At 64.0% G+C, this 131,616-nt stretch overlaps 10 protein-coding genes and 1 long non-coding RNA gene across 23 annotated transcripts; 5 read left to right on the forward strand and 6 right to left on the reverse strand.

Annotated features, from left to right (window-relative positions):
* Positions 1 to 1,831: 1,831 nt before the first annotated feature.
* Positions 1,832 to 3,619, forward strand: RPS15 (ribosomal protein S15). The gene is made up of 4 exons (XM_042927841.1): positions 1,832 to 2,190; positions 2,552 to 2,637; positions 3,146 to 3,380; positions 3,471 to 3,619. Exons 1-4 carry the CDS (start codon positions 2,188 to 2,190, stop codon positions 3,582 to 3,584), a joined length of 438 nt encoding a protein of 145 aa, XP_042783775.1. The 5' UTR covers positions 1,832 to 2,187; the 3' UTR covers positions 3,585 to 3,619.
* Positions 3,620 to 13,558: 9,939 nt separating this feature from the next.
* Positions 13,559 to 31,563, forward strand: APC2 (APC regulator of WNT signaling pathway 2). 2 transcript variants are annotated; one of them, XM_042927765.1, is made up of 14 exons: positions 13,559 to 13,717; positions 13,854 to 13,944; positions 14,049 to 14,229; positions 15,201 to 15,309; positions 15,390 to 15,506; positions 16,039 to 16,116; positions 16,316 to 16,414; positions 16,950 to 17,337; positions 17,785 to 17,880; positions 20,569 to 20,708; positions 21,055 to 21,132; positions 21,378 to 21,494; positions 21,825 to 22,039; positions 24,234 to 31,563. In XM_042927765.1, the coding sequence occupies exons 1-14, from the start codon at positions 13,577 to 13,579 to the stop codon at positions 29,179 to 29,181; spliced, it is 6,798 nt and encodes a 2,265-aa protein (XP_042783699.1). In that variant the 5' UTR covers positions 13,559 to 13,576; the 3' UTR covers positions 29,182 to 31,563. The 2 variants fall into 2 exon arrangements, with proteins under 2 accessions (XP_042783699.1, XP_042783700.1); XM_042927766.1 differs by having other exon boundaries at positions 13,577 to 13,717; positions 15,393 to 15,506.
* Positions 31,564 to 32,486: 923 nt separating this feature from the next.
* CA2H19orf25 (chromosome A2 C19orf25 homolog) lies at positions 32,487 to 36,991 on the reverse strand. 7 transcript variants are annotated; one of them, XM_042927835.1, is made up of 4 exons: positions 35,869 to 36,991; positions 35,108 to 35,296; positions 34,679 to 34,810; positions 32,487 to 33,121 (listed from the first exon to the last, which is right to left on the reverse strand). In XM_042927835.1, exons 3-4 carry the CDS (start codon positions 34,806 to 34,808, stop codon positions 32,895 to 32,897), a joined length of 357 nt encoding a protein of 118 aa, XP_042783769.1. In that variant the 5' UTR covers positions 34,809 to 34,810; positions 35,108 to 35,296; positions 35,869 to 36,991; the 3' UTR covers positions 32,487 to 32,894. The 7 variants fall into 7 exon arrangements, with proteins under 7 accessions (XP_042783769.1, XP_042783768.1, XP_042783770.1 ...); XM_042927834.1 differs by having other exon boundaries at positions 35,066 to 35,296; XM_042927836.1 differs by lacking the exon at positions 35,108 to 35,296.
* Positions 36,992 to 37,095: 104 nt separating this feature from the next.
* PCSK4 (proprotein convertase subtilisin/kexin type 4) lies at positions 37,096 to 43,610 on the reverse strand. The gene is given in 17 exon segments (XM_042927770.1): positions 37,096 to 37,739; positions 37,741 to 37,825; positions 37,827 to 37,926; positions 38,064 to 38,186; positions 38,466 to 38,590; positions 38,814 to 38,993; positions 39,229 to 39,346; positions 39,417 to 39,520; positions 39,612 to 39,712; positions 40,199 to 40,411; positions 40,497 to 40,669; positions 40,891 to 40,979; positions 41,077 to 41,153; positions 41,236 to 41,364; positions 41,439 to 41,531; positions 42,999 to 43,103; positions 43,351 to 43,610. Coding segments are annotated over 17 exon segments (2,277 nt in total). The 5' UTR covers positions 43,546 to 43,610; the 3' UTR covers positions 37,096 to 37,472.
* An 837-nt stretch (positions 43,611 to 44,447) lies between these two features.
* REEP6 (receptor accessory protein 6) lies at positions 44,448 to 48,931 on the forward strand. Of its 3 annotated transcripts, none has more exons than XM_042927826.1 (6): positions 44,448 to 44,652; positions 45,381 to 45,419; positions 47,685 to 47,778; positions 47,865 to 48,003; positions 48,215 to 48,383; positions 48,803 to 48,931. In XM_042927826.1, the coding sequence occupies exons 1-6, from the start codon at positions 44,538 to 44,540 to the stop codon at positions 48,838 to 48,840; spliced, it is 594 nt and encodes a 197-aa protein (XP_042783760.1). In that variant the 5' UTR covers positions 44,448 to 44,537; the 3' UTR covers positions 48,841 to 48,931. The 3 variants fall into 3 exon arrangements, with proteins under 3 accessions (XP_042783760.1, XP_042783762.1, XP_042783761.1); XM_042927828.1 differs by lacking the exon at positions 45,381 to 45,419 and adding an exon at positions 48,559 to 48,621; XM_042927827.1 differs by lacking the exon at positions 45,381 to 45,419.
* A 5,989-nt stretch (positions 48,932 to 54,920) lies between these two features.
* ADAMTSL5 (ADAMTS like 5) lies at positions 54,921 to 61,733 on the reverse strand. Its single transcript, XM_042927845.1, has 13 exons — positions 61,655 to 61,733; positions 60,487 to 60,806; positions 60,017 to 60,212; positions 59,816 to 59,907; positions 59,511 to 59,571; positions 59,250 to 59,358; positions 57,789 to 57,916; positions 57,417 to 57,528; positions 56,980 to 57,066; positions 56,674 to 56,837; positions 56,334 to 56,532; positions 56,189 to 56,260; positions 54,921 to 55,855 (listed from the first exon to the last, which is right to left on the reverse strand). Exons 2-13 carry the CDS (start codon positions 60,540 to 60,542, stop codon positions 55,554 to 55,556), a joined length of 1,578 nt encoding a protein of 525 aa, XP_042783779.1. The 5' UTR covers positions 60,543 to 60,806; positions 61,655 to 61,733; the 3' UTR covers positions 54,921 to 55,553.
* Positions 61,734 to 69,792: 8,059 nt separating this feature from the next.
* Positions 69,793 to 75,979, forward strand: PLK5 (polo like kinase 5 (inactive)). Its single transcript, XM_042927799.1, is given in 15 exon segments — positions 69,793 to 69,909; positions 70,531 to 70,644; positions 70,758 to 70,874; positions 71,570 to 71,699; positions 71,823 to 71,910; positions 71,996 to 72,091; positions 72,581 to 72,779; positions 72,864 to 72,990; positions 73,174 to 73,250; positions 73,403 to 73,487; positions 73,767 to 73,844; positions 74,539 to 74,695; positions 75,423 to 75,552; positions 75,631 to 75,789; positions 75,791 to 75,979. Coding segments are annotated over 15 exon segments (1,863 nt in total).
* A 4,932-nt stretch (positions 75,980 to 80,911) lies between these two features.
* On the forward strand, positions 80,912 to 81,981 carry LOC122213705. Its single transcript, XR_006199616.1, has 3 exons — positions 80,912 to 81,309; positions 81,478 to 81,744; positions 81,846 to 81,981. It is a non-coding gene; the product is annotated as an uncharacterized LOC122213705 (long non-coding RNA).
* An 8,989-nt stretch (positions 81,982 to 90,970) lies between these two features.
* On the reverse strand, positions 90,971 to 100,715 carry MEX3D (mex-3 RNA binding family member D). Its single transcript, XM_042927687.1, has 5 exons — positions 100,658 to 100,715; positions 99,293 to 99,468; positions 98,678 to 99,149; positions 91,159 to 92,535; positions 90,971 to 91,060 (listed from the first exon to the last, which is right to left on the reverse strand). Exons 1-5 carry the CDS (start codon positions 100,713 to 100,715, stop codon positions 91,023 to 91,025), a joined length of 2,121 nt encoding a protein of 706 aa, XP_042783621.1. The 3' UTR covers positions 90,971 to 91,022.
* Positions 100,716 to 108,719: 8,004 nt separating this feature from the next.
* MBD3 (methyl-CpG binding domain protein 3) lies at positions 108,720 to 119,252 on the reverse strand. Of its 3 annotated transcripts, none has more exons than XM_042927817.1 (6): positions 119,166 to 119,252; positions 113,992 to 114,151; positions 113,168 to 113,305; positions 112,272 to 112,362; positions 111,782 to 111,959; positions 108,720 to 110,207 (listed from the first exon to the last, which is right to left on the reverse strand). In XM_042927817.1, exons 1-6 carry the CDS (start codon positions 119,177 to 119,179, stop codon positions 110,009 to 110,011), a joined length of 780 nt encoding a protein of 259 aa, XP_042783751.1. In that variant the 5' UTR covers positions 119,180 to 119,252; the 3' UTR covers positions 108,720 to 110,008. The 3 variants fall into 3 exon arrangements, with proteins under 3 accessions (XP_042783751.1, XP_042783750.1, XP_042783752.1); XM_042927816.1 differs by having other exon boundaries at positions 119,070 to 119,179; XM_042927818.1 differs by lacking the exon at positions 119,166 to 119,252 and adding an exon at positions 114,266 to 114,668.
* A 4,557-nt stretch (positions 119,253 to 123,809) lies between these two features.
* LOC122213703 (cytochrome b-c1 complex subunit 10) lies at positions 123,810 to 126,339 on the reverse strand. 2 transcript variants are annotated; one of them, XM_042927843.1, is made up of 3 exons: positions 126,222 to 126,339; positions 124,670 to 124,818; positions 123,810 to 124,070 (listed from the first exon to the last, which is right to left on the reverse strand). In XM_042927843.1, the coding sequence occupies exons 1-2, from the start codon at positions 126,269 to 126,271 to the stop codon at positions 124,698 to 124,700; spliced, it is 171 nt and encodes a 56-aa protein (XP_042783777.1). In that variant the 5' UTR covers positions 126,272 to 126,339; the 3' UTR covers positions 123,810 to 124,070; positions 124,670 to 124,697. The 2 variants fall into 2 exon arrangements, with proteins under 2 accessions (XP_042783777.1, XP_042783778.1); XM_042927844.1 differs by having other exon boundaries at positions 123,810 to 124,215.
* Between the last annotated feature and the right edge of the window lie 5,277 nt (positions 126,340 to 131,616).

A 131,616-nucleotide genomic window follows, 5' to 3' on the forward strand; every position in this document is an offset into this window, starting at 1 on the left:
CGACGTTACACATGAGCTCCTTTCACTTGTGAAATTCTCTGTAAAATTAGGGTTCCCTGGTGAGAGGCCGTCATGCAAACGACGCACGGATTTCCAGCTGGCCAGGAGCTCCTGGGACCCCCGCCTTGCTCTGCTGGGCACAGGCGAGCCCCCTTCACACCCTGAAGGACACACCCCGTAGCCCTCAAACACTGTGCTTGTGCTGCGTCGCAGACAGGGAGGGACATCCCCTTCTTTGGGAGGGTTTAATTGGCTCTACCCACAGGATTGTAGAAATGGTTGAGGAGGCCCAGCTTCTTTCCAGACTTCCTGTTCCCCCAGGCCAGCCCCAGCTCCCCACAAAGCCACTGGTCTAAGCCAGACCCCACCCAGCCATCCAGCTTGAGGCCAGGAAGGGGCTGAAGCCTCAGTCGCGGCCGTGGGCACGGTAGAGTCAGCTGGGTCGTGGGGCCGTGGTGGCAGCACCCACCTCCTTCCTACCGCAGGGTCTTTGCACGCTGGCTCCCTCTTCCCGGAACTCACCCTCCAGCCAGTGGTCTCTCCCATCCCCTGGTGTTCAGTGTGGTCTCGGTTTACCCCTGCCATTTCGCTTTTTCTCTGTGCTGTGTGCCTTGTTTTGTTCTTATGCTTCTCTGTTCATGCTTTTGCGTTAAGTGAGTATTTCCTAAGGTAGCGTTTTAGTTCTTTTAATGATTTTTTTTGTCATATTTTTTGAGTTGTTTTCTTTGAGGCTGTTCTAGAGCTTACCATATGTTGTTTTTTTTTTTTCTTTTTGAAAAAACTTTTTTACGTTTATTCATTTTTGAAAGATAGAGACAGAGCACAAGCAGGGGAGGGGCGGAGAGAAAGGGGGCACAGAATCCAAAGCAGGCTCCAGAGCTGTCAGCACCAGAGCCCGAAGGCGGGGCTTGAACTCACGAACCGTGAGATCATGACCTGAGCCGAAGCAGATGCTCAACCGACTGACCCCCCAGGCGCCGCGTTTTTTTTTTTTTTTTTAATGTTTATTTTGAGACAGAGTGAGAGCTCATGAGTGGGGGAGCTGCAGAGAGAGGGAGAGACAGAATCCCAAGCAGGCTTTGCGCTGTCAGCACAGAGCCCGGCACAGGGCTGCAACTCCGGAATCAGGAGATCATGACCTGAGCCGAAATCAGGAGTCGGACGCTTAACCTACTGAGCCACCCAGGCGCCGGGTTGTTTCCTCATTGTGGCAAAGTGCGCATTAAGACTTGCCATTGTAACCATCTCTTAAGTGCACAGCTCAGTGACATCAAGCACACTCAACAGTGTCCTGCACCCGCCCCCACCACCCGTCTCCAGGACTTTCCATCTCCCCAGACTGAGACTCTGTCCCCATGAAACACTGACTCCCCGCCCCCTGCCCCACCCCTGGCTCCCACCGTCTACTCTCTGTCTCTGTGGACGGGACTCCTCTAGGGACCCCCTGTGAGTGGGGTCACGCAGGACGTGTCCTTCTGTGTCTGGCTTCTCTCGCTGCACACGGTGTCCTGCGGGTCCGTACACGCGGTGGCGGGTGGCAGACGTCCTTCCTTCCTAAGGCTGGATCATAGTCCGGCGTGTGGATGGACCACATCGTGTTTATCCTTCGTCCGCGGATGCATACTTGGGCTGTAGTGAATCATGCTGCTGTGGACATGTAAATCTCCCTGCTTTCAGTTATTGGGGTGTATACCCAGAAGTGGGACAGTACTATATAGCTCTAATTCCTTGTCCCTCTTTCTCTGTCATCGTTATACCCGTCACGTGCACAGACGTTACAGAAACCTAGTAGTGCATCGCTACGGTTGCTACTGTACCTGAGGCCCTCCGTTAAAGGCGGCAGGTCCCCATCAGGGCCGCCTTCTCGGGGCACCTGTGCGGAGCCAGCGCCCCGCCCCTCCCGGCTGTGCGCCGCCCGCACTAGGACGCCAGCTCCGGCGGAGCGCTGGGCCCGAACCCACGGGGAGCGCGGGGTTCCGAGAGAGGCGGCGAGGTGTCCGAGGCCCCAGCCGCAGCGTCTCCTTAGCGAGCGCCGCCTGCGCTCGGCCCTCCCGCCAGCAGAGGGCGCGCTCATCAGCCGAGAAAGCGGAAGCGCGTCCGAGCTGTCGGGCGCGGGGCGGGGCTCAGGGCGATCTCGTGATAATCGCGCAGGCGCGGAGGGGCGGTCCTTTCCGAAGAGCTGACAAGATGGTGAGTGCCGCGGGTTGGCGCGGCTCTTCCCGACTCATCCGGCGCCATCCGCGGTCTGGCCGCGCCGTGAAGGCCGGAGGCAGGCCGCCCGGCTGCGGCAGCCATCTCTTGAGCCTCCGGGGCCGCCGCCTATCGGGGGGCGGGGCGGGCCGGGCTGGTGTCGGGATGACGCGGGGCGGGGAAGGCCCGCGCAGGCCGACGTGTCCTGGCCGAGCCCCAGCGACCCGGGGCCGCCCGCGCTCCCCGGGGACGGGCCGGAGGCCGTGTGTCCCCGCGGGCCCCCGTGGGCGCCCGAGGGCGGCCGCGGGGGTGGGAGGCGAGTCTGCGGCCGCCCTCTGACCCGCGCCCCGGGCCCGCGCAGGCGGAAGTGGAACAGAAGAAGAAGCGTACTTTCCGCAAGTTCACCTACCGCGGCGTGGACCTGGACCAGCTGCTGGACATGTCCTAGTAAGGGGGCCGGGCGGGGCCGGGGCGCTGTTTGGGCGCAGCGACGTTTGGGTCGAACCTAATTACCGGGTGTCCCCTCGTGACACTGTTTACACCCGCCGAAAACGCGGGAAGCTAGAACGGGCTGGGGTTTGGCGCGTGGCCGGAAGCTCCTAGGCAGGGTGGCGGAGGTCTGGCTGGGGTGCGGGGACACGGGCTTCTCGGATTCCCCGCAGCCTTCCTGAGCGTGAGCTTGGGTCAGCGGGGCCGTGAGGGGCCGCCCCCCCCCCCCCTTTCCGGGAACACAGGTCGGCAGAGGCCTGGTTGGCTGGAGGTGCAGCACTTTGCCCAAGAGGTGCCGGCCACGTATCCGCCTGCCTCAGTTTCCCCATCTGCAGCTCGCAGCTCTTGACCTTGAAGGCTTCTCCCCAGATTTGGGGCGGTGCAGGGCAGCAGCGACGTTCGCGGCTGGACCCTGGGGACTGTCGCGGCCCAGCCGCTCATGCCATCGCGCCCTGCCCCCCCCCAGCGAGCAGCTGATGCAGCTGTACAGCGCCCGGCAGCGGCGGCGGCTGAACCGGGGTCTGCGCCGGAAGCAGCACTCGCTGCTGAAGCGCCTGCGTAAGGCCAAGAAGGAGGCCCCCCCGATGGAGAAGCCCGAGGTGGTGAAGACGCACCTCCGGGACATGATCATCCTGCCCGAGATGGTGGGCAGCATGGTGGGCGTCTACAACGGCAAGACCTTCAACCAGGTGGAGATCAAGGTACCCGTGGGGCGCGGAGGGGCGGGGCGGGCAGCGGGGGCGTGTCCGCTCACGGTCGCCTGACTGCTTGCCCTGCTCCTCCCCCTGCAGCCTGAGATGATTGGCCACTACCTGGGCGAGTTCTCCATCACCTACAAGCCGGTGAAGCACGGCAGGCCCGGCATAGGGGCCACCCACTCGTCCCGCTTCATCCCCCTCAAGTAGCCCGTTCGCCCAATAAAGACGCAGCCTGTTCTGGTCGCGGGTCTGACTGTTCCTTCCCTTCCGTGGGGCTGGGCCTGCTCACCGGTCGGAGGCTCAGGCGGTGCGTGATTTGGGCCAGTGCTGGGCAGCAGGTGGCCCTGGTTTCCTGCTGTGGACACAGGGATGGCCCCGCTTAACAGCGGGGCCCAGCGCTGTGTGGGTAGGGGCTCCGCATGAATGGCCTCGGCCCCGTGACCAGTGCAGGTTGTGTGCGGTCCTGTCTGTGCCCCCTGCCTCTGGATCCTTCAACCGAAATCCCACAGGTGCAGCCACAGGCCTCCCCTGGAGCCACCGTGCCCTTCGGGGCTCCTCCTCCCTCGTCCGGTCCTGGGGGTGTGCGTGCCCACAGGTGAATTCCACGACCAGCAGGAGGCTTTGCGCAGCCTGAGCGCTCCCTTCCTGCGTCTGCACACGCCGGTCCGGCGACCCTCACGTGCTGTCCGGGTCTGGGTCTCGTGTGGTTTCCAGGGGCAGGGTCACACCAGCCCCTAGGGTCTGATGAAGGGTCCCAGCCCTGCTCCCCCAAGTGTTTCTGTCGAGATTTGTTCCATGATGAGGAAGCCCTACAGACCAGGGTGGACTGCTCCTCGGTAGGCACTGGCCAGGCAGTGGTCCCTTTGGCTCGCTGATGGACAGCGTGGGGGGGGGGGGATGGTCGAGGTGGGAACCCTGGTCAGCAGGAGAGTGTCAGGCTGGCTGCCTGCTGCATGTGTGACAGTGGTCACAGTGTCTGCGCCTCTGTTGGGGCGGTGAGGGCCGGCCAGGAGGGGAAGGGAGGGAGACCGCGGAATGGAAAGGCGCTCCTGCCTCCCTGCCCTCCCCCTAGCGGCCACTGCCACCACCTCCGGGCTTCCTTCCTCTGCATTTTGATTTGCTCGGTGTTCTCTCTTGGGTTGTGGGTGGCTGTGTTTATAATCCACAGCAGAAGGCAGTACGGGGAACGGCCAGACAGCTCGCGTGACCAGATTAAACGGGTTCCCCCAGGTGGGCAGAAGGAACCAGTGTTGGGACCAGATGATCTGGAAGTACGTCTGTGGCCTGTGTGGCACCATCCCTGATAAGGCAGCCCTCTCGCCCGGAAGACGTGGGCCGAGAATCTAAAGTGGTGGGTGTCTGGTGTGGCAGGGAGCAAGGCCACAGGAGGCTGCGTGGGCTGATGCGAGGGGCCTGGAGCTGCCAGTGGGGATGCTGATCGGGGCAAAGATCAGGGACTCGGGGGTCCTTTTGGACAGCCCCCTGAGCCTGGCCGCGCTGCGGAGAAGCCGACTCACCACGTGAAGTTGGAATATGACTGGGGTGCGTGAGATGGGACCTTAACTGAGGTGACTGGGTGCTTTGCAGTTTAAAGGCCGTGGTCAGAGCTGTTGACTGACATCTGGTCAACACTGTCCACACTCCCTTCGTTTGGAACAGCAGAAGCCTCTGTGACCTCCGCCAGCAAACTGCCCACGAGGCCCAGCGAGAAGAGGCAGGGTTCGCTGTGTCACTCCTCAAAGAATAAAACTGTTGGGTGTCTGGGTGGCTCAGTCAATTGACTGTTGATTTCAGCTCAGGTTACGGTCCCAGGGTTGTGGGATCGAGCCCCGTGTCTGGTTCCACACTGAGTGTTTAGCCTCCACTCCTCACACAGGCACATGCTCTCAAAGACAAAACAAAAAAAACCTTAAAATACAAGAAACTTGTTTCATGGAAGATTGGCCTCGGGAGAAGAATGTCCAGGGCGGCTGTGCCCCTTTACTGGAACGTGGGTTGTGACCCTGAGCTTGGAAAGCCATAAAGATGGGCAGAGCATGCTTGGGTGGCTCAGTCGGTTGAGCATCGGACTCTTGATCTCAGGGTTGTGAGTTCGGGTCTTGCACTGGGCATGAAGTCTACTTAAAGAACAGAGCTTTTAAGGCACTAGGCCTCCCTGTGGGAGCAAAGTGCACATGCAGACCGTTGTTTGAGGACGGGAGAATCCCTCGTGCAGGTGGTGGTGGGTGCCAACCAGGGGTCAGGCTCATGCACCCAATGATGGGCAGACTTCAGGCCAAAAGGCTTGCCATCTGTTCTCGTAGGTAAACCTTTGTTGGCGTTCACTCCACTGGCCCGTGCAGCCAAAGTAGGGCCTTTATAACAGATTTTGTTCTACAAAAACCAGCAGGACCCTCCCCGACAGCAATACTGCCGTCACCCCCCTGTAGGGCTTTGGAACCCTCACTGGAAGCTTCCAGCTCTGCCACCATGGGCCTGGGTGGGCTCAGGGAGGGAAGGATCAGCGATTACTGTTTTCCTTAATTGCAGTTTGAATTTCTATCAACCACTTACGTGTAATTGGGGGGCAATGCATATTAGTGTTACAGGTGAAAGCGATTGTGTCCCACTCAGACCGAAGTGCCCACCCCAGCTGTCAAGTGACACTCCAGGCCAGAATGCACTCTGCAGAGCCCAGGCTGTGGGGTAGGGGCCTTAGTCATCCGGGCTGTCTCACTAACCGGGCCCCTCTAATGGCCCGAGGTTCAGGCTCTGCCTTCAGACCCCCAGTCACATCCCTGCCTTTGTTTCCTTCTGCGTCTGACACTCTGGTCCAGTCCACTGGGTTGCAGCCCACATTCGCACCCACCTGCCGTCCCCAGTACTTCAGTCACACAGGCAGCCCCCACCCTGGTGCTGGGTTCCCCTCTCCCGCCCCCCCCCCCCCCCCCAAGCCCAACTGGGCCAGCTGCCTTCAGAGCCTGTCCCAGATCTGGCCAGGTCACTATTTCTCACCTGTTGGTCAATTTGAAATAAGCAGGTATTCACCCCCTGACTTCCCCAGGCTCCAGAAAGCACCCCGAGTGCTGGCTTGTTCTCACATCCAGCCTTTTCTGCCGGACACCTACCCGCTGATTCATGGCACCTGCTTGCAGAGGCCAAGGCAGCGCCCCCTTTCTCTCGCTGCTTGTCCTTTGCTGTTCCAGGACTTAGCACAGTTCCTAAAAACGGCCCTCCACGACCCCTGCCCCCATCCCTCCCAGACTAACACAGTCCCCTCCTCCCTGGTCTCCCACTGCCACCAAAGGGCGCCGGTGAGCACCGCGTCCGGCGAGTCCCTGCCCTGCCCACCGCCCTCCAAGGCTCGCAGGGGTCGTCACATGTTCCTGGGACCCTGCACAACCCCCCCCCCCCCCCCCCCCGCCCCGCCTCACACACACACACCTCCTCCCTTTGTTACACGTGCCGGGATGCTGTTACTCGGGTCTATTAAGTGTCCTTCCCAGCAGCCTTCCACGCTCCCACCTCCCTGCTGTTTTCACCGCTCACCGCGGGCCAAGTTACCGTCCTCTTGTCGGCGGCCGTTCCCTCTCCTCCCAGTGTGCTAGTTTCCCACGGGCATTCTGTTGCAACGACTGTTTACTGCACAAGGCCCGGCACACAGTAGGTGCTTAACAGAGGCTGCTTGAATGACTCGGACGGATGTCTGTCGACGTGTGGTGTGAGCCAACAAGTCCCATCACTGAGTCCGGCAAACTGGACGCGCACCGCAAATGTTTGCTGAATGACTAATGGATTGAGCGCGCAGCCGGAGCCTGGCTGCTGCCGGCCCACGATCCAGCCCGGCAGCCGATTGCGGCCACAGGGCGGCGCCTCCCTCCATCCTTGCGAGATCGCCATTCTCCTCGGGACCCCTCCCCGCTCTCCCTCGTCCCCCCTCCCCCGTCTGCTCACTCAGGTCCCCCTCCTCACACCGCCCACCCGAGTCCTCAGTCCCACGAGACGCCCTCCCCCCGCTCCTGCGAAGTCCCGCAGACCCGCTCGTCCGCTGCCTCCCGGAGGAGTCCCCGCCCGGCCCCGCGGTGCGAGCCCTCCCCGTAGTCGCTCCGCGCAGGCGCAGGAAGTCTCCGCCGAGCCTCCCCCCTACCCGAGCAGCTGAGGGCGGGGCGCAGGCTGGTCCGGGGCGGCCGCGGCTCCATGGGGCTCTTGGGGCTGCTGAGCCTGCTGCACTCAGCCTTCTTCGGGGACCAGGTAAGGCGTGGGGGGCACTCCGACACGCGCACGGGGCTGGACGGGTCTGGGGTCTAGCGCAGTCGCCGCGGAGACCGTTGCCAGGGCAACCGCTTCAGGCTGTGCTCCGGGGGGGGAGCCCCTCCCCCGCGTCGCAGCGGATCCCCCCCCACCCCGGGTCTGCGCAAGCGCAGCCTCGGAGAAAGACCACCCCCCCCCCCCCGACCCCTCCCCACTGCGCGGACGCAGAGAGCAGCTGGGGCGGTGGGGACTGCGACGGGGGACCGTCTAGCCGAGGCTCCGTCCCGCACTGGCGGGTAGGGGCTGGGCCACACCCTGCACCTCTTCGGGCCTCAGTTTCCCTTTCTGGGCTCCCAGCGCAGGGCCGACTCCGACCTTCACCGACGCTGAGGTTCACAATATGCATCCCACCGGGCCTGAGAGCTTTGCCGGCCTCCGTAATCGTTCTGAACCTCGGGGCTCTCACGTTCCCGATTTAACGGGAAACTGAGACGGGGGGCGCCGCGAGGAGCCCAAGCCTTCGTCTGGGTTGGAGCCTGAGCGCGGGGCGGAGGCGCCAGCAAAGGACCAGGCCCGGTGGCCAAGGGGAGCTGTCCGCGGTGCTGACAGGACTCTCTCTTGCCCTCTCCCTGCCCGGGAAACTGAGGCCCGGAAACCGGGCAGGGGATCCACCCCGGATCCGGTTTCGGGGGCACGGCGCCACCACTCCCTCATCTCCAGTAGTATTCCCTTTTCCATCAGGGCTCTGCTCCGTCACCCAGCCCGCGCCCCATCTCTGTGGTCGCATGACAACCTGGTGCCTCTCTGCTTCCCTCTACCCCCACCCCAGCTCCGAGTTGGGGGCGGGGGGGGGGGGAAGGGACACCCATGGTTCTGCCCCGAGCCCCTAGCACAGTGGATGGTCAGTGGAAGAGCGCGGGCCATCAAGTGGGAAGAGACACTGAGGTCAGGCTCAGAAGACTCAAAGGCCCTCTGAGTGACCCTGTTGTGCTGGGCCAGATGCTGGCATGGGGCTGGGGCGGGGGGGGGGGGGGGGCGGGCAGGGGGAAGGGATGGTCTCAGGGTGAGGATGTGGATAAGCGAGCCCCACGATTCAACTCTCCCCTTGAGAGCCCAGCAGTGGTAGGGAGCACAGAGGATCCCAGGGAGGGCGCCTGGGGAGGACCCCCCCCCCACTAGGCCTGGGTACTGTGCCTTGAGGGGCTCCTCATTCCCCCAAGACTGGGCTTGGAGTCCTGGGGTGCCGTGGGGTTTCCCGAGGCTCTGTGGTTCTCGGATTTCCAGTGATCCCTGAGTCTGACTGTGGCTCAAGAATTTAAAGGCTCAGGGATATTGGGGGATGAGGGGCAGGGTGTCAGAGATGTGGTGCTCCAGAGGCTTGGGGACAAGGGCATCTTGTCTTGTAGTCTCAGTGCCTTGTGCCCTCAGCCTTCTGGTCCCCAGGGAGGGGGAAGCCCAAGGCTGGTGAGGCTCACAAGTGAACTGAAGCAGTGTGCTCCCTGGCTTAAGCCTCAGTGTCCTCATACATACGAGGGCAAGGCTGGCCGTCAGACCACCCTAAGACTGGCTGAGAGGGGTCTGGGGAGCAGCCACACCTGAAACTGGGTGAGGGGATAGGACTTAGTTCTGTGCGGGCAAGGATTCTCCAACCCACCTCCCAGTCAGCAAAACAGGCAACTGAGGCCAAAGAGAGAGACGGCCAAGGTCACAGTGAAGCTGGGCCCTAGGCTCTGTCCTCTCCCTGCCCCCATTCCGGCTCTGGCCAGTCTGCTCTGCTCTCGGTGATCAGCTCGGACTGCCCCTGCTCTAAACCCCTGGTAGTGAGCTGGCGCGGCCCCGCGAGAAGCCCAGGCCCCCTGACAGGGGACTGGCTGCTCAGCTCCAGGGACGGCACATGTCATTCCTTCAGCCCCGGGGAATACCTTTCCCCTCCTTGCTTCCATAGCCAACTCTTACTCATCCAGGAGAGGCCAAGCACTGCTGTCCTTTTGTGCAGCCTTCCCAGCTTCCAGAAAGAGCCCCTCTGCCCCCCACACCCCCTTCCCAGGGCCCACAGGCTGGGGACTGCTGCGTTTGGCTGTGGAGGCTCCAGGACAGCCAGGCCCCCTCTCAGGGACCCCCCCCCCCCCCGCCCCGGCAGTGCTAGCCCAGGGCGGGGCACACGGGACCTCCTGCCACCCAACAGAACACAACGTGGTGTGTGTGCCCTTGGCTGCCTGCCTTGCACCAGCCCTTACAAAGGCTGCACCCCCCACCCCACTTCACCGGGGGCGGGGAGGGGAACAAGGTTCTCGAGGCAAACATTTGCCACGGCCCCCCCTCCCCCAGCCAGGAAAGACAGAGGCAGGCCCCCTAAACCACGTCTCCTGGCCCAGAGCCTCCTTCCTCCTTGGGGCGTGCGTGTGTCGGAGGCAGTAAAGACTGGCCCCAGCCGCAAAGTTCTGGCTCTGTGGACCCATCGAGGACCTGAGACAGCTGGGACCCCAGGCTTCTCCTTGGCCTTACCTTCTGTGAGGGTGAAATAGTGTGATGGGAGACAGAGACACAGAGAGACAGATTGAAAGAGAGCGAGAGACATGGGGTGGATAGGGAGTCGCGGCAGACACCCCTGGAAGAGCTCTGTCAGGCGGGAGACAGAGGCGCCGGGGTCCCCAGTGCCTCTCAGCCTGCCCGCCCATCCCCCACCCCCACCCCTTCATGCTGGCCGTGACCCCGCTGGCAGGGGGTGGGGAGTGCAGTCTGGATCCCGAGCCCTGCCCCGCCCTCACCCGTCCGCACGAGGCTCGGCTGGATCCGTCGGGAGAGGCTGGCCTCCCCCTTGCCCCCCCCCCCCCCCCAATTCTGATGTAACATCCGAGACCGCATGCTTTTTTTTCCTCTCAAATTCTCCGGATCCAGCCGCCGGAGGTTCTTGACCGCTTTACCCCGGAACGGGTGGAGGGCACAGGGTCCTCGTCCTCGGGGCGCCCCCCCCCTCCCCCACCCCCCCCCCCCCCCCCCCCCCGCAAGCCCTGCACACGCAGTCCCCGAACCCGCCCGGAGGCCCGACGTCCGGCTGCCGCCGCTGGTCCCCGCCCCGGGGCCGCCATTGGCTGTTGCCATGGCACCAGTCCGTCTTCCCGCGCCGCAATTGGCCGCCGCGCCCGCATCCCGCATCCCGCATCCTCCCCCGCGCGCGGTGGTCTCGCCCAGCTCCGGGAGCGGCGGCGCCGCCTGGCCAGGCCGGGACCGGGCTTTGTCCGCCCCAGAGCCCTCTGCCCGCGCCGCCGAGACCCCGGAGCCCCCGCCCCGCGGCGCCCCCGCCAGCCCGGCCCAGCCCGAGATACAGTAAGCGCTTCCCCGGGTGGAGGGCAGGGGGCGCGTCCGCCGCCTCAGCCGGGGGCGGGGGGGGGGGGGGGGCGGGGGTGTCTCCATCCCCTTCTCTCTGCTTCACCTGTCAGCACACGCTTCGTTTCTCCAGGGTGGAGCCAGAAAGGGAAACTGAGAACCGGGAAGGTTGGGCCCCTGCGTCGCTGCTGCCGGGCCCACGCACACACCCACCCACGGGGTTCGACACTCGGACCTCCCAGTCTGCAGGCAGGCCTGCTGTGTGCTTGGGGGGTAGTGCTCCTCCTCCTTGGACATCAGGTTCCTTCTCTGTAACGTGGGGTTTGAAGGAAGGGCCCTTTTGGGGCACATCTGCCGTCCTCCCCTGAAATTTGGCCACTCACGGCTCAACCAGGGGAACTGCCAGCTATTGGCGCTTTCCCTTCTGCAATGGAGATCTCTCGGGGAGGCTCCCAGGAGTCCCCTGACGCAGCCTGGGGATGAAGTCCAGGCAGGAGGGCTTCCTGGAGGAAGCTGCACCTTGAAGGGTGGCAGGAGTCAGGAAAGGTGCTCCGGGCAGAAAACTGCACGTGCGGAGGCCTGGGGAAGGACACTGCAGTGTGGCTGCTGGGTGTCAGCGAGGCAGGGTGCATGTGGAGGAACTGGCTCTTATCTTGAGGGCACTGGGGAGCCATGGGCGGTACTGGAGCGAGGGAGGGATGGAATCCAGTCGTGACTTTCAAAGCTTCCTTTTGGCTTTCTGTGAGAGTGGACTGTGGGAGGCCAGCGAGGCTGCCCTGATGGAAAGGGTGTAGGGGGCCTGGGGGAGAGGGGGCCTGGCTGGGCAAAGCTTGAGGGGCTGGTGGGAGTGTGGAGTTGGGGAGGCCAGGCTGGAATGAGGGGAGTCTGGTGGGTGGCCCTGCCGCCAAGCTCAGCGCGATGAGGATACAGCAGTGACCACCAGGCATAGGGGGAGTGAAGGTGTCCCAGGCTTAGCCTGGAACATCCAAGACGGGGGAAACCTGGTGTGTGTGTGTGTGTGTGTGTGTGTGTGTGTGTGTGTGTGTGTGTGTGGTGGGGGGGATGGACAGCCCTGGGTGGGGCTCCAGGAGCCGGCCTGGGTTTAGGGAGTGGGAGGGACACTCAACAGGGTCCTGCACCACCTAGAGCTTCCCTGAGGCTGTGCTGGGCGTGGCAGCCGGGCCCCAGCAGTCTTGCCACAGCCCCTGGCCTGAGTCCCAGCTGGGAGCTCCCCCCCCCCCGCCCCCCAGCCTCGGGCAGGGTCGATATTGGGGTGGGAGGCAAAGGCCCTCGGCCTTCCCTACCTGACACATTTGCTCCCACTTGACTGTCCTGTCTGCCCTCCCACCGACCCGCAGGGCCGAGTTCTTCTCAACCCTCAGATGGGCAAAGCGAGGCCCGCAGAGGCCAGAAAGCACTGCCTGGACTTCTGAGTCCTCCCAGTGTCGGGTCCCGGTCGTGCCTTGCCGGTCACCCGGGCCTGTTTCTTCCTCTGAGCACAGCCCAGTGGCGGTCCCTGAGGCTCGGGACTGTGGCCAGCGAGCCAGATGACGGGTCAGGCATACAGCAGGTCCTCCCAAAGGGTCAGGATGGCCCAAGCCCATCACCCCACGCTTATTCCAGGCCCAGCGAGCCCTTGGTGGTCCCAGGGTGGGTGGGGTGGGGAGGGTTCTGGGGGCCGGAGCAGAGGGCGGACGGTGAGTGACGGGCACGTGAATGAGTGCATGTGGCCAGGCTGGGGGGCGGAGAGCAAGCGCCTCCCTGTGGGCTGGGAGGGCGGGCTGATCTGGGGAGGGGCTCCGGGGAGGAGACCACGGCCTGCCACTGGTGCGCCTCAGACAAAGGCGGAGGGAGGGGGCGCGAGCCGATGGGAAGGGAACAAAGAGGGAAGGGGGGGTGGGGAGGAGGTGGGACAGCTCCGGGGAGGGCCAAGCCCAGAGAGGAGGAGCTGCCAGCCAGCTGGACCGAGGAGGCTGGGCCAGAGTGAGGACAGCCACACACAAAGAAGCGGGTGGCAGCGGGAGAGCCCTGGGGGCTGGCGCAGGGCTGCCGGGAGGGGAGCCGGGCCAGGCAGGTGGCTGCTGGGCTCCAGCTGTTGGTGGAGGGGGTGTGGGGGTGGCGGGGGGTGACCGTGGTGGGCTTGGGTCTGCCGGCCCGGCTGCCCAGCTCCGGGCGCCCCACCATCACCTGGCCCTGGCTCTCTGAGCCGTGTGCTTGGCCTCCACGGCAGTTCTAGCGTCCTGGGCTGGGCCCGCTGGCGGTCTGCCCACCTCACCTCGGGGCAGCTGCGTTGCTGTGGGAGAGGGCCTCGGATGTCCGTGTGTCTGTCTAGCTGCCCGCCTGTGTGTCTGGGAGCCCGGCAGTGAGGGTGGACGTGTACTCGTGTCTGCTGGCCACCTGGGCCTTGGGGCTGCGTGTCTCCACATCCATCCCGGGGCTCTGCCCCTCTGCCTCCCATTGGCCCTGCCCGTGCCTGTCCTCCGGGCCGCCAGAGTTCTGCCTGCAGCGGTCCACACCTGGCGCTCCCGCTGGGATTCATCCCCGAGATCAGATGGGAGAGCTGGGGCTTAGATCAGGGCACCCTCCCTAGACCCCCGGGTGAACCCGCTGACCTGTGGCCCCAGGCGCTGCAGGAGCTGAAGATGACGAGCTCCGTGGCGCCCTACGAGCAGCTGGTGCGGCAGGTGGAGGCCTTGAAGGCCGAGAACAGTCACCTGAGGCAGGAGCTGCGAGACAACTCGAGCCACCTGTCCAAGCTAGAGACGGAGACGTCCGGCATGAAGGTGAGGGTGGGGCTGGGCAGAGGCCTCGGGCTGCCCCGACAGGGACGGACGCCGGGGTGCTGGACCCAGAGACCCACAGGCCAGCCCCGGGCAGCAGGCTCACGCTGCCGGACACCCTCTCCCGCCCCCACCTTAGGAGGTCCTGAAGCACTTACAAGGCAAGCTGGAGCAGGAGGCCGGAGTGCTGGTGTCCTTGGGGCAGACGGAGGTGCTGGAACAGCTGAAAGGTGAGGGGCCCACGGGGGGCAATCCCCGGCTTGCCCCCAGAGGTTGCTGGGAGGAGGGGCGGGAAGGGGCACTGACCCTGCCTCCTCCCTCCGCGCCCATGCAGCCCTGCAGATGGACATCACCAGCCTGTACAACCTCAAGTTCCAGCCCCCCGCCCTAGGTCCTGAGCCCACTGGCCGGACCCCCGAAGGAAGTCCAGTACACGGCTCCGGGCCTTCTAAGGACAGCTTTGGGGAGCTGAGCCGGGCGACCATCCGGCTGCTGGAGGAACTGGACCGGGAGAGGTGAGATGGCAGGTGGCGGGACCTGGCCGCTGGAAGCTGTCACGTAGCTCCGCCCCCAGCCGGCTCCGCCCCAGCACCTCTGCCCGCTGATTGGCCCGCCGGCACGTGTTCCACCCACCTCCTGAGTCGGCCTTGCCCACGCCCACTCCACGTGGCTCCAGGGGACCTCAGCTGGAGCGCGAAGAGGAAGGGGGAGCCCCTGGCACAGGGCAAGGCTCCTGGGAGATGTCCCCACGGGTCCCCAGCATGCAGGCTTCGCGAGGGACAGGGCTGTGTCCATTGCCAGGGTCAGGACTGGAGCCAGAAGGGCTCAAGGCAGCCTTTGTGCAGAGAGGGCTGTGGCCCAAGAAACCCGGGCCGGGGGCCAGCAGAGGAAAGCAGGGTCTGGGCGCCCAGCTCGGCTCGGCTGGGTTGTGTGGGGTCGGATGCGGCAGTGCAACGGCGGCTTGGGGTTGAGGCCGTGCTGTGCTGTAGGACCTCAGGCCAGTCTCCTCACCCCTCCCAGCCCCAGGCTTCCGCTCTGTAGTTCTATGTAACAAAATTATTTAAAGTCAATAAATTTTTATTTGAAGAAAAAAAAAGAAAAAGAAAAACACCCTGAGCCTGAACGTGGGGCTCTGTAAAACGGGAAGGGCAGCATCGCCCCCCACAGGGTTAACAGGGAGCCTGCTGCGCCCGGAGCAGTCCGAGCCTGACTTGGTCTTTGTAGGCTAGAGGGAGATGAGCGAGCGTGGGAGCGGCGTTAGCACAGCCCCCTCAGGGTCTTTCTCTGGGGACCACAACTTATAAAGTTGAATAGATTTTCTGCACCCCACCCCAGTCCCGGGAGCGCCAAGGGCGAGACTTTGCCACGCCGTTCGACTTGGCACACAGCGCCCAACAAGCGATCACACAAATCAAAATAAACAACACACGCAGGACGGCTCCCGCCCTGCGAGCCTGCGCCCACCGACTGCCCGCCCCCTCCCCAGGTGCTTCCTGTTGAACGAGATCGAGAAGGAGGAGAAGGAGAAGCTCTGGTATTACTCACAGCTGCAGGGCCTGTCCAAGCGCCTGGACGAGCTCCCGCACGTGGAGACGGTGAGCGCGCGGGGGACGGCGCGGGGGGAAGGGGCTCGGGCCCGGGCGCCCCCTCACCGCGGCCCGCCCGCCCCTCCCAGCAGTTCTCGATGCAGATGGACCTGATCCGGCAGCAGCTGGAGTTCGAGGCCCAGCACATCCGCTCGCTGATGGAAGAGCGCTTCGGCACCTCGGACGAGATGGTGCAGCGCGCGCAGGTGAGGCGGCGGGCGGGGCGGGGCGCTGGAGCCTCTTCCGGGGAAGAGCGCGTCACTGGGCGGAGCGCAGGGACTGCTGTGGGAGGGGTCTGGACCGGGAGGCGGAGCCAGGGGTAGAGCCCTTTGTGGGTGGGGCCAGAGGGAGCGAAGGGCGGAGCCGGGCCCCGAGGGCAGGGTCCGAGAACTGTGGGGGTTAGGGGACGGCCAGTGGGCGGAACCGAGTATGAGCCAGCCCTGGGCAGCGGTCCGTGGGCCGGACGAGATGAGGGAGTGGGCGGGTCCGGAAGGGTGGGGCGGGGTCAAGCAAGAGAGTGGGTGGAGCCAGCGCCTGGGTGGGGCGGGGTTGTGGGCGGAGTCAGATACCGCAGCCACGGTGTTTACGGTGGGCGGGACCATATAGAGGAATGGGGGTGGGGCCAGGGTGGGGCAGAAGGGGAAGGCTGATGGAGAAGTGGGTGGGGTCATACGGGAGTGGGCGGAGTCAGACCCGGGGGCGGGGTCAGCCCCAGCGCGCATCTTTCCCTTGGCTCAGATCCGCGCTTCTCGCTTGGAGCAAATCGATCAGGAGCTGCTGTCCGCACAGGACCGGGTGCAACAGACAGAGCCCCAGGTACTGGGAGGGGTGGCGCCAGCGTCCCGGGGTGGTGACGGGTCTAGGCAGTGAAGAGACCCCTAGGGCTCTGCCCGGTCCAGGAATGGGCCTGCAGCCCCCACCCACATCGTCACGGGGGTGTGGCCGGCATTAGCAGCCTGGGCGCTTTGTGGGGTGCTCCCCAACAGAGCCCGCAGGTCTGGCGTTCTCCGCACAGGCCCTGCTGGCGGTGAAGTCGGTGCCGGTGGACGAGGATCCAGAGACTGAAGTCCCCACACACCCTGAGGACGGTGTCCCTCAGCCCGGCAACAGCAAGGTGAGGGGGCGTCCCGGTTTGTGGGGGAGGAGGCCGGTGGGTTGAGGCAAGGGGTGCAGATGGCCAGCTGGGTTGAGGTGCATGGTGACCTGGGCCCTGCCTCTCTGTCCGATGTGGGGGGCCTTCCCTCCGCCGTCTCCATAAAGCGGCCCCAGGTGTGGAAGGGCCACCCTGGGGTGGGGTGTGTGCTGAGGCTGGCAGGGCCAGAACGTGGGTGGGGACAGCTGTCCTGTGTGTGGGGACGGCACCCTAGACTTAGACAGGGGGTCACCCACGGGAGTACCCCGTGAGGAGGACAGTCAACTTGGCCCTCCTCAACCGGGGGCGCCCCAGTGCCCTCCCCAGGTGTGTGCCACTGCCCACAGGAAGATGCAGGGTGAGGGTGTCGGGGGTGAGCAAGTGACGGTCCTGGGCTGGGGTCACAAGACGCTCACTGTGTCTGGGCGGCCCACCGGGGGTTCAGGGACTGGCTGGGGCCAGGTGAGCCGGGCGTGGTTCACCGCCCCCCTTGACCCCCGTCCGCCGCCCCTCGTAGGTGGAGGTGGTCTTCTGGCTGCTGTCCATGCTGGCAACGCGTGACCAGGAGGACACGGCGCGCACCCTGCTGGCCATGTCCAGCTCGCCGGAGAGCTGCGTGGCCATGCGCCGCTCGGGGTGCCTGCCGCTGCTGCTGCAGATCCTGCACGGCACCGAGGCCGGCGCTGGGGGTCGCGACGGAAGCCCCGGGGCGACGGGCGCCAAGGACGCACGCATGCGCGCCAACGCGGCGCTGCACAACATCGTCTTCTCGCAACCTGACCAGGGCCTGGCGCGCAAGGAGATGCGCGTCCTGCACGTGCTGGAGCAGATCCGGGCCTATTGTGAGACCTGCTGGGACTGGCTGCAGGCCAGGGACGGCGCCGAGGGAGGCGGCGCCAGCGGCGGTGAGCCAGCGACGGGGGGCTGCCGCCGGGCCCCTTCTCGGTGGCCTGCGCCGGCGAGGCTTGTGGGAACGTTGTCTTGGCGGATGGGCACGGGGGTGGCCCCCGACACCTGATGACACGGGGTGGGTGCTCAGGAAACCGCCGCCGAATGCAGGGATAGGTCGTGGGTCCCCTGAGAACAGAGCGTGAGGTTCCCGGTGTTTGCAGCTGATTGCAGTTACCTTATGACAAAAGCCGCAGGCGTCACCTCCCCTCCCTTGGCCGTCCTGGCTGAGGCGGCACCCCCTGCGTGGGTTGGCGGGAGGCGTGGGAAGGAGCCCCACCGCTCTGCGAGCCCGGCGTGCAGCCCTTTGAAAAGGCCTGGGGTCTCGCAGGGATGCAGAAGGCAGGGCGGGGCGGGCACCCACCGGCAGTGGGAGGGCGCTGACCTGGTCCCCTGGCCCACAGCTCCCGTCCCCATCGAGCCCCAGATCTGCCAGGCCACCTGTGCCGTGATGAAGCTGTCTTTTGACGAGGAATACCGCCGAGCCATGAACGAGCTGGGTGAGTGCCCCCTCGCCTCCCGCAGGAGGGCCCCGGTGCCTGGGTGTTTAGTGGAGGGGCTGGGGACGGGGTGGGGGTGGGGGGCTCGACCTTGTGAAGTTTCAGGTTTGGGGGCGTTACGAGTATCCTCTTTTTCCATATAAAAGTCATCAAAACACGGAAAAAAGAAATAGCAAAGGCCAAACATCACATCCATATGCTGAGTTTGGCTGTAAGGGTTACAAAACACACGGCTTCTCACCCAGCCGGTGGTCAGAGCGCCCCAAGGTTGGGTCAGGTCCCGTGTGGTTTGGCTGCGTGGAGGGGGGGGCTCGCGGCCCTGGTGGGGGGGGGCACGTGGTGAGGGGCTTTGGCACCAGCGGGTTCTTTAGGAGTGTGCACACCTTTGGGGCACCCCTGCGCCCCGTGGCCAGATTTACAAAGCAAGAGACACAGAAATAGGAAGGCAGGCGGGCAGCAAGCAACCCGTGTGACCCCCCGATCCGGAAACGGCCTGTGTCCAACAGTAAGTCCTCGTGTCGTCCGGGGAAAGTGGAGGAGGTGGTAAGGTCTCTTCTCTACACAATGCACATGCACACACATGCCCAGAATGCAGTGTAGACAGAATGGACTGGCCCTGGGCTACACTTCCCCCAGCCGATGCCAGGCAGGAAAAGGATTTCAGTTTTCATTGTCTCCTTCTGACCGTGGACGTTTGTACTATGAACAGGTGGAATTTCATATAAAACCGGTTCTCAGAGTGTGGCCCACAGGGACCCCTGGGGGTTCCCGAGATCCTTCCCAGAGGTCCACAAGGTCGCAATTGTTTTTGCCTTTGCCACCCCCGTTTTTTCTCGTGCGTGCGTGTGTTCGGCGGGGTTTCCAGATGCTCCTACTCTGAGGACCACTGGGCTGTACGTTCTGGGGTTTAAAAGGCTTCTTCTTTTTATTTTTTAATAAAAAAAAACTTTTTAAAGTGTTTATTTTTGAGAGAGAGACGGAGACAGAAACAGAGCGAGACAGAGACAGAGAGTGAGCAGGGGAGGGGCAGAGAGAGGGAGACACGGAATCCGAAGCAGGCCCCAGGCTCTGAGCTGTCAGCACAGAGCCCGACACAGGGCTCAAACCCACGAACCGTGAGATCGTGACCTGAGCCAAAATCAGACCCCTAACCGACTGAGCTCCCCAGGCTCCCCAACGCTTCATTTTAATTTCTAGCATGGAACAGCTCTCACCCACAGGAACAGAATCTCTCTGGGGGTCCTCAGAAAAGTTCAGAGGACGCAGGGGTCCGAGGCCAAAACACTTGCATGCCGCTGTTGTCCGCCGAGGCCCCCTAGCAGGGGGGTCCCCCACTCCCAGCACAAGCACCCCACCCACGGCCGAGTTCGCAGTCCTTTCTCCCTCCTCCTGTTTGCTTCTGTCCTGCGGGTTTCCAGCAGTGGAGAATTCCACGTTATGGAGCATTGAAGGCCTGAGAAGTGTCCCCTGTAATAACTTACAATTACGCATCACAAATTTTTTAGGGGCGTCAGGCCAGCTCCATTGGAAAGGCGCGTGACTCTTCATCTCAGGGTTGTGAGTTCGAGCCCCACATCGGGTGTGGAGCCTACTTAAGAAAGTTAAATTGTGGTAACATACACACAGCCTAAAATTCACCATCGTAACCGTCTCTAAGCGCACAGCTCAGCGGCGTCAGGCACTCACGCTGTCCTGCACCCGCCCCCGCCACCCGTCTCCAGAACTTTCCATCTCCCCGGACCGAGACTCTGTCCCATGAAACACTGAGTCCCCCCCACCCCTGGCTCCCACCGTCTACTCTCTCTGTCTCTGTGGACGGGACTCCTCTGGGGACCCCTGTGCGTGGGGTCACAGGACGTGTCCTCCTGTGTGTGCCTTCTGTCACACAAGTAAACTCGGGCAGAATGTGTGCAAGGTGTGCCCACAAGGTGTGGCGGCAGGTGGCAGGGCTCCTGGTCACGGTTGAGCGCCGCTGCCCGGTGGCGGGACACTGTGGTCTCGGGTTGGTCCCCTGGCGGACACCCGGGTTGTTGTGACCGTGGCGCCGGAGCACGTGGCCTGTTGACGTCGGGGTGTTCAGGTGCACGCGGGCCGCTGACGTCCCCAGAGGGTGCCCGGCCGGCCTGCCCCGGGCCCGGGGATGAGCACGTTGCCTCCCGCACGTTTGCTGCGTGAAGAGGGAGAAGCTTCCTGAGTCTGTGCCGCGACTGCCCCTTCTCTGCCTGCCGCCGTCTCTCCCGGGCCGGTCTTCCCAGGGCCGTCCGCCCGTCCCTAGCTGGGCACGCTGGCCCCCCGCCGGTGGCTCCTGGGCTCGAGCCGTGCAGACCCTGCCCTCAGTGGCTCCTGCTCTAATGGTCCTGAGGGAATTCTCACGTGGGGTGCTGGAGGGCGTCCTTGAGAAGGCGGCTCTGGGACTCCGGCGCTGGGAGTACAGGCAGGAGTCTGGGCAAATAGGGAAGAGCGTTCCGGGCCGAGGGAACTGCTGTGCGAAGGCCCGGTACTGGGGCAGAACCCTCGGAGCCGGCTGCACAGGGAGACCTGCCGAGGGCGGGGGTGGGGCGGGGAGGGGCCGAGGGCGTCCTGGCAGGGGGCGCTCACAGGCCGAGGCGAGGCGGGGCAGAAGGCAGGCGGGCTGTGGTGGGGGGGGGGGGGGGCGGGGCTCACCGTGCCCCTTCCGCACCCCTGCAGGTGGGCTGCAGGCCGTGGCAGAGTTACTGCAAGTTGACTACGAGATGCACAGAATGACCCGGGACCCGCTGAACCTCGCCCTCCGTCGATACGCCGGCATGACCCTCACCAACCTCACCTTTGGAGACGTCGCCAACAAGGTGTCTGGGGCCGGCCGGAGGGCGGGCAGGGTCAGCGCGCTCCAGGCCCGGGCCTGCCTCGACCTCATGCCCGCCTTGAAACGGTCCTGAGGGGGGAGACAGTTGTCCCCGACTTCCAGGCGGAGGCCCAGAAGGCTGGCGTCCGAACGCGGCCAGCGGGGCCGCCACGCTCGGGGCTGGGGGAGGCTGGGTGGCGTCGGCGCCGCCCTGAGCCTCTTTCCTCCTTGGAGCCGCTGGGTGAGGAGGGGCGGGGCTCGGGCCCTTGCACACAGTAGGTCTACCTCTTGCCCCCCCCCCCCCCTTCCCCTGCCCGCTGTGGCGCGACTTTCCTCCGTCCCGTCAACAGGCCGCACTGTGTGCCCGCCGGGGCTGCATGGAGGCCATCGTGGCCCAGCTGGCTTCTGAGAGCGAGGAGCTGCACCAGGTGCGGGGGTGGGGGGCGGCGTGGCGGGGGGAGGGGGGGAGGGGGGGTGGGGGGTGGGGGGAGGCCCACAGGGCGGCTCACCGCCCACCCGAGGCCTTTCTGCCGGCCAAGTCCCTTCCCCTCTGGGTGTGACGGGGCTCCCGTGGTGGGCGCCCCCGCCTGGCGCAGGGGTGAGGATGCGATTGCGGCCGCCCGCCCGGGGAGCCGGGGCCCCAGGTCCACCGCGCCCGCTCCGCCCGCCCCAGGTTGTGTCCAGCATCCTGCGCAACCTGTCCTGGCGGGCCGACATCCACAGCAAGAAGGTGCTGAGGGAGGTGGGCAGCATGACCGCCCTGATGCGGTGCGTCCTTCGAGCCTCCAAGGTGGGCACGGGGGCGGGGCGGGGACGCGTGCGTGGGGTGGAGGCGGGCGCGGGTGGGGGGCGGGGACGCGCACGGGCGTGGGGTGGCCCCGGCCGGACCGAGCGCTGCTGAGCGGGTGGCCCAGCCGTGGGGCCACCGGCCCCGCGTCTCGAGAACCGCGTGACGGTCAACGTGATTGCTTCTCGCTCGCACTCGAAGGCGTGTCTGGGTGCCAGCGTTGGGTCCGCAGCTCGATGGTGGGGGGCGGGGGGGGGGGGGGAGAGGCGGGTGCGCCGGGCTCGCTGGGCCCTCGCCGCTCACCCCCCACCCCCCGCCCCGCTCGGCGCCCAGGAGTCCACCCTGAAGAGCGTGCTCAGCGCCCTGTGGAACCTGTCGGCGCACAGCACGGAGAACAAGGCGGCCATCTGCCAGGTGGACGGCGCCCTGGGCTTCCTGGTGAGGACACTGACCTACAAGTGCCAGAGCAACTCGCTGGCCGTCATCGAGAGTGGCGGCGGCATCCTGCGCAACGTGTCCAGCCTCATCGCCACGCGGGAGGACTACAGGTCGCCCCCCCTCCCCCCGCCGGGGCTCTGGGACGGGGGGGGTGGGGGGGGGTGGGCACTGGGGGAAGCTGGGCCCCAGGCGCAGGCCGGGGTGGGGCTGGCAGATCCCACTCTGCTGGGAACCGAGGACAAGCCCTGATTGTGCTGTGAATGAACGGTCCCGATTTGTCCCTGGAGACTGTTTTTTTTTAACATAAGTATACCCCAAATTTTGTGTGGGGTGTACTCATATAATCAACGTTTACTTAACTTATTAAAATGAAAACATGGGGGCGCCTGGGTGGCTCAGTCATTTAAGCGTCTGACTCTTAATCTGGGCTCAGGTCGTGATCTCACAGTTCGGGAAATCGAGCCCCACATCGGGCTCTGTGCTGAGCACGGCGCCTGCTTGGGGTTCCCCGTCTCTCTCTGCCCCTTCCCTGTGGCACACATACAGGTGCTCTCTCAAAATAAATAAATGTTTCAAAGTAAAATAAAAATAAAATGTATTATTTTTTAGATAATGTTAATAAATACTTGTTCTTTATTAGAATCTTTACTGAGTAATATTAAAACCTCTTTTTAAAATATTTATTAATTTTGCAAGAGAGAGAAAGTGCAAGCAGGGGAGAGGCAGAGAGGGAGAGAGACAGAATTCCAAGCAAGCTCCGCACCGACAGGGCAGAGCCCAGTGTGGGACCCAAACCCACGAACATGAGACCATGACCCAAGCTGAGAGCAAGAGTCGGACGCTTAACTGACTGAATGCTTGTTCTTTACGAAAATAAAGTATTGTTTAGGGGCGCCCGGGGGGCTCAGTCGGTTGAGCGTCCGACTTCGGCTCAGGTCATGATCTCGCGGCCCGTGGGTTCGAGCCCCACATCGGGCTCTGTGCGGACAGCTCGGAGCCTGGAGCCTGCTTCGCATTCTGTGTCTCCCTCTCTCTCTCTCTGCCCCTCCTCCACTCTCACTCTGTCTCTCTGTTTCTCAAAAGAGAATAAATGTTAAAAAAAAAAAAATTAAAAAAAATATTGTTTATTGGATGATAATCAGTAATGCTTTTAATGTAAGAAAACACAAAACATTTATTAATATAAGTATATCCCAAATATTGCATGGGCTCTACTTGTGCTGAAGATTCTATTTATTAAATCAATAAAACACTTATTTACTAAGTAATACTAATAATTAACAATGCTTAGGGGTTTTTTTCTTAAAAGATTTTATTTTTAAGTAGTCTCTACACCCAGTATGAGGCTCAAACTCACCACGCTGAGCCAGCCAGACACTCTGATATTTTTAAAAACAGATAAAACTTATCTTCAGCATAAGTATGCCCCAAATATCATGAGATGTAGTTGTGCTAAAATGAGGTAAAGTCAAACTGAAGTTCACTTTAAAAAAAGTATTTTTTTAAATGTCTACTTATTTTTTAAATGTTATTTTTTTAATGTTTATTCATTTTTGAAAGACAGAGAGAGAGCACAGGCAGGGGTGGGGCAGAGAGAGAGAGGGAGACACAGAATCCGAAGCAGGCTCCAGGCTCCGAGCCATCAGCCCAGAACCCGACGTGGGGCTCGAACTCACGGACCGCGAGATCGTGACCTGAGCCGAAGTCGGACGTCTAACCGACTGAGCCACCCAGGCGCCCCTAAATGTTATTTTTTTAACGTTTATTCATTTTTGAAAGAGAGAGAGCACAGGCAGGGGTGGGGCAGAGAGAGAGAGGGAGACACAGAATCCGAAGCAGGCCCCCCCAGGCTCCGAGCTGTCAGCACAGAGCCCGATGTGGGGCTCGAACCCACGAACTGTGAGATCGTGACCCGGGCTGAAGTCGGATGCTTAACCGACTGGGCCACCCGGGTGCCCGTCTATTTATTTATTTTGAGGGAGTGCATGTGAGCGGGGAGGGGCAGAGAGAGAGGGAGAGAGAATCCCAAGAAGGCTCCGTGCTACCAGCGCAGAGCCCGACCCTGGGTTCGAACGCATGAAACGTGAGATCGTGACCTGAGCCAAATCAGCAGTCGGACACCTACCTGACCGAGCCCCCCCGCGCCCCTAGAAGAAAGTATTATCATTTCACTATATGATGTCGCACCACGTATTTATTCGGTGTCCTGAAACGCAGAGTCGCCTGGGGAGCCCCGGACTCGTATTTGCGGGGGCGGGGGGGGGGGGGGGTTGGGCGCTGGCCTGACGCCCCCTCGTGCCGCAGGCAGGTGCTGCGGGACCACAACTGTCTGCAGACGCTGCTGCAGCACCTGACGTCCCACAGCCTGACCATCGTGAGCAACGCGTGCGGCACGCTCTGGAACCTGTCGGCCCGCAGCCCGCGCGACCAGGAGCTGCTGTGGGACCTGGGGGCCGTGGGCATGCTGCGCAACCTGGTGCACTCCAAGCACAAGATGATCGCCATGGGCAGCGCCGCGGCCCTGCGCAACCTGCTGGCCCACCGGCCCGCCAAGTACCAGGCGACGGCCACCGCCGTGTCCCCCGGCGCGTGCGCACCCAGTCTGTACGTGAGGAAGCAGCGGGCGCTGGAGGCCGAGCTGGACACGCGGCATCTGGCCCAGGCGCTCGACCACCTGGAGAAGCAGGGCCTGCCCGAGGCCGAGGCCGAGGCCGAGGCCGCCTCCAAGAAGCCGCTGCCGCCCCTGCGGCACCTGGACGGGCTGGCCCGGGACTACGCCTCCGACTCCGGCTGCTTCGATGACGACGAGGCGCCCTCCCTGGCTGCCGCCGCCTCGACCGCCGAGCCCGCCAGCCCCGCCGTGCTGTCCCTCTTCCTGGGCAGCCCCTTCCTGCAGGGACAGGCTCTGGCCCGCGCCCCGCCCGCCCGCCGCAGCGGCCCGGAGGCGGAGAAGGAGGCCGGCGGGGAGGCGGCCGTGGCGGCCAGGGCCAAGGCCAAGCTGGCGCTGGCGGTGGCGCGGATCGACCGGCTGGTGGAGGACATCTCAGCCCTGCACACCTCGTCCGACGACAGCTTCAGCCTCAGCTCCGGGGACCCCGGGCAGGAGGCCCCGCGGGAGGGCCGCGCCCAGTCCTGCTCCCCTTGCCGGCGGCCGGAGGGCAGGCGGCAGGAGGCTGGCGGCCGGGCCCACCCGCTGCTGCGGCTCCAGGCCGCCCACGCCAGCCTGTCCAACGACAGTCTCAACAGCGGCAGCAGCGCCGGTGACGGGCGCTGTCCCCGCGAGCACACGAGGCCCTGCCCGCTGGCCGTGCTGGCCGAGCACCACGAGGGGGCCCCGTGCAGCCAGGCGCGGCCCAGCCGGCTGGACCTCAGCCTGCCGGGCGGCCGGGAGCCGGCCGGGAGGGACGGCCCTGCGGCCGACGCCTGCGTGCGCACCATCAAGCTGTCGCCCACCTACCAGCACGTGCCGCTCTTCGAGGGCCACCCCAGGGCGGGGGCGGGGGCGGGCGCGGGGCCCCTGGCCGCCGGAGCCCGGAAGCAGGCCTGGCTGCCCACGGAGGGCCTGAGCCAGCTGCCCGAGAAGCCGGCGGCAGAGACGGCGCCCCTCCGCCTGTCCCGCTGCAGCTCTCTGTCCTCGCTGTCCTCGGCCGGCCGCCCGGGCCCCAGTGAGGCCGGGGACCTGGACAGCGACTCGTCCCTGGAGGCACTGGAGGAGGCGGGACCCGGCAAGGCGGACCTGGACGGAGCCTGGCTCGGGCCTGGGGCCGCCTCCCTGCCCGTGGCCATCCCGGCGCCGCACCGGGGCCGCGGCCTGGGGGCGGAGGACACCACGCCGTCCAGCTCCTCGGAGAACTGCGTGCAGGAGACGCCGCTGGTGCTGAGCCGCTGCAGCTCCGTGAGCTCCTTGAGCAGTTTCGAGAGCCCGTCCATCGCCAGCTCCGTCCCCAGCGACCCGTGCAGCGGGCTGGGCAGCGGCACGGTCAGCCCCAGCGAGCTGCCCGACAGCCCCGGGCAGACCATGCCGCCCAGCCGCAGCAAGACGCCCCCGCTGGCCCCTGCGCCCCCCGGCGAGCGCGAGAGCACCCAGTTCAGCTTGCAGTGGGAGAGCTACGTGAAGCGGTTCCTGGACGTCGCCGACCGCCGGGAGCGCTGCCGGCTGCCGTCGGAGCTCGACGCCGGCAGCGTCCGCTTCACGGTGGAGAAGCCGGACGAGAACTTCTCGTGCGCCTCGAGCCTCAGCGCGCTGGCCCTGCACGAGCACTACGTGCAGAAGGATGTGGAGCTGCGGCTGCTGCCGCCCGCCCGCCCGGATCGCGGCGGCCCCGGCCCGCACCTCGCGGGGCACCGCCGGCGGGACGAGGCCGCTGGGTGCCTGGAGGGGCCGGCAGCCGCCGACCAGGAGCTGCAGCTGCTGCGCGAGTGCCTGGGGGCAGCCGTGCCCGCCCGGCTCCGCAAGGTGGCCTCGGCCCTGGCGCCCGGCCGCCGCGCGCTGCCCGTGCCTGTGTACATGCTGGTGCCCGCCCCCGCCCGGGGGGACGACTCATGCACCGACTCAGCCGAGGGCACGCCGGTCACCTTCTCCAGTGCCACCTCGCTCAGCGACGAGACGCTGCAGGGGCCTCCCAGGGACCCACCCGCCGGGCAGGCAGCCGGCCGGAAGACCGCAGGTCGGGAGGCCGCCGCCAGGCAGGCCACCGGGCACCGCCACGGGGCGTGGGGCGGGGGCCGGAGCGCAGAGCAGGCCCGGGGGGCGGGCACGAGCCGGGAGGGGCTGGAGCTGCCCCTCCGCCAGCCCTCGAGCGCCTGCGCGGACAGGGACGGCCCCCGCCCGGGCCAGGCACGTGGGGACGGGGCACCGCAGTCGCTGTGCCTCACGACGCCCACCGAGGAGGCCGTGTACTGCTTCTACGACAATGACTCCGATGAAGAACCGTCCGAGGCGGTGGCGGTGGCGCCCCCGCGGCGGGCGTCCGCCATCCCCCGTGCCGTGAAGAGAGAGCACCCGGCCGGCAGGAAGGACGCACAGGCCACACCCAAGGCCGCGGCCAAGGCCCCGCCCGCTGCCCGCGCCCAGCCCAGCCTCATCGCCGACGAGACCCCGCCATGCTATTCCCTGAGCTCCTCCGCCAGCTCGCTCAGCGAGCCTGAGCAGCCGGCCAGCCGGCCCCGTGCTCCCGAGCCGGCCGTCGCCAAAGTCGTGGGCCCGGGGGGCAGATGCAGCGGCGCCCCCAGCCCGCGGGCGGGGACGGGGACGGGGCCGGGGCCGGGGCCGCTCCGGCGCTGTGTCGGGTCAGCCGTGCCCGGGCGCCGGCTCCAGGCGTCAGGCCCGCGGCGCCGCAAGCCCCAGGCTGCCCGGCCAGACAAGCGGCCAGCGGAGCGGCCCCAGGAGCGCGGTGACGAGGCGGCGGGCTCAGACCAGGCCTCCGACCTGGACAGCGTCGAGTGGCGCGCCATCCAAGAGGGCGCCAACTCCATCGTCACGTGGCTGCACCAGGCGGCGGCCGCGGCCACCCACGAGGCCTCATCTGGCTCTGACTCCATCCTGTCGGAGTCCGGGCTGTCAGGCTCCACCCTGCAGCCGCCGGTGCACAGGAAGGGACAGCGGCTGCAGGCGGGCGGTGCCGCGAGGCCGAGGCTGGAGAAGCGGGACTCAACCCAGGCCCGGCACGGCCCCAGTGGCCCCGAGAAGCTGCGCGGTGCTCAGAAGACGGCGTGCAGGGTGCCGGCCGTGCTCCGGGGACGGACCGTGATCTATGTGCCCAGCCCGGCCCCCCGGGCACAGCCCAGAGGCCACCCCGGCACCCGGGTGGCACCGAGGAAGGTGGGAGCCCCTGCGCAGCCCGCAGCCCCGGCCAAAGCCCCCAGCCCCGGGCAGCAGCAGCAGCAGCAGCAGCAGCAGCAGCAGCGGTCTCGAAGCCTACACCGGCCGGGCAAGATCTCGGAGCTGGCGGCACTGAGCCCCCCGCAGCGGAGCGCCACGCCGCCCGCCCGCCTGGCCAAGGCCCCCTCGTCCGGCTCCTCCCCGGCCTCCCCGGCCTCCCAGCCCCCGCCCAGGAGGCCGCCCTCGGGCCCCCAGGCTGCGGGGCCCCTACCTGGGCCCGGGGCGTCTCTGGCGCCCCAGACGCCCGCGCGGGCCCTACTGTCCAAGCAGCACAAGACGCAGAAGTCACCCGTGCGGATCCCCTTCATGCAGAGGCCCGCCAGGCGGGGGCCGCCAGCCCTGGCCCGGGCAGCCCCGGAGCCGGGCCCCAGGGGCCGGGCAGGAGCCGAGGGAAGCCCGGGCGCCCGAGGGGGCCGCCTGGGCCTGGTGCGCGTGGCCTCCGCCCGCTCCAGTGGCAGCGAGTCCTCCGACCGCTCGGGTTTCCGGCGGCAGCTGACCTTCGTCAAGGAGTCCGCGGGCCTGCCGCGCCGCCGCCGCTCAGAGGTGGCCGCGCCCGAGGCCGCGCCCTCCGCCTCCCAGGGCGGCTCCCCCCGGCGCGGTCGGCCCGCCCTGCCCGCGGTCTTCCTGTGCTCCTCGCGCTGCGACGAGCTGCGGGCGGCCCCCCGACGACCCCCCGCAGCCAGGCCCAGCCCCGGCGAGCGGCCGCCGCGGCGCCCCAGCTCCGAAAGCCCGTCCCGCCTGCCCGTCCGCACGCCGGCCGCCCGGCCCGAGGCCGTCAAGCGCTACGCCTCCCTGCCGCACATCAGCGCGCTGCCGGGGCCCGCGGCCGACGCCGCCCGCCGCAGCAGCGACGGGGAGGCCCGGCCGCTCCCGAGGGTGGCGGCCCCGGGCACCACGTGGCGTCGCATCCGGGACGAGGACGTTCCGCACATCCTTCGGAGCACGCTGCCCGCCACCGCCCTGCCCCTGGTGGGCGCCTCCCCCGAGGAGGGCCCCGGCGGGCCCCCGCAGCGCAAGACCAGCGACGCCGTGGTCCAGACCGAGGACTTCGTTGCCGCCAAGACCAACTCCAGCACGTCTCCAAGCCTGGAGAGCAGGGGGCCCCCCCAGGCCCTGGGCGGCGGCCCCACATCCTTCCCTGGCAGCGATGTGGATGGGCCCTGCCCCCCCAAGGCGCCCACCTCTGCCCCCTTCGTCCATGAGGGCCTGGGGGTGGCCGTGGGAGGCTTTCCCACCAGCCGGCACGGCTCCCCCAGCCGCGCGGCCCGCGTGCCCCCCTTCAACTACGTGCCCAGCCCCATGGTGGCAGCCACCGCCGACTTGGCCGCAGAGAAAGCCCCCACCGCTGCCCCCGCCAGCCTTCTGGAATAGTGGCCGGGGCTGGCCTTCTAGAACATCCTCTCCCGGTCGAGGGCTGGCCTGGCTGCCCAGGGGGTGGTCCCACGGTCCATCTACCCTCCAGAGCCCCTGCCCTTGGAGCCCCCCTGCAGCCTGAATCGGCCTCACATCTCACGCACAGATGCTTGCTCCGCGCCGCGGGGGCTCTGGAAGGAGGTGGGGCGGAGGGCCGGAACCGCGGTCCCAACCTGGCCCCCACGCAGAGACCACCCTCCCAGCTCGGGCTGCCCTGCGCAGTGTGCTCCTGGCCCCGAGCTTCAGCAAGACCCTCCCGTTCCGGGAGGTGCAGGGAAGTGGCAACGCGCCCGGGGTGGGGGACGGAGCGGGGAGGGTGGCCCCCTCGAGCGGGCACCCGCCCGCCTGCGCCGGGATGAAGCCTGTAACGTTGGAGGCCCCGTAATTGGTTAATGATGGCTTTGCCGGTTCGCTTGCCGCCTCAGCCCCAGCTGGGGGTGTGGGGGCGGGCGCGGCTGAGCCCCAGACAGCGCCGTCTAGCGAGCCGGGAGCGCCCCGCCGCCGCGCGGCCCGGAACTGCAGGGAGAGACTGGTGCCCGGACGATGGGGACGGTCAACGGTGTGGTCGGACAGCCCGGCTGGGGCGGGGGCGCGCGACCGCCACGGGCGGGAGGAAGCGTGTGGAGGGACGCCCCCGAAGGCCACCGCCGCCGCGCTGCTCTATTCCATTCTCCTTCGCCACGCACGAAGCGCTGGGCCCCACGGGCCTCGCGCCAGGGGCGGCACAGCTGCGGGAGCTGCCGGCCCCGGGTCGGGGGCGGGGGGGACGGATGGGAGACGGCGAGCCCCGAGGCCTCACTTCTCCCCTCTCACGTGCAGCTCAGGGCCCCCGGGTGCGCGCGAGTTCAGCCTCAACCCTGAGAACGCCTCCTCGCAGGGAGAGCCGGCGACCTCTTTCCTGCGGCGCGGGGGCCCCGGGGAGAAGCTGATCCTGGCGAGCGGATCTGCTGAGACAGCCGCCCCGCCGGAGCGCCACCCCCGCCGGGGCAGATGCCGTCAGGGGAGACAGCCTGGCTGCCGCAAGTCCCTCCTCTGAAGAGCAGCGGAGAGCCCCCGCCCGCGGGCACCGCTGACCCTCCCCGTCACCCAGAAGGGGTTCCAGTGGCCGCCACCCTCGGCTCGGGGAGCCCCTGGGAGCCATGCTGACCCCGATGCCACACGCACCCCGCTGCATCGCACCCCAGATGCCCCATCCCGTGGGACGCGAGCCGGGCCCAACCTGAGCGTCCGGCAGGCAGGAATGGCGTGAGCCCGCGTAAGGCCTCGGCCGCCCCTCGGGCCACACAGGCGTGTGTCAGAGACCCGCAGGGCCCGGACTGGGGGTCGCCCGGCTCCTTTGTGGATTTGGGGACTGCCAAATACTGTCTGTGCTTCCAGTCCCCGCGGGCCAGGCTTCCCCGAAGTGGCCTGGCGGGAGGGGAGAGGCGGCAGCAGGCCCGCCAGCGGCTCGTCCAGCCACAGGGCCCGGGGCTTCGAGCACCCACGCACTGTGAGACCCTGGGCACTGCTTTCGCCGCTCTGTGCCTCAGTCTCCCCACGTGGGCCGTGGGGAGAACTCCCAGAGCTACCTCTTGGGCGAGTGGAGAGACCACCAAGACTGGGGGAGAGACCTCGCTGCCGCCCCCCCTGCCTGCCTCTCCACGGGCGGGGCCGGAAGGCAGCCCCACGCGGGCCAGCACACAGGCGCTCCCTCCCCATCCGTGCCCGGCAGCCACTTTTGCCTTTTCCAACCCCCTGCACTGGGGGCACAGCCACACCTCATCGTCCAGCCTGGGCGGGCCGCAGGGGCCCTGGCGGCACAGATTTCTGGAGGCGGCGGTCGGCGGTCAGCGGACAATCAACCTGAGTCGGGGGCTGAAGACCTGAGGTCTCAGGACCCAAAGGACCAACCCGGCCACCCGCCAAGGGGACACGCCAAGGACCCATCCGCCTCTGGGGCACTCCTGGGGTGAGCCCGAGGGGGACGACTGTGACCCCAGGCCTGGGACTTCGGGCCCAGGGCCGGCCGGACGCACCCGCTGGCGCAGCATTACCTCACCCCTGCCGCCCCCGCCGGCCTCCCGGTTGGCGGCCACGGCACCCCACAGCCCGAGCGTGGTTGTCCCGGCTCATCCCTTCGTGTCTCCGTCCCGGGTCTCTGCAGCACCACAGGCCACGTGTAAATACAGCCCATCCACCCCCACTGACCACGCAGCCGGCGTCTGGCGGGAGGAAGCCACGGAACCAGGCGTCTCACATGCACCTTTAATAAACAGCTGTTGAATCGCGCTCTGCTGCTTGTGGCTGCGTTTCCAAGTGGGTGAGGAAGGGGTCGGGGGCCAGGAGGGGACTCCGGGGCCTTCTGTCCTGCCCACCCCTTCTGGGGTCCGGGTGATGGCCCAGCCTGGCTTCTGCCGGGAGCAAGCAGATGCCCCTTTGGGCAGGTCCCTGGACGCAGAGCCTGAGTGTGGGCCCGGGGTCCCAGGTCGACAGCACCGGGAGGCCAGCGGGTGTGCCCCTGCCTGACCCCAGGGGACTCCGAGCGGACGGCACCCCGGAGTCAGGAAGCGCTGGAGACCAGGGCCAGGCAGGGAAAGCGGAAGAACTTCTCACCAAGGGCGTGCCGTGAGCAGCGGGGCGGGCGTGCGATGGTCAAGCGTCCCCAAGGCCCCCTTTTCTGGGTCTTGGTTTTGGGGCCTCTCAGGCTTAAGCAGGCTCCCCTTCTTCAGGGGAAGAGAAACACCTCCGGGGATGCTCGGGGTCCCCCGTGTCAGGGTCCTGCTGTGGCATTCGGAGCTCCCACGGAGCCCCGGACAGGGGCAGCCACGAGCAGCCTGGCTTCTGGGACGCCTCTTGCAGCCAGCCACCTCTGCTCCAGTTCTCTGAAAGTTGCTCTTTTGGAGCGAAAAGCCCTTTTCAAGATCCGCTCCTGTTCCATACACCTGCCCATAGACGAAGCCTTCCAGGATGAAGGCAGCCAGCGAGGGCTCGGGTGGGAGACTGGCCAGCTTGTCCCCTCCCGGGAGCCCAGGCCAGGCACCCCCGTGATGGGGTGGGTCCCAGGTGGGTCCCGCACCCCGACGGGTAACCCGCCCGGCCGGAGCGCCCAGGCCTCGGATCGGGGCGCTCAGTAGGGGCACCACCAGAGGCCCCGTCTCCGGTCCGGGCCCTGCTGGGCAAGTGCTCTTCCAGCAGCCGGCCACTGTCTGGAGGGAACGGGGGGGGCTCTGCCGGAATCCTGCCCCCCCCCCGCCCCCCCCCCTCCCCCGCAGTTCACACGGAGATGGGCGGAGACAGAAAGCAGCCGCAGCCGGGGTTCCACCATCTCCCTTGCGATGACGCGGGGAAGCAGGGTCGCCAGAGGCAAGGAGAGGTTGGACGGACCGGCCCTCGGGTGCTGGGGACCCCGCACGAAGTCCGGTCTGGGCTCCACGGCCGGGGCGAGCGGCACCCACACCGCCCCAGACCCGCCCCTCGAAAGGGGCCCGCGCCCGGCGAGGCAGCTGTGTCTGTCACCCCCCACGCAGGCTGTGGGCCCCGGGGTCTCCGGGCCCCGGGGCGAGCCCAGGCCATGCGACCCAGGGGCCCGCGTCTGAGGTGTGCCGGGTCAGGTGTCTCGGGGGGGACCAAAGGTGCCGGGGAGCCGCGGGGCGCCCTGCCGGGGTGCGCGCTAAGGCGAGCTGGCGGGCCAGTCAGCCCAAGGAGGCGGCCACGGCCCCTGGGGGCGCCCCCTGCTTCAGCAGCCGGACTTCCCGCTCCAGCCCCTCGCCAGCCCGCCACAGGTCCTCACGCTTCTGCTTCAGCCCATCGCCCGCCTGCTGCAGACGCTGATTCATGGCTACGTAGGCGCGGCTCTGCTGGTAAAGCTGCTGCCGCTGGGCCTCCGCGTCCTCCGCCCTCCCGGAGAGGCCTGGGGAGTCTGGGGACAGCACACAGCACCCCGGTCAGGGAGCGACAGGGAAAGGATCCGGCTGGGGGCACGGATCACAGAAGGGGCGGGACAGCCCTGTCCTGAGGCCCTGCCCGGGGATCGGCCTCCATGTCCACCCGCAGAGGGGGGGCGGGGCACAACGGAGCCACAGAGCAGGCTGGCTCCCGCCCCACTCTCGTCCTGCAACCTTTTCCCTGTTCTCAAGACCTCGGGGTTGGGAGGAGGATTGGGACACGCGTTTCCCAGCGGCCCCGCTTCCTAAAACAGCCCACGCCCGGCCACAGCAGAGACTCCACAGGGCTCAGGTCCCCTAGAGACATGTCAGATGCTCCCCACGTGCCTCAGACAGGAGCCCCGCCAGCAGGGGGAGCCCCTCTCCCTTCAGTGAGCCCAAACGCAGCCCGTGCCTCAGTCTCCCCACTGTCAGGATGCTGGGGGCCCTGGGCTCAAGCAGCCTTCCAAGAAGCAGCTGCAGGACGGGGATAAACACCAGCTGTGCCCCACCTGCCAGAACATTCTGGATGGTGGAAAGCCCTGCAGGTGAGCTGTCCAATACAGAGCCAGCCGCCAGCCAGGAGTGGTTCTCGAGCACGTGAAGCATATGGCCACACGGAGCAAAGAACCCAACTGTTACTACTTCCTAATTTTTTTTTTTTAATTCCCAAAGCAGGGGCGGGTGGACGACTCTGTTGGTCAAGCGTCCAACTCTTGATTTCAGCTCAGGTCATGATCTCACAGTTCCAGAGTTCCAGCCCCGCGTCAGGCTCCGCGCTGAGCACGGCACCTGCTTAAGACCCTCTCTCTTCCTCCCTTCCTCTCTCAAAATAAATAAATAAACTTAAAAAAAAAAAAAATCCCAAAACGTTTCTCACCATCTATGGCTTCACAAGACTTAACGGTGAATTCTCTCCCCACTAGACCAGCCCGAGGGCGGGCACTGGCCTCGACTTTGCTCACCTCCTGACCCAGTGCCCAGAGCAGCACCTGGCACGAGGCCGGCACCTTCTTCGGGAAGGTTGAACGAGTGAGCAAACGAACCTCATCAGGGCCGCAGCTAAGCGAGCGGGCTCTGTGCCAGGACGACGACACCGCCACTGAAATCCCAACTTCAAGCCATTCCCCTTCTCACCGAGTATTCTCCCCCACCGCCACTGAAAAACCCGTTTGTTCGTGTTTTTAATTTTAGGATTTTACTTTTAAATAATCCCCACACCGGGCGTGGGGCAGGAACCCACAACCCTGAGGTCCAGGGTCCGCGCGCTCCGCGGGCTGAGCCAAAAATCCATTTCTAGCTCCCTGGCTTTTTACCAGAACAGGCGACAACCGGGATGTGCCGGCGGACCCGACTGCGGACCCCCGTTCCAGACGCCCCTCTGCAGCTGCGCCCCACTTTACAGACGTGCGGCGGAAGCTCAGAAAGGGTAAGGACCGCGCTGAAAGCGAAGCTCCTAACTCCTCGGCTGCACAGCGCTTCGCCCCGCCCCTTGCCGCTGGGGTCTCAGGGTCGACCCCCTCCCCCTCCGCTCGTGCCCGGGCTCCCCCTACCTTCCAGGGCCAGGGCGGTGAAAACGGGGTCCTCGGAGGGCGCACCCCGCACGTCCTCCAGGATCTGCTCCACCGTGGGGGGCGCTGGGCGAGTGGGCAGTACCACCCGCTTCTTGGCCTTGGAACCCATCCCTGGAGGCGAGAGAAAAGGCAGTTGACGGGGGCGTCTACCTCTCGGCGTTTCCCTGGGCCCTTCCTCCGTCCAGTGAACTCCTACACACCCACCGGAGCCCCGTGCCCGGGGAGGCCCACCCTGCCCCGCCCCGCTGGGCTCGCTTCGCCCCTGGCCCTCCCAACGACCGACAACTTGGGGCCAGGGGTTTCCGCATCCGACTCCATCCCCGCCTCAGTTTCCCCGTGAATGCCCCGAAAGCACTACCGCCTGACCCAGGCGCGCGCACTGAGCCAACAGCACCGCCGACAACCCACTTCCGCTTCCGGTCGCAGCACGGTCCCGCCCAGCAGGCACGTGACGCGTCCTTCGAGCCTCCTCCGGCACCTGCCCGCCGCTCGTCAGGAGGCCACACCCCCTCTTAAAGGCGCCGCGCCTCTAAAGGTCCTCAATGGTTTGACTGGACCTGGGAAGTACGTGACCTCAACCTCCCCGGCGCGCCAGGCCTGGAAGAGCATGGGGTGGGCAGGGGGTCCTGTCCCGGCTCCCCTCGCTGCGTAACAAAGCACCCAAGTTCCGGTTTTCTGCCCAAAGTGGGCAGGGCGCCCAACCCACGTGGCTGTCGTGGGAACAAAGTTAACTGCCCTCTCGAGGGGGCTGGCCTGGCCGCGCCAATTCCCCGGGAGGTGGCCAGAGACGCCGGACGGAGCTCAGCCTGCTAGATTCCATCACAGTTGCCCCTCTGGTCCCTAGCACCTCCCACCTCTGCCCTGCCTGGTTCCTCCCCCGACAGCTAGGGCGGGAAGACAGGCTCAGAGACCAGGGCTGGTTTTGTGCCTTTTAACAGCTTTACTGGATGTTATCTACACACTACACAGTCCACCTGTTTAAAGTGTGCAATCCAATGGTTTTGAGAGAGATGTACAACCACCACCATAGTCTAATTCCAGAACATTCCATCACCCAAAAGGCATCCCCATTAGTTATCACCTCCCCTCCCCCAGCCCCCACGAGCCCCCCCCCCCCCACCGTGTCCGTGGATGAGCCTGTTCTGGACGTTTCACACACTCAGACTCACACCCCGTGTGGCCTCTCGTGTCTGGTTCCCTCCCTCAGCGTCGTGTGTTCAGGGTCCTTCTGCGCGGGGCGGCGGGCGTGGGCGCCTCGCTCCTGTTGCCGGCCGTGGGACGTGCGCGTGCACGGCGGACACGTTTATCTGTGGACGAGCGCGTGCGTGGACACACCTGAGTGACGTGCGCGATGGGCACAATGACCGTCCGTCCCTTGATGGGCATCTCGGTTGTTTCCATCTTTGGTTGTCGTGATTCCTCCTGCTGAGAATATCCCTGTAACGGTTTTGTGCAGATATATGTCGTTTCTCTTGGGGACATGCCTAGAAGCGGAACTGCTGGGTCATACGGTAACTCTGATGAATGGTTTACAGAACTGGTTTCCCGAAGTGTCTGCCCCCGGCGGGCACATTTTGGGTGCTTGCTGTGTGCCAGTGGGAAGACGACCTCTCTCGATCTTACGTTGGGTGAAGCAAGTGCCAGGCTTGGTGCTGTTGCACAGATGAGGCCACCAAAACCGCAAGAAGGAGGCCAAGCACCCCTGGACGCACGGCCCGGCCCTGGCAGGTGCTCAGAGCCGCACACGTGCTCACAGCAGCAGGATTCACAATTCACGGGATGTAGAAACAGCCCGACTGTGCATGGATGGATGAACGGATCGACACACTGTCCGCCCACTCGGCCGCGAGCAGGAGCGAGGACACCCGCCGTCTGCAGGGCCGAACACACAAAACTCAGGGAGGGAACCAGACACGAGAGGCCACACCGGGTGTGAGTCCACGTGTGTGAAACGTCCAGAACGGGAAAATCCAGCTTGGGGGCCAGTGAAAGCAACATGCCTCCAGCCCATAATTCCCTCGGCCTCCTCACGACTCTCGGGGAGGAGAGAAGCAGCACGATTGTCATAACTTCATAGACCTACCTGCGGGGCGGGGAACAGCCGCACGCATGCTCATTTGGGACTCATGCTTCTCTTCATTATCAGCGTCAAAGAGAAACACCCCAACAGGACGAGGGAAACTTAGGAGGAGTTAGGAATGCAGCGTGCCGCCCTGGGAACCCCCCACTTCACTCCTGCCCCCACCAGACTGGGGGCCCCGGGCCCCAGCTGCCCCTTTTCCCTTGTGGGCCACAAGGTCCTCCAGGAGAAGACCGTTTCCAAGCGGGGTGCGGGGGAACCCCCAACCATGCCATGGGGACGGGGGCCTGCCCCTGCCCCAAAGGAGACCACAGACTTGGCACCTCCTCTTCAACCTTTATTTGCAAACTCCGAGGTCTGACATGGTGCCAGAGACTCTGGATGCTGTCATTGGTTCCCCTTGCCCCTCCCCCCCACTTCTGGGGCTGGGAAGGGACGGCTGTCACAGCCCAGCCTCTGCCCCATCCCACCCTGCCCCCACCCCAAACCGTGTAGCTAGCCTTCTCTCTCTCTCTCTCTCTTTCACCCGGACTTGCCAATTTCGGGTTCGGGATTCCAGCAGGCCGCCCCTGGCCTGAGGGCCTCAGTGATTAGCCAGAGCCTCCAGGGGCGGGTCCCTGCACCCCCCGCCCAGGTTCCAGTCTGGAGCAAAGGAGCAGGATGGCAGTGCCTGCACAGACACACGTCTGCCCCCTACTCAGGTGTCTCTAGGTCCCGGCCAGCAGCTGGACCTGGGGTGGTGGCGGGGGGGGGGCCCGCGCACAGCGGTGGGCAGCCTACAGCGAGGACGCTGCGGAGTGAGGGGCTCCCGAAGGCCACGGCCAGCGGGGCCAGTACCACGGCCCAAGCTCGGCCACGGTGGCGGCCCGGGTGGGCGACTGCGGCGGGCTGGGGGAGGCCGCTGGGAGGGATGGGTCCTGAGCAGGAGATGCGACGCTCGTCCAGCGTGGAGGCCGGGGGGGCAGGCAGTGCAGTTGAGCGGGGAGCGACCGAGGCAGGTGTAGCAGGAGGCGCGGCAGCTCGAGCAGACGCACAGGGCGGGAGCGGCCGGGCCCAGCGGTCACTGCCTGCCGGGTGTGGCCGAAGTACCTGGGTGGGCGGTAGGAGAGGCGGAGGTGGCCCAGGACGTGGGCGGGGCCGTGGCGTTCTGCGCGGGGCACACGTACGTTGGGGCGTGAGGCCAGGGCCCGCCGCCCCGTATGCCCTCCCGCCCCGGGCGCACACGCACACTGCCCGCTGCTGCCGCCCCCCCAGCGAGCAGGCCGTGCCGCGCCAGGCACTCACCCCGGCACGGCCCCTCTGTGTCCCGCCGCACACACGCGCTGCTGGTCACCTGGGGGCCCCGGGGCCGCGCCGTCATGTCCTCGGCCGTCCCGTACAGCAGCAGCGCGTAGCGGTACAGCGTCCCTGGGCGGGGGTCGCGGGCGGCACGGGGAAAAGGCGGAGAGGTTGTCGGCACCTGGTCCGCCCTCCTGGCTCCTCTCCCCGGCCGCCCCGTCCCGCCCCGCCCCGGAGTCCCAGACGCTGATGGCCCCGAGGCCGGACGCCCACCGGGCGCCGGTAACTGGCATCTACTATTCTCCGAAGATACCCGCTCAGTGTCCCAGGGAGACCCCGGACCCCTCTGCAGCGGGGGATCCCAGGCCGGTCCAGGGCCCGAGGCCCCAGCCTGGGTGTCGCTCTCACCCGTGTTGAAGTAGTAGCCTTTGTTTTCCAGGCCCAGCGTCCACGGGCCCCGCGGGTCCTCGTCCCAGAAGTGGGTGGACATAAAGATCCAGTTGTTGTAGCCTTGGCCGCTGACGTCCAAGGGTCTGGGGCAGGAGGCAGGGTGGGCGGGGGTGGAGGGGGGGCTTCACAGCCCCGAGGACAGTGGGGTCTGCAGGGCCGAGCACGGCTGCTGGCAGGGCTCCCGAGGGGGGAGCGCGCCGGGTGTCCGGCCTGAGCAGACCCCCCCCCCCCGACCCCACAGCGCACTGCCCGCACCCGGGGAAGGACAGAGCGGCTGCCACGGGGCCAGGTACCCCACCCCTGCACCTGATGGCCACGAGCGTGGAGCGGGTGCCCATGGGGCTCGTGAGCGAGATCTCCAGGTCCCCGCGGCGACTGTAGGACAGCGAGAGCTGCACCTGCACGTGCTCCAGTGAGCGGATGTGGTTGGCTCGGCCGGCGCAGGCCGACACGTTCCTCCTCACTTGCGTCAGCGGCAGGATGGGGCTGGGGGCGGCACGGGCTGTGAGCGCCCCTTCTGCGGGCCTGCTGGGGGGGGGGTGGGCACCGGGGTCTGGGCTCACGTCGTGGAGCCCACCCTGTCTCTCGTCTCATAGATGGGGAAAGTGAGGCAACGGGTGCTGGGCCCCACGCGTCTGTCACCCCCTCCCCCGCGGCGATGACGGGTGCGGGGAGAGGACAGGCGGGCACGGCGGAGGGGCGGCGGCGGAGGGCTGCTCACGTGGGGGTGTGTACGATCTGAATGACGCACTTCTGCTGGCGCTGTGTGGGCAGCCACGTTCGAGCCATGTCCACCAGCAGCCTGGCATCCAGCAGCCCATAGCCATAGTGGTGGCTCACTGCGTGGACGGGCGGCGGTCACTCGCCCTGGGGGCGTGGCGTCCCCCCCTCCGCCCGGCCCCGCCTCACCTTGGCGCCCCACGCCGTTGGTCCTCCAGTCCTCAGCCTGGAGCTGCGCGGGTCTGGACGCACGGACCACCAGGTGCTGCATATCCCTCCATGTCAAGAACGGGCTGGGGGCAGGCGAGGGTAGGTGAGCTGGGGCCATGCCGGGCCGGGCGGGGTGGGGCGAGCGCAGTAAGCGGGGTCCCCTCCAGCACCTACTTGGCCTCCAGAGCCAGGGCGATCATGCCCGCGGCCAGCGGGGCCGACGCCGAGGTGCCCGTGTGTTTGTCCGTGCACCGGTGGTGCAGATCCGTGGTGACCTGGGGGCAGAGACGGGGGCTTGGGGGGGACCGGTGCACAGGGAGACCCTGCCTTTGTGCAAAATGCATCAAGGATTCAAGAAGGTGCCGCAGAGGCACCTCCGGGAACGGGGCCCCGGGCGCCACCCAGGTCACACAGCTGGGGAGCCTGCCCCGCCAGAGAGACAGGAGGGTAGACGAAGGGGTGAGGACGCTGGGGCCTGGTCTTGGGACCCCTCTGTGTTCCAGGTGCCACAGGGCAGCCCCGGGAGGGGGGAAAGTGGGGGACGGGACGGAAGGTGGGGGGAGGGGACGGGCAGGACGGGGTGGAGGAGGGGAGGCGCCAAGGGGGAAGACAACAGGGTCGTGGGGGGAAGGTGGGACCAGGACAGAGGGGAAGGGAAAGGAGACAGGGGGAGGGGAGGGAGGGGAGGAGGGGAGGCGGAGGCGGGCGCGGAGGGGTGGGCCTCCCCCTGCCCCCGGGGCCCCCCCCTCCCCGACACTCACGATCTGCGGGTCGGTGGCCACGCCGCTGCTGTAGGTGGTGGTGAGCGTGGAGGCACAGGCCTCGCTGTACCAGGGCACGCGGCCCTCGCGGGTGGTGCTGCCCACGGAGAGCGTGTACACGCTGTTGGTGTACCCGTCGCAGTTGCAGTTGTCGTAGTGCAGGCCGCCGTTGCCCGACGCCCAGATGAAGAGGGTGCCCAGCCCACCGCGGCCCTGCACGCAGGCACGAGGGAGCGGATGGGCGCGCCGGCCTCCAGGGCCGGCCCAGGCCCCCCGAGGGCCCCCGGGGTGGGCTCACCTTGGTCACGCCGCGCCTGAAGGCCTCGCGGGTGAGGACGCCCGGGCCGTCCACCGTGCGGCCGTCGTCCTCGGGGCCCCAGCTGGCACTGTAGATGTGGATGTGCTGCGGCTGCAGGCTCAGCGACTGGGCCTCGATGACGTCCGTGATGGTGCCGTCCAGCATGCGCACGCCTGCAGGGGTGGGCGTCCGGCCTCCGCGGTCAGCCCCGCCGCCCCCCCCCCCCCAGGCCCCCTCTGGCGCGGGGGGCGTCTGCGCGGGGCTCAGCTCTCCCCCTACCTGAGCTCGGGCCCTGCATCCCCCAGAGCCGCCTGACTCTGCCCGCAATCCCCGGGCGCCCCGTGCCGTCCGGGCCGCCCTCCGTCCCCGGGGTGCGGGAGCCGGGCCCCGATACCTCCGATCCGGGCATTGTAGGCGACGCCCGCTCCACAGAACCCGTTGTCGGCGATTGCGGCCACTTCCCCGGCACAGCGGGTCCCGTGCCTGGCGCCAAGGCAGAGAGGGGGGCCAGTCCCAGCCCCCCCGGCTCCCCACAAGGCACTGGCGCCGCCCGCACACACCCCGCAGGACGCCGGCTCACCGGTTCTCGTCGCCGGGCGTGTATCGCGGCTGGGGGTCCGGGTCGTAGTCGTTGAAGTCGTAGCTGGCCAGGGGGTCCTGGGGGCCGAGCGGGGGCGTGAGGGACGGGGGCAGGCCGCGGGACCTGGCGCAGCCCCCACCCCAGTCCCCACGGTCTCACGTAGTTGGCCCAGAGGTCCGGGTGGTCCTTCTCGATGCCATCGTCCAGGACAGAGATCACAATGCCCCGGCCCGACAGCCCCTGGCTCCAGACCTGCAGGACGTTCAGGTCCGGCCGCACCTTGTTGTTCTGGGCACGGCAGGGGCGGGGGTCAGCGGGGCTCCGGCCCCGCCCGGCCCCACCGCCCGGCCCGGCCCGCTCACCATGTACCACTGCTTGGAGAACCAGGGGTCCGTGGGCACCACCACCGAGCGCTTCACACGCCGCCGCAGCGTCTGCTGCTCGAACCACTGCACCTGCAGACAGACGCGCAGTGCAGGAGGGCGCCGGGCCCCCAGAGCCAGCCCGCCCTCCACCCCTCCACCCCTCCACCCGCCGGTGCGGCTCTCACACCCGCGCACCTGCCAGGGCCCTGACCGGCTCCACCAAGACTTTCCCACCAATTCCGGGCCGCGGGGCCCGAGTCTGCCTCCAGGGTCTGCGTAGGTCTCCTCCCCAGGCCCACCAGGGGACGACTCTGTGTGGGCCGCGGCTGGAGCGGGGTTGTGTCTGGGTCGCCCGCTGCTTGTCCCGGGTCCGTCATGGTGTGGGACGGGGCCCGGGACCTCGTGCTTGCCGAGGCTGCTCTTTGGGGTCCCCGTGTGCCTGGGGCTCTGCCTTCAGAGGGGACCAAGGCCCTAGCACCAGTCCCCAGGGCCCACTGCTCTTGAGGCCCAGCCCTATCCCTTCCCCAGTCCCTGTTCTAGATCCTTCTGCCCAAGATCTGCCCATCTTCCTCCTGTAGCGGCCACTCCTCGTAAGACATCCCTGGATGGCCATACCTGCCTCCGCCCTGGTTCCCCACCTGCCCCCCTGCCTCTCTACGACACAGTAACATCACTCTCTGCAGAGCCCCTCCCATGCTGCCCCCCTCTCCAGGGCCCACAAAGCCCTGCCTATCTGGCCCCCACCAGCCTCCCTCTGCTGCAGTCACAGTGGCTGCCTCACCCCAGGGCCTTTGCACACAGCCATTCTGCCTGCCCCAGGTTGGTCTTCCTCAGACCTTTTTGCCCTTCTTTCTTCCTTGTTGATCTCCCCCCCCCGCCCCCTCCCCCACCCTGCCCCGCCCTGAACCAGCTCTTGTGCCCTCACCCTCATCCCAGTGATGGTGCAATTGTCTCCCCATGTGCCCAGCTCCAGACTCGGGAGCTGGCCCCAATTTCTCTCTGTCCCACACGTCTAATCCATTGGCAAGCCCTGGCCTCTCTCGTGCAAACCACACCTTGAACTGGCAGCTTCTCCCCGTTCCCAGTGCTCCCAGTGGGTTTCAAGTTATCAAGCCTCTTGCCTCCATGCTGATCAGCCCCCCAGCCCAAACCCCATCTTGGCTCCTGAGGGTTTCCAAACTCAGCCTCAAGTCCCCAGCTTGGCCTCTAAAGCCTTTTCCCAATCTGGCACCTCTCTGAGCATCTCACAGCCTCACCGGCTGACTTCAGGCAGGATTCCTACTCCCGGTCACAAAAAGGACCAATTCCCTTCTCTCCGTCCCGTGAACTAGAATGTTATCTGCCGAACCCTGACCTTTAGGGTGAGAGAGAAGATGGGGGTGGGGGGGCCAAAAAGAAATGCTGACAGTGTGCCAAGGCCCCGAGGTGAGCTCAGCACGCACACGTGCCCTGTTGCTGTCCACGGATGGTCCCCATCGTACAGACTGGGGGACCAAGTGGAAACCGAGACTCAGAGAGGGCAGGTGGCTTGGATAACAAGTGGCTGAGCAGGCTCACCTTGGGGTCTTTTTTCAGGCGCAGGCGATGGCCCCAGTGTGGGCTCAGGGACTGCTGGACCACGCCCCGGTGCCGCAGGTGGAAGTACTGCCCGTCAGGAAAGATCTGGGAACGTGAGGGGGCATCCGCAACGATGGCACCTGCCTCCGAGACGGAGTCCCCAGGACAGTGGCCAACATCCTCCCCCAACCAGGTGCGCCGCTGGGGGCTTCAGGTGCCCTCTGGGGGTCCCAGAGTCTGAAGCTGGTCGAGGCCTGGGTGAGCTGGGGGTCCTCGATATCTTGGGTACCCCTCCCGTCTGCCGGAGGGGTGTCCGGCCCCTGACTCTCCTGTCCCTTCGGGTGCCACCCACCTGCCCCAGGTAGACGAAGCCGAATTTGCGCGCCAGGCGCTCGGCCTCCCGGTAACCCTGGGACACCCGCACGGCCCAGCTGCTGACATAGATGGGAACCCGGGCCGAGGACCACCCCACAGGCAGGGGGCCAACGAGGGCCAGGCCCAGAGCCAAGGCAAGGCGCAGCCAGAGCGCAGTCCAGGCGGGCCGCATGGCGGCGGGGGGCGGGGCCGGGGCGGGGCCTCCGAAAACCCCTCCCCCCCGGCCAAACCGCCGAGTAGGCCCAAGCGCCCGCCCCGCCCCCGGGGCCATAGCAACCCCTGAAAGGCGTCAACTCCCAGGGGGCCTTGCGGCTGTCTCCCCCACCCCCCCTCCCCCACCTACCTCAAGGAGCGCGAAGATCCGGCCGAAGACGGGGCGGGGAGGGCGGGGAACACCCCCGCCCTGGTCTTCCACAGATCCAAACCCTCTGGAGCCTCAGTCTCCCTCATTTGTACAGTGACCAAAACTTCCGACCGACCTAGAAGAGAGTGTGCAAGGCTGCTACCCCTGGCCCGCCCCTTTATCCCCGCCCCCTTGCCTGCCCACCCCTCCCTCTAGAATTAGTCCTGCCTCCTACCCGGCCCAACCGGAATTGTTCTTCTGAGTAAGTCCCGCCTCCCCAGCTTAGCTCCGTCCCATCCCCCCCCTCCTCCGAGAGTCTGTCCCCCGCTCCTTTATGGTCAACCCCGCCCCTCCTCTGTTCTCGCCAATCAGCTCTGGTCTTTCTCCAGTTCCTCCCGTCAGCTCCGCCCCTCGGCATCCTTCTCTCCTCCTCCCCCAGCTCCACCCCCGCAAAGGCTCAGCCAATAATCCCCGGCCATGACCCCACCCCTCCAATCAGCTACGTCCCGCTTCCGCTCCGCCAATCGGCACCCTCGGCCTCCGCGCCCCGCCCTCTGCCCCCGGCGTCGCAGCTGGGGCGGCCGCGGCCCGCCAGAGGGCAATGCGGCGGGGGAGAAGGGGCAGGCCCCACCTCCTTTGTCCGCCCTGCCCTCCCATTGGCCGGAGTGGGGGACAGGGGGCGGAGACCAGCGCAGGGGCGGAGACCAGCTCGGGGGCGGAGTGGGGCTTCTCGCACCTGGGTAAAGCGGCACGCGCGCTGCGGGGCAGGTGTGCGGGGCCGCGGTCGAGCTCGGGCTGCCAGGCCCCGGCTCGCCGGTGTCATGGACGGCCTGCGCCAGCGCTTCGAGCACTTTCTGGAACAAAGGAACTTGGCCACCGAAGCGCTAAGGGCGCTCGAAGCCAAGACAGGTGTCGACAAGCGGTACTTAGCCACGGGTGAGCAGTCCGGGGCGCTCTGGGCTCCTGTCCCATTTCGCCGATGGGCACACTGAGGCCCTGGGGCAACGGGGTCCCGGGCCTGGCCCCTTCCGGCCGGCGTCTTCTGCAGGGTCCGGGCTCGGACGGTGGGGAGCACCCCCCTGGTGAGACAGATCCTGAGGGGTCGTGGACCAGGACTTTGCGTCTGCCCGCAGCCCCTCCTCTGCCCCCGCCCTGCGACCTCTGGCTAGTGTCACTCCCTCTCTCAGGCCCGGTAGTACCTCCACTCCAGTCCTCAGGTCTGGAGACCGTTCGCTGCCCCCTCCGTCGTGGCCCTGGGTGAATTCCAGGCCGAAGTCCGGTTCTTCCAGTTGTTCTGTCCACCCTGGGGGAGGAGAGAGCGGCGGGGAGACAGCCAGTGCCCTGGGAGTCTTGCCACACCCCCGTCCCACAGGAACATCAGCCTGGAAGCAAGTGTAGAGATTTTTCCCTCCCCCATGCTCCTCGCCAGGAGGAGAAGGGTCACTCCCATTCCCTCCCCCCATTGTTTTCCTACCAGTCACCTCCCCTGGGCGTGCCCTGTCCCTCTCCCACCCTGTGCTTTGGCCCACTGTGCCCAACTAGTCGAGCTGGGTTGTTTGACCCTGTGGTGGGGTTGGGCAAATATTGGCTGGGGGGCCACAGAGCGGGGAGCCAGCCCTTCTGACTGCTACCCCTCCAGTCCCCCTCCTCTTCCTCTTCCTCAGTGGCCTTGGATGCCCCCTGCCACTCTCCCAAACCGTCTAGTAAGTACTCCTTAAACGCTCCCTCCCCTCTTTTTCCATGTCCCAGGCCCCATGCCACCTCTTCCAGGAAGCCCCCTGGAGCGAATTCCAGGAACACTTTGTCCAGAAGTGGGGGGAGGGGATTGGGTGAGGACAGGGACGTATGTACTGAGCACCTTCTGTGTGCAGATCCCAGCAGTCCACTTTCCTCCCATTTTCCGCCAGCTGGGGAGTCCGTGCCAGGCAGGGAAGGTCCACAGTTTACTCCCCCAGGCCTTCAGTGCCCAGGCCATGTCAGCCTAGCCAGGAACCTGTCCCTGGGAGCAGGCCCTGACTTCTCTGCTGACTTTCCACATCCCTGATACCCGTGGGCAGGGCTTTAGTCATAGAGCACTGGGGAGGGGCCTATCGGGGAAGCTGGGAGGCACGGGGGGGGGGGGGGGGGGAAACTGAGGCCCAGAGAGTCAGGGGCTTTGTGGAAGGCTGCCTCTGCCCCCCCCCTCCGTCTGGAGCATTCATCCCTCCCTACCCACCCCCCTCCCTGAGCCCTGTCTGTTGCTGATCTCTGGGATGGTGCCCCCCCTCAAATGTCCAAGGTCATCCTCCCGTTGCTGAGGCTGCAGGAATAGGGATTGAGGGAGAGGTGCCCTGGGAAACCTGCTCCCCCCAACTAGCAATTGGGGGTGACATCCTCCTTGGGCCCCACCTGCCCCAGATGGTCAAATCCCCAGCCCAGGTAACAAAGGAAACCCAGATGAGGCAGTGACCAGACCTCCTGGGGCCAACTGGGGAGACCCCCTTCCCTGTCCTGACCCCAGACCCTAGGGATAAAGACTAACCCAGGTGGAGGGAAGGGAGGGGGTGCCCTTTGGTACGCAAGTGACCTCTGTCTCTACAGATAACCGCCTGGGGAGGAGGCCGGAGGCTGTAAAATGCTCCCAGGAGCCCAGAGGCTCTCTGAGTGACCTTGGTCCCCCCTCCTCCCAGCTGCCCTGTTGTTCCGGCCAGTGAGCGAGACACAGCAGGGAAGCACAGAGACCTGCGCACTTAATGAAGGCAGTGTTTACCAGGACTGTTTGCAAAGCAGCTAACACTCCTGGCTCCCCACCTCCCCCAGCAGTGTGTGCTCCGGGCCGTCACTGGGAATGTGTTTGTACCCCCAGAAGGTGCTCAGCAAACCTGTAGAAAAGAGGAGCTCTCTCTGTTGAGTGGTATTAGCTATCCCCAAGGCCGCCTGAGGAGGCAGGGTCATTACCACCCCATTGACAGATGGGGAAACTGAGGCTCCAAGCAGAGAGAAAGACTTGCTCGGTGTCACGCAGTGAGTGGAAAAGCAGAGGGGTCTCCTGGGTCTGGGGGACGCTACCACGTTCAGCTGTCTCCCACTAAGACAACAGCCCCCACTTGAGGCTATGCTGTCCCCCTCGGGGTACTGAACAATGTCTGGGGACATCTGTGGTTGTCGCGGCTGGGGGCGCTCCTGGCACGGATGAGTGGGGGCCAGGGATGCTGTTCAGCCCCCGCAGTTCCCGGGGCGCCCCCACGAAAGATGTTCTGGCCCGGATTGTCTGCGGTGGCCAGGATGAAAAACCGTATTGAGATAAAGATTACCAATGTTGCCTTTCTCTGCTCACTGGGAATCAAGTCGTCTTTTTTTAATGTTCATTTATTTTTGAGAGGGAGAGAGACAGAGCTTGAGCGGGGGAGGAGTCGAGAAAGACAGACACACAGAATCCGAAGCAGGCTCCAGGCTCCGAGCTGTCAGCACAGAGCCCGATGCGGGGCTCGAACTCACGAGCTGTGAGATCTTGACCTGAGCCGCCCAGGCGCCTCCAGGAATCACATCTTAATGAAGGAATGAACAGCCTTACTTCTAGGTTTTTCTCCCATTGTTTGCATTCAAATGCTGGGCGTTTGTGCCCGGCCCTCCCCTCGGGACCCAGAGTAAGGCAGTTATGATTGGAGACGGTCACTTACTCATTCGACACGTGTTTATTGGGCAACTACTCTACCCATCAGGGCCAAGGTCCCCACCTGCCCTTGGGGAGTTCACCGTTCGGGGGTGGGGGGGACCGACTGATAACTGGTTGCACACACGAGGAGACACGGGGCTCAGGGCCATAGTAGGCGTCACCAGGGCGCTGCGGGGGCAGCAGGCCTATCCCGGAGGGGTCTCTCGTAGGGGCAGCGACTGTGGCAGACTGGGTCTGCCAGGCCAGGAGGAGGCCTCCGGTGCCGGGGTCGGCTCGGAGCGCGCCGCCCTGCCCACACCCTCTCCTCCCGCAGGAGCCGCCACTCTGCTAAGCCTGTATCTTCTGTTCGGCTTCGGGGCGTCTCTACTGTGCAACATAATCGGATTTGTGTACCCAGCATATGCTTCGTGAGTGCCCGCTGGCTGTCCGGGCGCTGGGAGGGGGTGTCAGGGGCTCTGGACAGCCCCTGACTCCGCGCGCCTCCCGCCCCCAGAATCAAAGCAATCGAGAGCCCAAGCAAAGAAGACGACACTGTGTGGCTCACCTACTGGGTGGTGTATGGACTGTTCGGGCTGGCCGAGTTCTTCAGCGATCTACTCCTGTCCTGGTTCCCTTTCTACTACGCGGGCAAGGTGGGTGGCCCCCGGGACGCACGCAGGGCTGGGGGCCCCCGGGAGCAGGCAGGTGCCCGGGAGGCCAGGGGTGTGAGGGGGAGACCCGGCCCCTTCTCTGCGGAGCTAGCCCCCCGCCCCCACCGGGGGGGGGGGTCTGACGGAGGCGGTCCATCTGGTGGGGGAGGCCCGCCCTGCACGGGTCTTGACGACCCCCGCCCCGTGCCCGCAGTGCGCCTTCCTGTTGTTCTGCATGGTTCCCGGGCCCTGGAACGGGGCTCACATGCTGTATCATCGCGCGATACGGCCGCTGTTTCTAAAGCACCACGAGGCCGTGGACAGCGTCGTGAGAGACCTCGGCGGGAGAGCCCTGGACGTGGCAGTGGGAATAACCCGGGACGGTGTGTGCTCACAGGGTGCAGGGGCGTCTGTCTGCCGCAGGCCCTGTCCGTCTGTGCCCCCCACCCGCCTGCCCCTGCCCGCTTTCCCTCCTGCCCCTGCCCGGCCCCTGTCTGGCCTCCGTGTGGCTGCACCCCCTCACTGTCAGCCTCTCTCTCCTACGCTTTCGGGAACCAGTCCTGCAGACCCTGGCCCGCGGCCGGGCTCTCGTCACCCCCGCCGCTGCCCTTGGAGCCGAGCGTACGTACTCCCGGGCCTGGGCGGCAGGGCCTGCGTGTGCGGGCGCTGTCCCCGCGGAGGGTGGGAAGACGGCCCCGGCCCCGGCCCCGGCCCCGGCCGGGGGCGGCCGCCTTGCCCCCGACCGACTCCCTGCGGCCCCGGGGCCGGGCCTGCCTCACCCCCCCACGGCCTCTCTCTGCAGCCCAAGCAAGCGTGACCCAGCCCCAGAAGGACAAGTGAAACCCTCGTCCAGCCGCTACGCAGACCTGCCGCCTGGCGAGCTGGGGGGCACGTCACACCCCAAGCCCTCCACGAACTCCTCGACCGACGCCTCAGGGGAGCCCCCCGCCAGCCCCGCCTCCCCGAGCAAGCCGCTCCCCGGGAGCGCCTCCCAGACCACCTCGGGCCAGTCCCCGCCGGACCCCCCGGCCGGCGGCTCCCGGCTGCCCTCCAAGTCTCAGAACCGGCTTCGGCTCCGGGCACGAGTGAGCCCCTCCGGCCGGCCGCGCCCCCAGTCATCTGTCACCTCCTCGGGCCAACCCCAGCCGGCCCCCCAGCCCGCGGGCCCCAAGCAGCGCACCAGCACCTCCCCCAGCCGGGGCCCCCCCGTGGCGCAGCCCCCCGAGAAGACCTCGGATGGGCCGGGGGAGCCGGCCCCCCAGGCCTCCAAGGGCAGCCCACCGCCCACCAGCAGCACCTCGGCGCCCCGGCTGCCGGCCCCCTGCCTGTGCGCGTCCTCGGCCGAGTACACGTCCGAGTCCACCACGGAGGTCACGTGCAGCTGGCCGCACCTCAGACACGGGCTCCGCTGCCTGCAGCACTGCTGGCGGCTGAAGCATCTGGCCTGCTAGGGGGGCTCAATAAAGCTCATCCGACGACCCGTCTGGCCGTGTCCTCGGGGGTGGGGGAGCCCCTGGCCGGCGTCTCCTGATCCAGAGCCGACGCCGCGTGCCCCGCTTCGCAGACGAGGAGACTGAGGCCCGGAGAGGCGCCCCCGCCTGCCTGAGGTCTTGCCACGGGGCTGAGAAGGATCACAGAGGAGAGCTCGAGAGAGAATTGGCATCTGAGTCCTTTATTTGGGAGGGGGTCCTGGGGAAAGGACGGAAGAGGGCGGGTGTGCGATGGGGGGAGAAAGGAGCCCTGGGGGCCAGTGTCACAGACACGCCTGAGGCTTTCCCTGCCCCCGTCCCACCGGGGGTGGGCGGGGGGCAGTGGTCCTCCCCTCCGGCCCGCTCCCCCTGCCAGCAGCACCTGGCCCGGGACCACAGGGCGCCTCCAGCCAAGGTGGGGGGCAGGAGACTGGGGGAAGACAGGGGGTGTCGCCCGCAGGGCCTCCTACAGCCCGTGGCTCCTCTCCTGTCTCGTTTTGTCTTTAGTTGGTTTCTTTTCTTTTTTTTTTTTAAGTTTACTTCTTCTGAGAGAGAGAATCCCAAGCAGGCTCCCCGCTGCCAGCGCAGAGCCTGACGCGCGGCTTGAACTCACGATCCCTGAAATCATGACCTGAGCTGAAACCGAGAGCTGGACGCTTAACCGACTGAGCCCCCCCAGCGCCCCTAGTCGGTTTCTTTTTTGACACCAACATGACCCTGATCGTAAAACCAGGCAGAGACACAAGGAAGGAAGGAAGGTGCCCAGCCCGTTGTGTGGATAGAGACGCGAAGAGTCTAAGAAAGGGCAAACTCAATCCCACGGCGTCTTCAAAACAATAGAACACCCCCCATTCGAGGTGGGGTTCCTGGAAGCAGAGCCCGAGTCGGAAGCTGGGTGGGTGGGGGGGCCGCTGAGCAAGGAGCTGGTCTCGGCTGGGAGACCCGACCCTGAGCAGGAAGTGCACCCTGGAGTTCTGGCCCAAGGCAGGCGGGGTGTCACCTGTGTCTCCTCCAGAGTCTCAGCCCCACCCGAGAGGGGGCTGTAAGCTCATGGCTCGTCCCATCCAAAGGCCCCCAGCCAGGCATCTGCAGACACACTAGGAAGGCCCCGGGGCCCCGCAGCGTCCAGCTCGGTCAGCCCCTCACCCAGGACCTGCTTCTCCAAGATCCCAGTTGGTCACAGCCCCGGGGGAAACACGGGGGAGCGTCAGGATGAACGAGGCAGATGCTCACAAGGCTTATACCTCCGTGGTTCGCTGGGGGTGATGATGCTGCCCCAGGGGCATCAGACGATGTGGACACACTTGAGGTGTCTGTGCCGTGTCCCACAATCCCTCTCCCTGCCCCGGCAGTCCCAGCTTGTCCGCGGCTGGTGGTGGCCGCTGGCGAGCGATGGGTCCGATTCATTCGTTTGATCATTCAGCAACTATTGAGCACCCACTGTATGCCAGGCACTGTTCCAACAGTCAAGGGAAGAGTGATGGCCCAGAGAGAGAAAAAAATCTCTGCTCCTGAGGATTTGGGGAGGCGATGATCAGCATGATAAACACGGATGTCAGAGGGAGGTGAATGTTCCGGGGAAACATGCAGTGGGGAGGTGGGGGGTGGCGGCAACGGTATCAGGAACAGTCAGAGAAGGACCTGTCTGCGGGAGTGACATTTGAGTAGAGGCATGAAGGAGATAGGAAAGTCAGGTCAGAGGCACGAGTCTTGCGAAAGCCAGGGCAAAAGTGATCCGGGCAGAGAGAAGAGCACGTACAAAGGTCCTGAGGTAGGACTGTGCCTGGCGGGCTAGAGGAAGAGTGGGGTGGTCAGCGTGGATGAGCTGAATGAGGGGGAGAAGGGAGGGGAGTCTGGGGTGAGCCTGAGCACACGGACGGCATGGTGAGGACTTTGGGTTTTGCTTGGGGACGCAGGCTTCGCTGGGATCGAGGGTAATCATTAAGGAGTCCCCCGCCCTGCTGAGAGGTCCACACGGGTTTTGGGGACAGGGATCTGGGAATCTGCTCTTCACTGGCCCAACTGTCTGAACAACGTGGGGTGGCCGTAGTCCGGGGAAAGGGTGGCGGTACCGGGCTCTCTCTGCACCTGGCGCTGTCCCCCGCCACCCAAGGGGGACAGCACAATGGGCTCTAGAGGTGTCCCTCCAAAGATGGTCCCCGGCCCACCCAGGGTCAGCTCACCACGTGGCAACAATGACATCTAGTCCCTCGGACTTGTTTTGTTTTTCACTTAAACATACGGAAGAGTGTCAGCAGTGACTCGGGGACAACATGGCCCCTCCCAGCCACCTGGCAGTGGCCACGTGCTTCCCTGTCCGGCTCAGGGCCGTGTCCATCAGACGCACCGCGTCGCTGGAGGGGTCGCTCACACGGTAGTGTCTGGGGCTGGTAGACAGGATTCATTTGGCTCGTGCGCACCATCCACCGTCGATGGAGTGGTCTCCAGCTTGTGGTTACCGCGACTCAAGCTGCCAGGAACATCCTAGAACCGGCCTTCGGTGAGCAGAGCTCTGGTTTCCTCGGGGCGCACACCTGTCAGAGAGTGCAGGGCGAGCATTTCTGAGTGTCGTGGGGTGGCTGGAAAGAGCCACGAGCACGCTGGGAGGCTTAAAATCACAGACATTTATTCTCCCACATTCTGGAAGCGGAGGTCAGGGTGTGGCAGGACCGAGCTCCTCCCTCGGCAGGCTCCAGGGCAAGGTCCTGTCCGCCTGTCCCAACTCCTGGAGGCCCCAGGCATCCCTGGGCTCGTGGCCGCGTCCCTCCAGTGCCTGCCTCTGTGGCCATGTGGCTGTCTCCTCTGTCTCCGTCTAACAAAGACACTTGTCCCTGGGTTTAGGGCTCACCTTGGTGATCCAGGATGATCTCGTCTTCAGACTCTTAGTTACGTCTGAAAAGGCCCTTTTGCCAAACAAGGTCCTGGTCACAGGTTCCGGAGACTAGGCTTCAGCCCGCCCAAAGTGGTCCCGCCAGTGCCCCCTGTGACCCGCAGGTAACCCTGTGGGCTGTAGGACGGCCCGGGGCTCTCAGCAGCGGTGGGGGCCCAGGCCCTCCGTGGGTTAACCCTGGCTCAGGGTCAGAGAGAGTAGGCGGGCCCGGGGCAGGCATTAGGGGGGTGCTGGCCGCAGAGACTTAAACATAGTAAGAAAAGCATCAGGACCCCAGAGCCAGCGATGTCGTGGGGAAAACTTCAGGGGGCGAAGGAAACCATCGTGGCCGGAATCGCTATGTTACGGACGGGACGCAAGCTTCGAACTCACATTTGTGTTCTTTACCCTTTAACAAACCCTGTGGGTTCAGAGAAGCCCCAGTGATGACCCACCTGTCGCGGCCAAGGGAGCTCGCTGCAGGGAAGTCTGACCGTCCTCGCTCGTGGTCCCTTCCGGCGACCACATGGGCACTGTGTATCCCCATGGGGACACAGGGACTGCTAAAAACCGAGACCGGGGATTGTGGAGAGGACGACACAGCCCTGGGGTCACCCCGTGTCTGCCATTCTCTGACCACCTGGAGTGCGTGTTCGTGCGCGGGATTTGAACATCTGTACAATCCCAGCGGCGTCTTTTCTCTCTTAAGTGTTCAAGTGTTTGTTTCATTTCATTTTATTTTAATTTTTTAAATGTTTTTGTGTTTTTTTTTTTGAGACAGAGAGAGACAGAGCATGAACACGGGAGGGTCAGAGAGAGGGGGAGACACAGAACCTGAAGCAGGCTCCAGTCCCCGAGCGGTCAGCACAGAGCCCGACGCGGGGCTTGAACTCATGGACGTGAGATCATGAGCTGAGCCGAAGTCGGATGCTCAACCAACTGAGCCCCCCAGGCGCCCCCCCTCGTGTTTCTTTTAAATTTTTTCTATTGTTTTTTATTTATTTTTGAGACAGAGAGAGACAGAGCATGAACGGGGGAGGGGCAGAGAGAGAGGGAGACACAGAATCGGAAGCAGGATCCAGGCTCTGAGCCATCAGCCCAGAGCCCGACGTGGGGCTCGAACTCACGGACGTGAGATCGTGACCCGAGCCGAAGTCGGACGCTCAACCGACTGAGCCCCCCAGGCGCCCCCTCGTGTTTCTTTTAAAGCGAAAGAGCAAATCAGGACATCAAGGGACCGTCCGCGGCGACTGGTATGTGATCGGACCTGGAAACAATGTTGCCTCACGGAGCGGGGTGCCACTCAGGGGTCCTGTCTGCCAGGGCGCATCCCACACCGGTCTCTCCTCCACCGGCTGGGCCAGCCGGTCCAGGAGCTCGGGCAGGGCTGCCCCGTGGACCCCTCCCCCCCCCCCCCCCCAGTCCCCGACATAGCCCACTCAGTGGCAGAGGTGCAGGGACAACCTCGGGCAGCCCTGACGGGCACAGAGGGGCCTTGGGTGTAGGTGCCAGTGTCAGGAAGCCAGAGTGTGGGGAGAGGTGTTGCTGAGGAAGGCTAGCACCCAGGGGAGAGGCAGGGGCCCTCTGGGTGCAGGCATCACCAGGTGCCTGGCTTCCCTTCCTTTCCCGTCCCACCACCAGGGGGCGCCCAGGCCCCACACCACCCTCCAGCGCTGTGCCCCGTTTAACACCTGGCAGAAGGGGGGCCCAGGGGGTCCCCAGCTTCAGTACTTGCCCCGGGGACCGGGACGGGGCCAGGTCTGGGACCCAGAGGCAGGGGAAGGAGTCCGAGGGATGCGGTTCCCACGCTCAGAGCTGCGAGGGGCTGAAAGGATACTCGCAGATGGGGAAACTGAGGCCCAGGGAGGGGCAGGGTCCGGCCACAGGTCACCTGCAAGGTCAGGCACTGAGCCTGAGACCCACAGTTGAGCGTCCTGTGTCCTAAAGGAAAACACAACGACGGACGGTACGGAAGACCAGACTGTCCCATCCAGGGAGAGAAGGTAAAGGGTGGCCCTTCCAGAGTGCCCCGAGAAGGTTTGTTGGGTGACACCCTCCAGGTACCTCTAATTCACACTTGGCCTAGGTCTGCCCTCCTGGCCCCAGAAGACTGATGAGTAGAACATATCCAGGAGGACACAGGAGGACAGGGACCGGGGCCCTGGGTGGCATGAGATGGCAGTGTGGCCCTCAGGGGGCGTGGGGAGGGGGCACTGGACCAGGAGGAGGAGGAGGGCTGGGGTGCACGTGAGAGTGTGTGCACACACCGTGACAGCGTGACCGTGGGTCTGACTCCCAGCACATCCTGGAACTTCTGCAGCCGCGTATGTGTCACTGGGGTGTCCTCGTCGTAAAAGTGCTCGCAAAGATTAAATAGGGAGAAACAGGGATGGAGGGCAGTGTTGTCCGAAAGAAACCCAGCCAGGGGCATCTGGCCAGCTCAGTCGGGGGAGGATGTGATTCTAGGTCTCCGGGTTGTGGGTTCGGGCCCCACATCGGGCGTAGACATTATTTTAAAAATAAAATCGAAAGGAAGGAAGGAAGGAAGGAAGGAAGGAAGGGACAAAGGGATGAAGGGAGGAAGGAGGAGAAAAGGAAAAAAAGGAAAGGAAAGAAAGAAAGACCCAGCCAGACTAGCTGAGGCGCTCAAGATTATCTCCGAAATTCCTGGTGGCCGGGGCAAAAGGGGAAATGGGTACCTTCCAGTACCTGGGTAGGCGTGTCTTCTAGGGAGCATGTCTGTTGGAGACAGTGTCTCTGAACACATGAGGCGTACGTGTGTCAGTGAGAAGAGAGAGCACAGAGTGTCAGGGAGTTAAACAGCAGTGAACGTCCTGGTAACCAGGGCAAGAGGGGAAACTGCTCTATTCCAAGGTCTTGTTGGGCAGCCTTCCTTTGGGCCATGCCCGTTTGTGACAGTGTCTCTACGAAAGAGAGCATGGGGCAAAGCAAATAAAAGCAGACACAAAGTTTCTAAGTATAAATCATCTATGAGCTTCCTGGCAGCCAGAGTGAGAGAGGAAATAAGAGCGTCTCTTCAGTGTGTCCTCCCTCACCAGTGCCTCCTGCTCATGACAGTGGATCTGACTGTGTGCAGGGACAGCTAAGCATGTGGAGTAGGCGGGAAGCCACTGGAAGCCAGGGCAAGACGGGAAATATGCTGAGTTTGAGCCCGGTCAGGCACGCCTCTGTTGCTGTAGGTGGCAGGGGCCCGGTCAGGCGGGGCAGTGTCGGGCAGCCAGGCGCACGCGGCTGTCCTCCGCAGGGCTCCACGCTCGGGCGTAGCCAGCGTGGGGCAGCAGCAGCCGGTCCCGAGTGCCGTCAGGGCTGATGAGGCGCTGGACGGCCAGCAGGTACTCGCGATGGAGGTCCAGCCGCGGGCAGGGGCAGCGACCCAGGGCCCACACGTACTCCAGGGCCCGCAGTGGCGAGCGGTTCTTATAGATGAGCTGCACGCGAACCTCATAGCGCGTCTCCTGGGCCTGTTGGAGGCGGCTCAGCACTCGGGCCCTGAACACTGTGGGCAGGACTTTGCTGAGGCCGACTGGACACTCCACCCTGGGCACCCCCCCTCAGGTGCACCCCGTTGCCAGAGAAAGGAACCGGGGCCAGATGGAGCACTGGGGGTCCCTGGGGACTGTGGAGAGGGGCCTGGGATCAAGGAGGGGTCCAAGTTCAGATGAGGGCAAAGGGTCAGATCAAGGAGTCCCATTAGGGGCAGAAGGAGTCAAGTCGGAGTCAGGTCAAGGAGTCAAGGGTAAGGTCAGATCGCCGTCAGGGGTCAGCACGACAGGGCTGAAGTTCAGGTCAACCAGGAGTCAGGTAACGGTTGGGGTCAGGAGTCTCTCACCGAAGTCGCCGCCGCAATAGTGGAGCAGCCGGTGCGCGCGACCTCGAGTGTCTGGGCACGGGGAGCAGGGGTCTGTGGGGGGCGCACGGTGAGGGGCACGGACCTCAGCTGCCTGCTAGCTCCCACCGGGCCGTCCCCACCTCACCTGGGGCGGGGGGCGGGGTCCTCGGGGAAACGGCCGCTGGGGCCGCGGGGGCTTCAGCGGGCTGTGGTTCCACCTCCCGAGGCTGCGGCTGCCGCAGGGACCAGCCCAGGGCCTGCGCCTGCGCCTGGAAGGGGCCGTAGCGCTCCCGAGGGAGCCAGAACTCGAACTCGATGCCGGGGTTGGGCTCCTGCAGGAGGACCTGGAGGGGTGTCACGCCGAGGGAGCCGCACTCGGACCCGATGGCCCAGCTTCCCCCCTCCGGCCCCCGGCCCCCCGCCCCCATCCAGTAGCCAACCGCCCCCTCCATCTCCCAGCTGCCCCCGCAGAGCCTGGGCCGCACCTGCAGGAGCAGGTCTTGGGAGGTGGGCCCAGCCGCGCGCAGCGTCTCCTCTGGCCCCGCAGCGCGGGTGTAGACCACACGGGTGCCCGCCGCCTCGTAGGTCCCGGGTGGGCTGACCGCCCAGTTCCCGTTGAGCACGTAGCGCCCGTCGACCCCTATCAGCGCTGCAAGGGAAAGGTCAGCCCGGGCTCCGGGAACCGGCCCGTTCCGCCTCCCGCACCCCTTCCCCCCCAGCCGCAGCCGCAGCCTCCCCGGCTGTATCCGAGGCGGCCAGCAAGACGCCTCCCCCTTCGGGCCCTGCGATACCCAGGTGGTTGCGGCTCCGGTGGGCCACGCGGATGTGTCTGGCGCCCTCGGGGATCAAGGTCACGTTCCAGTACCCAGCGAAGGCACCTGGGCGGAAGGAAAGGAGGGCGTTGGGCGCGAGTGGGAGGGTATTTGAGGGATGAGTTGAGGATTAAATGAGATACTGCGGTAAGCAGGTTAGCCAGGGTCCTGGCACCTCCACAACGCTCGGTAAACTTTTGGAGGTAAGATTATTCTCGCTTAAGTGCAGCTGGGAAAGGGTTAAAACCCCATCTGTTCCGGGAAGGGCGGGGCCATCTGACAGTAACCAGTCAGAATGAAGAGAGGGAGGGGGCTGGGCCACGGACTGCCCAATCAGCTCGGGATTTCGCTTCCGGGCCCGAGGCTCGTTAAAGGGCCCGCTCTGGGCAAGCGGGTACGACGGGGAGGGCGGTCACCGGAGTCACGGAACACGCGCTGCACGAAAAGGCACGACTCGTTGGCGCCGCCGCAGCGGCCGCAGTGATCTTCGCGGGCGTCCGAGCCCAGCAAACCGTCACAGCCGGCGCTCTACAGGGGCGGGGAGGACGAGCGCGGCTTCGCGGACAGCCCCTGGCCTGGGACAGCCCTAGGAGGCGGGGCCGGGGGGGGGGGCCTAAGGGGAAAGGGGCGGAGTGGAGCCTAGCATGGGCGGGACCCGGGGCGGGGTGGGTGCGGTGCTGGGGGCGGGGCTTGGAGAAGGGGGCGGGACCCGGGAGAGAAAGGAGTGGGGTCCGTGGCCAGGGCCTGGATGTGAGGTGGACGGGGGGCGGGGCCCGGCGAGGCCTTACGAGGCAGCGGCCGGCCACGCAGAGCCCCTGGGCCCCGGGGCTGCAGGGGGTGCCGTCCAGGACGCGGCCGAAGGTGTGGTAGAAGGCGTGCCCCTCGGCCAGGCAGTGAAGGTCGCACTGGTTGGGCGCTGGGGACAGAAGGAATTGTTGGGCCAGTCCAGGACGTCTGTCGGGGCTTCTGGCCTCCTCCCCCTCAGGCATGTGCGGCCCAGGGACTCAGCCAAAGCCACACTTGGAGGCTTTGGTTAGAGCCAGGATTGGAACTTAGGTGGCGTCTGCCTTCAGCTCCCAGACCCTCCCAGGCAAGTACCCGGGCAAGTACCCGGGGCCGACGCATGCATGCATTCCTGTCAAGCCCTAACATTAGGGAGCCCATTGTTCATACTTTCGTCCTGCAAACGTTCACAGAGCACCTACTACTTTCCCGACACCGACACCGTTCCAGGCTCTGGGGTATGGCAGTGGGCAGAAGTCACTCAGCACATGGGCCCTGCACCCCGCATGTGCCCAATAAAAAGTGCCCAGTGCTGAAGCACCTGGGTGGCTCAGTCAGTTACGTGTCTGACTCCGGCTCAGGTCATGATCTCACAGTTTGCGAGTTCGGGCCCCGCACTGGGCTCTCTGCGGTGGGCACAGTGCTGGCTTTGAATCCTCGGTCCCCCCCTCTCTCTGCCCCTTCCTCTCTCTCTCTCTCAAAAATAAATAAACAGTGGGAGAAAAAGAATTTTAAAAAAGGAGTATTCAGTACTGACTGAATGCAGAGCAGCTGGGTGTGTCACTGGCCCTCCCCCGGACTCAGTTTCCCGGCTGCCTGGCAGTGGGGCACAGTGGACAGTCTGGTCACAGGCTCAAGCTCACAGCCGCAGGGATCCGTGCTCCTCCTGGCTCCCACTTCTCTGAGCCTGGCTGGCAGACCCTGCCTGGCACAGAGCCCAAGCTGGCCTTGGAGGGCCTCTGGGGGGGGGGGGTGGGGATCATGGCAAATTTCCTCTAATTCTTAGGGGGGGGAAAACACACAAAAAACCAAAACACCCACGAGGCTGACCGATGGAATCTTCTCCATTGTCAGCTTTTCTTATCTGTATCTGCTTCCACTATGGTGTCTAAAGCTGTCTGTTTCCCTTAAATGCGGAGGCACACTGCCCCGGGCACGCAGTTACATAACTTGCTATTTTCAGCTAAACGCGGCGACAATTCCTGCCACCGGGATAAGTTTGAGAACTGTTGGCCTCTGGATACGGCTCCACGCAAATCCTCAGGCTGTGTTCAACCCCGTGCAGAACGAACCCTGCCTCCCTGTGCTGCTTCATACCTCACACCTGCTTTCCCCTCCACTTCAACTCCTATGCATCCTTCAAAGCCCCAGTGCTGATGTTCTCTTGCAATCCTCCGGTCGTCTTTCTTTCTCAGCAGCCCCTTCGCCCTGCCTCCTGTGGACCAACAGGAGGCAAGGCTACTCACCACCGTAGAAGGGCACCCACTGGTAAGTCTTCTGGGTGCCTAGGACGGGGTGGCCATTGTAGAGGGCACACTGGAGGTCTCGGAATGGAATGGCCCCTGGGGGACAGTCCTGAGGACAAAGATGGGTAGGTCCGAGGCTGGGAGAGCCCCAGGGGAGCCCAGAGAGCCTGGCAGGGCGGCAGGTGTATTTGGGGGGCACGAGTGGGGAAGCAGGAAGTCTTCAAGGCGCACCCGAGGGCCCCGGAGGTGGACAGAACTTACCGGCAAATGGCAGTGGCGGTACTCATGGGTGTCTCCCCAGCATGTGTCTAACCCGGGAAGCCTACAAGGAACAAGAGGGCCAGAGTGTGGTCGGGACCCCCAGTAACCCTCTTTCCAGAGCTGGCCTGCCCACCCTTGGGCCCGGCCGCCCCCACCCACATTCCAGCCGGATCAGTGGGATTAGAAGGCACAGCATGTGTGGGCAGGCAGAGGGTGCGGCCAGCAGTGGGGCGGGCTGGCGGGAGAGGAGGGGCAGGCACCCCCCTCCCACCCCACCCTGCTAAGCCCCAGCTTTCTGCGCTCACCAGATGCAGCGGCGGCTGCGCACAGAGACACCCCGCCCACAAGAGCTGGAACAGCGACTCCAGGAACCCCAGGGGGTCCACTCACCTGGACCCTACTTGGGGAGAGAGAGGCACCATCGGCCTGGAGACAAGCCAGTGGCCCCCACACCGCCGGCCAGGTCCCCAAGCCCACTGGCTCCCTGGACTCGTGTCCCCCCTTACCTGGGCACTGCCCCCTAAACCACAGTTCAGGAGGGTCCACAGCAGAAGCAGGTTCTGGAGGGGGCGGGGTGTGGGGGAGCAGAGAGGGCGCGGCAGTGGGGGCGCCAGCAGGCCGGGGTCGGAACCCCAGCTCTGTGCCCACTGGCTGTGTGATTTGGGGCAGTCATTTAACCTCTCTGGGCCTCTGTTCTTGTCTCTGAAAAGTGGGGTAATAACAGGGCCCCCGTTACAGGAAAATCTGAGGGGTCCGTCAGACCAGATAAGAAAAGCACGCTGCACAGAGCCTGGTGAGGGGGAGGGAGAGCTCAAAGAATTATCTGCTTTTATTGCTATTGTTTGCCGTCTGATTACATGCACACAGCAAGTGCTTAATCTGTGTCTGATTACGGAAGGAATCATTCCAGGACAGTGCACAGGAATCTCCACTGTCGGGACCCCATCACCACTCTCCCCACCGTCAACGCGTCTACCTTTCTGTGTGGCCAAGGGCCAGCCACTCCACATCCCCAGGCCTCAGTTTCCCCATCTGTACAATGGGGATCAGCTGGTCTCAGTCCAGCGCTGAATGAGGGACTGCGGAGAAGGTGCGGCTGGCGGGGCTGGCTCGGGGGCTGAGTCCCGGGCAGAAGCCCCCTGGCTGCACCTGGGCCTCCAGGGCCACCTCGGCTCCCAGACCTGTGGTGGCAGGGAGCCCCTGGATTGGGGGTCACAAGGCGGGTTGACCTGGCCCCAGTCCAGCCGGTGCCCCGTGACCTCATGTGCAGAGGGTGTGGGCTCCACCAAGGGCAGCCTGCAGAGGAAAAGGAGCCACTGATGAGGGTAGTGCAGGAAAGAGGGAGGCCTCTGGGGGTGAGTGGACTGGAGGGGTAGACTTGTCTCCCAGGGCCTCAGTTTCCCCATCTGTCAGAGAAAGGGTGAAGTCCCTTGCCATCCACACCCTCCTCGTGACCATGGCATTGCCAGAGAAAGGCGGAGGGAAGCGGCCACCCCGTGAGTCCTTTCTCAGGCCAGGGCCAGGGTGCCCAAAGGACTGAAAGAACCAGCTGGAGTTCTTCAGCCCTGAGTTCCAGGGCCCTGGTCCTGTACCAGTGGACTCTGGACCCTCTCCAGCCTCAGTTTCCCTGGTTCTCAGGCGCTGACATTCAGACCTGGGCATCAGGCGCTGGGACGCATGGTGGCCCCGGGTGCTGAGAACCTTGGGGACCACTGGGCAGGGCCCTTCTCTGCCCAGAGCTGTGTAGCCGGCTGTATCTGTGCCCCTCTGAACCCCGAGTCCGGGCTGGCCTTGGAGAGCTGAGATGGGGGGTGGCCTTTCCACACGCAGCCCCCTCCCCCCACACACACTAAGCGCTAGCCCCTGGGGTGGGAGTCCAAACCCGGTGCTAGAAGCGCCATTTTTCTGCTCCCCAGGGAACCCTCCCCGAGGAGCATGACACATCCCGTTTTGGCCGCGCCCCAGCCTGCAGGTGTGATCCCGGAGCAAGCCGCACCTCTAGGCCTCAGTTTCCCCAGGAGGGGGCGGGGATGAGCTCTCTCCCACCCTGGGATCGCTGCCAGGCCAGCCCCTCACCGGCCCGGGCCCGGCGACGGGGAGGAGACGCCGGCCGGGATTGTGGGGGGATAGGAAGAGGGACTTACCGGCTACGGAGAGCCCAGGCGGCACGTCCCGGCTCCCCGGGCGGCCGCAGGACAGGCGGAAGCGGCGGGGCCCGCGGGGAGGGGCGGGGGGAGCCAGGAGCAGCCCCTCCCACCCGGCCTCCCAGGGCGCGCCCAGGCCGGGGTCCGGCGGAGGGGCAGCCCCGTGCGCCCTCGCGCGGCGGTTGCGCGCCTCGGCGCGGATCTACGGCAGGGGACTGTCCCGCGCGGGCGCCAGCGCCTCAGACCACGGCCTGGTGTTCCAGAGTCCGTATCCCGGTGACCTTGGAAAGCCCCGGGGCGGGGGAGACGTGAGGGAACCGACCGCCTCTACCCCCCCCACCCCCACCCACCCCGGGGCTGCTATTCCGGGCGTCGCGCTCAGGGCTCGGGAATGTGCGAGAACCGAGGTGGCCCTGCCGTGGTTCCGGGAGTCCGGGACGCTGTCCCATTTCCACCGACGCCTAGATCGCGTCCCCGCGAGGGTCCCCATTCCCGGTCAGTACCTCCCTCCCCTGGTCCTTCCCCCGAAGCCTCCCTCAACGTTACCCTACTGAGGAACCCGCGCGCCCGGTTGCAATCCTGAGGCTCCCACTCCGGGTCCCGGCCACCCCAGAGCAGGGCCCCAATGCACTGGGAGAAGCTCAGCTCGAGGGGCCGGGCGTGGGGGGCGGAGAGCCCCCTTCCAGCCCCTCCAGGAGCATTCCCGGGCACTGCTGTCACCAGAGGACGTGCCCCACCCTGCCTTCCGCCCTCCCAGGCTGAGCAGCGATTTGGAACCAGACCCTCTCGCGCAGGGGCGTGCCCCCGCCCCATGACTTATTTTCCCATCGGGACAGTGGGGTCCGCAGAGTTCCTCACCGAGACATTTCCAAGTGGACCTCAGCTCTTTCCGGGGACTGGCAAGGACAGGGTCCCCCTAGGGCTCCTCATCACCCCCGCCTTTCCCAGCTTAGCATGGGCACACTGACCCCTCACCCTGCCCACGCAGGGAGGCAGCAGGGGCCCTGGGCTCACCCCTCCCCTGCCTCCTTGCTGTTGCCCATGAGGCTTCCTGACAGGTTCGAGAAGATGGGGCCACCGAGGGGTCGATGAACGGCCTGCCCCCCTGGTTGCTGGGCAAGCCCATGCTCAGCTTGATTGCCCCCCCTCCTGGAAGCCGGCTGTGGGGTGTCCGGCCCTCACCACAGGGCTGGGGGTGCCGGTCCAGCTCTGTCTGCCCACCAGCCTGGAGGGGCTCATGGCAGGGCCGCTCAAGGCCATCTGTTCAGGCAGTGTTTACTGAGCATGTACTATGCGCAGGGGGAGCCGGGAACAGCCCTGCTAACCAGGCAATCCTGCCTCTTGATCAGGACACAGAAAAGTGTCCCAGGCCCCCTGCAGATGGGGTTGGAGGGAGGCCCTCGCCCAAGAGGTGATCACCAGGAGGAGGGGGCAGCCCAGGCAGAGGAAACAGCGCGTGCAGAGCCCCGGAGGCTAGAATGAGAGAAAAAGGGACAGTCAGGAGGGCGGGAGGGGGGTGGGGTGGGGGGAGGTCAGAGAGGGGCCAAGGGGTGGAGGCCAGGGCGGTGGGAGTCCTGCCCTAGTTTGGGAGAAGCCACCCCTGGCTGCTGTGGGGGCAGGAAAGCAGCGAAGAGGCAGCCGCCTCCTGCGGGGACCGGCGTTGTGCGGCCCTGCAGGGTGGAGGTGGGGAGGGGGCGCGCAGCTGTCGGGGAGTGGAGCGTATAGGCTCCCGCAGGAGCCCCGTCGGGAAGAGGTGAGGCGGGAGCTTGGCCGGAGCTGCCTGGAAGGGAGGTGCCCATTTGCTGCGGGAGGGTGGGAGTGGGGAGGGCAGGTCCAGAGGTCACTTCCGGATGGGTGTGGGGGGACACGTCTGGGGGTCAACCAAGAAGAGGCTGGGAGAGCAGGGGCTGTGTCCTGCAGGACGTGTGGGCGTCCTTGGCACGGCGGGATGTCTAGAGTCACGGATGAGGTCACGGGGCGTGAGCGAGGACTGAACGGAGACTGGGGCCTGCGTCCCAGGGGCCCCGGGGTGGGCGGGGTGGGGGGGGGGCGGTGCTAGGGGCCGAGGGACAGGGAGCCTCTGGGCGGAAGGAGGGCGGACCGGTGGATCAGCGCTGCCGGAGGCGCTCAGTGACTCGGTGAGGTGAAGCGTGGTTGGAGGGGGGCTGAGAGAGGACAGCAGGAGTGGGGGTGGGGGGCGCCTACGGCGGGCGTGAGCTGGGGCCCGGGCCCGGCGGGCGTCGGAAGTAAATCGGGTTTGGTCCCGCAGCTCCCCCTAGTGGACAAGCGCCCTGCCTCGGAGGTGCGTCTTCGCTCCGCGGCGCGCACACAGCAGTCCCCGAGGCCCGCAGGGAGGGTACGCAGCAGGTGCTTGGCCCTGCACGGGGGCCTAGCGCCTGGGGAGATGCCGCTCACGGCGCCGGGTGGGGATGGGGTGCAGATACGGTGTCCTGGGCCCGCGCCCCTGCCCCTGCTCCCCCGGGCCCCAGCCTCCCGCCTCCGCGCTCCGGCGGCCGCCCGGCCGGACTCGGCAGATTCCCAGGGAAGGAGGCCAAGAGCTCCGGCGGGAACCTCGCGCAGGTGGAGGGGTGGCCGCGAGGTTCAGCCTCCGGGTGCGGCGGCATCTCGGCCCCTCCCCCGCCCCTCCCGGTGCCCCGGCCTCGACCTCCAATAGGGGGGCAGTCCGTGCGGTCCCTCACCCTGAGCTCTAGCCCGGGCCGTCCCTGAGGCAGAGGGGACACCGGTCCTGCGGATGTGGGTCGGCTGGGCTCTGCTACCTCTGAGGCCTTGTGACCTTGTGGCTTAGGAAGTGCCCAGGAGCGGCCCTCGTGGCCTCCTGGTGCACCCCCCCCCCCCAACTCCCCGTGGCCTCCTGTGATCCCTCGGGCCTGGCCACGTGGTCCCCAGGGCACTTCAGCCTCCTGCGGAGATGGGGTGGGGGGGTTCCTGCCACCCGCGCTCCAGAACTCTGGGTCTCTGGAGCGCCTGAGATGAATCCTCACCCCATTCAATGGGTCGGGACACTGAGGTGTGGAGGGACCGAGCTGCACGCAGCAGGGTCCCCACATCTGAATGGGTGAGGGAGTGGCGGGAGGGGGGCTTGGGGACACTGGAGGCAGGACCTGGAGAGCAAGGGGAGCTGGACAGGAGCGTGAGGGAGAGGGTGTTCCCAGCAAAGGCCAGGTGGCTGGGGGCCCAGGGCGAGGACGCCTGGCGGGGAGGCCTGTGCAGCTGGATGGGGTGGTGGTGGGGGCGGGGGGGGGAGGGAGGTTACTCACACATGGCCTGTCGTCTAAGGTGTTCGCCTCAAATCAAGAAAGTTACGCACGATGTGGTGCCATTTACGGAAGAGAATATCCCTGGCACATAAACTCTGACAGGAAGCGGAAAGGAATAAACCCCGCCTGTCGCCCACGATGATCTCCGGGCAGGGTTACGGGTGACTGCGTTCCTGCTTCTGACTCTGATTTCTTTAAGAGCGTTTTTATTTCAGGGGCGCCCGGGGGGCTCAGTCGGTTGAGCATCCGACTTCGGCTCAGGTCATGATCTCAGGGTTCGTGGGTTCGAGCCCCGCGGTCAGCGCGGAGCCCGCTTCGGACCCTCTGTCCCCCTCTGTCTCTCTGCCCCACCCCCGCTCGTGCCCTCCTCTCTCCAAGATAAATAAAAACATTTAAAAAGGTTTTTTAAAAAGAGAAGTTCTATTTTGGAATAATTTTACATTTATAGAAAGTTGCAAAGATGTGAGAGTTTCTGTCTACTCTTTCTCATCAGTGGTATAATCCACCGCCCCAAGAGGTCCCTGTCCTCGTCCTCAGAACATGCAGACGTGTCCCCTCATGCGGCAGAGGGGACCTTGTCAAGGCCCCTGAGGCGGGAGTGACCCTGGGGGCCCGGGGGACCCGGCGTCGTCACAAGAGGGAGGCAGAGAGCCGGGCGGACCCCGTGCTGCTGGCCTTGAGGATGAGGGGGGGCCGCGGGCCCAGGATGCGGGGCCTCTGGAAGCCGGAAAAGGGGGGAGAGGGGGCTCCCTGGGGCTCCGGGGGGAACCGGCCCTGCCCACGCCCGGGTGTTAGGACTTCTGACTCCACAACATGAGGTTGATAAACGTGTGATTCTTTTTAAAGCCACCAAACGTGTGGTAATTTGTTACAGAAACCCTAGGAGACAAGCACTCTTGTCGCAACTCAGACACCGATATTGGAGTGTTGCAATGACCGATTGATGATATTAGGAATTGCCATGACTACTGACCAAACTCCACCTTTTATTTGGAGTTCTCTATGTGTTGTTGTTGTTGTTTTCTTTTTTGAAACTGATTCCCTTTTTCTGTTCCAGGATCTTGTCCAGGATCCCACATGACAATGAGCTATTTTTCTCGTAATTGGTAAAAAAAAAAAAAAAAAGACCCGGGCAGATAAAATACGGATTACGCCTCTAGAAATCTGGCCGGCTCTGACGCTCAAACAGCACCTCGCTCACAGCCGGAATCAACCGATGTCCCTGAATAGAGGTCGAGGCCGCATCCGGCTGGAGAGAGGACAGCAGGGAAAGTGTCCCCCTGCAGGGACAGCGCCCCCTGAGGACCCTGAGGGCACGCCCGCCGCAGGCAGGGTCGCGGGCAGTCTGGAGAGGGTCTGCGCTTGCGTGGGGCCACCCAGCAGGTCGGCACCCATGGGGCACATGGCAGGGTCAGACACAGACCGGTGTCTTCGTGTGACATGTCCAATCTGGTGGGACGGGAACCAGCAGACCTACAAGGACGTGCATAATTTCAAGTTGTGAAGGACCACAGAGGGAATCACGGGGTGGAGGTGGCCTCCTAGCTGCTAGCAGAGGAGAAGGAGCTGCTGGGAGAAGACTCAGGACTGGGGGGCATCATGACCACAAAGCACGGCGTATGCAAAGGCCCTGAGGTTGGGATGCGCTTGGTATGGGGTCTTGGGCCAACAGGGAGGCCAGGGGTTGATACTCCCTCGTCTTCCTCTCCGGTAGATAGTCCTGAGGAATGTCCTACCCAGTTCCTCAGGGGCCCACAGGGGCCCGCCCTGCGCCATCCTCCCCGGCCCCTCACTCCTGCTCTCCAGACCAACCCGCTGCACCAAACCCTTGCTTCAGGCTCCATGCCAGCGATGCACATGAGGCTGGGAGAGGCAAGGACAAAGTCGGGTCCTGGGGTGGGGGGGCTGAGTCTCGCCTCCCCCACGGTCCGGGCCAGTGCGGCGACAGCGTGCTGCCCAGATCGGGCCGTCCCCGGGGACTGCGGGGGGGGGGGGGGGATGCGTGCTCACAGGACAGGCACGGAGTCTGCGGCCTTTCAAAGGCCGGGAAGGGACCCGAGCCTCAGGCTCCCCCCACCTCGGGCACCTTCCAGAGCTGACTGTGCCACGTTTCACCCCGTGCCCAGTCCCTTGAGCCTCCCTCGGGCGCCTCACCGCTGGGGGCCGTCTCCGCGGCCGCCCCCTCCACCCACCGCAGGTGCCCTGTGCGGTGCTGTCCCTGCACTTCTCCCGGGAAATGTGCTGAGTCCGGGGAGTTATCTCAGGTCAGCGAAGGAACAGACGGGAGGGAAAGCAGGCCTGCGGCCCGGAGCTTGGCGGCTCCTGGGCGGGGGCGGCCAGGCCGGGTGCCCGCCCGTGACCACCTCAGCCTCCGGCGCCTGGGCAGGGGTCGGCGTGGGGGGGGGCAGCCGCCCCTCTGCAATCCGCAGTCCTCTGCCTGGCGAGCTGCCTCGTGCGCTCATCTGTAAAAGCGGGTGTTGGGGAGGCCCTGATGCTGTCCTCGCTCTGTGGGAGCATGGCGGGGGTGGGGGGGGTCGAACGTGGCGTGGCCTTACCGTCTCAACCACCTTCCAGTGACAGTGGCACCGAGCACACTCCACACCATCGTGCAGCCGCCCCCACCATCCGTCTCTAGAACTTTCCATCTCCGCAAACCCAAACCCTGTCCCCACGAAGCACGACTCCCCGCCCCCTGCCATCCACTCTCTGTCTCTGCGGACGGGACTCCTCTAGGGGGTCACGCGGGACGCGTCCTTCTGTGCCCGGCTCCTGTCACTGCGCAGCGTCCTCCGGTCCGTCCACACGGCGGCAGGCGGCAGGACGCCCTCACTTTCCGAGTCTGGACGAGACTCCGGCGTGTGGAAGGACGCGCTGTGTTTATCTGTTCTATGCCAGCGGACGCTCATGTGTGTCCATCTTTTGTCTGCTGTGAATTACGCGGCGTGGACGTTTGTGTGCTTTGTTTTATTGTAATGTCTCTTCATTTCGAAGTGGCGGGGGAGAGGGTCGCTGCTGAGGGGAGGCGGAGCATGGGAGGTTCCCTCCCCGCCGCCCCCCCCCCCCCGGCCCCGTGGTGGACGCTCAGCCAGGAAGACGGGGGTCCGGAGGGCCCAGCCACCTGCCCCCTCAGAGCTCCCACGGCCACCGGGGCAGGAGCGTAGGGGGATGGTGCGGGGTGCGGACAGGGCTCTGGACTCCAGTCATCCTGGCTTGCGTATGCCCTCCTGAGTCTCAGTTTTCTGACCTGTAATATGGGGCTAAGAAGAGCCTGTACCCCAGGATGGGCTTACACACATTTGCCTCTGGAAGCCCCCCTGACCCCCCACCCCCGCCGTGGTGCAGCCTGGGTGATCTCCTGGCGGTCAGTCTAGGAGGACCAGGCGTGTCTGACTTGGGCATTCGGAGCCCAGGGCGGGTTCTGCAGGCTGATAAGTAGGCGCTTAACAAATACCTGAATTAACACCCAGATGGCGGTGTGCTACCGAGACAGAACAGATTTCAGGGTGACAGCGACATGATGGCCCAGGCCCATGGCCCCCCAGCCACCCACCTTCTGTCACGCTACACTTGGCTCCCATCGGCAGGAAACTTAGGCTCCCTGGATGCAGCCACCTGGCCCCCCCGGTGGTGGCCCGAAACCCTTGCCTGGCACGGAGGCCGGTCCCCCCACAAAAGCACCCGAGTCTTGCTCTGTCCTATGCACTGGGGCCCCCCGAGGGTCCCTCGTGCCTTCGTTATCCCCGTTTGACACCCCGGGTGGACATGTGACAACTCAGAAGGTGTATCCTGTCCCTGGCATCGTGACCGGGCCACATTCCGAAATCTGGTCTCTGGAAAATTCCAAGGCCTGATTCCAGCCACAGGGAGCCCTGCTAACCCCTCCCCATTCGTTGTGTTATGTAACACTTGGGGATTAGTACTGTGGCATCCAGAGGCGGCCGCCTGGACTCAAACCCAGGACTGTCCCTTCCTGGCTGTGTAAGCAAAGCAACGACATCCCCAGGCCTCAGTGTGCTCACCTGTAAAATGGGAACAGGGCCGGTTCCCGTGTCCCAGGACTTACGTAAGAGTGACACGAAAGAACACGAGGAAAGAGTCTGAGCTGTGGCTCGGAGATGTCCCCGCCGGTTCCCAGGAGGGTCCCAGACGGCCCACTAGCCCTTTCACCTGTCTCCCCTTGGCCGCCCATGCCGGGAGTCACAAACCCTTGTCTGCTCTTGGGTCCCCAGATTCTGTTCCTCCTCGCTGCCTAGCGCCCTGAATATATGGTACCCCTAACCCCCAGCGGGTCCCCTCCTGGGTCCCTGCCCCAGGCCCCACTCCCTTTCCAACCAGCTCCAGCCCCAGAGATACTGGTTTTCTTTCTCCTCCTCTGAATCCTGCCACGCCTCCCAGTGCCACGAGAGCCCCGTCAAGCCCTCGCTTCCAGTCGCCTCTCCCTGGAAAGGCCTCCGAGAGGAGACGATCTCTCTGACCTCAGTTTCCTGCTCAGGGCAATGGGCACGTTAACACTTCACAGCCTGGCGGGAGGCGCAGGCTTGGAACAGCAGCGAGCCGGCTGATCGCACCGGATTGGCGCAGGGCTGTCGCGCCGGGCGCGAGCTCCTGTCTCATCCCCGAAACTCCCTCCAGCCCGGTGTCCCCGTGCGCCCCCGCCCCCCCCCCCCCACCCCGGCTCACCGCGCACACCTGCCCCCGCCGGCGCCTGGCCACGCCCCGAGGGTCGGGCCACGCCCCCTCCCCGCCCCCTCAGCCAATAAGACGCGCCCCAGCGGCGCGCGGCCCCGGGAGCAGCCGCGCGGTGGTCCCGCTGAGGCTGCGCCAGTGCCCGCGCCGAGCGCCCGCCAGGCTCCCGGCGGGATGGAACCCGGGCCGCGGCGGCGGCGGCGGCGGCACAGTTGCCGCCCGCCGGTCTCCGTCTTCCTGCGCGACCCGAACTCCGGGCGCGTCTACAGGCGCGGAAAGCTGATCGGCAAGGTGCGGCCCCCCCGGCACCACGAGTGCGCGGCGAGGGTCCGGGGCCGCGCGGGGGTCCCGGCGGGGCGGGGAGGGGTGTGCGCGCGCGATCGCGAGCCCCGGCGAGCCCCCGGGTTTTCCTCCTGCGTGTGTCGTGTGTCCGCGCGAGTTTGGGGTCTGGCGTTGGGCTTGCGCGGGTTGCGCGGCCGCGTCTGTGGCGTAGCCCCTGCACCGCGTGCGCTGTGGCGGGAACCGCTCTTTGGCGTCCTGTGCGGTGCCCGTGGGTCGGCCGTCTGTCCGGGGCTGTGGGTGAGCGCTCGAGTGTTACCGGGCTCCGTGCCTCCGCAAGAACTCTGTCGTGTTGTCTCCAGGCGCGCGTCTGAATGTGCTTCCGCGTCTGCGTGTGTCCATATGCTATATTGTGGTCCGCTGGCTGGGTGTTTCCAGATCTGGATACGTCTGGGGACGCGTGCCTGCGCTTTCCTGCATGCTCGGGGGGGTTGCCTGTGCGGGTCTGAGGGTGTGAGCTGTGTGTCCGTGCGTCTCCTGTTGTCTGTGTGTCTGTGCACGTGAGGAGGCCTGGTCACCTGTCCGCACACCTGCGCACACTTGGCGGCTGAGCCGGGCACCTCTCCGCCGCAGGGTGCCTTCAGCCGCTGCTACAAGCTGATGGACATGTCCACCAGTGCGGTGTTTGCCCTCAAGGTGGTGCCTCGCGGTGGGGGCGGGGCCGGGCGGCTCCGCACCCGGGGGAAGGTAGGCCCAGCCCTTCCCTCGCAGGGGGGCGCCAGACAGGTTCCTGCCCTTGGGGGTGAGGGTGTACGCCCCTGGGCCCGAGTACTAGGGGTCAGGTGGGGCCACGCCTGCAGGTGGAACGTGAGATCGCCCTGCACAGCCGCCTGCGACACCGAAACATTGTAGCCTTCCACGGACACTTTGCTGACCGCGACCACGTGTACATGGTGCTGGAGTACTGCAGCCGCCAGGTGCCCCGGGGCGGGTGGAGAGGGAGCCTGCACCGCGCCCCGCCCCCCCCCCATGTTTGTGGTGCTCCCCTCGCCCACCTGTGTGTCTCTGTACTTACCTGTCTCTGCTGTGTCTGCACCAGACGCGTCTGTGCTCGTCCATTATGCACCGGTGCCCACCTGGGCTCGGGTGACTCACTTCTGCACACCAGGACTCACTTGTGTCCACTTGTGCCCGTTTATTCATCTGGCCCATCTCTTCATCTGTGGCCATGTAGGACCACCTTAACTCGATCCAGCCCCCCTGAGCACAGCTGTGCCCGCCTGTGTCTATCCTGTTCCCACCTGTGTTCACCTGTGCCCACCTGTGCCCCCCTGTGCTCACCTGTGCCTACCTGTGCACACCTTTGCTCACCTGTGCTCTCCTGTGCTCACCTGTGCCCTCCTGTGCTCACCTGTGCCCACCCGTGCCCTCCTGTGCTCACCTGTGAGTACCTGTGTCCTCCTGTGCTCACCTGTGCCTACCTGTGCCCACCTGTGCCCACCTATGCCCTCCTGTGTCCTCCTGTGCTCACCTGTGCCTACCTGTGCCCACCTGTGCTCACCTTTGCTCACCTGTGCCCTCCTGTGCTCACCCGTGCCTACCTGTGCCCACCTGTGCCCTCCTGTGCCACCTGTGCATCCTCCATGCCACTGCTGCCTGCGGTCACCTGCAGTCACTGGCCCACGTTCTGGAGGCGCGGCAGACCCTGACGGAGCCCGAGGTGCGCTACTACCTGCGGGGCCTGGTCAGCGGCCTGTGCTACCTGCACCAGCGGCGCATTGTGCACCGCGACCTGAAGCCCAGTGAGTGGGGGGAGGGGCGCGGGGGGGAGGGGCGCGGGGGGGAGTGGCTTCCGCCCTCATAGCCCTCATACCCCGTTGCCCCCACCCCCCCCACCCCCCACCCTCCCCCACCACCCCCGGCAGGTAACTTCTTCCTGAACAAGAACATGGTGCTAAAGATTGGAGACCTGGGGCTGGCTGCCAGGGTGGGGCCGGGGGGCCGCTGCCACAGGTACACGGAGGGCTCGAGGGCGCGGGCGGGGCCGGCCTGGCACGCGGGCCCCAGCGTTCCCGAGCCCGCCGTCATCCCCTCCCAGAGTGCTCTGCGGGACCCCAAACTTCCTGGCCCCGGAGGTCATCTCCAGGAGTGGACACTCCTGCCAGTCAGACATCTGGGCTCTCGGCTGCATCATGTGAGTGGGTCCCGGGGAGCCCCGGGCCTGGGGAAGAGGGCAGGGGCAGGCGAGGACAGGTGTGAGTATGTAGGGGGGAGGGTGAATGGGGACAGGCAGGCGTGAGCGTGCCTGGGACACGTGTGGACAGGCGTGGGCGGGCGCGGGGCCGGTGGGAGCCGTGCGGGTGTGCATAGGGCACATGGGAGGAAACACGGGTTCGAGCCGGCACAGAGGTGTGGACGGGCGTGTGCCGGTGCACACGGGCAGATGCGGGTAGGTCCGCGGTCGTGAGGTACCGGGAGTGGAACCCGCGCAGGCAGGCGTGCAGACAGACGTTGGCGTCAGCCGAGTGGACGGGACCGGCCAGGTGGGAGCGGGTGTGGGGCAGGTGCGGGAAAGCGGACGCGAAGCCTGTCCGGAGCAGGGGGGTGTGGGTAGGGGCACGCCACGCCTGGGCACCCAGGCCCCTGCCCCACCCTCCACCCCTACCCCCCGCCCCCGGGGCAGGTACACGGCGCTGACCGGGGCCCCTCCCTTCACGGCGGCTCCCCTGTCGGAGATGTACCAGAACATCAGAGCCGGCCGCTACCCCGAGCCTGCCCATGTGTCCCCCAACGCGCGCCGCCTCATCGCCCGCCTGCTGGCGCCCGACCCCGCGGAGCGGCCCAGCCTGGACCTCCTGTTGCGGGATGACTTCTTCACACAGGTGCGTGGGGTCCAGCGGGGTGGCGAGGCCCCGGGGGGCCGGGCAGCCCGCGCCCGGTGCTCACCCCGGTGCCCGCCTCCAAAGGGCTTCACCCCGGACCGGCTGCCGGCCCGCTCCTGCCACAGCCCACCCATCTTTACCATGCCCCAGCCTCTGCGCAGGCTCGTCCGGAAGGTGGGCCAGCTGCTGCTGGCCCAGTGCCGGCCCCCCTGTGAGTACCGCACCCGCCCCCCTCCCCTGCTCCCGGCCGCCTGCACCCGCCCCCGCCTGGCCGTGGGTCCTTTCCACTCCTCTGCACCTTCCCATCTGTGGCAGAGGCGGATGTGGGTGGCAGATACCCCCCTGCTGCCCGGGGGCCGGGCTGTGCCCCCCCAAACTCCTTGCGCTCCCCCAGGCCCCTGCACTCCTAACGAGGCCTCGGATTCAGGAGGAGGTGGTTCAGATCGTGACTCCACGGAGTGGGGCGGTGAGGTGAGGGCTCGGGGCAGCGCAGACGTGGAGGCGCGTGGGGCACAGTCTTAGAGGGGGAGGGGCTTCAGAGCCACGAGGCTGGAGCCCTCCCCCACCTCAGGGCCCTCCTGGGGGCCCAGGGCCTCCCCTCACCCCTGCTGCTTCCTCCCCAGGCCTCCCTGTTGGACAGAGAGGCTCCCCGCTCTGCAGTCCCCGTCTACCTGCTCACCCACGGGACCCTCCGGAGTGACCCAGCCGGTGAGCAGACACTCCATCCTAGGCGGGGGCTGCTGGTGGGGAGTGAGGGTAGAGAGGTGGGGGGAGGTGACTGGGCCTTGCCAGGGTCACGGCCCCTCTCTTGGCCTCACCTTTCCCACCAGTAAAATGGGAACGATGTTCAGAATCATTCTGAACATTCTGAAAATAAGATTTATCCAGATTTGAGAGTTGGGGGCGGGGCTGGTGGGAGGGGCCCTCGTGGTGGGGGGCCAGGCCTGTCCTCCCTCCACGCTGCCCCACATAGATCTGTCTCCCCAGGACCCAAGGGGAGCCAGAGGCAGGAGGTAGAGGCGGCCATCAGGAGTTTGCTGCTCTGCCTGGATCCCAGCCTCCCAGGTAGGAGCCCAGCGGACTCACCGGGCCACCTGCCTCTTCACATCCAAAGACAAGCGCCTTGTTCTGTCCAGGGTCCTGCCGGTATTTCTGGGGCTCTGCTGCGGGGACCGAGCTGAGAGAGGCTTCAGAGCACAGTGATGCCCACCCCGTGCACTCCCCACCTCGACCCCCACCAGCACCCACCGCGTCCTGCCCCTCCTTGGTCACTGTCCTCGGAGCTTTTTCTTTCCCGTAGGGTTCTGCTTAGTCTTCGGTCTCACGCCCTCTTCCTCGCCCTCCTCCTCGCGGCTGTAGCACAGAAGGACCCTAGACTTTAAGGCTCTTCCATCGGTGGAGCCAACTCGTGTTCAAATGTCTTCAGTAAACAGTGGAAGATGATTTGAGATTTTCAGCGAAGGCAGCCCGGAGAGCGCCCAGTGCGGCTCAGCCGGCTTCCCGGGGCCGCTGGATTTCCCGTGTTCTCACTAATGCCTTTTTTCTCCTAGGATCCCATCCAGGATTCCATAAGCCACTGAGCAGTTTGTGTTTAACACAATTTTTTTTTTTAATGAAATAAAGGAAAGCCTGTAGTGTCCGTGTGCCCCAGCCCCGTCCTCCCCCGCCCTGCACTTTCCTCTACGTGTCCCGCGCCTCCCCCGCTCCCCCACCAGGCTCTGCTGAGACCCCCTTGCTCAGCTCCCTTCTTTGCGCCCAGCCCCACAGGACCCCCCGGGGTGGCAGCAGCCGGTCCTCTGGGCCCCCACGTGGGTGGATTATTCCAGCAAGTATGGCTTCGGCTATCAGCTGTCGGATGGGGGCAGCGGTGTCCTGCTTCGGGACGGCACGCACATGGCCCTGCACCCCCCGGGGGAGTAAGTTTTGGGGCTCCTGTGGCCCCCCCCACCTTTCCTTAATCATTCTGCAAGTATTTATTAAAATAGGGCCTGCTCTGCGCATCTGTAAGCCCTTCCTGCCTGACCACTTTGCAGGGGGTGGGGGTGGAGGTGACCCTCTACAACCTGGTTGTGGAGGGGCTTTCTGAAGAAGTGACATTCAGGCGAGACCTGAAAGATGGGAAGGAGCCTGTCAGGAACAGCATTGAGGCACAGGGAACAGCATGTGCAAAGCTCCTGACATGGGTCCCCCGCAGTGGGTTTGAGGAAAAGTGAGATGGGGGGACAGGGAGGCTGTGAAGTCAGTGACCTTCAAGCCGTGGTTGGAACAGGTCACGTTTGACATGACCTTCATGGCAGGAGTGACATAGACTCAGCAGGGAGACAGTTGGACTGGTCAGGTAGGGACAGGCCGTGGCGGGGTGAGGGGTGGGAGGGGAGGGCAGGAAGGTGGGAGCAGCCCTGAGGCAGGATGGGAAGATGGCAGAGGGGTGGGTTTGGGGGCGGGTCAGGATCTCAGTGGGGACGTGCTGGGTCCACGGCTCCGGCGAGCGGCCAGGGCTGCAGGTGTGGCTAGAGGGGCCGTGAGGAGCTGGTCTCCAGATCCCCATCCCAGGGGGTGTGGCTGGTGGGAAAGTGTCCTCGGGCGTCGGGTGCCCAGGATCGAGGCTGTGGCAGCCAGCACCGCCCTGTACCCCCTCTCCAGCCGGGTCTGCTACGCGTCCGCGCGGGGGAAGCTGGACATGTTTGCCCCAAGGGACGCGCCCAGCCCGCTGGGGGCCAAGCTGGCCGTCCTCCGGCTCTTGGCCCGACACATGCAGCAGCGGCGGCGGGAGGTAAGGGCCGGACGGGGCGGGGCCGGGCCGCTGGGGACACGGCCAGCCCGAGGCCCGCAAGGCTGGGTCTGTCCGCAGGAGGAGGGCCGGCCCGCGCCCACCCCCCCGGCGGCCCCCGGCCACTGCCTGCTGCGCTTCCTCATGTCGGACCGGGCTTTGCTGCTGCTTTTCAGCGACGGGACACTGCAGGTGAGTGTGCAGGGTGGCCCTCGTCCTCGGTGGCCTCCGCGGGGCAGCCCCGGGGCCCCTGGGCCGTCAGGCACTGTTGGGGGCGCGGCCGGGGGCAGCGGGGCACGTTGACCTCTACAAACACCGCGAAACCGAACACGTGTGTCCGTGCCGGGGCAGCGTGATTCGGGGTCATCTCCACGGGTGACGTTCGCAGCTGCCAGAACGTCATCTCCCCGGAAAGTCATTTCTAGACTGAGGCTTTCCCGAGCGGTCACAGTGACGTCAGTCTGACACATCCTAGCCAGCCCCCAGTCCGACGGCCCGGGCAGTGCTTTCGTTGTTATTATTTTTTTAATTTTTTAAGGTTTTATTATATTTTTGACGGACAGAACATGAGCAGGGGAGGGGCAGAGAGAGAGAGGGAGACACAGACTCTGAAGCAGCTCCAGGTTCCGAGCTGTCCGCACAGAGCCCGACGCGGGGCTCGAACCCGCGAACCGCGGGATCGTGACCTGAGCCGAAGTCGGACGCTCAACCGACTGAGCCCCCCATGCACCCCTGCTTTCCTTGTTATTTGTAAAAATTATGATTTTATTTTCCAGGAATCCCTCCCTGCCTGTTCAGACTAGAGGGGCTAGCACGCTCGCACTGACCCAGGCAGGGCCGCAGCTGGGGAGGCCAGTTCACCCCGGTCACGGGCTTAAGAGCGGGAGTCTCACTGGGTGGCCGTGGGAAGGGGAGTCCCCGTCTGAGTCTTGTCCCGTCGGTGCAGCAGGGCCCCCGGGCTTGCTCCCTGAGCTCCTGGAGGGGGGTGGGGGGCGGCCGCTGAGACCCAGGCAGGAGGCTCTCAGCCTCCTTCCACCTGCCCTGTTCATGCCAGGGCAGGGGGTAGGCCCGGGGGGCCCTCTCTCCTGACCTCGCTCCTCTCCCCTTGGCAGGTGAGCTGCCTCGGAGACCAGGCTCACCTGGTCCTGAGCGGCCAGGGCCGGGAGCTGCGGCTCACGGTCCGGGAACGCGGCCAGCGAAGCACCACGCACCCCCTGGGCGCCCTGCGGAGCCCCAGCTGCGCCCCGGCCACCCGGCAGCGCCTTCTCTACGCTCTTCACATGCTGCAGAGCGTCTAGTGCCGGGGCCCCGGCTCCGTTCAGGCTCTGGTTCCCCAGAGGGGTGTCCCTGGGGACAGCATGGCGGTGGGGGGGGCTCGGGAGGCTCGCTTTGTGTCATGACTGTTCAACCCAGACTTTTGTGCGGCTTTGTCCTTTTTTTCATTAAAGAAAACTTGACTCCCTAGCCTGCCGTCCGCCTCTCTGGTGGCGTTAGACGCCTCGTGGCCTGTAAGCGGAGGGGACATTTAGATCAGCCTGCCCTGAGCTCACTCCTCTTCCTGGCACAGATCTCCGCCAACACAGAAACTCACACCAGAGCGGCTGTGCCGTGACCCCAGAGCTGAAGCGTGTGACCTTTGCTCAGTGGCTGGGCAGGGAAGTCGGTGGCCTGTGCTCTGCAGGGAAGGCGTCTTGTGACAGCCAGGGGACATGTGCTCCCAGGGCTGACCGACGACTGGGAGCTACACGCAGCCTATTCTCACAGAGACACGAATTCCGGAAAGGACCGGCCGGCCAGCAAACAGCCCAGGGACAGCTGAGATTTTGAGACTGGAGGCTTGGGGAGGCCGGCTGCTCCCTGATGCCGACTGCTGGGAGACTTTTCTTGTTTTTTTTTAAACTTTGTATTTATTTTTGAGAGAGTGCGAGCAGGGCAGGGGCAGAGAGAGAGGGGGACACAAAATCCAAAGCAGGCTCCAGGCTCCGAGCTGTCAGCACGGAGCCCCACATGGGGCTCGAACCCACAAACCGTGAGGTCATGACCTGAGCCGAAGTCATACACTTAACCCACTGAGCCACCCAGGCGCCCCATATCGTTTTTTAAAATGCCCTCAGCCTTTAGAGAGTCCTTGGTGGGGGCGGTCCTGCCCCCAGGGGGTGTGGGGTCGGCAGCTGTCACGTGGGAGGGGGATGGGTGGGGGCGGTCCTACATCAAGGGGGTGGGGCCAGGGTGCGGCTCCGTCCCCAGGGTACCCGGATGCCCCTAAGTCCCCAGTGCCGGGGAGAGACCCTGCTTTAGAGAAACTGAAGTATTCACAGGCCTGATGCTTAATTTTATTGGAGTCAGGGAAGCAAACAGTGAAGATGAAAAGCAACATTGTGGGGGAGGGGTGGCTTCCGGTGCCCATGCAGCACCCCGCCCACCGCCATCGCTCATTGTCCCTCGGCTGGCGCCCGCGTCATGTCATACCCGTCAGGAGAGAGGATAGGGGGTTGGGGGGTGCCTCCCAGGCAGATCGCAGCCCCGCTCAGGACCCCCTGCGCTGCGGGCGCCCTTGGGACCAGAGCGGCCCCCGGGCACCCTGCAAGCTGTCCCTGCTGAGCCACTTACTGTCGATTCCAAAAGTGTAACGTGGATGCCATCTACTTGTGACAAGTTGCAAACTGGCAGAGCGGCCGCCTTCCTGGGGAGGTCGCGGGGGCACCGGCACTCAGGTTTCCCCAGCGAAGAAGGAAACCATCAATGCGCCCTTGCCTTTTCCCTCAACCATGTGCCTGGATGCATTTCTGCGCCTGCGTGTGAAGGCCCGCCTCCCGCCCGCTGCCAGTGCAAGGGAGGGAGGAGGGAAAGCTGGCTCTTCGGGCTGAGGGAGGTCGGGAGGCTGCATGCCTTGGTGTGGCCTGACGTGGGAGGAGAAACTCTTGTGCACAAGAGGGGCGGGAGCTGAAGAGCCCTGGGAGAACCTGGGAGGAAGGGGCTGTGGGTGGGAGAGGAACTGGCAGAAGGGAGACAGAAAACCCTGGATATATACATCCTGCTGTTTTTGCCCTATTAGTAGTAGTATGGACATGAAATTTACATAACATGCAATTAACCATTTAAAAATTTTTTTTCATGTTTATTTTTGAGACAGAGTGTGTGTGTGAGCAGGGGAGGGGCTGAGAGAGAGGGAGACACAGAATCGGAAGCAGGCTCCAGGCTCGGAGCCGTCAGCACAGAGTCCGACGCGGGGCTCGAACCCTCACACCGTGAGATCATGGCCTGAGCTGAAGTCGGGCGCTCAACCGACTGACCCACCCATTAACCATTTTATTTATTTTATTTTATTTTTTGTATTTTTTCCCCAGCCCGTTAACCATTTTAAAGTGCATAACTCAGGGCCACCCGCGTGGCTCAATCGGCTGTCTGACTCTAGACTTCAGCTCAGGTCGTGATCTCGTGGTTCTTGAGATCAAGCCCCATGTGGCCGGGCTTTGTGCTGACAGTGGGGAGCCTGCTTGGGATTCTCTCTGTTTCTCTCTCTTAAAATAAAATAAATAATAAACTTAAAGTGTAGAACTCAGTGGCGTTGATGCATTCATAATGTTATGCAACCACCACTTCCATCTAGTTCCAGAACATTCCATGAGCACAAGAGGAAACTCCACCCCCATTAGCAGCCACCTCCCCCAGCCCCCGGCCCCCACGAGCCCCTCTTCCCGTCCGTGCGTGAGCCTGTTCTGGACGTTTCACACACGTGGACTCACACCCCGTGTGGCCTCTCGTGTCGGGTTCCCTCCCTGAGCGTCGTGCTCGGGGTCCGTCCGGGGGGCGGCGGGGGTGGGCGCCTCGCTCCTGCTCGCGGCCGAGGGACGCGCCGTGCGTGGTGGGCACATTGTGATTGTGCCATTCACCTGTGGGTGGCATCGTGTTACACATGACAGAAACCCCTCCTCACGCAAAGGACCGGCTTCCAGTGCCGAAATGGTCGGGAGTCGGACACAGGCCAAGGACTCCTTCTGCCTCTCGCTCCCTTCCTCCGTCTCTTGTGCTACCAACTTCTGTTTTGACTTCGCTCGTTAGCAGGCTCTGAGGCCAAGTGGGGGAAATGTGTCAGCCAGACTCTCCCATCAATGCAGGCAGAAGTCCCAGGTTGAAGCCTACTGGCCAGGCCTGGGCTACGTGGCTGCCCCGCCCCCAGCCAGATCACCTGGAAGGAGCGAGAGGGGTCCGCGAGGAGGGGAGGGGATGCCGACCTTCCCTGGTCATGTTGCTTCGCCTTGGTGTGTTTCCGGTCAACAGACGGTCTTCTGGGGGTGACCCCTCGTCTGGGGGTGACACTCAGCAGCCCCAGTGTCTTGCTATCCACACCCTTGGGTCACAAAAGATGCAGATGTCTGCCTGGCGCTCTCTGGGGTCGCTGGCTCCGCGCCCTCACCCCTGTGACCTGATGGTGCTCAGACAGCGCCGTGCAGAGGCCCGAGCCTCCCGCCAGCAGCCCCGGCCGGCCGCCTGGGAGCGGGTCCTCGGGCCCCAGCTGAGCCCCTCGGACCGGGCAGCCCCAGCCCGCCTGTGACCAGAACCTCGTGAGAGACCCCGAGCCAGAACCACGCATCTGGACCTCTTCCCACTTCCCGAACTCCAGAAATGATGAAGGAAAAAGACAAGTGTATTTTGCTGCTTCAGGTCACTCGGCTTTGTGCTGACTTGGTACCACTCAGCGGTAGCGAAACACGCATTGGACCCAGCCCGGGACCCAGCACCCTCAGCATGTAGCTGCCCGTCTTGCACAGTGCCCTGCCCTCAGTGCCTGCCTGCGCCCGTCTGCGGCCCCACAGCGGCGCCGGCTCAGTGAGCAGCCGGCCCACACGACACAGTATCTGGGTGACCTCCCAGACCAGCTCTCAGCCGGAGGGTGCGAACTGCAGGAGGGGCAGGGAGCCCCCCCCCCCCCCCCCCCCGCCTCCCCGGGCTCCCACGCTGCGAGTTTCTGGAGTCTTCTTCAGACAGGGTAACAGGGCACCTCAAGAAATAAAATCATTAGCCTCCCTTTGGTGGGCGCTTGCAAGGGTCGGAGCTTCAAGAAGAGGCAGCGAATGCGTGCCAGGCCGGGCCTTCCTTTCTTTCTTTTTCATTTTGTTAAGAGGAAGCCACCGAGAGAATGGATGCTCCGAAGGATGCAGGGAACTTGGCTTCCCCCGCGCCCTGCCTCTGGACCACGTTCCCATTGGTCTGTGGGAGCGCGCGATGCGACGCCTCCTCCAATCAGCAGCAGGCGGGGCGGGGCCGGGCCCTGCGCAGCCGGGCAGATGTGATTGGCTGCTGCTGTGGCAACCGCGTGTGACGTCATAAAGCTTCGCAGGGGCCAGGTCCCGGACGCCGGCCTCGCGTGCCCCGCCTGCTCTAATCCACGTAACTCGGCTTGGGGTCGGGGGTTCTCTCCCCCACTTACCAGACGAGGAAACTGAGGCACGCGGGTGACCTCGATATGTAACTGCTGGGAGAAAAGTGTGGCTGGAGGCATGTCCACCTGCCCCCCTGCCAAACGGGGTAGTTTTAAAATCCTGGTGACTCCCGAGAGCCTGCGAGTGAGAACATACCATCGCAGACTGGTCACGGAGAACAAGAGCCTCCTGATACAACGTTTATGAAGCGACAACATCTTAGGAATGGGGGACAGATGAGTGGTTGCCAGGGCTACGGGTGGGAGGGGGGCACTTGCGGGGTGGACGCACGGATTTCCCCAGCTGGTGAACTTGTGGGCGATGCCATAGCACACAGGTGAGTGCGAGTAAAATGAAAACAAGTGAATTGAAATAAGGGAGGTGATTGTATCAACGACAATATCCGGGTGGAGATACTGACTATCGATTTGTAAAAATGTACCATCGGGGAGCACCGGGCCAAGTGCACAAGGGAGTTTCTCAGCGGCATTTCTCACAACCGCAGGCAAATCTGCAGTGGCCTCAGTAAAGGCTTCAATCACAAAAAGCCCGCTGCTGGTTCCTCCGTAAGTTAAACACAGGATTACCGTATGGCCCAGGAAGCCCACCCCTGGGTGTATCCCCAAGACGATTTCCAACACGTGTTCGGAACCAAAACTGTGTTCGAGGTTCCATGCTGTCGGTAGGATTGATTAGGATTGACATCGGCCGTCATCTCCTGCCCGAGGTGGTTGAAAATGGTTTTCAGCTCCCAATTAATACATGTAAATAGGTGAGATTTTCTCCACCGGCAAATCTCAACCTCTCTCTGCAGATGGGAGAGTAATCAGATGTATTTTTACAGTCAGACGACATTTGTTGCTTGGCTTTCAGAACTTGTCCTGGGACCCGGCCCCTGTGTCCTTCACCATGGGACCTCGTTCTGCCTCCTCGTCTCGTGGGGCGCCTGCGCGGCTCAGTCGTTTAAACATCTGACTTCGGCTCAGGTCATGATCTCACAGTTTGTGGGTTCGGGCCCCGCGTCGGGCTCTGTGCTGACAGCTTGGAGCTCCGAGCCTGGAGCCTGCTTGGGATTCTGTGTCTCCCTCTGTCTGCCCCTCTCCGCGCGCTCGCTCTCTCTCAAAAATAAACATTTAAGAAACAGCCAATGAACTGGAGTCCTTTCTGCTACTGGGGACAGTGGCAAAATTCTCACGGAGAGAGAGAATTCTCATGGAGAGAGAGTTCAAGGTGTCCTGTGTCACCCTTGGCCAAGGCCAGATCTGGTGTGAGTAAAGGAAAAACTCAGTTCTTTGGGGTCCTGTCATTTACTCAATCAACAAACATTTAGGGAGTGCCCCCTGTGTGCCAGGGCTGAGCTGCTGGCCCAGGGACGGGTCAGTGGTGAAAGGTGGAAAAGGTGGGTCCGTTTGTGGCCTGAGGGAGCCCACAACCCCCCGGGGGGCGAAGAGACCCTAGTCTCCACTTGACACAATTCAAGCCCAACGCCGGTCCCCGCGGCCGTTGAGGCGTCATGTGCCGTTCGGGCCGCACGGTGGCGACAGAGCACGGGCTGCTCTGGCCCAGGCCGGTCGTGGGTGGGGCCTGTCCTGAGGAAGGCGCAGGGGGCCCGCGGGGGCACAGGTGCTTGGGGGCTTTCGGCTTCACCCCGCTTCTGCCCCAGAGCACACCCGCTCCGGGCTATGGCGAGAAACAGGCCTCAAGGTATAGCAATGACCTGTGCACTTAGTTCTGGTCCTTATTAACCACCCCCACCCGTGGCCCCACCTTTACCTGCCAGGCAGAATTCAGGAGCCCCAAGACGGAGCTCCCGGGCACACGCCTTTGTAAATCGATGCATTTCTGTCTCTCCATCCCCCCCCCCCCCCCCCCCCGCCCCTTGCCAAATACAGCAAATACAAACACACGACATCCTGTTCAATCTGAATTTCAGGTCAGTAACCCGCGCAAAATCTGAAATATTAAAATGAAATGATTCAGGTTAACTGGGCGTCCTGTATCTTCCCGGGTGATCGCTCCAGCTCTGGTCACCGGGAGCTCTTTTCCTGCGGTGGCTCCTGTGTCCCTTGGACACCCCCCCATCCTTGTGGGCTGTTTGAACACATCCTTACCTTCCCAGACCACACACGGTGTCTGGGCTCATTTTGCATTTTCGCTGTGCGGGCCACAGGGTCAGCCGTGTTTGCAAGGGTTTGGGGAAACTTTACCGCAGCTGCACAAAGCCCCCCCCAAACCTGCCCGCTTAAACCACTCACGCTGGTTCTCCAACAGCGCTGGGCTCACAGGTCCTAACACCCAGGCGAGGGCAGGGCTGGTCCCCCCGGGGCCCCAAGGAGTCCCGTTTCCCCCCACTTTTCCGGCTTCCAGAGGCGCCGCATCCTGGGCCCGCGGGCCCTCCTCATCCCCACGGCCAGCAACGCGGCCTCTCGTGAGGCCTCCCTCTCGTGAGGACGCTGGGCGCCCCAGGCACCCAGGGTCACCTCCGCCTCAGGGGCCTGGGCTTGCTGCCTCCTGCACAGTCCCCTCTGCCATGTAGGTGACATGCCACCTCCTCTGTGACCCTTCTTGTTTTGGGGCCTCCACACACAGTTATCCCAGTTTCTAGGCCCTCTGGCCTTCCCTCCTGCTTCCCTGGTTGAAAAGTATTTCAAAGTCTGCATAGCATAGTACCTTCCCCGATGCTTCCTTGTTTGTGGCCATTTAAATTTAATTAATGCAAAACTAAAAGTTCCATTTCTTCATGGCACAAGTCACCTTTCAGATGCTCAGTCACTCGGTGTGGCTGGCTGGCGGCTCTTGTAATGGAGAGCTCAGATCTAGAACATTCCCATCGTCGCAGAAAGTTCTGTTGGACAATGATGGACTGGAACATTCTAGAGTGATCCTGTTCGGTATAGGAGCCATCAGCCATATGTGGCTGTTTACATTTACATTTATTTAAAAATTTTTAATATTTATTTGTAAGACAGAGTGCAAGCTAGGGGGGGGGGTACTCTATGCTGACAACAGAGAACCTGATGGCAGGGCTTGAACTCAGGAGCCGTGACATCATGACCCGAGCCTAAGTCGGGTGTTCAACCTACTGAACCACCCAGGCGCCCCCACGTTTATATTTAAATTCTATTGGCCACTGAATTCCAGCATAGGCTGGTGTCACTTTCCCCTTGTAAAGGCTAAGGTCCAGGGGTGAGGGAGACAAACACGGGGACTGCCGTGGAAGGCCTGACTGGGATGGATGAGACTAAAGGAGTCCCAAGGCCATGTTCCAGTTAAGCATTTCAACCTTGTCTCCCAGTATTGTAACCCGTCCCTCTGACTACTCTTTGTTCCCTGAACCTGCCCTGTGACCCCATCACCTCCAAGCCTTTGCCACACTGTCTCCCCAGTACCAACCAACCCCTCTATCTAGCCTTCCCCTTACTCCTGGGGCAGAATTCATCTCTCTTCTTCTGAAGTTCTGACTTACCCACCCACCATCCCTCCATCCCTCCATCCCCATCTCTCCATCTCTCCAGCCACCATCCCTCCATCCCTCCAGCCACCATCCCTCCATCCCTCCACCCACCATCCCTCCATCCCTCCACCCACCATTGCTCCATCCCTCCACCCTCCATCCCTCCAACCACCATCCCTCCATCCCTCCACCCTCCATCCCTCCATCCACCATCCCTCCATCCCTCCACCCTCCATCCCTCCAACCACCATCCCTCCATCCCTCCACCCTCCATCCCTCCACCCACCATCCCTCCATCCCTCCACCCTCCATCCCTCCATCTCTCCACCCACCATCCCTCCATCCCTCCAGCCACCATCCCTCCATCCCTCCACCCACCATCCCTCCATCCCTCCATCCCTCCATCCCTCCACCCACCATCCCTCCATCCCTCCACCCACCATTGCTCCATCCCTCCACCCTCCATCCCTCCAACCACCATCCCTCCATCCCTCCACCCACCATCCCTCCATCCCTCCATCCCTCCATCCCTCCACCCACCATCCCTCCATCCCTCCACCCACCATTGCTCCATCCCTCCACCCTCCATCCCTCCAACCACCATCCCTCCATCCCTCCACCCTCCATCCCTCCATCCACCATCCCTCCATCCCTCCACCCTCCATCCCTCCAACCACCATCCCTCCATCCCTCCACCCTCCATCCCTCCACCCACCATCCCTCCATCCCTCCACCCTCCATCCCTCCATCTCTCCACCCACCATCCCTCCATCCCTCCAGCCACCATCCCTCCATCTCTCCACCCACCATCCCTCCATCCCTCCACCCACCATCCCTCCATCCCTCCATCCCTCCATCCCTCCACCCACCATCCCTCCATCCCTCCACCCACCATTGCTCCATCCCTCCACCCTCCATCCCTCCAACCACCATCCCTCCATCCCTCCACCCTCCATCCACCATCCCTCCATCCCTCCACCCTCCATCCCTCCAACCACCATCCCTCCATCCCTCCACCCTCCATCCCTCCACCCACCATCCCTCCATCCCTCCATCCCTCCACCCAGCATCCCTCCATCCCTCCATCCCTCCACCCACCGTCCCTCCATCCCTCCACCCACCATCCCTCCATCCCTCCAACCACCATCCCTCCATCCCTCCACCCTCCATCCCTCCATCCACCATCCCTCCATCCCTCCACCCTCCATCCCTCCAACCACCATCCCTCCATCCCTCCACCCTCCATCCCTCCATCCCTCCACCCCCCATCCCTCCATCCTTCCACCCACCATCCCTCCATCCCTCCACCCTCCATCCCTCCATCCACCATCCCTCCATCCACCATCCCTCCATCCCTCCACCCACCGTCCCTCCATCCCTCCACCCTCCATCCCTCCATCCCTCCACCCACCATCCCTCCATCCCTCCAGCCACCATCCCTCCATCCCTCCACCCACCATCCCTCCATCTCTCCACCCACCATCCCTCCATCCCTCCACCCACCATCCCTCCATCCCTCCACCCACCATCCCTCCATCCCTCCAGCCACCATCCCTCCATCCCTCCAGCCACCATCCCTCCATCCCTCCATCCCTCCACCAACCGTCCCTCCATCCCTCCAGCCACCATCCCTCCATCCCTCCATCCCTCCACCAACCGTCCCTCCATCCCTCCACCCACCATCCCTCCATCCCTCCACCCACCATCCCTCCATCCCTCCACCCACCGTCCCTCCATCCCTCTACCCACCATCCCTCCATCCCTCCATCCACCATTCCACCATCCCTCCATCCCTCCACCCACCGTCCCTCCATCCCTCCACCCACTATCCCTCCATCCCTCCACCCACCATCCCTCCATCCCTCCACCCACCATCCCTCCATCCCTCCATCCACCATTCCACCATCCCTCCATCCCTCCACCCACCGTCCCTCCATCCCTCCACCCACTATCCCTCCATCCCTCCACCCACCGTCCCTCCATCCCTCCACCCACTATCCCTCCATCCCTCCACCCACCATCCCTCTATCCCTCCATCCACCATCCCTCCATCCCTCTATCCACCATCCCACCGTCCCTCCATCCCTCCACCCACCGTCCCTCCATCCCTCCACCCACCATCCCTCCATCCCTCCATCCACCATCCCTCCATCCCTCCATCCACCATCCCACCGTCCCTCCATCCCTCCACCCACCGTCCCTCCATCCCTCCACCCACCATCCACCATCCCTCCACCCACCATCCCTCCACCCACCGTCCCTCCATCCCTCCACCCACCGTCCCTCCATCCCTCCACCCACCATCAACCATCCCTCCACCCACCATCCCTCCATCCCTCCATCCCTCCATCCCTCCATCCCTCCACCCTCTATCCCTCTATCCCCCATCCCTCCATCCCTCCATCCACCATCCCTCCATCCCTCCACCCTCCATCCCTCCACCCTCCATCCCTCCACCCTCCATCCCTCCACCCACCATCCCTCCATCCCTCCACCCACCATCCCTCCATCCCTCCAACCACCATCCCTCCATCCACCATCCCTCCATCCTTCCACCCACCATCCCTCCATCCCTCCATCCCTCCACCCTCCATCCCTCCATCCACCATCCCTCCATCCCTCCACCCTCCATCCCTCCAACCACCATCCCTCCATCCCTCCACCCTCCATCCCTCCAACCACCATCCCTCCATCCCTCCACCCTCCATCCGTCCACCCTCCATCCCTCCACCCACCATCCCTCCATCCCTCCACCCTCCATCCCTCCAACCACCATCCCTCCATCCCTCCACCCTCCATCCCTCCAACCACCATCCCTCCATCCCTCCACCCTCCATCCCTCCAACCACCATCCCTCCATCCCTCCACCCTCCATCCCTCCACCCTCCACCCTCCATCCCTCCACCCACCATCCCTCCATCCCTCCATCCACCATCCCTCCATCCATCCATCATCCATCATCCTTCCCTCCATCCATCGCTCCATCCACCTTCCATCACTCACTATCCGTCATCCATGCATTCATTCACTCACCCTCCACCTGTCTGTTTACTCATCCATCCATCTATCCATCCATCCAACAAATACTAAGCACCTTCCAGGTTCCAGGCATTGTTTATTCTTCTGTGTGGTTGGTTGGAGTTTTCCCGGCCCCAGAGGGGTTGTGTCCGCATTGATCCCCTCCAGAATGTTTTCTCTGAGGGCACAGATGGAGGGCGGGAACTACTACAAGCCAGCATGTAACATGTGCCAGGCTTTGCATTAACCTACAGGTGATTAAGCCCCGATTAAGCCCCCATTTTACAGATAAGAAAACTGAGGTCAGGGAGATAACATGCCCAGGGTCGTGAAGCAGGAAGGTGGTCTGTCTGTCTTTAGAGATTCTTTCCCTACACTGGTGGGCATGAGGTGACATATCCCTCCTGTCCCAGGGAACTCTCAAGGGAACACGTGGTCATGCAGGTGACTTACCGTTCCCGCAGCGAACCCACTTTGCAGATGGGAGAACCATGGGGTTACACTTCAGCACCTCCCTGAAATCTGATGAGACACGGAATGAAGGCCTTCTCAGCAGATACTGGGTGAGAGTCACATTGATGTGCTGAGCCCGTGAACCCAGAGGGCGACGAAAACTTGTCTCAGTCTTTGGCTGCCCAGAGTGTGCCCAGATGTGAAGAAGCTGCACTTTTGCTGAGCATCCCTGACCCCAGGAAACGCTCCCCAGCCCTCTGGCCAGGAATATAGCCCCCGTAGGTGGTTATGAGTTGGAGTTAGTCCAGCTCACAATGGCTCAAGCAAAGCAGGAGAGCTTACTGGCACTCATAACTAAGAGGTCGGGATGGACTGCCTTCAGGCACAGCTGGATCCAGGGCCTCAAATGGCAAGCTCAAGAATCTACCTGGGGTCTCAGCTTTCCCCGGGGGCCCCAGGAGCTCTGGCATCCTGATCGTCAGCTTCACAGCCCCGCAGTAGAGAGCGAGCACATCCCTCAGACATTTCTGGTAAGTTCTAGAACAGCAAGAGCTCAGATCAGGCCCGCCCCTATTACATCTTTCAGAAACCCCTTGCTTGGGCTCCAGCCCCCACCCCCTTTCCAAGGACTTACTTTCGACCCCCTTGATGTCCCGTCTTGCCCTTGACCCCTCAGCCCTCGAGGGGCTGCTTTCTTCTTGTGTCCAAAATGCCAGGGGGACTGGTCTCCACACTCTCACCTCCCACTGCCCCCATAGCCTCCGGCGGGATGGCCACGGCCTGACTTCACCCCAGGTCACCTGGGGCCACTGCAGCCGTGTTCAACCCCGCCGCTGAACTGAGGGCCAGACCCCACGTCACGTGTCGCCCACCCACCCGTACTGTTTTCCGTGGCTGCTGTAACATTGCCACAAAGCGAGTGAGAGGCATTTGCTCCTCACGGTTGGCTCCTTCCGGAGGCTCTAGGGAAGGTCCTCTGTGCCTCTTCCAGCCTCTGGGGCCCCAGGCGTCCCTGGCTCAACTTCACATGGCTTCTCTCTGTGGGGCCAGGTCTCAAATCCCCCCCTCTGTGGGTGTGTCTTTTTTTTAAACGTTATTTATTTTGAGAGAGAGAGAGAGAGGGAGAGACAGAATCCCAAGCAGGCTCCGCACTGTCAGCGCAGAGCCCGATGCGGGACTCGAACTCACCAACAGTGAGACCATGACCTGAGCTGAGATCAGGAGTCGGGCGCTTAACCGACCGAGCGGCCCAGGGGCCCCTGTATGCATGTCCTTTATAAGGATGCTCGTCATGAGACTTGGGGTCCGCCTTAACTCAGGGGGAGCCTCGATTATATCTGCAAGATCCTTTATCCAAATACGGTCCATTCGCAGGTTCCGGGGCCATGACTCAACCAGTTCAGCCGCGATCCTCACCAGAGCCGAGAGCGTGGGGAACCCGTTTCACACGTGGGGGAAACTCCAGGCAGAGTGAACCGGAGCCCCAGGTGTGTGTGGCTGTTCGAGACCCACCCCGGGCCCTGCAGCCCCAGGCGCCGCTGGTCAGCTGGAGGGGCTGACGCGGCCACCACTCCCTGGGGACCTGCCCACGGGGTTCCCCATCCATCTGCCCCTCCTGTTGCCCCACCTGTCTTCCGGAGCCCCCCGCCTCCTCCTGGAAGCCCTCCAGGTGGCTCCACCACGCCTTCCTAGCTTTCCTAGCAGGCTCTGTTCTGCAGGCCCCTCCTCACCGCCCACTGAAGCCAGCAGCCCGTGGGCCCCTGGCTCCCAAGCTTGTCTCCAGAGCAGTCCTGGGCCCTCCCTGTCACCGCGTCCCATGCCTCCTACCCCACCCTCCACTCCACTCCCGAGCATTCTTCCTCTCCTTGGGAACTCTGGTGGCACCCGCTGACTGCAGATGGTCCGACCCATGGTCCCACAGTCCCGACTCCGGGCCAAAGTCAGTCATCTAGTGGCCCCCTTGCTCCCCACTAGACCTGGAGGGTGAGGGATGGCATGTGCGGCTACAACTCAGACATCCTTTGGGGCTGGGAGGTGTTAGAACCCATGCTGCGAGTGGGGCTCCCAACCTGTCTCTCCTTCTGCAAAATGGGCCGGGAGACCCCCCGCACCCCCACCCGCCCCGAGCCTGGCACCCCTCCCTCCACAGCAGCCAAAGCTGGTCCCATGGTCAGCTGCCCCCTGGAACGTGGGGGCCCTGAACCTCAGGAAACGGGACCTGGCTGGACCACCTTCTCCGCAGACCCAATGCTCCCGTCTGGAAGCAGACACGGGGCCCGGCTTCTGGAAGAGCGTGGCTTGGACATGGGGTATCCTGAGTCCAGATGCCTTTATCTGGAAGATTAGGGGGTGAAGGGGCCAGATCTGAGCACCCCGTCCCCCAACCCTCCCCCCCACGCCCACCTGCCCCACACCACGCCAAGGGCTCACAGGTAGCAAAAGGGCTTTATTAAGAAGGCTTTAAAGTCAAAAAATAAAACTCTTGATACAATTTTCTGAACCCTTAAGTCAGCTCAGCAAATATATAATCAGTAATTTAGCTGTGTAAGATGAAAGGTCCGTTACTTTATTTAAAATAAAATATATTTTAGTTCTTAAAATTTATTCCATAAAGTACATATTTCCCTATAAATTCCCTACATATACACAAGAGGTAAAAAGTAAAAGTTTTAAAAAAAACACAATTTAAAAAAATGTAAAAACTGACAACAGAAACCACAGCAGAAGGGTATTAATAATTAAAAACACAAAGTTAGAAATTTCTGGTTGGGACCCTCCCCACCCCCCCCCACCCTTCCAGCCTGTCCCCCCGCTGACGTACAAAAGGATAACTGGTGAGCCCCCCCACAGGGAGTAAAAACGTCGCATTCTCCTCCTAGGGGCCTCTGCGGAGGCTGAGGCCGCCTCCCAGGCCAGCAGGTCCCGTCTGAAATCCGCCAAGTCCCAAAGGACAACCGGAAGTTGTAAAAATCGGATGTGTGTGTGTGTGTGTATATATATATATATATTTTTTTTAATCTTCGTAAAAAGATCACCCTGGGGGCCGGGGAGTCTTAAATAGAAAGTGCAGGCAGACCTTTTCTCTCTGGTTTATTTTAACCTGTCGACTCAATACTGTTTATTGGTTAAGAACTGTGGTGCCGTCGGGCGGCCGTCTCCACGCCTGGGACCGAGTTAAAGCTCGTCTGTGAACGCTGGCCGCGCCGCCCCCCGCGCGCCCGCCGCCCCCCACCCCTGCCCCGGGCCGCTAGGAAAAGATATGAATGGCCTGGGTGGCGGGCGTGCGGCAGGCGGGGCACTCGGGCTCGCTCTTGCCGCAGATGCGGACGGCGCAGTCCATGCAGAAGAGGTTGTGACCGCAGGGCACCAGCGCGGCCATCACCTCGCCCTCGGCGCACACCACGCACTCGCGCGCCAGGGCCGGGGCGGCGGCGGCCGGGGGCTTGCGGCCGCCCTCGGAGGGGCTGGAGTCCAGGGGGGGACACGCCGCGGCCGCGGCGCCGCCGGGCAACGAGGCGGCGGCGGGGAAGGCCGGCAGCGAGCCCGGCGCCGGCCGCCAGCCCAGGGCGCCCACCGGGTCCGCGGCGCCGCCGCGGCGGGCCAGCGGGAGCTCCAGGCCCAGGGCCGCGGGCTCGGGCAGCGTGGGCGAGTGGCGCGGCGAGCCGGTCCCGCTGCTGCGCCGGGCGCCCGGCGCGGGGGGCGCGGGGGCCCCGTTGACGGCCGAGCAGCCGCTGAAGTTGGGCAGCGGCGCGGCCCGCTCGAAGGGGGCCCAGATGGTGGCCGCGGCGGGCACGGTCAGGTCCAGCGCCAGGAAGTCGAAGCCGAAGTCACAGTCCTCGGGGGCGGGCGGCCCCGAGGGGGCCCCCGGGCCGTCGCCGCCGAAGGAGAAGCCCCCGTTGCCCGAGCCGCCGGCGCCGCCGCCGCCTCCGCCGCCACCGCCGCCAGCGCCGCCGGCGCCGCCGTAGGGGCTGGCGGGGCCCGCCTCGGGCACTGGCGGCCCCCCGCGGCCCCCCGCATAGAAGGCCTCGGGGCCCCCCGGCGCGCCCAGGGCCGCGTCGCCGCGGAGACCAGCCGTGGGCGCCGGGGGCCGCCGCCCCGGGTTGGGGGCCTTGGCCCAGAGGCCGGCGGCCGTCCCGAGCAGGTCCAGACACACGTCGGTGCCGTTGGCGTGGAAGTCGCTGTCGGGGCCCGCGTCCGTGAAGGCGCCCGTGCGCAGCGTGATGTGCGCCTCGATCTCCTCGCGCGCCCGGTCCACGTTCTCGGGCATGCCCGTCACGGCGAACACGGGCTCCTTGTCCCGCCCCGGCGTCACGATGTAGGTGTGCGTCCGCTGCTGGATGCGCTTGATGGTGGCGCCCTTGGGCCCCACCACCAGCCCCACCACGCGGTAGGGCACGCGCACCTGGATGGTGGTCTGTCCCGGCAGGTGCGGCGGGCCCTGCGCGGCGCCCGGCAGCCCGCCCGCCTTGCTGCGCGTGGCGCGGATCACGGAGAAGTGCTCGGCGGCCGACAGGATCTCGCGTTTGGCCATCTCCACATCCTCCTTGCGGCCGGTCACGATGAAGACGGGCTCCTCCCCGCGCACCGGCGTCTTGATGTAGGTGTTTGTCTTGGCCCGCAGAGCCTTGATCTTGCACCCTGGGGGTGGCGGTGGGGAGAGACAGTTAAGGATGGGGGCCCCTCCCCAGGGCAGCCCTTGGAGGAGCAGCTGTGGGGCCGGCCGGCGCGGTGGGGGCTGGGAGCCCCCACCCCGCTGCCCTCTCCACCCTGGCCTTTATCCTCAGACACGCATCTCGGTTTCCCCTCTGGTCCCAGGCTGGAAGGTGGTGGCGGCTTTGGCTAGAAGGCAAGGAGGACCCCACTGCGGGTTGAATGGTGCCCCCCGAAAGTCACGTCTACCCGGTCCGTGTGAACAGGACTGTATTTGGAAAGGTCTCTGCAGGCGTAGTTAACAGGAGGTCGCACGGGAATGGGGTTAGCCCTGAACCCAGTGACAGGTGTCCTTATAAGAGGGACACAAAGACAGCGATTGGGACGAGGCAGCCACAGGCCCTGGGAGCAGGGGACCGGCGGCCACCACCAGAAGCTAGGTGAGCAAGTTCGGGAGACGATCCCCCTCCTCCTGGAGGGAGCGTGGCCCAGCCAACACCTTGCATTCGTATGCCCGCGTTCCGTGGGGGATTCGTTTCTATTGTTTCAAGCCACCCAGTCTGTTCTGTCAGTCCCGGGACGCTCATGCAGACCCCCGACACGGAGTCCCCATCAACGCCTGGGATTTTCTCCTGGCCAGCTGACCCCCCCCCCCAAGCCAGCCCACAGGGAGCCCAGGTCTCACTCAGTCTCTTGCACCCTCACTCCACCCGAAGGTCCTGTGGTCCCAGCCCCCGAGGGGATGATGCTCACGGACACAGCACTGCGCTGTCGCAGGCCGGGCGGGGTCCTGACACCGTGGGGGGCACCGGAGTATCGGCGTGCAGCGTGGGCTGAGAGGCCCGGGCTGTGACGGGGTGCCTGTCCAGGCGTCTGACACCCCCACCTCCTCTCTGGGGGGCCTTCTGAGACATCCTGAGTCTGGGTGACCCTCCCCCCCCCCCCGGCTCTGGGCGGCAAGAGGGACACGGGGATACTGTTTCAATACAGAGGGCGCCCCGGTGAGGGATAACACTGTTGCCGACTTCTCAGGTAGAAGCTTACAAAGCTGGGGGACCAGCGCACCTGCCCTGGAAGGAATCCAAGACGCACCAGACCGGGCGGGGGGGGGGGGGAACTGCTCGGCGCGAGGGAACCCTGGGAGGTGGCAGGGTTGTCCCAGGGGCAGCCCCACCCTGAGCCCAAGGACAGCAGGCCCGTCCAGAGCTTTGAGCAAAAGCACAGCCAAGTGAATGGGGTTGGAACCCTCCCGGGGAGGGTGGAGGGTGGGGCGTGGCCCATCCCCTGGGTCCCGAGCCCCCACCCCCGTGTCCTCCCTCAGTGGCTCACCGCCTCACTGGCATCCCTCCAAAACCCACCCTGACCCGGACCCGTCTCCACTTCTGTCCAGATGGTCCCCTCCCCACGTGGTGGCTGGTGGGTAAGCTTTCAAACCACACGTGTCAGTCCGGACCCTCTCCGGGAGCTCCGCCCACCCTGGCCTCCCTGCCCCCACACGGCCTTTACCCTCCTTAACAGCGTCCTCAGTGCTGCCTGCCTGCACCCCCTTCTCTGCATCCAGTCACCGCCCAGCACCCCTTCCTCCAGGAAGCCCATACTGACTGCACCAGGGTCCCAGCACGCACTTCTCAGCCTACTTCCTGAGCTCCCCCTGCTGGTGTCCTGTGAGGATCAGCGCACGGGGGTCACAGGGGCCGCTCAAAGGACCGTCCCGTGTCTGTTTCCTCACGGGTAAGAGAAGGGCACAAACTGACCCGGCCTCATGGGTCTGGGGCCACAAGGGCCGCGGACTGGCAGGTGCCCCCAGGCAGGTGCCCAGCCGTCACCTGCGTGTGCACGGCCAGCAGGCCCGTGCAGAGGACAGGGAACAAGGCCGGGAGAAGGGGTGGGGGGTCACCGGAGCCAGGGTGGGAGAGGAAACCGGGGTGGGGGGGCGCCCCCTGCGCAGGGAAGCAGCCTGGTTCCCCTCACACAGAACTGGCACCCATCCTGCCCCCCCCCCCCCCAAAAGGTGGCCCTGGACGGAGCCTCCAGCGGCCAAGAGGAGACGCATTTCCGCGGTGACACCATTGGAGCCAAGCCCCACCCTCGCCGAGACCCCAAGAAATGACAGAGTTTGAGGGGGAGGTGGGGCCGCCAGGTCTGGGAAACCGAGGCCCCGAGCGTGAACCAGCTACCTTCCCGCCCTGGTGGGTACAAGCCAGTGAGGCCAGAGTGGGTGATGGCAGGGACCAAGCCTCCCGCTTGGGGGGAACCCTGGGGGCCACCACTTACGGCTGGTCCCGGGCTGAAATGCAGACTCCCGGGCCCTGCCACCAGGAAGCCACCTCGGGCAGGTGCGCCCGGGGAAAGGGGGTGACCGCCCTGAGGCTGTCTCTGCCCCGCCCCAGCACCTCCCACCTCGCTGCAGTTGGGCCCCCGCCCTCGTATGGGGTTGCCGAGGGTCCCCGTGCAGAGCCAGGTCCCAACCCTCATGTGACCTCATTCTGGGGTCCTGGCCACCCGTGTGCTGCCCCAGGGACCCCACACAGAGACCACAGACAGGCTGGCCCCTGCAAGGACCCCCCGAACCAGGGGAGGACTCCCAGGGTGCCCGGCAGAGGGAACCGTGGGGGCAGAGTTCGGAAGCAGGACAGGGCTGGGACACATCCTCACAATGACCAGTGCGGTGCTGTCCCCAAGGCAGGGCCCAAATGGGCTGCAGTCCTGTGGGGGGAGGCCGCGTCACCGTGGGGCGGTCCATTTGGTGGGCGGGGGGAGCTGGCCCGTGCGGGCGACGCGGGCACGGCAGGCCAGGTCTACGCTCACCGACACCAGGAACCCCCAACCCAGAGCCAGGGGACCCCCTTCTTTCTGCGCCCCACAGCGGACACACAGAAACAGGGGGGCCTGGGCCCCAGCACAGCCCCGCAGCGCCCCCAACTGCCAGTAAGAGCGCCGAGGCCCGCAGCGCTGGGGCCGGGCTCGGGGAGGGGGGGGGGGGGGGGGGTCGGCGCGGGAGAGCAGTGGGCAAAGCAGGCTTCCCCCCACTGAGGGAGGCCAGCCCGAGAGTGCGGACCCCAGCCTGACGGCAGCAGAGACAGAGGGACCCGGTGTGGCTGAGCACCAGCTCGTCTCTGGTATCACTCACTCCTTCCTGACCCAAACCTCCAGGCAGCTGCCCACGACTTTGACCCAGCCCAGCCCAGCCCAGCCCCACAGGGACACGCCCAGCAAGGGTGCAAGCTAGCCGGAGGCTCTGAGGAGGACCGGGCCCAAGGTCATACCTGGGGCAAGTGGGCACCAGCCCCCCAGGTGACCTTTGCTGACAGGCTGGAGGGAGACCACCCTGACTCTTTGTGGAGTCGCGCTTTTCCTGCCTGTAAAATGGGGTCGTGTCCCCCCCAACCCCGGAGCCGTGGAAGGTAAAGTCCTCTCCTGGGCCCCACCTCTGTTCCCTGCGGCGCAGACCGAGCCCAAGGGACTAAGGTTCAAATCCCAGCCCTGCCGACCCGGCCTTGGCCCGTGTCTGTCCCCCGTGACCCGCAGCTACAGGGAACCTTCTCTGGGGGATCTCTTGAGGCTCGGCGGGGCGGGGCAGGCCGAGGCCCCCAGGCAGGCACCTTGTAGGCGCTGCAACCCGAGGGAGGAGAGCGAACTCTCGGCGTCTGGGGTCGCTTACCCTGTCCCCGGAGGGTGCGGGAACCCACTCTAAGATTGAAAACACAGCTCAGGTGAGGGCCGGGGGAAGGGTCGACCCCAGGTCTGTGCGATGCTGGCCTGGCCACTAGGGGATGGAGTGAGTGGTCCCGGGCCCGGGTCTTGAGGAGTTCAGGGCCTGCGCTGGTGAGGGCCTGAACAGTAGGAAGGGGCAGGCTTCGTGTCCGGGAACCCACAAGGTGGGGGGCAGATGGGGGAGCGGAGTGGGGGGGGGGGGCAGGACTGGGGCACAGTCTTCCAGGCTGTGCTTGGCAGCTGGGCCGGAGAAGACGGCAGCCACAACTGGTCCTAGAGCCGAGAGATTCAAGGTGCCAGCCAGTCCCGAGGTCACGCTTCCCTACCGGATACCCCGCGTCCCGCTTACGGGACGTACCACACGCCAGCCTGGGGCCACGCTTACAGCCCTCCGGCTTGAGGGGCGCCAGGCGGGCTCTGTCGGTTTAGTGGTTTAGCGTCCGACTCTTGATTTCCGCTCGGGTTATGATGTCACGGCTCGTGAGTGTAAGGCCGGCACGGAGCTCTGTGCTGACAGGGCAGAGCCTGCTTGGGGTTCTCTCTCCCTCTCGACCCCTGCCCTGCTCAGGTTGGCCCGCGCGCGCTCTTTCTCTCTCCCTCTCTCAAGATAAACACATAAACTTAAGCACCAAAAGCGCTCTCTAGCTTGGGAACCCTCACAAATCCCCCGAGGGAGGTGCTGTCCCCCGACCCCAGAGAAGAGATCCCACCCGCCTCGGGTCACGGGGCCGGCCCAGTCTGCACCCCGACAGCCTGCCTTCCTGTCTGCCACCAGCAAGACCCCAAACGGACACCCAATAAACGGGTGCCAAAACACCACCCAGGAGGTCGGGCGGCAGCTTGGTCCTCTACGACCAAAGGCATAGGTCGGGGCGCTCTCTGCTTGACTCCCAAGAACACTGGTGTGGGCTCGGCCTGTCCGGAAGGACCCCCCGGGTGCCAGGACACGCGCGTTCACGGGGAACATGCCCTCGTGCTCTGGGGTCGTGTCCCCCCAACCAGCCAGCAGATCAGCCTACTGATTTTGGACAACAGCCCCCGGGGCTGGGTTTCCACGTCTGCCCCACCCCCCAGCCCCCAGCACAGGGCAAGGTCTGGTTATACCTCCCAGGACAGGTGTGGGGGACCGGGGCTGGGAAGGGACTGCAATAGGGTGGCGGCGGGAAGCGTCAGGCTGGAGTCCTGCTGTGCTGGCTCCGAGACCCGCCTGTCCCCTCCCCTACCCCCAACTCCTGGGCCCTCACCCAGGCACGACATCTGCACGGAAAGCAGGACTAACTGGGCAAACCACCCTCCCACCCGGAACTCCCAGAGGGCAGCGTGTCGGGGGCGCCCCTGTGGTCCCTCTGCCCCTGGTGGCAAGGTGACAAGTCACCGTGCGATTCAAGCCCCCCCCACCCCGGCTCCTGTTACTGAGCCGGTGCTCCAAGGCCAGCCTGTCCTGCAGCACCATCTCAAACCCCGCCCAGACCCCACCCCACGTTCTAGAACCTGGCCTCCAAGCCGGGAGCGGGGCACAGAGAGGTGCAGGCAGGAGAGAGCTGGGGCTGGGGGCTGCCGGCTGAAAGGGTGGGTGGGCGTGTGTCCAGAGGAGCACTGCCCACCATCCTCCCGCCCGCCCGCAGCTCCAGGGCCAATGAGCGGCCGCCGGCCTGATGTCACCCTGCAAATCTCAGACTGGCTCTCTAACAAAGAGAACAATGGGGCGGCCACAGGGACTCTCTGACAATGCTGTTACCAGGACCCCCACACCCCGGGGTCTGCTGCCACGGCCTGCCAGGGGAGGGCTACGAGGCTGGACCCCAGGAGGGCTTTTACAGCTGGTCCTTAAGCATGTCCCCAAATCCCCGACTTGGGGCTGACAGTGGGGTGGGGATCCTCATCCTGTCCTCCGGCCCCACACCCCCAGCAGGGCCCCCAGGCTGGCAAGTGGAGATGTATACCCTCTTTGTACGCCCAACTTCTGTCTCGACCCTGCCTGAGCACCACCCCCCCCCCGCCCCGCCCCCAAGCCCCCCTCAAGCCCCAGCGAGCCCCGCCCCATGCCTGCTTTGGGTGTGGAGCGCCCACCGCCCAGCCCAGCCTCCTGGTCCTCGGATGCCACCGCTGGCGACCCAGGACCTGGGCAGAGGTGCTGCACTGAGGACCTTGACCCGGCTGGGGGCGTCCAGACAAAGGCAGCGGCGGCCGGAGCGCAGAGAGGAGGAGCGCGGGCTGCGCCCAACTTTCTCTCGCGGCCCACGGCAGGACAAAGGCGCACAGGCGGCCACTGAGGCCCGGAGCCCACACGCGGGGCGTGGCCAGGGTCTGGCGTCCGGCCGCGGGCAGGGCTGGGCTGGGGCGGCCCCCTCCCCAGGGCGAGCGGCGCGGGGACCCCGGGAAGCAGGGCGCGGCGCCCCAGACGGCGGCCACTCACCCTGGCGACCCACGATCTCGGCGACGTGCTCGGAACTGGGCACGGGCACGCACTCGGTCATGTTCACGCTCTTCTTGCGGCTGCCGATCACGTTCATCTGCTCGGCCAGCAGCGTCGAGGGGCCGAGGGCCGCGGGGTGCGGCGCGAAGCCAGCGAACACGTCGGGCGGCGACGGCCGGGGCGGCGGCGGGCTCACGTCGGGCTCCAGCAGCGGCAGCGAGCCCGGCGCCACCGCCTCGGCCACCGCGGGTGCGCCCGCCTCGGGCCCGTCGGGGGGCGCGGGCTCGGCCGCCGCCCCGCCGTCCGCGCCGCCCGCCGCCGCCGCCCCGCCGTCCCCGCCGCCCGCGGCCGCCCCCTCGTCGTCCGGGCCGCCCGCGCCCCCCAGCCCCAGCCCCGAGAGCTGGTCCAGCGCCAGGCGCAGCGCGGCGGCGGCAGCAGCAGCCGCGTCGTCGGGCGCGGCCTCCTCGGCGCCCTCGGGCAGGGGCGGCGGCGGCGGGGGCGGCGGGGGCGGCGGGGGCGGGGGGGGCGGGCGCGGGCTGGGGTCGCCGCCGCCGCCGTCGGGCTGGCCGGTGGAGCCGGGCATGGCGGCGCTAGCGCTCGGGCCCGCGCCCCTGCCTCTCGGCCGCCGGCCGCCCGCGCCGCCGCCGCCGCCGCCCGCGCCGCCGCCGCGCTCCGCCTCTGAGAGCTGGGCCGCCGGCCCCCGGCATCCAGCGGCGGGGCGGGCGCGGCGGGCGGGGCGGCGGCGCGGGGCTGCTCGGGCCGCGGGCGGCGGGGCGGCGCGACTCTGCTTGCTGCTCGGCGGCGGGGGCTCGGCGGCGGCGGCGGCGGCGCGGGCGGCGGCGGCGGCGGCGGCGGCGCGGACGCTGCTTCCCTCCCGCCCGCCGCCCTCCTCCGGCCGCCGCCGCCCCGCCCCGTGACGCGCGCGCGGCCAACAATGGGGCGCCGGCAAGGCGCACGCGCGCGCCGGGCGGGGCGCGGTCACGTGGCGGGCGCGGGCGCGGGCGCAGGTAGGTGCCCGCGGGCCGCGGCCCCCTGCGCGCGCGGCTCCTCTCGCTGCCCAGGCCTCGCACGCGCCCGCTGCCCCCCTCCCCGCGCACGCACCCGCCCTTCCCCCAATTCCCCTCCCGACCTCCGGGGGTGCCCCAGCGGGGGGGTGCTGCCAGAGCCCGCGCCTCCGCCACGTGGGTGGCGGTGTTTCCCGACTGGGGGCGCCCTGGCCCGCGGGCTCCCGAGAGCAGCCCGGTGCGCCCACCCCCAAAGCCATCGTGCGCCCGCGGCCCTTCCTGTAGCGGCCCCTCGGGTGCGGGAAGGAGCCCTCCGGCGTCTCCCCGTGCGGTTTTCTCACGCTAAATGAGCTGGGGGCAGCCTCCGAGCGGACCCGGCCTGGGCTCCTGCCTGGCTGTGGAACCTCCTCTGGCGGAGGACACAGGTTCCCGAGGTGGGAGAGGGAGCGGCTGGCCCCTTTTGCCTGCCCCCGGCTCTCCCCCCTGACCGGGGTACCCCCCACCCTACCCCATGCAGGGCCTGAGCCACAGCCTCCTCCACCCCCTGTCAATTCTCCCCACACCTCAGACTTCCCTGACAGGCGCCCCTGACACTGCTGCCTGGGTGCCCACGCCTGGAACCTTCCCCACCCTAAAATGTCTTTTTTTCCTGACCCCCAGGTTCACATCCAGCCTAAGTGTCTCTCTCAGGGTCCCAGACTTCTCTTTTGTGCACTTGAACACTCATGAGTATTTAATCACTTGTGATAACTTATGTCCAGTGCCCTCCCCATGGGACCAAGTCCCCCTAGCAGTGGGGGGTGGGGGGGGGGGCCTGGAGGGACCTGCAGATGAGCAGATTGGCACTCCCGCTCACCCTCCTGGTCTCCCAGCCACAGGCCTTGTCCCTATCACTCCCACAAAAGTGTCCACTGGCTATAGCCACCCACCCACATGACCTGTGCTGGCCCACTGGGCCAGCCTCAGGTCCCCCTACCCCTCCGTCGCCAGCACTCATCATCAATGCCTTTTCTCGGGGCCAGGCCTTGGCACATGCTGATCCCCCTTCCTGGGGCCCCAGCCAGGTGGAAGGAGGTGGCCTGTCCTTTTGGCCTGCTGGAGGGGTGGGGAGAAGTCAGACATGTTTCAGCTGGGGGCAGGGACAATAATAGTGGGCGAAAGGAGACTCATTTCGTAGCGACAGGTGGAGAACAGGCCACAGCGTGGCCTGCTCCGGGGCGCACTTCTGGAGGTTATGCACCAACACACACGTTCCTTAACGCACCTCCCGGCCCCATCAGTCCCTGCAGAGAGGGCTTCAGACAAGCTGGGTGCAGGGTGGCTCACGTCCTGGGCTAGGCACTTGTGTGCCCAAGATGGCCGTCTCTTCCCTGCCTCTCTGCTTTCCAGTTTCTGCTCCTAGGCCCCATTCACATGTCCTGTCCTTCCCTCCGGGGACTTGGGAAGGGAGGCAGCATCTAATGATGGGGGAGAAACAGCTACAGAGTGGCCTGGGGGAAACCGCCCCCAGCTCCTGGCTGCCACCCGGAGACACCAGTGTACCTGGGGTAGGGGGTGTGTGCTGGCTCTGCTCACACAGGCAGGCATCCAGCCAACGGGAAGGTGACGAGGACAGAGAACAAGAGAGGGCTTGGGAGTTAGCACAGTAGCTGGCATTAAAACTTCAGCAGGAAGTTAGTTGGAAGACTCAAGTTGGAGAAATCTAGAAATTCAGGCAAAAAGAATTGGGAACTGGAGCGGAGGGGGAGAACAGGAATAAGCCAGGGATTCCAGAGAGAGCAGAGGGGAAGTGGAGGGAGCTGTCCAAGAAATAATGGAAGGGGACAGTGGGGCCAGAGTCTCTGGATAGCCGGGACCCCGCAGCTTGTCCTCGGAAGACTTGTCAAGGGCCCTGGGACTCCTAAATGCTTCCAGGCCATATTATAAATAGCCCGGAAAAAGAAGGCCTAGGTTCCTGGGGAAAGTGGTGGCAAAGCCGAAGGTTTGGGAGGAAGAATCAAGAGGTTTCATGCCAGCCGAGTCCGCACAGATCAGCTTAGCAAGATGCACTCCAGCAGAACGAGGGAGGAAGTTAATGAAGTCACAGGCGCTACCACGGGAAGGGAAGCGAGCAGGAGAGAAAGCCACGGAGGCGCTCCGGGAAGCGGGACTGGGGGATCACCGAGCCACTGGGCTGTGGGGAGGCGGCCACTGGGAGCAAAGACAGCTGCCAATTTGAAAAGGAGGACCTTCCGGCAAACGCGTTCGGAGTCAGAAGAACGGAGGGAGCGGGGGCTCTAGAGTCTTCGAATCAGCATACCATCAGGATGCGTAAACGCTGCCCTGTCTGGTGTTGGCATGGGTGCTCAGCCACGGCCCCGTGGTGATGCACTTTAGAAGTCCTTCTAGAACTGTAAGCCGCTGACCTCCGGGCAGCGTGCACGCTGCAGCATTTGGGAGGCAGAAGGCGGTGTCCGCAGTGTGGCTTGAGACACAGCAGGAATAGGACAGAGGGAGGGAGGGGCAGACGTGGATGGTGCCATGGGTGAAAGGTTGCTGGTAAACCCTGGGACAGCTTTCTGCCCTGTGCTGCTGACATCCAGGGCGGGGCCTTCTCTGGGGGTGCTGTCCCGGGCACTGTGGTATGTCCAGCCGCAGCCCTGGCCTCTGCTACTTGATTCCAGGAGCCACCGCCCCCCCCTCCCCCGGTTAGTTTCCTTTGGTCTCACTTAGCAAATTACCGCAAACTAGGTGGCTTCAAACACCAGTTTATTCTCTCCCAGTCCCGGGGCCTAGGAATCCCAGGTCAAGGTATGGCGGGACTGTGGCTGGCGGGCCTCAGCGTGCCGTGGCCGTGGCCGCCTCACCGCAGTCGGCCTCCGTACTCCCGTGGCTTCTCCTTGTGCCTCTGTGTCCACGTCTCTCATGAGGACAGTCAGCGGCCATTGGATTCGGGGCCACCCGCTCCAGTGTGACCGCATCTTGATTCATTACATCTACTTCCAAGCAGGATCCCGTTCACAGGTTCAGGGATCGCAGCATGGACGAATCCTTTGGGGGCACACAGTGCACCCCACAGAACCCCCCCCCCCCAGGCAGGACGACCGAGAATGTCTGCAGACAGGTCCCCTGGGTGCACGGTCACCCCGCGTGAGAAGCGCTCACCCTTCCGTGCCGACCCGTGTGCGGTCGCTGTAGGCGGTGGGCTCGTGAGGGTCATTGCAGAATTCCCTGGACTCTGTGCTGAGCTGAGCTGAAGTGCCTCCAGTGGGGTGTTGGAATGGAACCATGCGGCAGCGGAGGGGGCGGTTCTGGGGGGCGGCAGGGGCCCCGAGCATCCTTCCTGAGGCTGGTGCCGGCACGTGGGTTTCATTTGTCTATTTGGTGTATTTCAAAACTTTCCATAATAAAAAAAAATATTTTTAAAAGTGGATTTATTTATTTATTTATTTATTTATTTATTTATTTATTTAGAGAGAGCCGGTGGCGGGGTGGGGGGGGGTGCGCAGGGAGGGGCAGAGAGAGAGGGAGAGAGGTAATCCCAAACAGGCTCTGTGCTGTCAGCACAGAGCCTGATGCGGGGCTTGAACACACAAACCATGAGACCATGACCCAAGCTGAAGTCCCTTTACCGACTGAGTCACCCAGGTGCCCCCCAAATATATATATACGTATATATATTGTTTTAAGTTTACTTTTTTTTAAAGTTTATTTTGAGAGAGAGAGAGAGCATGAGCAGGGGAGAGGCAGAGAGAGAGAGAGAGAGAGGGAATCCTAAGCAGGTTCTGCACTGTCAGTGCAGAGCCCCAGGCGGGGCTCGAACTCACCAACTGTGAGATCATGACCTGAGCCGAAACCAAGAGTTGGATACTTAACCAACTAAGCCCCTATTTTTAAGTTTAGAAACTATCCTTTGAGGGGCGCCTGGGTGGCTCAGTCGGTTTAAGCATCCGACTTCGGCTCAGGTTATGATCTCTCAGTTCGTGAGTTCGAGCCCCGCGTCAGACTCTGTGCCGACAGCTCGGAGCCTGGAGCTTGCTTCCGATTCTGTGTCTCCCTCTCTCTCTGTCCCTTCCCCATTCACGCTCTGTCTCTCTCTCTCTCTCAAAAATAAATAAACATTAAAAAAATTTTAAAAAGAAAAAAGAAACTGTCCTTTGAGAGATTCCTTTGGAGAGTCTGGAAATGAAAACAGCATCCAAATCCCCCACGGTGGGTTGGGGCCCACACCCGCTGCGCCCCGGACGGACCCCGAACACACGACGCTCAGGGAGGAACCAGACACGAGAGGCCACACGGGGTGTGAGTCCACGTGTGTGAAACGTCCAGAATAGGCTCATCCACGGACAGGAGGGGGCTCGTGAGGGCCGGGGACTGGGGGGTGACTGCTGATGGGGACGGGGCCGAGACGGGGTGGGAGTTTGGGGGACCGAGAAGGATAAAACGCAGCATGGAGGAAAATGCCAAAAGAAATCGGCATAACCATTGGAAGAGGTTCTCCTCTGGGGAGCACAGGACCGGGCACGGCTACTTTCCATCAAGAGGATTTTAGGGACATTGACCTCTGCATTTTTAACTATATGCTTTTTTTTTTTTTTTTTTTTTTTTTTTTTTTTTTTAACAGTTCTTAAAACGTGCTTGGGAAATGCTGTGATAGAGACCCTATTACACCGGCTCCCGGGACCCTTCACTGGGCTTGAGTGGCTTGGCGGGGGAGCCCGGGTGTGTGCTCCTCCCGCTGTGCTCCCCTTCCAGGGCTGCCCTCCTCCGTGGGCACATTTTGAAAGAAGAAACAGTCAAGGAAAAAAAAGAACATTGCCAAAGAATATAAAACCACAAAACTGGCCTTCCCTGGAGTTTGTATTTTCAGCCTTCTCCCTTATCACGATAATGTGTGCTCACGGCCGGCGATTTGGGACTTAAGGTAACGTTTGTGGATCAAGTGTTGTTTGAGACGGAATTTACGTGCCACGAAACACGCTTTTTTTTTTTTTTTAAGTTTTTATTTTCGTTCCAGGCAGTTAACATACAGTGTTATATTAGTTTCAGAAAACACACCCGTTTCTACCGCCAGGTTGATGAACTCCGCCTGCCCAGACCTGCAGCCCAGAGAGTCCCCTCCCGCCCCACTGCCGTCCAGCCCCCGTGGACCAGTCTCTTCCCGAGCGCCACGTCAATAACGGGCTTGCTTTGTGCTGTCTCCTGTAGCAAGTTTCTTGCCCTGAGCCGAAGTTCATTTTTTGTCTTTTTTGTTTGTTTTTCAAGATTCCTGGCCCAGCAGCTTCGTGTCCCCTGCAGGCCTCCGGCTCTCCCCTCCCCGATGGCCGTGTAGGCGCCCGCGTCTCCCTGCAAACTGGCTGGGATCTCATCTCTCTGCACACACTTCAGGTTCCTGAGACCCTGAAATCTTTTTATTGTTAAAACTGAGATAATTCATGTGCATCAAAGTTTGTCCTTCTATTTATTAAAACATATATTTTTGAATGTTTATTTATTTATTTATTTATCTTTGAGAGAGAGAGAAACAGGCTGCGAGCAGGAGAGAGAGAGGGAGACACGGAATCCACAGGAGGTTCCAGGCTCCGGGCTGTCAGCACAGAGCCTGACGTGGGACTCGACCCCGCGAACCTCCAGACCATGACCTGAGCCGAAGTCGGACGTTCAACCGACTGAGCCACCCAGGCGCCCCGAAGTTTGCCCTTTTAAAGTAGACAGTTCAGTGGCTTTTAGGAAGATCAAGGACTTGTGCAATTATCACCACTGTCAACTTCAGAACATTATCATTACCCAAATAAGACACCCTGTCCCCACTAGCAGCACCCCAAGCCCCTGGCACCCCTGAATCCACTTTCTGTCTCTATGGATTGCCCTCTCCTGACCTTTCACTTAAGCGAGTCCCGCTCTGGCCGTGTTAAGGGCTCTCCGGGCAAACGGAAGCAGTGGGGCCCACGGAGAGATCTCTAAGGGGAGACAAGGGGACTGGCTCACGTGGTTATGGAGGCCAAGAGGCCCACGCCCGCCATCCACAAGCGGGAGCCCTGGGAGGGTCGTGACCCGGCCGGAGTCTGGGGGCCTGGTGCCCGCGTGCGCTGCGCAAGACGGCCGTCTCAGCTCAGGAGGAGAAGGCGACACCGTTTTGTTCCATTTGGGCCCCTGGTGGACTGAGCGAGGCCCACGTTGATGAGCGAGATCCCTCTACGCTGCCTGCCGGATCGAATTCTCATCCCTTCCAGACACGTGCGTGGACGCACCCAGAACTAATGTGTCCCAGCTACCTGGGCATCCCTTGGCCTCGGCAAGTTGACGCAAAATTAACATCACGTTTGGGAAAAAAAAAACCCCACGGTGGCCTCTTGTGGCTGGTTCCCTCCCTGAGCGTCGTGTTCAGGGTTGTCCGCGGGGCAGCCGGCGTGGGCGGCTTGCGGCCGAGGGACGTGTGCGTGCGTGGACGTGTTTTCTGCATCCATTTATTTGTTGATAGACCCTTGGGTTATTTCCATTTTTTGAGTGCCTTGAGTCTCGACCAAGACTTGCCCAGTCTTACTGGGGATGGGGGTCTGGGCAGCCCCCTAGCAAAAGCAAAGAGCCCCTGTTCTAGACTTTTTTTTTTTTTTTTTTAAGTAGGCTTCATGCCCAAGGCGGGGCTCAGATCACGACCCTGAAATCAAGACCTGAGCTGAGATCAAGAGTCAGGCACTTCAGGGGCGCCTGGGGGGCTCAGTCAGTTAAGTGGCCGATTCTTGGTTTCAGCTCAGGTCATGATCTCGTGGTTCGTGAGACTGATCCCCACGTTGGGCTCTGCGGTGACAGTATGGAGCCTGCTTGGGATCCTCTCTCTGCTCCTCTCCCCTGCCCTTGTTCTCTCTCAAATAAATAAATATTAAAAAAAAAAAAAAAAAAAAAAGTCAGACGCCCAAACCAACTGAGCTACCCAGACGCACCTAAGAGTCTGTTATAGAATGTGTGTTAGAAATTTCCAGATGACAGAACGTTCTCCGTCTGCTCTGTCCAGTTCAGTAGCCACCAGCCCCGTGTGTAAGGAAGGGGCTGTTTAATTAGTTGTAGCCAGTTTGAACTGAACTGCCATATGTGGCTGGACTGGACCATTCCAGAAATCTGAGCGAGCTGGTCCCTCTGCCCCAGTCCTGCCACCACTTGACTAATAAAATCCCAACTTGTTTTGTTAGGAGCCACTGCCTGAGGTCACCCGAGGCTCCCTTCCTCCTCAAACTCCGTGGGTCCTGAGCTCGACCAGCTCCAGGCCTTGTGCGGCCACTGCCGGCCTCCCTGAGGGACGCGCACACACAAAGGCCGGGCGGCAGGAGTGAGCTTGGACAGAAAGGTGAGAGGGCCAAGCCACGGGGCCAGGCCACGCCGCGCTGCAGGCTTCCCGAAAAGACCAGGGATCTTACTTCAGGGTAGGGAGGTCAGAGGCAGAGAGACGGATGGATCCGCGCTGCTGGCTGTGACGACGGAGAGGCCACGGGCCAAGGACACGGCGCCTCTGGAAGCCGGCGAAGGGGGGAGATGGGGCTCCCTGGGGCCCCGGCCCTGCCCACGCCTGGGTGTTAGGACTTATGGCTCCAGGACTGTCAGGGAATCAGCGTGTGGCGATGCGTCACAGCGGCCCTGGGGGCTCTCGCGGTTCAGCAAGTTCTATGCCTGCCCCGGACTGGGGACAGCTGGGCACCCAGTGGAGACACGGGGGCGGTTCCGGTCTGCAGGGTGGAGATCCCTGAGCTGATGGCACCCGACAGGTGGCACTGGGAGAGTTTGGAGCCGGACGCATCCTGTGACTTGTGGCCCGGGATCGCCCTCCTCAGTCCTTGCACCACAAGTCTCTCTGGGGACAGGAAAGAATTCAGGAGCGGCCCTCAGGCTTGCAAAGAGCCCCAGCTCAAGGTCAGGATGGGCTCGGGGCTGTGTGGAGGCCCTACTGTGGGGCGGGTAGCATTGCACCCTCGCGCCACTGTCCCAGTCCGCTGTGTGGACGGACACGTCTTCTGTACCCATTCATTTGTGGATGGGCCCTTGGGCAGCACCCTGGACACCGTTCTCACTCCTGAGGTCCCGAGGTCAGTGGCCACTCAGGGACTCTCTGGCCTGGGGTCGGGGAGACGCAAGTTCTCCACCAGGCTGGATGTCTTTCCAGCTGGCGCCCCCTGGCAAGGTGCTACCCTGTGCCGGTTTCCCTTCCGGGAGCTGGGCTCTTCCAGGAGGGCAGGACTGACTGCAGAGCAGAGTGAATGCACGCGGAGACAGCAGGGTGTGGGCGGGAGAGACAGAAGCCCCGTGTTGCAGGAGTGTGGAGCGGAGGGGCTCCGGGCCCAGGCTCCAGCTGCAACACGGGCACGGAAGACCCAGCAGGGGAATCCGGGCAGCTGCCACCCTGCTACCCCAGGCAGGGGCCTTATCATGCAGGGCCCCAGTCCCCAGTCCCCTTGGGAGCCGGCCAGGACGCCCCCTACCTGAGCTCCCGGCACAGACCCCCACGCCTGAGACTTGGGCTTTCTCCGGTCCCGGCAGCAGGGGACCTGGGGCTCTGAGGCAGTCACAGGGACTCCTCTCAGCAGGTGCTCAGCCCTCAGGAAGGCTTCACCAGACTGGCTCTTTCACCAAAAGTGGGAGGAGCTTCTGAGGCCTGGGGGGACTCCGCCCTCCCTGGGAAAGGCCACAGGGGTCCTCGGATTCCCCAGCCCCCCCCCCCCCCCCCCCCCCCCCCCCCCCCCCCCCCCCCCCCCCCCCCCCCCCCCCCCCCCGGTCTCCAGCCCGTGATAAGGCAACAAACATAAGAGCCAGCGCTGAAGGCCCAGGCGGGGGTCCACCCTCCCTGGACACAAAGGCCCTAGGTATTCAGAATTAAACCAAGGCTGCAAACCACACTCACCGAGATGGCTTTATTCAACGGTTGCCCACCGACAGGGTGCCTCCCGGGCCCCCGCACTCAGGCCCGCACAGGGGCCAGCCCCGGACGTAGCTCCCTCTCAGTGGCCGTGGCCCCCCGGGAAGGGCAGGATGGCTTGCGGCCTCGCGGAGGGGCCTTCCCCTCACCCCCCCCGCCACCCCCCCCCCGGCATCGGCACCACAGCCCATGCGGGGCACCCCGTGGGTGGGTCTCGAGGGTTTGTGCTTTGACTGGGCTTGAGAGATGCTGCCGGTCTGACATCCTCGGAGGCGCAGGTGGCTCCCACCTCCCCCACCCCCTGCATCAGCCAGGGTGACAGCCGCACGGGGCAGCGACCCGGGGCCTTCCCAACAGTCTCAGGCTGTGGGGCAGGGCCGGGCAGGGCCAGGGTGGCTCCCCTCACCCAAGGCACTCAGGGTTGGAGGGGACGGGGATTAAGGACCACAATTCTGACGCCCTGTGTCCAGGGCTCCCCGGAGGCTGCTGCTCGGGGCACCGGGCGCTCAGGGATGCTGGGCCGGAAAACACGCCCCAGGATGGGAACTCGGGAGAGCTTTGGCCCCGAGAGCCGGGAGTCACTGTCCCTGCTGCACGGGGGAGGGAGGAGACAAGGAGGCAGTTGGCCGTGAGCAGTTTCTTTCTGCGGTGGCTGAGCCTCCGGCAGGGCAGGTGTCCACAGTTCACGTCCACGTGCGGCCAACACAAGGCTCGAGCCGTTACGCGGACGTCCCGCCTCATCCGTGTCCCGGGTTTACTGAAGGAAAACGTCTGGGTGGCCCCACTGCCTCCGGATGAACTCCGGGCCATCATGGCTGGGGAGCCATCCTGCACCCCTTTCCGGAAAGGCCGGTGTGCTGGCCCCGGACCATCATCCCTCGTGCAGGGATCGGGGACCAAGACCGTTCCAAAAAACGTTTCTCTGGCCCCTCGAGCACCCTCGCGGGCCGCCTGGGGGCAGCCGTCCTGTGTGAGGCAGCTGTGGGGACGAGGCCGGCCCCGAGTCCGCCGCGGAATGACAGCGACGGCTCCAAGCGGGGGCCTCCCGCGGGCAGGGCCCGGGAGCGGCTGGCACTTCGGGTCTCACGTCCTCTGGAGAGGAGCAAGCGCGGCAGCCCGCCGGGCAGGGGCGGTCCTCCAGCCGTGCCCCCGGGGACCCCGGGGAGGGGACACGCCTGGGAAGACCTAGGAGGGGCCCCCTTCCTCCCGGGCCGGGCCCGGCCACGGAGCCCGGTCCAAGCGTGGAGACGGCGGGGTCGGCAGGCGGCTCCCCGCGGGCAGGGCCTCCGCAAGGACGGGGAGAGGGCGCCATCGGCGCCCTGGCGGGGAGCTGCCCTCCGGGGACGCCGGCACAGCCGCCGCCCTGCGTGGGGCACGTCCCTCACCCCTGCGGGCCCTGCCCGCGCGCGAGCTGTGGACCGGGACCCGCCTGGCCGGCGACCTGCTCTACACGTGCTCCGTTTCCTGGTCCTGGTCGGGCTCCTCGTCGTCGTCCTCGTCGTCCTCGTCGTCGTCCTCGTCGGCGCCCGTCTTGTCCAGCGGGGCCTCGCCGTCCCGGGCCAGCTCCTCCACGTGCGCCAACATGTCGGCCATGAGCGCCTCCTCCAGCCGCTTGCGCACCTGCTGTACCAGCTCTTCCTGCTTCCTGGGGACACAGGGGCTGCGCTGGCTGCGGCACGTCCCCGCCTCCGGGAAGACGGCGCGAGGCCAGGAGGAGAGCGCGGGCAGGCGTACGTGGGCGGGTCACCTCCGGGGCCCTCTGTCCCGCATCCTGGCGGCGACCTTCGCAGAGCGAGCCGCCCTCCGGCTCAGCTTCCGTGTCCTACGGTCCGTCTCCGCCCGGGCGACCCCGGGGCTGGGGGCTCAAGTCCCCAGACGCGTCCCCCCCCCCCCCCCCCCCCCCCCCCCGCCCCCGTCTGCCTCTGCCCCCTCCCAGCAGGCCCCGCAGGCCCGGCCGATGGGTCACCGCCTGTCTGCTTCCCCCTGGGGTCCGGCGCATGGGCGCACGGAGTCCCCGAACCGTCGCTCGAGCGGGGTTTGCAAAGAAAAAGCAGACAACGGTGTCAGGTCACCGCACCCGGCCAGAGTGTCACTCGCCCCGTGGCTGATGGGAGTTCTGCAGGCGCACAATTCTAGGTGGAGAACGGCGTTCTCGGTCTTTCGCCTTCCGCTACCACAGCCTAGAAAACCGTCAGCCCAGACTGTGAGAAGGCCCGCCTCCCCTCCCTCGCCCGAATGTGACCCGGCACGCGTCCGTCCCCGGGCCTGGCAGACGCTGGCCCCGGCCCGTGCCGCACCACGCCGCCGGCCGCCCGTCCCCTCTCCAAACACGACGGAGTCCACTGCCTGACCCTCCCTCGGGACTGAGCTTCTCCCAGGTCTAGAAGTTCTGCTCAGCCGTAAACACCCATCCAGCCTTTCCGGACGGTCGCGTTCTTCCCTTCTACCTCCAACTCCCTGGCAGCGCACTCCTCTGCGGGGCCGCGGGCTATTCCCCAGCGTCACCCCGCGGGGCCCGGGGCTCGGCTTGGTCCTGTGGCAGGGCGCCCGCCCACAGGCCGCTCCGCCGCGGTTCCGGCCCCTTCTCTGTGTGGGCCCACAGAGAGCCCCTACCTGCCCTGACCTCGGCTGTGCGTTTACACCTCGGTTCGAGAGGACACACGTTCCACGCTGCTGGCTCAAACGTCTCGCTGGGACGCCTGCCCAGATGGTTCCAGCAGACGGACGCCTCCCGCCACGAGCCCGCCTGCACCTGGACACCAGCTCGGCTGGGAAACCCTCCCGAGGCGCCCCAGCCCTCGGCCCAGCCTAGACCCGGCCGACATCCCAGGCCCCGGGACGTGTCTGGGGCTCACGGCACTCTCTGCGGCACCCCCCGGCAGGCACCCCGAAGGCCTCACGTGCCCGAGACGGGCGGGCCACACTGTGAGCGTGTCCACCCGGGGGAAGAGCCACTTTCTCTTCCCAAGAACATCCCCGAACGGCAAGGATGCTTCCCGTTCCTTCTGCAGGCCGCCTCTGGTCTGCCCTCGATCGAAGACTCGCGGAAAAGCTCCCGTGGGTGCTTTCCACACCCGCGCCCTCGCGGTGACCACATCCACTTCGACCCCCAAAGAGCGCCGGCGGAACAGCGGGGCCGTGGGGAGACCAGAGCTCTCACACACGGGGGCCACGCCGGCCACAGGCAGGAGCCGGACGGGGGCGCGCACGGGCCAGTACCTGATGTCCTCGTCGGTCACCATGAAGGCCTTGCAGAGAGGCTGGGCCGTGTTCAGCCACACCCCGGGGTTCTTCTCCACGGCGGCCGAGAGCTGCCCAGTGATGGGCATGGTGCTGGTGTGCAGGGCGCTGGCGATGGCCGACAGCAGGGTCTCGTCCGTGCAGCCGGGTCCCACGCCTACCAGGGGGCAGGAGGGCGCTCAGCACCGGGCACCCGAGGCCGCTCTCCCTCAGCCTCTGGTTTCGCTCCCGAGTCTCCCATCACAGGCACACGATCCCTCTCGTGACAGCAGCAGAGGCTGTGACTCGCGGTTACAGCGTGCTTGTGTCTTGACGACGCGCGCGAGCAAAATCACACACATCCGGGCCTCTTAGGGACCGCCCTGCAGGACAGCCCTCGTGCCGCACCCCCGCCACACCCACCCCTCCACCCCCGTCCTTCCCCTCCACCCCCCCACCCTGCCCAGCCCCACCCCTCTCCTGGGATTACCCTGCAGGCCTTTGGGGAGGTCCATGGTTTTCACAAGCTCCTCGGCGATGTCGAAGGCGTTCAGGCCACTCAGCTTCTTCTCCCAGAAGAGCTGCCACCGGACAAACAGACGTGAGGCCGGCGGACGGCCAGCTGTGGCCCCACAACAGGCAGCCGTGCCCCGGGGGAGAGCTGGGGGCGCATCCTCGTGGAGGGTGGCAGTCCCGGCGTGACCTCTGACCCCCACACCTGCCAGAGTGCCTCGCTTGGGAACGAGGGTGCTGCTGGCCTCCGCCTGGTCCTCCCGGGGCCGGAGAAGCCCCAACCCGGGAAGCAAGACTTGCCGTCGGCATTGGCAGTCTATGGTTCCCAAAAGATGGCCCAACCCCAGCGGGGCAACGCCCCCCTCACACTGACGTTCAGAAGCGCAACGTCCACCCAGAGCTGAGCTGTGAGGCCCATCAGAGGCCCCGGGCGCAGGGGGACGGACCCGGTCAACCCACCACGACCGGCACCATCGACAGGCAGGGGACGGACCCGGCAGCCCCTGAAGGTGTGTGGAGCTCGTGCCCACAGACGGCACCGGGGACTCTGGGGACAGTGCACTGAGAGGCGTGCTCCAAAGCAGGAGGCAGAGGACAGGTCTCTGAGTGGTTACTTAGTTGGCTACAATCCAAATGCCACCGAGGGCGGTGAAGACGGGGGGCCCCGTGAGCGGCTCCCACAGCCTCCTGCTCCCGCCCAGGCCACACGCCAGCTACGTATGGGCGTTTGTAAACACGCACAAAAGCACAGGTGATCATGGTTTTTAGAAAGCAGGTTATAAGGCGGCACGTGTGCCCCCACAGGACGCAAGCTAGGCTGCCACACGGCGGCCCGGGAAGTGTGGGGGCAGGAGGCCGGGCCCGTGGGCTCACCTGTCGAGGCTGCTCCACGGCCTTCTGGGGGTCACTCTTCACTTTGTTGCTGGGGTGGTTGGTGATCTTGGTCACCGGCTGCTTGAAAATGGAAGCCGTCTGCCTGACGGGGAGGGCTGTGTTGAGGTCGGGCTTGCCCTGCAGAGACACACAAGCTGACACCGCAGCCCCGGGGGCCTCAGCGAGGGCCCGTCCGGGGGCCTCGGGGAGCAGAGCCCGCGTCTCTCGGTCACCAGCATACCCCGTGGCGTCCACAGATCTGGCCCAGACCCTGCCTACCGGCCGTGCACCTGTCCTGTCCGTGGGGCGTGGCCCAGAGGGCACCCTGGCTGGCACTGTCCTGTAGCCAGGACCGCAGCTCATCCCCCCCGCCCCCCCGGCCAGGCATCTATCGGAGACTGGAGGACACATAGTGTCACCGGGCGTCGGCTGAACACGTGCTGCTTTCTGGTCCAGCTGCTGGGCTGGGCGACAGACTGTGACAGACACGCCAGAGATAGCCAGGGGCAGTGGGCCCGTGGCCTCTCCCAGGAACAGAGTGCAGACGACATCTTCCCTTCTTTCTCCTTTTCCGTGGCTTCCAAATTTCCCTCAACAGATAGGACTTTAGCGCGATTCAGGACGAGTGGAAACCTCTCTCTCCCCACCAAAAGCGTTGATTTTTTTAACGTTGTTTCTTAAATTAGGCTTTTCGATAAACCCTAAGCCCAACGGGGGGCTCAGACTCATGACCCTGAGACCTGGACCCCCACGCTCCACCGACTGAGCCAGCCAGGTGCCCCCAACAGTGGCTCTGAACGGCGACCCCGAGGCCGGGCGCTCACCTTGACCTGGCTGGAGGAGTCGTAGCGGACCCTCTGCCGGCTCCGGCTTGCCTTGCTCATCAGCAGCTTGCCTGTCCGGAAGTCAAAGGTGCTCAGGTCCATGGAACCGCCCAGGTAGCGGGCCAGCTGCGGCTTGCTCCGGAACTTCTTCCCACTGGGGCTGCGGGCAGAGAGGGGGTCAGCGGCGGGCAGGCGCGCCGGGCCGACCCCTGCCCCCAGCGCCGCCTCTCGGCCGGGGCCCCCGGCAGACGCCGGCACCGCGGGAGGAACGCACCGACGGGACAAGGCCGGGGCCCAGCCCTGGGAGCCCGGCTGACGTTTCAGAACTCCCGGAAGCAGGATTAGGCCATGTTCTGGAGAAAAGAGCCCGGGATAGCAGGTGCTCTAACAACAGTCTCCTTCTCGTGGGTACCACGTCGGGGACTGGGGTGTCCTGGGGGTGGGACCCGTCAGGAAACCGAAGACCAGGTGCCACGAAGCCCCGGCCGTGAAGCTCTGCGCCCTTGCTCACCTTGTGGACGGACCGGGGGCCACCTGCCTGTCTGGGGAGCTACGGACACGGAGCACAGGGCTGCAGTGCCAAGGAGCTACAAAGGGCCCGCACGGGGCCCGGAGGCGTTAGGGACGACAGCTGGGATCGCCGACTGGCGCGGCCACTGTGGACAAGCCAGGCGGCTCCTCCAACGACCGGACGGCAGCCCCACGCTCAACATCTACCTCAGGCCGGGCAAATACACGTCCACGCAAAACTGCCACCCGGAGGTGTTCGGAGCAGCGGGGTTCGTAGCAGGCACGAAGTGAAAACAGCCCAACTCTCCGTCGATGAACAGACATCATGTGTCCACTGTGCACAGTAATGTCCCTCGGCCGCCAGCAGGAGCGAGGCGCCCACACCCGGTGCCCCGAACGCACGACGCTCAGGGAGGGAACCAGACACGAGAGGCCACGCGACATGTGAGCCCGCGTGCGTGAAGCGTCCAGAACGGGCTCATCCACGGACGGGAAGGGGGCTCGTGAGGGCCGGGGCTCCTCTTGGGGGCAATGGAACGTTTTAAAGTTGGCCGTGGTGATGGCCGCATGACTGTGATATACCACAATCTATCGGCTTGCACACTTTAAGCAGGTAAGCTGTGCGGTCTGCGGCTCGCCTCTCCCTCAAGCTGCCAGAAGCAGCACTTGTGTGGTACCCAGCAGGCCTGGTGCCTTTCCAAGCACGTCATTGCTGCCAACGCGATGAGCAGTCACTCTCCGTAACAGCTCATCAGTCTGAGATCGGTGAGGGTTTATTTTGTTCATCTCCCCTGCAGAGGCTCTGGGATGAGCCCCTAATTCAAGCAACTGCCTGTCTGCTCCCCGCCCCCGCCACTCTGCTAGGGACAATGGAGGGTCGTGGGACCTGGTACGGCCAGAAGGAAGCCCCTCCTACGACGCCAGGACCCCAGCGTGTGGCCAGCTGCGCTCTGGGAACCCCCACCAGGAGCTCCGCACAGGCAGGGCTGCGGCTGCAGACCGTGCTGTTCCCCTGGGCCTGGCCACGTGTGCCGGGCCCAGGCGCCCAGCACGGAGAGCTCCTGGCGGCCCGGGGTCCCAAGGCTGCTGGGGACCCTCCGGGAAGATTTTCTTTTCTAGGACGCTGTGCTGGTTGATGCGACCAGAGCCTATGGTGCCCAGGGCCGTGGGAAGGAACCTGGGTCAAATACAGCCGCACAGAGGGAGGAGGGGACCCCGCGAAACACTCGCCAGCATCTCTTGGCCTCCAGTCACCTGCGCTTGCTACACGAGAACAGGAACTAGACACAGGGCACAGAGAAGTGGCTGCTTAGAACTGGCGTGTGGCGGCATTGGGCACTGGTGGCTGGGGGGTCTGGGGCTCTCTTGGAGAATGTTCTAAAACCGACTGTGGAGGTTGCCGTACCCATGTGTGAAAACTATTCAGTCGCGCATTTTAAATGGGTGATCTATGAGGTGTAGATCCTAATCTCAAAAAAGGTGTTTAAGAAAAAACAAAAGAACAGACAAAAAGTGTGTTAGTAGATTCCAGAGGCTGGGGGAGGCATGGGGGGGGGGCAAAGCTAACAGGCATAGGCCTCACTTTGGGTGATGGAATGTTCTAGAACTATGTAGTGGTGATGGCTGCACAACTTTGTGAATGTACTGAAAACCACCGAATAGGACACTTTTAAAGGATGGATCAGAGAGAATGTGGATTATGTCCCAACTTTTAACAAAGGTTCTAGATATCTGTATTAACAGAGGAAGACGTCCCTGATATTTTATTGAGAAACACACACACACACACACACACACCCCTAACAACCCTGGATTTAACAAAACTGCACACACAGGAATAAAAGAGCACAGACCAGGGGCTAGAAGCATGGGGACGGAGTGGGGACGGAGCGCTGCGGGCTGGCCCCTGTCACGTGGCTGGCTGTGGGGACACCAGCCAGCACCGAGCCCAGAGCCTCAGGCCAGAGGAGATGGACGCAGGCCCAAAAGGCAGCCCCCCTTCTCGTCTGTAGAAAGGGCTGCTGTGAGGGTCGCCTGGACCAGAGAGTGGGCACTGACACCCGTGAGGCCCTGACAACAAAGTGCACCTGCTTACAGCCAACCTCACCCTGCTGCCCAAGGAAGGGGGGGGGGGGGGGGGGAGGCGATGTGCTAAGCACCTTCTGCTCTTCCTGAGCAATGAGATCTTCTGGTGGATTCCTCTCTACTCTACACTCCTCCAAAGAATGAGCCCTGAGGACAGGGTACTAACATCCCACAAACCCTCAGCTTCCTGCCTGGGCAAAACTGTCACGCGGTGAGCTTATTTTCACGATACAGAGGAGACGCGGCTGCGGCCTGATGCTCCCGCCGCCCACCCCCCAATCTCAGCAGAGCCCGGTCTTTGAGCTACAACGATGGGAGTGGTGTGAGGTCACCCCGCCTCTCCTGTGTGACAATCTGGCAAAGCACGCACTCGCTTCCTCCACTCTCTGGACAAGGAAATCGAGACCCACCGATTCCTAGGGACAAGGCTTGGATCCCAATCCAGGCCTGACTCAAAGCCCTTATGTTCTGCCTTCCCTCTGCATTAAGAGATTTCGAAAAGTCCATCCGTGCTCTTGCCTGGTTGCCTGGTTGAGCGGGAGCCCCAACAGGTGAAGAGGCCACAGACACCTGTTCCACAAAACATCACGGGTTCCCGATCACATCCCCCCACAAACCTCCTACCCGTCGGGAGGGAAGGTGACACCCACCTGCCTGGTGGGTCATCCAGACCAATGACTTGGGGATGGCGCTGGACCCTACCCCTTCTTCCTCCCCTCAGGCCCACCTCTGGGTTATCCGTCCGGCCCGTTTGGAGCTTTTCCCCACCGCCAGAACCCCAAGCTCAGGTCTAGGGCCTCAGAGTAAGGTCCCATTTGGCCGAGGCCCAAAGAGGCCCACACACAGGCGGGGACGGAGGCAGAGCAATGTTATTCTCAAGGTTTCCGGCCATGCTGACCTCGGCTCGGCCTCCCAGGTTCTCTGCACAGGATGCCCTCTGCCTGGAGAGCTCCTCCCAGCTCCACTGTCAGTGCTCAGCTCTGCGTCACCTCTTCAGGGAGGCCCTCGCTGAGCTGCCCCAGCCTCAACCCAGCACCCCATTACTGGTCCTCACAGACCCCTGGACTTCTCAGTGTAGGCCACCACCTGTAACTACGGGAGTAACAGGGTGCCAGCGGATGCTGTCACCCAGGGGAAGAAGGTCTCACTCCCATCCGACTGAAGGGCCAGGACCCAGCAGGTGCTGCAGAGGGTGTCTGTTAAATTAACAAAGGACTAGAGCTGGAGAGACCCGCTTCTTCGGCCTTTACACCTAAAAAGAAAAGCCGACGCACAAGCATGCTTGGAATTAAACCAAGCAGGTGGTTCCCAAACTGAGACCTCCTCACTAACCCAGCAGGACAGAACCGCAAAGATTCAGGCTTTCTAAACAGTCAGAAAGAGAGTGACGTCGCAGACCGCAGCAGTGGACATGTCCCCAAGAGACGCTGCTTGTGGCTCCACGAGGTCAACGCTGGAAGTCACAGGGTCCCTGCTCTTTTTGGAACCCAGAACCTGAGCGGGTACTGGACGAGCTGCCATTCCTTCCCTGCTCACTTCCCTCACTCCTTCCCAAACGGGGCTGGCAAAGGCCCACGAGGGACTCAAGTGCTGGGTGGACAGCACAGCACTCCCGGCCCTCTAGGCATCACCCGGGCAGTTTCTGGGCCCTTGACCAGTGGCACGACCCCCAGCACCGGCCCGCCTTCGACACGTGGCGGGTGTCCCTCTTTACTTTGTTAGAGACCTGAACGTGCCCACCCAGGATCCTGAAGCCAGGGGGAGACAGCCATCAAAGCTGGCTCAGAAACAAAAGCATCTTCCACCAATCGGAGAGAAAAAACGAGGGAGAAGGAAAACAGCAGGTGGCCAACTGTCTGGGGCTGGGCTGCCAGCCGCCCACTAATTCTTTATTCCGCCGAGAACCTTCCTCGCCATCTCTCCCCGGCCAACGGCAGCCCCTCCTTGCAATCTGGGGGAGGGGTGCTCACGAAGTCTCGCGCCTCCTGTCTTTGAGACTGGAGGGGCCACGACTCACGGGAGCGGCGGTCTCGGAGGGGGCCCGTGGATGGCGGAGGGGCGGCCCCTTCAAACACGCGGCCCCGGGGAGGGCCCCCGCCACCCCGGGAAGGGCCCCGGCCCCCCAGAGCGTCCCCGCCTCGGGCTGCGCGCGCCCCGTCGATCCGAGGGAGAGCCCAGCCCCCACCCCCGCCTCCCAGCGGCGTCTGGCCCGCGCCGGGCGCCCCTCGCCCCGCCAGCGGGCCTGCTGCGGCCGCGGGAACAAAGGCCACCGCCCGCCCGGCGCCGACCCGCGCTCCACGCGGCCGCGGGAAGGGGGGGCACGCACGCGCACTGGACTGGGGCCGCCGCGCGCCGGCACGCACGCACGCACGCACGACGCACGCGCGGGCCCAGGCCGCAGCCCGGGTCGAGGCGCCCAGGCCGCCGCAGAGGCCGCTGGGAGGCGCCCGTTGGGGCCCTGCCCGGCCGGCACGTTCATTCACCTATAGTAAAAGACATCCCTGTGGCCGGCCGACAGCCCCGACCTTCTGGGCACTTCTTCCCTCTCCCAGCCCTGCGGGAGCGCCGGGCACTCCCACCTCTTCCGCTCCATCGCGCCCGGCTCCTCGGCCCGCCGCCGCCGCCGCCGCCGCCCGGACCCCCGCTCGCCGCCGCCGCCTCAGCTGCCTCCGCTGCCGCCGCCGCCGCCACTTGCCGCGGCTGTTCCGGCCCGCGGGCCCCCGCCCTCCGCCCCCAGCCGGGCACGCGCCGGCTTTGCCGCCCTCTCGGCCCCCTCCCCGCGCTCGCCAGCCCCCGCTCGGGGGGCCCGCTCCGCCCACCCGCCCGCGCGGGGCCCCGTGCTGCGCAGGCGCCGCGCGGGTCCCACCCCGCGGCCGCCGGCCCCGCCCCACGGCGGCGGCCCCAATCAGCGCGCGGCCAGGGGTGGGGCCGGCGGCGGCGCGCGGTCCCCCCCGCCCCGCCCCGCGCCTGCGCCCTCGGCCCCACGACCTGCCAGCAGCCGGACCGCCCCGCGCCCGCGCGCTGTCCGGTCCTGGGTTCTGCCTCTCGTCCCGTGCCCCCAGGTCCCCGCTCGAATCCCGGGTTACCCGCTCCAGTGTCGGGCCTCCATCCGTCCCACCGTCCCCCTGGTCTCCCAGCCTCCGGGCACCGTCGGTGGCCGCCGCCCTCCACGCCCCAAATCGCTCCCACCGCCTTTCTAACGCCTCCGAATCGAGGAGTCAGCCCCCCTCTCCCGGCTCCACCTTTAGTACGGAGGCCTTCCGTCCCCGGGTCTGGGACCTTCCTACGGAATCTCTCGCCTCCACTTTTGACCCCTCCCCCCAAGCCCTTCCTGGCCGCGGCGAGAGACCCGGTGGATTCCCCCTCTCGGCCCCTCCTGTGGCTGGCCCAGGGCGGGTGTTGAAGGAAAGACGCTTGAACGAGTGGACAGGGCTGTGACCAGTCCCGGGGGAAGGCTGAGTCTCCCGACGGGCCTGACCTGGCGTCCGGTCCCTGTGTGAGAGAGGAGCAGGGCGGGGGGTGGGACCTGCTCGGCTGAGGACGGCGGAGGGCCGGGGTCTTCACTGCCCTGGAGCCCTGTGATCACGCTCGGGTCGGAGCCAGGTCCTCGTCGGGCAGCCCCAGACCACCGCGTGGAGGGCAGGAGTAACTCGTTTGCTTCATGTTTTGAGGTTAAGTGTAGCTTCTGACAGTTCCTTACGCCCCCTTTCTTCCTGCGGTCTCACAGGTAAAAGGGCAAAGCGGTCAGGCTGGCACGCTGAGCGGTCACCGTGCAAAGCTGGTTTGGGCACTGGTTCCTGGCTGGAGAGTTCAGGCCAGGACGTCAGGACCCTGGCCTTTGTGGAGGGCAATACTCGTAACTACAGCGGGTCTTTTTCTCGCTTGTACGATTTTATTTAAGAACTAGTTAAACAAAGGTATGGGTGGTTATTGCAGTCAGTGAACCCACGTGAAGGCACATAAAGGAAAAGGTATGAACGTTCTTGTGTCGGAGGCCCCTGGTACCGCTCCCAGGCCCTGCTTTCTAGTTTTGGGGTGCATATCCAGAAGTGGGATTGCTGGGTTACACTGTAATTCTAGGTTATTTTTAGAACTGTCCATCTGCTTTCCACGGCACCTGCCCCACTTCACATTCCTGCCAGTGATGCATGAAGGCTCCCTATTTTGCCACATCCTTGCTAATGTTATTTTCTGGGTTTTGATAGTACAGTATTGATGGATGTGTACCGTGGGGTCATAAGATTTGACCTTAAGAACCACCATTGAGGGGCGCTGCCCGGCTGGCTCAGTCAGTGGGGCATGTGGCTCTTGATCTCAGGGTTGAGTTAGCCCTACATTGGGTGTGGAGCCTACTTATAAACAGAACAAAAAAACCAAAACACCACCACAATAAAGAAACAGTCAAAAATGCTCCCTAGGTAGCGCCCCTCCACCCTTCTCCTCGGGCATCCAGCCTGTCAGCCCTCGCTTGCTTCTCAGGGAATCTGACCCCCTCAAGCCCAGGCTGTCTGCAGAGCATAGACACGGGGCCTGTGAACATCGTGGGGCCCAAGCCCCTGGGATTGCCCCCTGAAGGGCTGGTCCAGGGCCTTTGTGAGCAGGCACGGAATTTACGGGGAGGGTGGACATGATGGGGGTGCCAGCAGAGAGGAGAGGCTGGGAGCCCTAGGAAGGGGGACGGGCAGTGGTGCTCCCCTCCTGGCTTGCTGGAACTTTGCTCTTTGGAAACGAGCTCCCTTTCCTGGGCTGGCTGGCTGGCGCAGGCCCCGAGCAGACACCCTCTCCTGCCCATCTACACCAAGGTAAGAAACAGAAACCAAACCAGCTGACATGTGAGGAGGCAGGCCTCTCCCTTCAGTACTGTGAACACTGGGGCTGGGTGACTGGGGGCCGTCCTGGTCACCACGGAGCGTTGAACAGCATCCCTCACACCACCCAATTGATGCCAGCACGGATGTTCCCAGCCTGCAGTCCCTGAGCTGGTAGGAGGCCTGCCTGGCACTCAGCAGGGGTGTGGCATGGAAAGCTGTGCCAAAGACCTCAAGTCTGCTGTAACTACTGTAACCAGTTAAGATGAATGCAAAAACCTGTGACACACGAAATGCCAACTTGTATTTATTTATAAGTGATCTCTACAGCCAATGTGGGGCTCAGACTCATGACCCTGAGATGAAGAGTCACAAGCTCTACCAACTGAGCCAGCCGGGCATCTCTAAGATGTCAAATTTTTGTTATTTCTCCAAAACGTCAAATTTTTAGATAAAGGATTGAATAGCGCTGTGCTGAGCCATTTTGGAGCCCAAGACAAAATGAAAGAGTTGTGACCCCGCCCCCCTCAGGACTTAAAGTGGTTGGGAAAGCATTAAAACACTGAAAAGTTGTACGGGTGCCTGGGGGGGCTCAGCCGGTCAAGCGGCCGACCCGATTCCAGCTCAGGTTATGATCTTGGGGTTCGGGAGTTTGAGTCTGGCAAAGGGCTCTGTAGTGACAGCATGGGGCCAGCTTGGGATTTTCTCTGTCCCTCCCCTGCTTGCTCTCTAAGTCAAGTTTTAAAGAATACCGAAAAGTTGTATTTTAAAAAAATATTTATTTTTGAGAGCGAGTGAGCGTGTGCAAGCAGGGGAGGGACAGAAAGAGGGAGACGGGGGAACGCTGACAGCAGAGACCCAGATGTGGGGCTCAAACTCATGAGCCTGAGCCAAAGCCAGACGCTTAACAGACTGAACCACCTGGGTGTCCCTGAAAAGCTGTATTAAAACTCACAGTAATTTGTTTAAATATTGTATTTATAACAGAGTCTGAGTTAGAATTCGACTTCTCTGGCTTTCATGGAAGCAAACTCAGCTATATTTTCATTAAAACCATTAAACATTACAAAAACACACAAAATTGTGGGAATAGGGGCACAAGTTTCTTTCTGCTTCAGGTCATGCTACGACTCAGCACAGCCCTGGGGCTGTGGACTATCCAGCCCCTGCGTCAGTTGGGAACTGTTAAAAAAGCAGAAGCAGAAAAACTTAGCAACTCACTTATCTCAGAGCTGTTCACTTGTGTTTAAGCGACAGACATTATTTATACGTGTGCAGTGACATTGTGACACAGGTGTTGTTATGGCGGCATCGACAGGATTTAACAGACCAGTTAAGTGTTGGTACTAGGCACCCATCTCACAGCCACAGACATTGTCTGCGGTGCTACGGGCCCCAGGAAAAGGGCCTTGGCTAAAAAAATGATGTGCAGAAGAGGGGATCACAAACGCCAGTACTTGAGTTGAAACGTCCAGCGGTTCTGAACGTGTCCTCCGCCACGTCGATTCTGTGCTAAAGCTCTAGTCCCGAGTGTGGCTGCTGGAGACGGGCCCCAGGGTGTGTGATGCGGGGAAAGCAAGGTCAGAAGGGTCAGGCCCTGTCCAGATAGGGTTTGCGTCCTCAGAGACTTGCTGTCCCTCCCTCCCTGCACAGGTACACTGAGGAAAGGCCACGTGAGGACACAGCAAGAAGGCAGCTGGCAGTCTGCAACTCGGGAAGCAGGAACTTCCTAGAAACAAGCCCTGCCAGAACCTGGATCTCAACTTCCAGCCCCCAGAATGGAGAACATTTTTATCCTGTTGCTAGAGCCACCCAGTCTGGTGTTTTGTAAGGGCAGACTAACAGAACAGCTGTGTTCACAAATGTGCACGGATGTGCACACTGCACTGTTTCTAGAATTTTCCAGAACTGGGCAGGAGGGAGAGAACGGACTGTGTGCCACAGGTCCTTCTGTACCTGCTCATTTTTGTGACCTTCATGTGATGGGTTAACATGTCTGCAAGGTCTGAGAGTCTTCCCAAGTTCTCCTCCCTTGGAGTGAGGATTGGATGTGGGCTCGTGCTTCTGACAGGTGTGGACGAGGTGATGATGGAGACACTTCTGGGGAAAGGTCACTAAAGACCCATGGTGTCCACCTGCAGAGATGAAAAGTGGCCCCCAAGGTCCCTACAGGAGGGCACCCACGCGAGCACCTCCTCCCGCCCCGGTCCAGCCTCGGATGCCTTAACTGCTTCCTCCTGAGCCATCCGGAGCCGGGACCACCCGACTCAGTTACTGCTAAATTCTTGCCCACAGAAACCCAGGGGTAATAGATGTTTGCTGTTTTACACCAGGTTGTGGGGAAATTTCTTAAGGTAGCGATAGGTACGCTTTACAGGTATTACCCATTAAGCATCTTAAGTAACCAACTTCTGCCGGCCATTGAGAAATTTCTAATTTGCAAAATTTTGGAACTGAAAGGACCCCAGGGGTCGGTCACTCAAGCCACCAGGGCTGCGGTGAAGGTTACCAAGTCGCCAGCATGACCACGTCGGGTGGGGGGCGGGTTTCAGAGCACGGTTTAATGCTGTGTGCATTCAAACATGAAAGCTGTTGTCAGAAACAGAGTCCTGAGTCACGCTGGGCTGTTCCAGGCACCACAGGACCTCACGTGGGAGGGGGCAGCACCGCAGACACCTGGAGGGGAGACGGCAGGGTGAGCCCCCGGCTCCTGCTCTTGTAGGAAAGGAGGCGCTGAGTGGTGATGAGGGACAGACGCCACTGTCGGGCTCCAAAATCAAATCCGGTGATGCCGCTTGGCTGCCGCAGGCCCGGGGCCCTTCTGGAAGATGGGGACGTAGGAGGCGCTGCAGCCTGTCATGCGGACTGCAGACTGGCACACAGGCAGGCCAGCAGCGGTGGGTCAGCTCCCCCCTGCCCCGCTTGTAAAATGGGGTATCCCTCCATCAGGCCCGGGGCTGGGCCGACCGGGGCGGCATGGTGTGGGATGCGCAGTCAGCCCCCGGGCTGGCCGTGCGGGGGCACTGCCCCTTCCCCGGTCCCACGCCCAGGGGTGCTGGTTGGCAGTTCTGCGTTGGCGGGCAGGAGGTGCGTGCAGGGCCCAGCCCAGAGCTCCACCCTCGGGCAGGATTCAGGATTCTCCAGGGCCAACGGTGCAGGTGAGCCTCCCGGACCTGCCACCCCAGCTCTGGGGGTGTGGAGAAGCAGCCCCACGGAAGCCCCCTCTGCCACGCGGGAACCGCAGGGTTCACCTGCTGACGGCTGCCAAAACTTACCACAGGGATCCGAGGAGGGTCAGTCTCACTAATCGTCCTTCTTAAACTTGCCGTTGATGTAGGGCACCCAGTCCAGAATGAGCCGCCAGTCTGTGGCCCACACCAGCCCCACGGTGCCCACGGCGCCCCACATGCCTGCTGTGGGAATCCTGCCAGAGGACAGCGGGGGTCAGGTCCTGCCCGGAATCTCCCTCCCAGCTGTATTTCTGGGTCTCTCCCCGTCCCCAGCTGCCACTGATTCAGCGCCCACCCCCCACCCCCCCAGGCCCTGCCCGGTGTGTGCAGACCCTCTGACAGCTCCACGGGGTGGGCACACAGCAGAAGAGCCTGAGTGGCCTTCACTCCCATCTGCTTTTACACTGGGATCTTCTTAAGGTTTTTTTTGGGGGGGAGGGGGGGATTTGCTTAAAAAAACTTAAAACCCCAAGCTCATAACCACCCGTCACGATAGCTAATGTCTGCATGCAGGCACCAACTATGAGGTTTACAGTTGACTCATGACGGCCATAGGACTGAGGGGAGTATCAGGGTCTTGGTCTTACAGACGCGGAGCACACAGCACAGGAAGAGCAGGTCACTACCCCAAGGATACTCGGCCACATGGTACAGATCCAGGGCACCGAGCTGAGTCTAGCTCTGACCCACCATGCCCACTCCTCACTATGTCCTGTGATTTGTGGGAGTCCACAGTGGCTCCCACAGTCCCCCCTGATGTTCATGCCTGGTGTACCTCCCCCCTCGGCGCCTGGGCACGACCCAGTGTCTGGTCTGTAATGAGCGAGGCTCGCAGGGGCGACCTTATGAACACAAGCTTCCGGCACAGGAGCTCTGGCTTGCTCCTGCTCTCTTTGGGGGAAGCCAGCGGCCACCTGGGCTGCCCTACAGAGGAGCCCACATGGCAGAGAACTGAAGGCGCCCCTCCAGCAATCACACACTCGAGCCTGGGAAGACCCCCGAGCAGAGTCTTTGGACGAGACTGCAGCCTCCTGAGACTGTGTGGTGGCTCCAGCCCAGGGGTGCCCGCATCCTTGACCCACACAGACTGGGACAGGATACGTGCTGGTAGTTTGAAGCTGCCCGCTCTGCAGAGCCACTAGCTATGTAGCTATTCCAGGTCCGTCCTCACCTGGCCGGATCGTGGTCAGCCGCGCGCCTGGGACGGTGGGGGTGAGGGCTGGAAGGCCCCCCACCTCGCCAGTGACGACCCCGAGTGCGGCCCACGCCCCCCACCTGGCGCCTCGGTGGGCTCACGGGTTATTGCTGATGTGGGCACAGGTTCTCGGCTCAACTTTTCCTGCCGCCGCCCCACGGCGGCGAGGCTTAGTGATGTCCCAGGAGCCTTCCCTCTAGGGAGGGTGTGCGCCACCCGCCCCGTGTCCCTGGTGTGCCCGCGGGCACCCGAGCCGGGGGTGCTGCAGAGACCCGGCGGCCGTGTGCGCCCAGGCGGAGGTCAGGAGCCTGCCGCTCCGCCGCTCTGCGCCTGTCCCATCTGGGACCCGGCTCCAGAAGGGGTCCCGGTTGGAGACGACGGGGCCCGGGGGCACATGCTCACCAGTTTCTGGCCAGCTCGCGGTAGCGCGGGCCCAGGAACCTGCTCAGCATCGCGGCGCGGTGCGCAGCTCAGGGTGACCCCGGCTGCCTCCCCGTCGTCCTGCGCAAGCGCGGCCGCCGCAGCGCGCAGGCGCACCGGAAGGCCCCGCCCCGGACGAGTCGAAGGCGCTACGCCCGGCGCCCCCGGTTGCTGCGCGCGCGGACCCGGAAGACATTTGCAGCCACTTCCGGGGAGAGTCGGAAGTCGTTACGGAAGTGGCAGAGAGTGGGCAGGGCCGGGAGGAGGGTGCGGTCTCCGCGCCCGCGGTCGGAGTGGCCCCCAGCAGCGCAGCCGCTGGCAACATTTGGCTGGTGATTCTGTGTCTTTGCTGCCAGCCAGAACTTCGTTCCCAATTAAGGAGACGGGCCCCGCGGGGAAGGGGACTTGCCCGGGGTCGCACAGAGGGAAGGGTGACGCTTGAAGCCACGCCTGGAACGGTCGGCGGGACGTAGGCCACATGGCCGCGCCTCCGCAGCCACAGTGCGCGCACCGGAGCTGCCTGCCATTCGGAGGCCGGTGGGCAGCTTCTCGCACGTCGACCTCGCCCTGGCGGCGGAGGGCGGCCCGGCTCCTGGAGCCGCAAGCGTCCGTTCTGTTCGCGGACGGCCCGCCGGGACCGGTGGGTCCCCCGGGCCCGCCTGGGCTCGCCCGCTCCAGTCACTGCCTCTGCGGCCCCGGCACCGAATGCAGGAGGTAAGGACCGGAGCCCCGCCTTGCCCCGCTCAGGGCGGCCGCTCCCCGGTTTCCTGCAAGACGGCAGTTCCCATGAGGGCTGCAGGTCCCGACCCGGCCCTGGCCGCAGCCTGCGGGTGGGTCCCGGCAATGACGTGTAGAGACCACGGTCGGGGCTCCGCAGGTGCTCGTTGTTCCTGGATTGGACGTCGTTTCTCGTCTTTACAGTTGCTCTGGGGTTTTGAGCTTGGGATCGCAGGGGATCTGTCGGTTGGTGGAAACTTAAACCGGATATAGAGGCCGTCACGCAGGTTGTTGAGAGAGACACAGAATAACGCTGCCTGAAAAAGTGAGTAGAGATGGGCATAGGGGCCTGAGGGCTGCAGGTCCTGGGTCCAGCCGTTCCTGAAGCCTTGCCTCATTGCTCCTTCTGCCTAATGCACTTCAGCTCATAAGGCAGAATGTTTTTCTTTCAAGTGATACAAACCAAAAACCAGTGTAAGAGAAAAGAAGGAAGTTTTATGGCATGTTGGATGGCTTCAGGCACGGCTAGATCCAGGAGTCTGGCACGATCATTACGGATCTCTCTTTCTCCATGTCTCAGCTCTTCTGAGAGCTGTCCCTGCTCTTTGGTGAGCTCTCTCTGAGCAGTGGCGTGTGGAAACTCTGGGTTAACGTTCCAGCAGCCCTTGAAGGAAGACAGGTCTTCTTCCCCAGTCATTGCAGGAAACGTTCTGAGGCCTGTTGTCTTTGGCCTGCTGTGGAAATGGAGCGGAGGCAGACACTCCTCAGAGGACGTGAGCGGAAGCTGGGGCGGGGAGGACCCCCAAAAAGGGAAGGGAATAGCCAGGATTCTGAGAGCCCAAGAGGTGGTAGATAAGCAAAAAGTCCTCTCCTTTCTCACATCCTGCTGGTCCTCTGCCGGGGCCTCCAGGACTCCCTGTGATAGTTCTGTCTGGCCCTTGGGGGAAACGGGACTCCTTTTCTCGTTTTTATTGCTGTGGCATTCATACAGTTAACCGTTTTATTTTTATTATTATTATTATTATTATTATTATTATTTTAATGTTTATTTTTGAGAGAGAGACAGAATGCAAGTGGGTCAGGGGCAGAGAGAGGGAGACACGGAATCGGAAGCAGGCTCCAGGCCCTGAGCTGTCAGCACAGAGCCCGACGCGGGGCTCGAACCCACGAACCATGAGATCATGACCTGAGCCTAAGTCGGAGGCTCAACCGACTGAGCCACCCAGGCGCCCCACATACAGTTAACCATTTTAAACTGAATTATTTTGGTGGCATTGAGTGCGTTGACAAAGTTGGGCAACCACTCCCTCTGTCTAGTTGCAGACAGATTTCATCGCGTCCAGAAGAAGCTCCGTTCCGTCCCCATCAGCTGTCACCCCCCCCCCCCCCCGAGCCCCCGGCCGCCACGAGCCCCCTTCCTGTCCGTGGATGAGTACGTTGTGGATATTTCACATAAACTGAGTTTCACCCCGTGTGGCGTCTCGTGTCTGGTTCCCTCCCTGAGTGTTGTGTGTTCGGGGGTCTGTCCGCGGGGCAGCGGGGGTGGGCGCCTCACTCCTGCTGTGGCCGAGGGACGTGTCCTCATGTGTGTGGTGGACGCGTGTATCTGTTTCCCCGTTGATGGATTTTTTTTTTTCATTTAAAAATCTTTACCGCTTAATGAGATATACTTGACCTACAAAAACACACGTCCTGAAAACATACAACGCGATATTGGACCTGTGCGTGCGCACGGAAGCACCGTGGCGGTCAAGGTGCCCTCGAGCCTTCCTCCCGCCCTTCTGGACCCTCTCCCACCCCTCCCAGCCCCAGCAACCACCCTTCTGTCAGTTCACCTGCATCTTCTAGACTTTTCTATGCAGTATGTTCTCCTTGGTGCCTGGCTTCCCCCGTGCGACACGGTGACTTCCGAGTGCTCCGGCTTACCGTGTCTGTCACTGGCGCGTTCCTTCTACCCCTGGTCGTGTTCCGTGGAAGGGTGGACCTGTGTTCACCCACTCACCTGGTCAAGGGCATTTGGGTTGCTCCCGGTCTGGGCGGTTCCAGATGCGGCTGATGAACAGTCACGTCCGGGCCGGGAGGCACGGGTAGGCGTAACTGATGTGCAACATGACCTTAGCGCCGGGGGCACGACAGCGGATTTTTCCGAAGCAGTCACACCTGTTGAGGCTCCTGCCAGAGACGTGTGTGTTCCTGCTGGATTTGGGTATTTTGCTGCTTTGAAAAGGACACCCACGCTGTTTGCCGTGGTCACACTGGGTGGCTCGAGACGACAGACAGGGTTTCCGGGGTGGTGTCACGGGGCTGCCTCCGCCCGCCTCTTCCAGCCCCTGGGGGCTCCAGGTGCCCCTGGCTCGCAGCTCCTCTTCTCTCTTACGAGGATGCTTGTCACTGGTGGAGGCCCTTCCTGCCCCAAGATCCTTAATTACATCTGCAACAGCCCTTTTTCCAAACAAGGCCACGATCTCAGGCTCCGGGGTTGGACGTGGGCATCTCTTAAAGAGCCGTTGGCGTCACACCGTGGCGTGGGGTGGTCTCCGAGGACAACTAGCGGGGAGGCGCTGTCCCTGTCTTGGTCTGGCACGGGCTGTTCTGCCCTGGCCGGGGTGGGGGAGGGGGCAGCAGGACTGCTGGGGGTTCTGGTCAGGCCCGGGCCGAGTGCGGCCTCCCAAGAGCCGGGAAGGCCTGGGGCTGTCTGGGGCCGGGGCGAAGGCACGCGACAAGAGCACAGTGACCTGCACGCCGCGACTGTTCTCGGGACACCACTGCCGCTGCTAGGTCGTGGCACATCCGTGGCACTGAGTCTCCTGTGGCTGCTCCCTGCCTCTGCAGTTCCTTCCGGCGGGTCAGGCAGTGCTCCTCCCAGAATGCCCACGAGATGGTCCTGGGGTAGGGGAGTGATGTCCATGGAACTGGCCCTGGGGTGGGGGGGTGACGCCCACGGAGCTGGTCCTGGGGTGGGGGGGTGGTGCCTCACGGAACACTTCATTGTTTTTAATGTTTATTTTTGAGAGAGAGAAGAGACAGAGACACAGAGCAGGAGCAGGAGGAGGGGCAGAGAGAGAGGGAGACACAGAATCCGAAGCAGGCTCCAGGCTCCGAGCTGTCAGCACAGAGCCCGACGCGGGGCTCGAACTCACGAACCGTGAGATCATGACCTGAGCCACTCAGACGCCCCCTTTATCATCTGCTTTTAAACACCTTTTTTGTACAATTCATACACCGTCCAACTTACACAATGTGCATAATCCAGTGGGCTTTGGTATGTTACATTATTTTAAAAATTAATAGGCAGTATCTCAGGGAGTGGCTTTTGCCCCGGTGGGCCAGGCCCAGGCCCAGACCCCCAGGAGCCCTTGTTACAAGTGCAGGTTTCCCACCTGACCTGAGCTTTGGTTCCGGAACCATCATGCTGAGCACCTTTCCTGTCACTCTGTGGCTTTCCTTGTAAGAGGGGAATTTGGACGCAGACATGTGCGGAGAGAGAGAAGCCACTAGAAGATGGAGGGAGTGATGTGGCCACAAGCTGAGGGCCACCTGGACCACCAGAGGCTGGACGAGAGGGAGGGCAGGCAGCCCCTCAGCACCTTGTCCTGGGACTTCGCTTCCAGAACGAGAATAAATTCTTCAAGGTTTAGGCCACATCTGTGTGTGTGTGTGTCTGTCACGGCTGCCCCCGGAGGCTCGCACGCCCAGGGCCGCAGCCTCTGTCCCCAGACCCCCAGCGTGGCCACCTGCCATGGGACCCTCCCCTGTTGGTCTGTAAGCGCAGCAGCTGAGAGCCTTGGGGCAGCCAGCATTGTCATAAAATGTCATTTATTGCTACAGTGCTGTTATGTACAGCACAGCTCTCCAGGTCAACTTCAGGGAGGATTGCTTAAAAACATCCCCAGGAATCCAGCCAGCCGTGGTGACATCTAGATAAAATCATTTTTCTCAAAGAGATTTTGTGTTGTTGTTGTTGAAAACCAGTTACCTTGAGGCACTCAGCACACTTCCCCAGGGTCGTGGGTCTCCCCTCCCCCAAGGCTGCCTTACACGGAATACAAAGTCAGGTAGCGGGGGGGGGGGGTGGGGCAGAGGCTCCTGGGCCCCCGCCTGTGACACCAGAAGCAGAGTAGGAGGGGGACTGAGGCAGGTTCCCCGAAAGACACACGAGACCCGCACAGGCCGGGGGTGTCAGCAGGGAGAGTCCCTCGCGAGCCCACGGCTCCTCACTGACCCCTGGCCAGTCTCCATCAGTCTCGGGTGGGGAACCACCCGGCGGGAGGCCCCAGGCAACCTCAGGATGGGAGGTAGCTCCGGAGGTCCTGCCTGGTGCTTCCCTTGCGGGCGCCCAGCTCCTTAGCCTCGGGGAGTCCCAGGGCTCCGGGAGTGCGTCAGGCTGGTGTGCTGCGGTGAACCCTGGCGTCCATACGACCCGTGTGGCTGATCTGCGCCCAGAGATCAGCTGGAGGGGCCAATGGTCCTGGCTTCCCTGGGGCTGCAGCGACTCCAAGGGCAAGGGCTTTCACTCTAAGCCCCGGACGGTCCTGGGCAAGCTGGGAGGAGCTGGTCTGCTGGGTGACACGTGAGACCAGAGTGGGGACTCAGGGAGACCTGGGACCTGGGCCTGGGATGGGGCCACCAAGGGCCGAAGGGGCCCCACCCTCCTGGTCTT

This window comes from Panthera leo, chromosome A2 (assembly GCF_018350215.1).
Source record: "Panthera leo isolate Ple1 chromosome A2, P.leo_Ple1_pat1.1, whole genome shotgun sequence".
Taxonomy (NCBI): Eukaryota; Metazoa; Chordata; class Mammalia; order Carnivora; family Felidae; genus Panthera; species Panthera leo.

What these genes read in the sequence shown, in the direction of transcription:
- RPS15 (XM_042927841.1), top strand. An exon ending in CAGCTGCTGGACATGTCCTA is followed by an intron (nt 2,638 to 3,145) that starts GTAAGGGGGCCG and finishes GCCCCCCCCCAG; the next exon opens with CGAGCAGCTGATGCAGCTGT. An exon ending in TCAACCAGGTGGAGATCAAG is followed by an intron (nt 3,381 to 3,470) that starts GTACCCGTGGGG and finishes CTCCCCCTGCAG; the next exon opens with CCTGAGATGATTGGCCACTA.
- APC2 (XM_042927765.1), top strand. Translation starts at nt 13,577, where the DNA reads ATGACGAGCTCCGTGGCGCCCTACGAGCAGCTGGTGCGGCAGGTGGAG. An exon ending in AGATGGTGCAGCGCGCGCAG is followed by an intron (nt 15,507 to 16,038) that starts GTGAGGCGGCGG and finishes CCCTTGGCTCAG; the next exon opens with ATCCGCGCTTCTCGCTTGGA. An exon ending in TGCAACAGACAGAGCCCCAG is followed by an intron (nt 16,117 to 16,315) that starts GTACTGGGAGGG and finishes TTCTCCGCACAG; the next exon opens with GCCCTGCTGGCGGTGAAGTC.
- CA2H19orf25 (XM_042927836.1), bottom strand. Translation starts at nt 34,808, where the DNA reads ATGGGTTCCAAGGCCAAGAAGCGGGTGGTACTGCCCACTCGCCCAGCG. An exon ending in CACCGCCCTGGCCCTGGAAG is followed by an intron (nt 33,122 to 34,678) that starts GTAGGGGGAGCC and finishes TGCTGTCCCCAG; the next exon opens with ACTCCCCAGGCCTCTCCGGG.
- REEP6 (XM_042927828.1), top strand. Translation starts at nt 44,538, where the DNA reads ATGGACGGCCTGCGCCAGCGCTTCGAGCACTTTCTGGAACAAAGGAAC. An exon ending in CTTTCTACTACGCGGGCAAG is followed by an intron (nt 48,004 to 48,214) that starts GTGGGTGGCCCC and finishes CCGTGCCCGCAG; the next exon opens with TGCGCCTTCCTGTTGTTCTG. An exon ending in AGTGGGAATAACCCGGGACG is followed by an intron (nt 48,384 to 48,558) that starts GTGTGTGCTCAC and finishes TTCGGGAACCAG; the next exon opens with TCCTGCAGACCCTGGCCCGC.
- ADAMTSL5 (XM_042927845.1), bottom strand. Translation starts at nt 60,542, where the DNA reads ATGGGGAAACTGAGGCCTGGGGATGTGGAGTGGCTGGCCCTTGGCCAC. An exon ending in CGCAGCCGCCGCTGCATCTG is followed by an intron (nt 59,572 to 59,815) that starts GTGAGCGCAGAA and finishes TGTTCCTTGTAG; the next exon opens with GCTTCCCGGGTTAGACACAT. An exon ending in GACCCCGCCCCCCGCCCCAG is followed by an intron (nt 56,261 to 56,333) that starts GTGAGGTGGGGA and finishes CGCCCCCCACAG; the next exon opens with ACCCCTGCTCCCCGTGCCCA.
- MEX3D (XM_042927687.1), bottom strand. Translation starts at nt 100,715, where the DNA reads ATGTGCCAAGGCCTGGCCCCGAGAAAAGGCATTGATGATGAGTGCTGG. An exon ending in TGAGTGCTGGCGACGGAGGG is followed by an intron (nt 99,469 to 100,657) that starts GTAGGGGGACCT and finishes GCCGCCGAGCAG; the next exon opens with CAAGCAGAGTCGCGCCGCCC. An exon ending in GGGCGGCCGGCGGCCGAGAG is followed by an intron (nt 99,150 to 99,292) that starts GCAGGGGCGCGG and finishes CCCCTGCCCGAG; the next exon opens with GGCGCCGAGGAGGCCGCGCC.
- MBD3 (XM_042927816.1), bottom strand. Translation starts at nt 119,179, where the DNA reads ATGGAGCGGAAGAGGTGGGAGTGCCCGGCGCTCCCGCAGGGCTGGGAG. An exon ending in ACTCCTCCAGCCAGGTCAAG is followed by an intron (nt 113,306 to 113,991) that starts GTGAGCGCCCGG and finishes GTGTCTCTGCAG; the next exon opens with GGCAAGCCCGACCTCAACAC. An exon ending in GTGACCGACGAGGACATCAG is followed by an intron (nt 110,208 to 111,781) that starts GTACTGGCCCGT and finishes CTGTGTCCCCAG; the next exon opens with GAAGCAGGAAGAGCTGGTAC.
- LOC122213703 (XM_042927843.1), bottom strand. Translation starts at nt 126,271, where the DNA reads ATGCTGAGCAGGTTCCTGGGCCCGCGCTACCGCGAGCTGGCCAGAAAC. An exon ending in CGCGAGCTGGCCAGAAACTG is followed by an intron (nt 124,819 to 126,221) that starts GTGAGCATGTGC and finishes GTCCTCTGGCAG; the next exon opens with GATTCCCACAGCAGGCATGT.